Below are 144179 nucleotides of genomic sequence, written 5' to 3'. Positions count from 1 at the left end.
TGGCCAAAGAGGCGGGACGTGGGCGGAGCTGAGGTGACGTAATGACTAACAGACAGCAGACAAACGGCTATCCACCTGTCAATCAAAGTGGCCATGCCCTTAATTATGCAGAACTTTAAGGCTTTATATAATGTAAACGAATGAGTAATTCAAAAATTCACCCCCCTCACAGTCGTCATGAAGGGCAAAATGAGCCGTATAGACCAAAACCACAATTTGTCCCAGGCTGTAAACATGTTTTTTTCTGCTGTAAATTTGGGCATTTTAACATGGGGCTCAATGAGATTCTGCTCCTTCTGGAGCCTGTCTCTAGTGGCCAGTCGATGAATTGCAGTTTCAGTCACTTCCGTATTGACTTCAAGAGAAACTGCGGGAGGTTGCCGCTTGGTTTTAACCCAGCAGTTGGGTTAAATGTTTGCTTAAAACAACCCAATTGCTGGGTTTGTCCATTTTCAACCCAGCATTTTTTAGAGTGTAGCTTCCGGCAGACCGTCTTCCATACTCAGCTTATGAATAAAGCGTAACTGGCGTAATGTATAATGTCAGATATAGCATAAGCGTTTGAACTGCGAGAGGCATTTCTGTGTAAGTTGAATACGGACGGCTTACTTTATACAGTTTTAAATATGGATATTTTACACAACCCCATCGATTCGCTTCAGAAGGCCTTTATTAGAGCCGTGTGGATTACTTTTATAATGGATGGATACACTTTTTTGGGCTGCCATTATAAAGCTTGGAAGAGCCAGGACATTTTTTAATATTACTCCGATTGTATTCGTCTGAAAAAAGAAAGTCATATACACCTAGGATGACTTGAGGGTGAGGAAATCGTGGGATAATTTTCATTTTTGGGTAAACTGTCCCTTTAAGTACCAAAATAATCATCAAATCAATTCTGTGATTACTAAATCCAGCAATCTCCTGAAGCTGGCAAAAAAAAATAATAACAGCATTGAGTTTAGTACAAAATGACAGGGTGAGTAAATAGCAGAATTGTCCGTGTTAGATGAACTAACCATTTAAGGTTGTCTTACAGTATATGGGTTTTAGCTGCCACAATAATAATGTAGGCAGAGGACTGCTCACAAAAATAGAAACACTATACATCCAATAAACGGTGGTTTGTACATTTGAATGTGTGTAGATCGAGAGAGAGAAAAAAACAGCGTTAATACAAAGACTAAATAAAATAACTGATTCAAATAATGTTTCCCTTCACACAGCTGTGTCCTTCAGTGGGATTTTGTGATGTCTGATGGAGCTGTAATTATCTATAAGCCCTTTTTCCTGAGGTTATGAAGCATAAGCACTGTGGGGAAACATACCACACAAACAACACCTACCTGTGTCTCTTAGCAACATGTGAAGTACACCTACTTTTGCCTAGAAAAAAATCAACAAGAATCTGCGTTCACAGAATGTCATGCTGATGAACTAGATGTTTATTGTGTCCATTACTGGTATGACAATATGGTTAGATGAGTAAAATCAATATTGAAGAGTAAGTAACATTAAAGAATGCCATTAGAGCTCTTGCTGTGGCCGACCCTCAGTCATATAGGCCTATTCTGTTTTCAAAGGAGAAAAAAACAAGCACATTTGGGGCTGAGTCCACTTTCTTTTTCCGTTTCGTTCCATTTTTGTTTCTAAAATTGCCATCTAGAATAGACAAATATTTAATAGCGACAGAATAATAAAGTGATATTGCATAATAAGCCTGCATTAGTCTCTCGGTTCTTCTGAACTTTTCAACCTTAGGCCTGGAGCATTTTATTTAGTTGTTAATAAGATGGCCTATTTTGGAAAATGTAAAAGTAGGCTACTACTTATGATAAACACACCACCACTGAGGACACTGAGTTAAAAAAAATCAGTATAAATCACCCATTTTTCTAAAATGACACTGTCCAGCAGCAACAAGGTAGGCAGCATCTCTTTTGTCTCTTCTCATCATTTTGCCAAGTAAGACTGGAACAACATTCCTGTCTGAAAATGTAGCCCTAACTAACTCACTACCCTAAACCTAACCCTAACCTAAAATCGGAGGGAAATGATAGCTGAATAACACTGATATAGAAGCACCTAACTAACCCTGGTTGTAAGCCAAAACTTGACAAACCGTAAACTTGTTCCTCAAATCTGATTGGTTAATGGAAATGTTCCAGGATCAACAATGTTGATTCAGGAACATGTTGTATTTGGTGGGGCGTGAAGGCAGGCGAGAAATCACGTGATAGGGGCTGATCACGCTGTTTGTGGAATGGTGACGCCATTAATGTTCATTTCAGATTTGCAAATGTGTCTGAAACTAATGAAAATGGATGAACTAATTACCAAATAAACAACACATCCTCTCAAACACCAACTGCATCCAAATAAGCATACTTGCCAACTATCTAGTAGGTAAAAATCAGTATGTGAAAGAGTAGTATGTCTGAATTCACAGTATTCATAAAACACTGCTTGAATAGCTGTTGCTGTGGGTCACATGACAACTTGGTGTATCAGGCACGTGCAGAGGGGGGGGCTTTGGGTGCTCGAGCCCCTGCCCTTTTTCAAAATGAATCAAAAGTGCCCCTCTCGGCAAATATCAAGGACAATATCGTGGTCAATAAAACTAAATAAATGTGATTATTATAACATGACAATGTATACAATAGTAACGAACGGCTCAAAAGTCGGATAATTTCTGTTGAGGCGTTGCCATAACGCGTTGATATGGGTTGCGTGCGTTTTGATTGACTGCTGATTTTCCACTGTTCGGAAATGGCTCTCGAGCCAAATATGGTCCTTTCAGAGAGTGTGTGGCCTCGCGGGAAAAAAGTAAGCCAATGTTTTTTTTTTCATCCATAATCAGAGCTAATGTGTTGATTTAATTACAAATCTATATTTTAGCTATATATTTTAAAGTATTACACAATTCACCAATGCCCGTTTGTCATGTATAGGCTATACAACAATCAATCGTGATCTGCCAAAGCAAGTTCAAAGTCCATTGGGCGATGTGAAACGGTAATTTTCTGTTCTTATTCATAAATCGGTTGAAAAATACATGGACAGACGAACTAACGTTTGTGGAACGATTTCCTGCGGTTTGTCTCATTTTATAAATTGCATCACTGACAAAATGGATTTTAACAGACAACGAACAAATCCCTGCACAAAACCACAGCAGCAAACGTCGCATTAATGGTAAGTAGTGTTAAATTCACTTGTACTTATGTAGCCTATATTGATACACCGTTTACTATTTCATGAAACTATCAAAACAAAACCCAAGTGCCACCGGCTCCTACAGGCCTATTAAGCGAAGTGTAGGCTGGCGAAATGGTTACATGAAAGGACTGATTACTATTTTTTAATATTATGTAGCATTATGAAAGAAGTCTCTTATGTTCATCAAGCCTGCATTTATTTGATAAAAAACAGCAATATTGCGAAATATATAAAAATAATGGTTTTCTATTTTAAAATAATTTTAAATATAATTTATTCCTGTGATCACAGCTGGATTTCCAGCATCATTACTCCACTCTTCAGTGTCACATGATCATTCAGAAATCATTCTAATATGAGGATTTAATGTCAATAATGGAAACTGTGATACTCTTTTCAAGATTCTTTAATTAATAAAAAGTTAAAAAGAACACAATGTAATAATATTTCACAATATTAGGCTACTGTTTTTTCTGTATTTTTAATTAAATAAATGCAGGCTTGATGAGCATACGGATTTATATACATACACACATATATATATATATATATATATATATATATATATATATATATATATATATATATATATATATATATATATATATATATATATATATATATATATATATATATATATATATATATATATATATATATATATATATATATGTGTGTGTGTGTATTAGATTAGATTAGATTCAACTATATTGTCAAGTACAGGTACAGTAAGAGGCTGGTTCGCCCGAACAGGGTATATATATATATTTATATTTATATATTGCCCCTTTTTTACATTTGAGCCCCTGCCCCTGACGAACTCTCTGCACGGCCCTGTGGTGTATTCACGGCATGTTGGAATTATCATAATTACGAGATTCCGACTTGTAAAAAGCGTTCACATCCTTGTAGAACTCGTAATTTCAACTTGTAAACTCTGAATTTTCTGAAAGCTTGGACTTGTACCATATGACTTATGACATATGACATATGACTACTGTACCACCTGACTGCTGTAGATTCATTTTCCCGTTGATAGTGTTGAGGTGCGTTCACGCCAGCACGTCCTGATTTTGCTGTTAGATGCATTCCTGAGTCAACATATTTAAACCCCCTAAACCTAGTCCATCCATAACTTGCCCTAAAATGACAGGGAAATGATGTAAAGCACTTTTTTTAAAGCCTAAACTTGAAATAAACTGTAAACTTGTCCCTCAAATCTGAGATTTAATTGATATGTTGCTCCACTCCAGGGTCAACAAAAATGTTGATCCACATGCTGCACTTGGTGAAATGAGGTTATACCGTAATTACGAGATTCCAACTTGTAAAAAAACGTTCACATCCTTGTAGAACTCGTAATTACTACTTGTAAACTGGGAATTTTTGGAGAGCTTCGACTTCGAATTTTTGGAGAGCTTGGTGGTACCTTCCGCTGTACAACCGAGTGTATATATCCAAGTAAAATGTCATGTTGTCATCTCAAAATTATGCTAATCACAACACACGGACACAGCAATATATAGAACACACTCTTTAATAGTCCTAAAGTAATACATTCAAAATAATTACAATAGCCTATACTGTATGCAATTTTGGACACTAGTCTGAATCAAAATGATCTCTATTACAATTTGTAACATGACTTTTTTAAATTATTCAAATAGAAGCTTTTTTTATAATAATAATATTGAACATCATTTTGTGGGTATAAATGAATTATAGGCCTATACACAATATTTTGTTACAGTATTATCATAGTAGGCCAATTATTTCTAAAGTAATGAAAAAGTTTTAAAAACCCATAGGCTTGACGAGACTTTAATGCAATTTTTCTGCATGTTGAAATAAACATGGCAATAAGCAAAATATACGGTACTGGTCAAAAATTTGGAAACATGACTATTTTTTATGTTTTTAAAGAAGTATCTTATGCTCCATCTATGGAATTTTATTTGATCGAAATACAGAAAAAAACTGTAATATTGTGAAATATTATTACAATTTAAAATAATGGTTTTCTATTTTAATATACTCTAAAATATAATTTATTTCAGTGATGCAAAGCTGAATTTTCAGCATCATTACTCCAATCTTCAGTGTCCTTCAGAAATCATTCTAATATGCTGATTTGATTCTCAGTTATTATTAATGTTGGAAACAGTCGTGCTGCTTAATATTTTGTATAACCTATGGTTATTTTTTCAGGATTTCTTGATGAATAGACAGTTTTAAAGAACAGCATTTTTTGTAACAATATAGGCTACACCACCATTAAAATTTTTATGTCTGTCTTTTTTTTCTCTTATTCAGCAAGTGTTAAATTGATAGTAATGATTTATATTGTTAGACAATATTTAGTTTTTGAATCATGGCCTATCCATTTAACCCAGAAACCATTCAAACAGCAAATGGAACAGGCGCGTGAATTTATATTGTACTTACAAAAAAAAAAAAAAAAACATCAAGACAGATGGACTTTCATTTCAGAAAACTACACACACGCCATCGCTCGTTAATCCGTCTCAAGCCCTCACAATTACGCACATCCTTCTTTGACCAAACTAATGCGGTTTCCCCCATCTTACATGTCTCTTTGAATAAAAGGTAGGCTAGTGTCCACACACCCTGAGAGCTTCAGTGGCTTTACTAGTGTTCACACACTCTGAGAGCTTCACTGCTGTCTATCTGTTGAGTTCTCACGCGACAGTGCGCGCGTAAAATGTCTCCACACATGAAGTTTGGCGCGCGCCATCTCACGAAACACTAAAACTATTTCAACGATAGCATTGTCTTATGCTTTCAGACTCGTAAGACATTTTGAAGACAACTTTATTTCCGCCAGTATAGGCGAAGAGTTGCCGATGGAGACGGTCACATGAGATCTGATGTCATGCGGGACGCGCGCAGAGGCAGCTGCTCGTAAGGTGGCAGTCAGTCATCAATTGAATAGGAGCGGGCTAAAGAAACCAACGCATTGCGCACAGACATCATTGTTGTTTTAAAATCTTGGGATTGATTTTCACATTCAGTTAGCGGTTTGCAGTTTGTAATAAGGTAAGACTTTTATATTTGGTGTTTTGCAAACTGTGCAACAGACATTTTAGGTGGAAAGTGCAATACAGTATCAGTTATCAGCATGTATAATATTTATTTTTAACATGCATACTTAATAATGATGTTGTAAATAGCTGTCAGTTAACGTCTAGCCTATTTATTCATTTCTGTTTGTCATTGCACCCTCATCTTTATCCCAAAGCAACTGAACTTTTCCAGCGATTTGATCTTATTTTGCAAATCAACAGACGATGGACGGCAACGTGGTGCAGATTTTTAAGGATGACAAATGCCCCTCATCACACCCCGAGAAGTGTTTACCCAACTTCACATGGCAGTCTGCGGTCTCGGACATTTATAACTATTCCCTGAATGAAAGCTGGACGAACGAGCAGGAAACTATGTCCCCTATCATCCCGATCATCGCTGCCGTGTATTCGGTGGTGTTTGTTGTCGGACTGGTGGGAAACTGCCTTGTGATGTATGTCATTATCAGGTAAGAAACATCATTGTCCTAAGATGCACCTTGATTATCAAATGGGTGGGCTACATCTCATTTTGAGGATATCTTATTTTTTTAATAGCTGTCGATAGACTTTATTTATAAACAGTTTCCAATGGGATGGTTTGGACGAAACATCTATTTTTTGGAAAACATTTAGTCAAGGGTTCAAGTCGAATTTGGCAGTTGGCTCCCCCCGGTGGACGAAAATATGAGCGCACAATGCAGTCAAAATGACACAGTAAATGCTGCTTTACTGAATATGTCTGCTCCACATTCTGTATATTATAGACAAATAAAAATGATACTAAAACAGGACAGTGATATATATATATATGGTACTTCAGATGCAGTAAAGACTCCTTTAGTCAACATTTGAGAGAAAACCTGCACCGTTCATGCTTGTTGAATAATACGTCACACAAGCTGTTACACGCAGATATAATGAGAAAAAAAAAATATGGGCTTGACCTGTGAATGATATATAATGCCTTTACACAACCGGCAAACGACCGAAAGACAAATGTTTAGTGTCATTTGGGAATTTGCTGTCAGTTTTATTAGTACACGACGATCTCACGCATGAATTTATCACACTGATGGGTTGTGTTTCATTTGTTTTGACACTTAACCAATTCTCCCGGCAGATACACTAAAATGAAAACCGCCACCAACATCTACATCTTCAACCTGGCTGTTGCCGATGCCTTGGTCACCACCACCATGCCCTTCCAGAGCACAGATTACCTCATGAACTCCTGGCCGTTCGGTGAGGTGGTGTGTAAGGTTTTCATCTCCATCGACTACTACAACATGTTCACTAGTATCTTCACTTTGACCATGATGAGTGTGGACCGCTATGTGGCGGTCTGCCACCCCATCAAGGCCCTGGACTTCCGGACACCAATGAAAGCTAAGCTCATCAACGTCCTCATCTGGGTGTTGTCCTCGGCTGCTGGGATTCCTGCAATGGTCCTTGGGAGCACTCAGACAAACAACGGTAGGGAGGAACGATATATACACTACCGTTCAAAAGTTTCAACTCACCCAGGCTGCATACATTTGATTACAGTAACGTTGTGACATACTATTACAATTTAAAATAACTTTCTATTTTAATGTATTTTAAAATGTCATTTATTCCTGCGATGGAAAAGCTGAATTTTCAGCAGCCATTACTCCAGTTTTCTGTGTCACATGATTCTGCAGAAATCCTTCTAATATGCTGATTTGGAAATATTTCTTATTATTATCAATGGTTAAACAGTTGTGCTGCTTAATATTTTTGTGTACATTTTGATGCATGATTTTTTTTCAGGATTCATGGATGAATAGAAAGTTCAGAACATTATAACGCAATTACTTTTGATCAGTTGTATCCTTTTAAACAGAATAAAATAAAAATAAAAATCTTTCTGACTCCAAACTTTTGAAAAGTAGTGTAGGCACCATATGAGTTATCGCTTTGCGTGTTTTTTATTTTCATTCGAATCTGTCAATATTGGATATTTAGGGTTAGTTAGTCCCTCATCATCTATCACTGACTTAAAGGATTAGTTCACCCAAAAATGAAAATGATGTAATTTATTCCTCACCCTCATGGCGTTCCACACCTGTAAGACCTCAGTTCATCACGGAACACAGATATTTGTGTTGAAATCCGAAGGCTAAGTGAGGCCTGCATAGCCAGCAATGACATTTCCTCTCTCTAGATCCATTAATGTACTAAAAACATATTTAAATCAGTTCATGTGAGTACATTGGTTCAATATTAAAGGGTTAGTTCACCCAAAAATGAAAATTCTGTCATTAATTACTCACCCTCATGTCGTTCAACACTCGTAAGACCTCCGTTCATCTTCGGAACACAAATGAAGATATTTTAGTTGAAATCCAATGGCTCTGTAAGGCCTCCATTGGCACAATGTACTGTACACTCCCAAGACCCATAAAAGGTACTAAAGACGTCGTTACAAAGTCCATCTCACTACAGTGGTTCTACAATAACTTTATGAAGCGACGAGAATAGTTTTTGTGCGCAAAAAAACCTAAATAACGACTTATATAGTGATGACCGATTTCAAAACACTGCATCATGAAGCTTCGAAGCGTTATGAATCAGTGAGTCGATTCAGCGGTTTGGATCACCAAAGTCAGTTTGACACGAGATCCGAATCATGATTCGACTCACTGATTCATAACGCTTCGAAGCTTCATGATGATATTTAGGGTTTTTTTGCGCACAAAAGCTATTCTCGTCGCTTTAAAAAGTTATTGTAGAACCACTGTAGTGAGATGGACTTTGTTACGACGTCTTTAGTACCTTTTAAGGGTCTTGAGAGTGAACAGTGCATTGTGCCAATGGCGGCCTTTCTGAGCCATCAGATTTCAACTAAAATATTTTCATTTGTTTTCCGAAGATGAACGGAGGTCTTATGGGTGTCGAACGACATGAAGGTAAGTAATTAATGACAGAATTTTCATTTTTGGGTGAACTAACCCTTTAATATTATAAAGCGAGGAGAATATTTTTGGTGTGCCAAAAAAAACCAAAATAACGACTTATATATTGATGGCTGATTATAAACACTGCTGCATGAAGCTTCGGAGCGTATTAAATCAGCGGCTCGGAGCGCCAAAGTCACGTGATTTCAGCAGTTTGTCGGTTTGACACGCGATCCGAATCATGATTCAACACTAATTCGAGACCTTCGGATTTCAACACAAATATCTTAATCTGCGTTCCGTGATGAACGGAGGTCTTAAGGCCTGTACACACCGGGACGAATATCGCACACGCTTATCGCCAGTGTTTTTCGTTATGTTTACGCTCCCGGTACACAAGGTGGTGCTGCGGCACTTTACGCTTCTGACACTCGCTTGTCACGCAGAAGAAGAAGAGAGACAGTATTTACATGCTTGCCAAAACCACAGACATATTATGTCTATGGCCAAAACCATTCACACTTTTTGCTAACTGACAAGCAGCATTAACAGCTCATCTTCTTCTTTGTCTACTTACTACTTCTTCATCGTATCGATGTGTGCTCGGCAAGACAGTTTTGTGCTTGAGCGCCACCAAGTCGTGTTTTATTGTAACTTCAGCAGCTCCAGGCACGTGAACAAAAGCGCTGATCTCATTGGTCGGCCAGGTTTTAACGCGCCGCGTCAAAAATAAAAAAACAAACCCGAGGCGTTTTTTTTTTTTAAATGACGCTTTTACGTCTGCCGTTTTGCGCGTCGGTGTGCATTCTCACATTGGCGCCCTTTGTTTAGTCACGAGGCGTTGAACGTCGGCGATAAACGCGCGCGAAAATCGTCCCGGTGTGAACACGCCTATACGGGTGTGGAACGGCATGAGGGTGAGGAATAAGTGACAAAATTAAATTTTTGGGTGAACTAACCCTTTAATGTCAATCTTTAAAAACACAGATAATTTAATAACACTGTTAAAAGTTATCTTTAGCGAACCTCAAAATGAATATTTCCACACAATATAATGTTGTGATGCTTAAATGTACATATTTAATTTCATTTTGTACATGATTTTTAATTTTGAAAAGTTTTATTTTGTATTTATTAAAACAAAATAGTATATAGAATTATAATATTGGTGGATTATTGGTTATTGGCCATAACATGAAATTAATGATCAACACAAATCATAATTTCTATATTTGTACATCCATGAAGAATGGCACTGAATACCTTTCAGTTTTAAGATTCAAAAGTCAAGAATATAATATTTGTTGATGTGATACCAAAAACAAGTCCGGAAAATATCTTCTAGTAAATGATGGGACTGTCAGTTCTCGATCCTAATGTATTTGTTGTTCCTTTCCACCATGATTTTATTATAGCACGCGTGATTAACCCGCCCTCACTTCTGATTAATAATTAACCAGTGTTGTTATATTTCCTCCGCAGGCACTACAGAGTGTGCTCTGCAGTTTCCAGACCCGTACATCTACTGGGACACATTGATGAAGATCTGCGTCTTCATCTTCGGCTTTGTGGCTCCCCTCCTCATCATCACAGTCTGCTACACACTCATGGTCCTGCGCCTTAAGAGCGTCCGCCTGCTGTCGGGCTCGCGGGAGAAAGACCGCAACCTGAGACGCATCACCCGCCTGGTTCTGGTTGTGGTCGCTGTGTTTGTGGTGTGCTGGACGCCCATACACATCTTCATCTTGGTCAAAGCCCTCGCGCACGGAGTGCCGGAGACCACAGCGGTCATGGCCGCCTACTTCTTCTGTGTGGCGCTCGGATACACCAACAGCAGTCTCAACCCCATCCTGTACGCTTTCCTTGATGAGAACTTCAAACGGTGCTTCAGGGACTTCTGCTGCCGGGGTCGGGCCAAGGGGGACGGGCACGGCATCAGTCGGGTCAGAAGCACTCTTCGCGAGCACACGTGCCCAGCAGAGGCCAAAGGGGACGGAGGCCACGGTCGACCTGTATGACTAGCCGTGGAGCTGTCGTCCTTTCATGGTCGAGAGGACTCCAATGACCTGGGACTGACACAGATCACCACCGCCATCTGAGGATTGTGCCCTTTACGCTTTAGCATAACTATTGCTAGAGCATAAAGTGATCTTTTAGTGAAGTCATTGTTTCGTTTCGTATGTCAGTAGTAATATTCACCGCATTCGAATCACTTTTTTTTAGATGTCCATTGACCAAAGATGTTGTATGATTAAAATCCGGTCCCTCACAATGAAATGTCATTGCGTAATGTTATAAGTCCTTATGGATATATAGTAGGGCTGTCAGAAGATTAATCGCGATTAATCGCATCCAAAATAAAAGTTTGTGTTTACATAATATATGTGTGTGTACGCTGTTAATTATTATTTATATATAAATACACACACATTCATGTATATATTTAAGAAATATTTGCATGTATATACTGTATATACATTTATATAATCTATAATATATATAAATATAAATGTTTTATATATAAAAATAATATTTTTTTCTTAAATATATACTTGCTTGTGTGTGTATTTATATATAAATAATAATTAACAGAGTACACACACATATATTATGTAAACACAAACTTTTATTTTGGATGCGATTAATCGCGATTAATCTTTTGACAGCCCTAATATATAGTATATTACTAGCCTCTATATTTTAATTCAAACGTATAGTTTGCTTAGGTAGACATGATAAAACACAGTGTAGACAAAAACAACAAACAAAACATTGTATGTTTGCATCCGTTTGTACCGTTTATTTTGGATTGTAAAACAGTCCTAAAAAAGTATAATAATAATCAGTAGTGCCGCATAATTATGACTCAGGAAACTATATATCTCTAATGAGGGAAAAATAAAAAATAATGTAGTCTACAGCAGTTGTTATCGGAACTGCTTACTGTCTGAAGAGTGCTTTATATGCTCTGTATTGGATTTCGATTGAAGGATTATGTACGGAAAGGATTATGGAGGAAGGATTATGCATCTAAGTTGCCTTGGGAGTCTAAGGATTTTTGTGCAGTTTTTTTGTTGTTTCGATTGTTTTTGGGCATAGGGCTTTAAAACAACCAACTAAAGGATTGAATCTACTTAGTCAGGTTGTTCTTGCTTAATACAGTGTATTATCATTTCTATGAACCTAGAAAAAAAACAGATGTACATCTCTATTGCATGTTTGACCATTAAAACGGCAAATCTTTGCATTACGTTTATGTAAATACAACTTATGATTAAAAGAAAATGAAAAAGCATTTCTGTGATAAAGTAGAATGGCAGTAAAATGTCTCAAGCAAAACACTTCAAATGCACATGTGAGGTGCTTTACACATCATTTTCGTATTGATAATATTGATGTAACAGTTGATTTTATGTAAGTATTTCTAATGCTGCGTTTAGTTGATGTCTATGGTTGTGTTGGTTACACTTTACAATAAGGTTTCATTAGTTAACATGAGCTAATAATGAACTGCACTTCTGTTAATTTCAACATTTACTAATGCATTATTAAAATCAGAAGTTGTATTTGTTGACATTAGTTAATGCACTAACATGAACAAACACTGAACAGCTGGATTTTTAACTAACCTTAACAAAGATACAGTAACAAATGTATTGCTCATGGTTAGTTCATGTTAATACTCATGTTAAAAAATGAAACCTTATTGTAAAGTGTTACCGTTATGTTTTCACAAGACAGCAAGACATATGTATGTATGGTATAACACATATATATGTATTGACATTGATATATATCAATGTATTTATATTACCAGAGAACAGAGCCTAAGATGGCTTAAAAATGTAATATTTTAGTGTCATTTTGTTCCTTGGGTGTCTGTATGACTGAACGCTGAATATTCACTCATCTAAAGATATCATCAGTGCTATATTGCCAGAACAGTATTAGGAATTGATTGCAAAATTCTTGTTTTGAAAAACGTAATGCCCTTTGTGCCTTTTCGTAAATCAATATAAATGACATTATTGCAAGTTTCTGGTCATCTTAGATGTTTTATGGTGTGATACTGTATATTGAAGCTTCTGTAAGCTCCACTGTACTTTCAGTAATGTGCTTGTACTACTAAATAACAGCAGATTTTGAATGTTTCCCTCTCAGCGTGTGCAGTGTTTAAAAGGAATTCATTTGAAATCGAATGAAATGAGCTTTGCTTTGCCATCAGTTGTACCTTGCTTGTATAATATTACCTGTATTTGAAAATGATATTGTCAATAAATGAAACTGTAAGAATCTGACGAGTCATGTCGTGTTCAGATGTTCATATACTGTAGTATAAATACTTGAAATGATGGAGCTTTCATCCATCACAGTTGAATATGATGTGCCAACAAAGCCAGATGAGAGAAGCGTAAACGCGTAACAAAGGCAGTATCGCCATGGCAACTCATTGTGCATCTTATAGCTTAATAATCAAACAGCAAGACGCAATCTTTTTTTCACAACTTTGATGTTTGTCAGTAAATTGATAACATTGTGGATAAATCATAGAGGAAGACATGATGACGAAGGTTTGAATGGACACTGCTTCATTTAATTGACTTTCTTTCTTCCATGGAACACCAAAAGAGATATTCCACATATAATATACAATTTGATGAGGACCGTCCTGCTAAATTTCTCTTTGTTATGACACAAGGGTGAATAAATGATGGCAGAATGTATTTTTTGGTGAATTCTCCCTTCGATATGGTTTTTATGCACAATGCTTTGCTCAAAATAATAATAATAGGCATCAGAACTGTCAGTACCTTGTCAGATTATGTGCACATTAACACTTTTCAGAGACAGTTTGTTCAGTACTCGGTTAAATCTAGTTCTAGTTGGTCTGACGAAGTGTTGGCGTTGCCATGGTAGACATTAATGGATAAACATAGCGCTTCAAGGTCACTCTGTACGTTTGTGAAACATCTGTTTTGTCAGAACAGCTCTAGAGAATGAACATAGGCTACAATTAATTTCCTTGGAATCTGTGAGGTGTGTGATTACAAATATATTTTGAGAGTTTAGTGTGCTAATGAAAATGGCTTGTCCAAAATTACACCCATCACGTTTTGAATTGAAACACCGGTCTACTATCTTTCCTGGCAGGAATACGGTCATTTTTACATGATTAAATCATTGCGGTTATATCAACATGTAAGTTAACATGTGCAATTATGTTGCTAAAAGAAAACCAACAAGTCTGAAATTACTTCACTCACATCACATTCTGATGGTTCTAAAGAATGAATTAATTCATGGGTAACTGAAATTGAAAACACTTCAATATTTTTATTTTCAGATAAAGCTGGGACCGAGATGGGTCTTGTGCATGTTGCCCACTTGGGTCCCACCTAGTGGCGAGTGCCATCCTAAATGAAATCCATGTGGGCAATTAACATGGGGCCATTATGGAACCCGCGGACAATCATATGTGGGGCCCATTTTTCAGCCCATTTCAAACCCATATGGGCCCCACATATAAATGTTGTCTGTGTATTAAAGGCACACTATGTAGTTTTTCGCCACTAGAGGGCGCCTATTCAAAACAAAGGTGCAGCTTGATGACACAGAGATTGGGGAATATAAGGAGTTGTCGTCTTCACCTCGCAGCCGGTGGAAAAGTATCGGGATGGGAAGCGGGCGGACAGGCCCGGTTACAGAATCAAATCACTGAGGGTGCTTCTGAAATTACTGGGGGTGCTCTAGTAAAGTGCAGATAGGCTAAGCAACAAGTAGTTAGTAAAAATAATAATAATTCTATGTTATATAATATATCCAGGGGTGTAGCACAAAATCCTGGGCCCTATGCATAGGCAGTCCTGATGGGCCCCCATGTTCCATGTTAAAATATATTCCAGACTTTTCAAAGGGCCCTCTCCCTAGACGGGGCCCTGGGTAGTCAGGTCCACTTTTCCCCCCACTACCACGCCCATGAATATATCCTCTGCTCTGTAGAGGACACCAGAACCCATTTATTGAGAAAATTTAAAAACATGAATAGACATAAAACCATGATTTTGTTTTAATTCACCAATCAATTTTTATGCTTCAAGCTTTTTTATTCAAATGTTGTATAAAGATGATTCTCAATGTTATGAAAGATACAACAGAATAAGTTGATGTACCATTTTACTTAATGCAATATGTGTCTAATTTGCATATTAATGTGTTTTGGATATCCAGACTTAAAACTGTATGTTTGTTGTCAGAGAAATTCGATTAAAAAAATCCTCTACAGAGGCAAAACCTCTATTCTGGGTCTCAAGCAAGCCTGCAGCATTTTTCTCAGAAACTGAAGCCTCCGCGCCTCGATCGCCCCCCCGGTGGTTGGTCACAGTATAGCTCTTAAACCCCACCTCCCCATGTACTGTATTAGAATGGACGCGAGACAAACTAAACAATTAAATTACACTTAAAATAATTGTTTCCTAAAGATGGTTTCTGTCATTTTAGGCAGTTTTTATCACGATGATTTCATTTCAAGTGTTTGTTTTTTAAATACCTTTAATTTTAGTTAGTTATTTGATTATATAAAAACGGGGGATGTGACGTCATGATTGACAGCTGAGATTGACGGCTTCTCTCGAGTGAAGCTGTCACTGAGGCACTAATGGACTTTTTTGGGGATTTTCCGGAGATTGGAGCTTTAGCTTTAATTTCCACATTTCCATAACTGTTTATTTCACACCAGCATAATGAATTGTTCTGCATCTGCGAGAGTGTGGGCGGGCTTTTGATAATCGCGCCTCTACTTCCTGCTCTCTACTGCACAGACTCCGGTCCCGAGATGTCAGCGCCGTGTGCGGGCCTACGAAAGCTTCAACTCTAGTCAGCAGAAGTCAATGAAGTCGCGTCGTCCATATTTTTTTACGGCCTATGGTCTCAAGAGGAAATTTCGATCACTAAAGTGCTGTTGCTTTGTCAATTCATCGCGATCTCACAAAGTTCCGTGATAAAAATGAAGTTGTCAACAACACATCTCTTACTTACATCGTGTCTTGTCTTTGTTTGTTAATGAGAGGTTTCGCAAGCCTGCATTAACTCAGCACTGAATAGCGTGAGATTCTGATCACGTTCGAGAGATCGACAAATCTGTGATTGGCTACTTACTCACCGCTGCAAAAACACGCTGTAAACAGATGCATTTGCCGCTTTCCAGAGCTCGGACACAAATATGCAAAGCTGTCAAATCTGTTTCGCCAATATTCTTACAGTATCAACTGTGGGTGCTTTTGCTTGCTTTTGAGGGTTCCGTAAAACCGGGCCTGCAGGCGGAAAACATGTTCATGAGATTATTAACGTTACTGTAGTATGAAGCAGGGCAGGGCCGAGTGCTGTGGGAGCTGAACGAGGTCAATGAAGCGATTGTTGATGAGAGACGAGCGCGGCACACGGCTCGACAGCAGCGGAGCTTTTATTATGCCACAGTTGCCGTTTCTGCTTCTTCCGGTCAAGCGTATGTTTGGTAACGCAGTGCTGTTTCATCTTATTTACATAAATTTGAGTGTGTTGAAAATGATGTTACTCTGCATTCACTGCGTGGCTGCTATATGAGACACTTATTGCACACTGCAGTAAAGCTAGATCTATATTAAATTATCATATTAATAAATGCTGGATGGCTTATGTTGCTAAATGGTATGCAAATAATTCAAACATATTTTATGACGGAGAAAATACTGTATTACTGTACGATAATTAGTTTTCTTTAAATGTCTCCAAACAGTTGTTCCCTTGTCTAATAAAACATACACTCTAAAAATGCTGCTTTAAAAATAACCCAAGTTGGGTTGAAAATGGACTAACCAAGCAATTGGGTTGTTTTAAGCAAACATTTAACCCAACCGCTTAATATATTATAGAGTGTATAATATATTAAAGCGTATTTGGTGTTTCCATGGTTTCTACTAAATAAAACTGGAAATCATATCATGGATGTCATTGATAGGCGACGCACGGACACGGTCTGTGTCCTGGGCTGAATCCAAAATCGCCCCCTAAACCCTCATTCACTTTTCCCTACGTTTGTCCCCTAATATAGTTCACGTGAAGGAGTGAATGAAAACGATTGCGTGAAGTCGGACAGCCGTTGAGTGTACATCGGCTTTACACTCGATATTGCGGTGCAATGTGGGATTGAATGAGTGCACTCAATAACGTCCACTACAGTTTCGGACACCACTACAAATGGCTGCCCCCTCAAATAATGCCCTATTTGAGGGGGGCGATTTCGGATTCAGCCTTGGTTAAAATTGTTTATTTCTCTGGACTTAAAGGAACACTCCACTTTTTTTGAAAATAGGCTCATTTTACAAGTCCCCTAGAGTTAAATAGTTGAGTTTTACCGTTTTTGAATCCATTCAGCCGATCTTTGTATCTGGCAGTAGCACTTTTATTATAGCTTAGCATACATCATTGATTCTGGTCAGTCCATTAGCATCTCATTCAAAAAATGACCAAAGACACTTACAATATTTTTCCTATTTAAAACTTGACTCTTCTACAGTTACATCGTGTGCTAAGACAAACTGAAAATGAAAAGTTGCGATTTTCTACACCTATATAGCTAGGAACTACTTTCTCATTCCTGCGTAATAGTCGCGGATCTTCGCGGCCGTACCATGGCTGCAGCAGCACAATGATTCGTTGGTATTCTGTGAAACATGGTGGTAGTTACACCTTCGACTTACTATCACAGCCCTTTACAACACACAGAACCATGGCTAATCACACAGGTAAATCCACAACACAATTTGTCGGCTGCAAGCCTGAAACTTTCTCTGCAACACACAAACTTTGTGCCGGTCACATTGAAAGTTACCTAGCTGGGGGCTACTTTCAGGTGCTGTAATATCATTGCGCTGCAGCCATGGTACGGCCGCGAAGATCCGCGACTATTAGGCAGGAATGAGAAAGTAGTTCCTAGCCATATAGGTGTAGAAAATCGAACTTTTCATTTTCAGTTGGTCTTAGCACACGATGTAACTGTAGAAGAGTCAAGTTTTAAATAGGAAAAATATTGAAAGTGTCTTTGGTCATTTTTTGAATGAGATGCTAATGGGCTGATCAGAATCAATGATGTATGCTAAGCTATGCTAAAAGTGCTACTGCCAGATACAAAGATCGGCTGAATGGATTAAAAAACGGTAAAACTCAACTTCAAATTTAGCTCTAGGGGACTTGTAAAATGAGCCTATTTTCAAAAAAAGTGGAGTGTTCCTTTAAACATTCTTGGAAACATTTTGGATAATGTGAGTACAGAAGTCAACAAAATATATAACACTGTTCTAGAGGTCTTTGGATATTTTAATCCAAAAATCGTACATATTGTGCCTTTAACTGTCATAGATGCCTACAATAAAAATAAATAAATAATAATAATAATAATAATTACTAAATAAAATCAATCACACTGATAATACTAAGACAATGGTAGCAATAATTAAAACATTTAGTATAATTTAGTAATATGAACAAATGATTAGCTTATAGAAAATTAATTTATTTAACTATTGATGGTCTGCAATTTTTCGGCAGAATATTGGTCGGTTAAGATATGGGGCAAAATAATGTCAAGTGGAAAATGAGAAGAAGAAACATGCAGCAATATTTTAAGCGCATTACTAAATCTTCACCATCCTCATCGGTGACTTTTATTATGGTATGTGTATTCTATGACCAACCGGAACAAGCCCGTTGTGATGGTCAGCATTTAAGTACCTCTACAAAACAAATAAGTGTAAATCCCGTTTAAAAATGAACCGAATTTTCGGTCGGAGCAAACAGACGCCTCCTCCCAACCTTTCTGACTGCATAGGCAATGTAAGTACAGTATGTTAGTGAATGTCTCCGAACACCAGTGAAGCCTCCTGATTGGTGTTTGCATGTCAGACATGGATGGAGGTACAGTGGATGCTGTGTGTGGTGTTCCCGTTATAGGTGGACACGAGGGTCGAGTCAATCGATAAGAAAATAGCGAGAATCGACGCAGAGCTAATGAAGTACAAGGACCAGATGAAAAAGATGAGGGATGGACCCTCAAAAGTGAGCATCAGAAACTCGAGTTGATTTAATGTCACATACAAGATCATTATAACTATACAGGCTAATGTACAGTGAGATCCAAAAGTCTGAGCCACTCTGCTTTGCATTTGAATACATTTTTGTATTATAGGCCTACATAATAATATCAGCATGACAATTTGTGAATAATAAAAATAAGTTGTTACATTTATATAGCACTTTTCTCTGCACTCAAAGCGCTTTACATTAATGAACTAGTGATTTTCTTTATTGAAAAATGACCATTTCTTAGTATTGTTATTGTCCTGACAGCAGCATGCCAGTTTAGTATTATTGAGATACAATTATATTTTGTATTAATATTTTGATTATTTTATTTTAGTACATCAATTGAAACATTTTAGTAAATCAAATTTTTCAAGTAAAGAAAATGATTTTTTAATGGTTTTAATTTTACTTTAGTTTTATAGTAACCCTGACTCCAGCTTCTTGAACTCCACATGTAAAAATTAATAATTTTTTCCAGCATCATTTGAGAATGATCCAAAAAGCATCTTGTGGACCTTTAGGAGTTCACAAGATCACAAAAGTAATCGATTACTGTCATCGACTATGTTCTTTTTACATGATATTTTCAAAATCCTAAAATTGTGTTTGTTTCCAAGTTTAAATTAGACTTTGAATCCCAGATTTTCATGTGGTCTCAGTGTTTTCAATGTACATTGAATCCCACTGTAAATCACGAAGAATTCTGTAAGCGTAAAGATGAACGATCTCTTTACAGAATACAGTGAAACAGAAGGCAATGAGAGTGCTGAAACAAAAGAGAATGTGAGTTTTACCCTGACTAATAACCATGTACGATGTATGAAATGTTTATTGCAATATCTAGTGGATATTGATGTGATCAAATGTTTTGGTAACACTTTAAAATAAGGTTCACACATTTCATTAATGAATGCTTTGTTGAATGTATGTAATGATAGTAAAGTGCGTATAAACAAGATGTTCAGATGGCTTCCACTTATGTTTACCAACAGCCCAAAATCAATGGCTTATTAAATAATGTTGATAAGGTGTGAGTTAGAAATGTCCATAAGTGTGTGTCAACTGCTACGTAAACTAATTTAAATCTGTACAGTAAGATAATCTTACAAAAACAGTAAAGCTACAGGCATTGTTCATGGCTAGTTCATGTTAACTACTGCATTAACTAATGTTAACTAATTGCACTGTTAACATGAATAGATGCATTAATATATGTGTGAGTTAAGATTAATGCCGAACAGAGTTGTTGTTCGTGGCTAGTTAATGTTAACTAATGCATTGACTAATGTTAACTAATTCAACCTTATTGTAAAGTGTTACCAATGTTTTTTTGTAATATTGTTAAATGTTATTTTTTCCCCACTGTATTATGCAGGTATGAAGGTCAAAGAGATCAGCTTTCCCAGCAGTCATTTAATATGGAACAAGCCAACTATACGATCCAGTCATTAAGGGACACCAAAACAACAGTAAAGACTTATGAACTTATTCACTGCTGTCCATATTACTCCCAGCACTTTTGAATTTTTAATTACATTTATTTATAAAATCCAAGAAATTTGATTTGCAAAGAGCCGATTCATTTCTTCTTGCGTATATGGTATTTTCCTAATATAATAAATCATTTCATACTGGGTTTTTTTTTACATTGAAAATAAAATAAAACACTTATATTGGTGTATATATTATTCTGACCACTAATTAATTTTTAATGGAACACTCCACTATTTTTGAAAATTGGCTCATTTTCCAACTCCCCTAGAGTTAAAAAGCTGAGTTTTACCGTTTTCGAATCCATTCAGCCGATCTCTGGGTTTGGCGGTAGCACTTTTAGCATAGCTTAGCATAGATATGATTAGACCATTAGCATCTCGCTCAAAAATGACCAAAGACTTTCGATATTTTTCCTATTTAAAACTTGACTCTTCGGTAGTTACATCGTGTACTAAGGCCGACGAAAAAATGAAAAGTTGTGATTTTCTAGGCCGATATGGCTAGGAACTATACTCTCATTCCTGCGTAATAATCGAGGAACTTTGTGCCGTACCATGAGTGCAGAGGCGCAATGATATTACACAGCGTCTGAAAATAGTCTCCAGCGCTCTCTGTGCGAGCAGGTTGTCACGTTGGTTATGTTGACAGAAGTTAGCCTATTTTCAGGCGCTGTGTAATATCATTGCGCCGCTGCATTCATGGTACGGCACAAAGTTCCTCGATTATTACGCAGGAATGAGAGTATAGTTCCTAGCCATATCGGCCTAGAAAATCACAACTTTTAATTTTTCGTCGGTCTTAGTACACAATGTAACTACAGAAGAGTCAAGTTTTAAATAGGAAAAACATCGAAACTCTTTGGACATATTATTGAGCGAGATGCTAACGGTCTAATCAGATTCAATGATCTATGCTAAGCTATGCTAAAAGTGCTACCGCCAGACCCGGAGATCGGCTGAATGGATTCAAAAACAGTTAAACTCAATTGTTTAACTCTAGTGGAGATTGAAAATGAGCCTATTTTCAAAAATAGTGTCGTGTTCCTTTAAATACAAAGTTCTGTCATGAAACTCTAGATGGTCTAATAGGTCCTAAACCTGCTTGCAATTATGTCATTCTCTATAGGGCACAGCTGATTGGTTCCTGCTGTATCAGCAGCCAATGAGCTTGTGTGCTCAACCTTCAAACACATGGTTAGCGTTTGCTTTAGCAGTGCAGTGTGTTTTTAGAAACCCTCCGACTCCCCAGCTCCACCTGTATAGATCTGCTACGGGTAGTTTATGTACGCTCTATAGTACAGCAGCAGCAGGTCTTACTAGCTCACAGCAGCGTGTCGTGTATGTATTGGCAGTAACCAGAATTTCATTTATTCATTTATCCTCTGTATCCACAAACCTTTTATACTTTTTGTAATACTTTTGTAGGTGGAGGCTATGAAGATTGGAGCAAAAGAAATGAAGAAAGCATACAAACAAGTGAAGATGGATCAGATTGAAGTATGCACACTAATCGTTTTGATAATGGCTGTTTTTTAAGTAACGTTTTTGACTCATGAGAAGTGGTTAATATTATACACTTTTTCATTACCAATGCTTGTGACTGATAGGACCTGCAGGATCAACTGGAAGACATGATGGAAGAGGCCAGCGAGGTGCAGGAAGCTCTCAGCCGCAGCTATGGCACACCAGAGATCGATGAGGATGAACTGGAAGCAGGTAGTTTGTGTGTGTGTGTGGGTGTGTGTGTCTGCATTTGGAGCTTAAAGCTTCATTTTCTCCTCTGTTGCAGAGCTGGATGCTCTGGGAGATGAGTTACTCCTGGATGATGACAGCTCTTACTTAGATGAAGCCTCGTCTGCACCCTCCATTCCTGAAGGAATCCCCAGTGACGCTAAAACCAATAAGGTGCAAATTGCACTGATAAAATTGTCAATGACAAGACTATGGGATGATTTTAGACTCAAAATGATTAATAAATGCACACACAATTATCTGTGAACTTGATAAATGTTGCAGACATGTTTTACTATCCACAAACAAATGTCTTTTAACTTGTGTGTGCAAAATACAGAATTACATGAATGTGCAGCGATTTGTACAAATAGAGACACACAGTAGTTGTGAATACAAAACTTTGATTTTGTATTAATGTAGGTCAGAATGTGTGCGTGCAACGAGTAAGATGTGCATTTGTGGATCCGGTGACGCGCATGCATTCATTGACACGTTTGTGCGTCAATCCTATTTGATTCATTTGGATTTTGAGACTTTCATTTCGCCGGTTTGGCCTTGCGCGATCCACACACACAGCTGTCTAAGAAAACCTGCTGCCACTAGATGGCGGTATTCTGCCAAAACAGACACTGGAACCGTGAGCGTTATTCTGTCTATAGGACGCTTTATGTGTCCTCGTTATAAAGACGAGTAAAACGCTTAACAGTAGGCTAACGTTAAAAAGGTATTAATAACGCATAGGCTACTTTGTATAGGCAAGCAGATTAAATCAGGTTATGAACACAACATTGTTCATCACAACATTTCTCTCCCACAGAAAACCATTATAAAATGCTTAATATGCAATATAGCGCATGCTCAATAAAGTGTATAGCCAACTTTTAATATCACCGTTTTGAACAACATCTAGGAAACCCGTTATAAAGTAAAACGTAATGGGCTCATCTGTTTTTATGTACATATAGGCTGCTACATAGCTACTCTCCTATTCTTTATTAGTGAGTTATGTACAGAATTTGTTCTTTTAATATCCCTGTCTGTAATTAAGCCACGTTAAGCGTGCCGGAAAATGCTTTAAACGTGTAATTATAAGCACTTTGCGTATCATATTCTGGGCTCATCTCCCTTTTTTTGCACATGCTTTATTAATAAGAGTTTGGTCTTGCACGGTCTTCTTACTGCGTTTTTCACATTAAGCGTTTTAGAATATTCCAGAGAAAACAATGTGAAACTTTGCGCATTTTAGGTTCATATTTTTATACTTGTAATATCGCTGTCTTAATGCATTAATGCATCCTGGGCTCATCATGTACATAGTAAGCGTTTTCTCCCATAAATTCTATTATAAAAGAAAACGCTTAACCTGGCTTCCTGCAGTAAAACGGTGATATTAAAAGTTGGCTATACACTTTATTGAACATGCGCTATATTGCATATTAAGCATTTTAGAATGGTTTTCTGTGGGCGAGAAATGTTGTGATGAACAATGTTGTGTTCATGACCTGATTTAATTTGCTTGCCTATACAAAGTAGCCTATGCGTTATTAATACCTTTTTAACGTTAGCCTACTTTTAAGCGTTTTCCTCTATTTATAACGAGGACACATAAAGCGTCTTATAGACAGAATAACGCTCACGGTTCCAGTGTCTGTTTTGGCAGAATACCGCCATCTAGTGGCAGCTGGTTTTCTTAGGGCGTTTTCACACCTACCTTGTTTGGTCCGGATTTTCGGACTTTTCAGTTTGGTCCGAATCAAAATTGCAGGTGTGAAACCTCCCCCGTACCACGGTCCGGACCAAACAGACGAAATTTGGTCCGACGAAAAGAGGTAGTCTCAGTCCGGATCAAACTGAACAAAGGTTCGGTTCGTTTCTAGTGTGAAAGCATTTTCTGTATGGTTCGGACTTTCAGAGCATTTACAGGAAGTTCCTGTTTATGTTTAAATATTATAACGTTATTTTTAAATTCAATCTAGGCTACATTGATTATGAAAAGTGAAAATATGCGCAATATGTCAAAAGACAGAAAGTCAGAAATAATTTTGAACGCAATTTTGTATGATTTTGCTTAGAAAGCATTTCCTTAATGGGAATTTAGTTTTGTATAAATTGTATCTTAATTTTAATCAACGTTTAATCAGATAATTGCCTGGATTTAATAAATAAGAAGCAAATAGTCTATAGCAGACAATAATCGCGGGAGCGATCACATGCTTTACACATGAACTGGAGCGGGTCTCAAATAAACCGAAACTCAGCAGGCTACTTGCCTCACAAACATGATAAATATGTGTATATAAAGCTTGAAATGTCCACTTTTAAACGTAACGAATAAAAAAATAGTCAAGCAATGCGCACTGTTCAATAGTGGCAACGATATGCGTCCGTTCATTCAACTTGTCAAAGACGCTGACGTCAGACGCACGTCCGTTTACAAACCAATCAATGTCCAGATGCCGCCCACATAGATGATGACGAGTGGACGCAAGTGTGTCATGTAAAGTTCTTTAGTCCGCTCACATAATTGCAATGTGAAACCAAACCAAAACTAACCGAATATATAAAAAGTATCAAAACATTAACTTCGGTTCGGACCTTGGTGCGAACTTTCAGGTGTGAAAACGCCCTTAGACAGCTGTGTGTGTGGATCGTGCAAGGCCAAACCGGCGAAATGAAAGTCTCAAAATCCAAATGAATCAAATAGAATCGACGCACAAACGTGTCAATGAATGCATGCGCGTCACCGGATCCACAAATGCACATCTTACTCGCTGCACGCACACATTCTGACCTACATTAATACAAAATCAAAGTTTTGTATTCACAACTACTGTGTGTCTCTATTTGTACAAATCGCTGCACATTCATGTAATTCTGTATTTTGCACACACAAGTTAAAAGGCATTTGTTTGTGGATAGTAAAACATGTCTGCAACATTTATCAAGTTCATGGATAATTGTGTGTGCATTTATTAATCATTTTGAGTCTAAAATCATCCTATACAAGATATACATATTCATTATCTTTTGGTAATATTTATATTTGTGATTTGTTCAGTAAATAGTTTTTGTATTTGTATCCCTCAGGATGGCGTTCTGGTCGATGAGTTTGGCCTGCCACAGATCCCTGCCACATAAGAAACTGTTCTCTGATCAGTGTTTTATTTACATACAGTGGAGGAAGTTATTAGTGCTGGTAAATGGCATCGGACATGTTTTGTTGTATTCATTTCCCAGTCTAGCATTTGGTATTGTAACTAACAGTTTTTGTTACATGTTGAACTTGATCACATGAAGCATCATTTTTCAATTTTAATTAAAATGTGGTCATGTAAACATGTTAGCCTGATTGCCAATGAGATTCCAGTTTTTTTAGAAATTGAAATAAGAAATCTGGCATATTTACTTACCACTTACTATGAATGTCCATTGTTACTCGAGGTTACCTTTATATCAATGCATGTTCAAACAAAAGTAATTCTGGATGATATGAGATCCTAGCTGTTATAAAAGTCACTCACTCTTGCGTGTTGTTAATGACGTAAAACCCATATTATTTCATAATATAGCAATTTCTAATTTTAATAATATTTGTACAGTTAATATTAATTATACCCTTGCTTCCTCTTAGGCTTGCTGAAATGTTGACAGAATTATTGCTGAGATTGATCAAGTATTTCGAGTCCACAGTTCTGGGTAGAAATGTAAAGCACGCCATCAACTGGTCCGAATATTGCTTGAATTATTAAAATGATCTGGTTTTCTTGATGATAATGTTTCTTCATGAATATACATCAAGTTCTGAAATGTGAGATGCTGTAAGAGTTGTAATAAATTATGGTATTTAAACATTGTGGATCATTTTTGTGGCTATTTATTTGGCAGTAACAAATTTCAAGAAAGACTTATTTTCTATTAAAGGCCACAATAACGATAAGTTTTACATAAAGAATCAGTTACTTATATTTTAGTGCTTTTAAAATTTTGCAAAGGGTTTATGTAAAATCTAAATTGATTTATAAAATGTAAGAAATGTTATCCATCTCTATTAAAAAGAGCTCACTTGGTATTTTCCGACTGAAATAAATAATTGCGTAATGTATTGCTTTTTTTTATTTTATTTTACATTCCAACATTTCTTTCTGTAAATATATAATGTACATAAAATAAAAAAATATAATAATAAAAAAACAAATGTCGAGCACACCCCCGGTTTTCTTAGGGGCGTGACGCAAACACATGCGTCGTTTCCGGTTGCATAATGTACACACTCTAAAGTTGTGAAGCGCTAGCTAACAGTGTGCCGATATGGCGGAGAACACCTTGACAGTGACAGTTGCTTATGGTAAAGATAACGGACCACTTTTCATATTTCAAAACATTGAGATATATCAGAAATAAAAGTAGTCGCTAATGTATTGAGGTTAGCTTTACACGGTTCGACAGTTAAAGCTAGCTAACTGCAAATGATCCGAGCATCACTAAACCTCAGGCGCTTGTTTCACCGTTAGTAACATATCGAGGCTATGCATTTATATTTTGAGTTTTCAAGACAGATCTGATTACGGTTGGATGAGAGGTGTATGTCAATGCTGCATTTGCAGATGCAGTGCCAGATAACGTTAGCTCTCTGGGTCATTTTGAGTAATAAACCTGTCATCTTCTGCCTGTTCTTGTCTCAGGCACGACCAAACACAGCATCACTTTAACAGCACAAGATGGACATGAACCACTGTTGAAGGATTTGTGTGAGGCGCTGACAGAAGCCACAGGAGTACCAGCACCATCCCAGAAAGTCATATTTAAAGGTAATACAGCACTTTAGGCTTATCTGTTTCTCGGCTTCCTGTGTTTATACTCACTCAGCTGTAAAATGGTCTGTCTTTTGCGTATAAACTACAGTAATTATCATAAGTTGATGTTTGTGAGCTCAACAGACTAAAGCAGTGCTTGAAATAAAAGCATCATTAATCTGTGCCATCGCAACAGTGACAGTGTAGGGTTAATTCAGGGTGATTTGGACACTTTTTGCCATTGAGATGCTTGGAAAAAGTGTCCTAATCAACCTAAATTCACCTTATTGCTTTTGCAAGAATACCTGGAATTGTAACCTAATGTTGTTCTGACTGTAGGGAAATCATTGAAGGAGATGGATGAGCCTCTGTCTGGCTTTGGAGTAAAGCAAGGTTGTAAAATGATGATGATCGGAAAGAGGGTAAGATGTGTAATGCGTTATTCATTCATAAAGAAATGTCTGTGATTATTTCTGAGTCTGAAATAAGCTTTATTTTTACAGAACAGTCCTGAGGAGGAAGCTGAACTTAAAAAGCTCAAAGACATTGAAAAGTCAGTGGAACAAACCGCCAAGAAGCTTGAGAAGGTGGATGGTGAACTCACAGGACTGAAGAACGTATGTGACATGTTTTTAAAAAAAAAAAATCGAATATATGGCACTATTCTATGCCGTTTTATAGTATAAAGGCCAAATCACACCAAGGATGATAACTATTTAAAGATAACGATAAAGATATAGTTAAAAAAATCATCTCAATAAAAAAGAATTGAGTTCACACCACAGTTATAACAATAACGGTATAGAGAAACTATATCGTTGGAATAATTTTCAGAACGATTTTATCCAGCTGATGAACATTTACATTTATGCATTTAGCAGACGCTTTTATCCAACGCGACTTACAACTTGGATGAATGATAAAAACATTGACAGCCAATCAGAATCCATCCTGCTTAGAATCACGCACTTATGGCGGTTTTCCATTACCAGTATCGACTAGACTCGACTCGCTTTTCGCTCGCGTACCTCCACAATAGTACCTGGTCGTCATGGCGACACCGCAGGAAACTTTTTAGTTCCTCGTTGCCCCATCAAGCTCTCGCTGGATCCTCTCTTCGGCAACCAAACAAAGGAAACCTCCTCGTTTGACCACGGCGTATTCTTCCGAGTTGTCATAATCTCTGTCAAAAAATTGCCTCAGCTCGCTCAGAACCTCGCCAGAGGTGATACGAAAAAAAGTATCTGGAAGCAGGGACAGGTACAATTTTTACACAGTGGAAAACCAAACAAAGGCGAGTCGAGGTGAGCTGGTACTGTGTGAAAAAACGCCATTAGATAGTGTTGTAGTACTCAAGAATGGTCTTGGTCTTGAGACCGGTCTTAAGACCATTTTTTGAAGGTCTTGGTCTTGTCTCTGTCTCAACCACATTTGTACTCGAACTCAGACTTGGAGGACTCTGGATTTTGTTTCAAGACCAGTCAAGACCACAACTGTTGGGATATTAAAGGGTAACTTCAGTGATTTAGCATTAAGCTTTGTATTTAAACTGGGTCATTTCTGTAGTAGAAATGTGAAATTATTTTTGAATTTGGTGCCTTCTAGACTGAGAAATGACTAGAGAAATGTATTTTTGTCTCATGTGGATGAAAGACAACAACTCCCAGAATGCACTTGCTTCGCTGCCGTACGAGGCCACTCCTTACACCGTCGTTTTGATCTTCATAGTAATACAATCATTTCGTTCAGTTAGAGAATAAACACTACAATTAAAAACTGAACATGTCTTTTCAATAAAGTGTGAGTGAGCCGAACGACAGTCACGGCACAGATGCAGCAGTGTCAGATTTCATTCCTCACGCAGATTTGAGTTAACGTTAAGCGTCAGTCTGGCACGTTTTTAGATCGCATATGGAAGCTAAACTATCACAGGAATTCATTGAAAAGTTGAAACACTCACTTTACTCTGCATCGCGCTCCGTTATTATGATTGTCCGTCTGTGTCTTACATTCTGTGTGTGAGATCTCTCCCCTATGGGCGGTTGATAACATGCGGAACAGCTCCATCTAGTGGCTGTAGTCTTTGCCTCTGGCCAAAAAAATCCTCCGATGACGCAAAATGACGATATTTGCGTCATCGGAGGAATTTTTCCAGAAATAAAATGCATAATTCTCTCGTCTCAGGGGGACATGAGGGGGGAAAGTACCATAATTTGAATATACTACCGGGTTACTACTGATACAAAGCCTAATGCTAAATCACTGAAGCGACCCTTTTAATAAATTGCCAGTGCATTGTCTGATTTATTTATTAACATCATTAATGTGATTGGGAACATCATTTCATTTGATTGGTAACAGCTCTATGTAGTGTCTTATTCTAATTATATTTATGGATTAAAAATAAGTAATTTCTCAGGCGGTAATGTGGATCTTTATGAATTTAAGGAGTAATGGTCTCGACTCGGTCTCGCCCTAGCCTGGTCTTACTAGACTCTCGTACATTTCATTTGTACAGAGAGTCTGGCCACTCTCCATTGACAAGCGTTTACTTCCTTGAAGGCGGGTGCTCTGTTGAAGTTTAAAACTATTGGATCTGCCCAGAGCCACTCTGGATCTGCCATAACCAATCGCTAACGTTTGGTCGTGACGTATGTCATCTCAAACTAGCGCACAACATCAACGTCATCGTTCTCAGCCACTGAATGGACCGGTTAAAATTTGACCGGAGAAAACCAGAGAATATACCGCAATCCCAGACAGAGTACTGAAGGAAAATGAAAATTGAAGAACGTAGGAAGGCGGAGCCAGGCTAGTCTCGCCCTGCCTTATGGTGCGTTCACACCAGACGCGGATGAAGTGAATAAATCGTGCTATTCGCGCGTAGTTGGACGCTTGAACATTTTGAGTTTACTCGCTTCATTCGCGTGTGACATTCACTTCACAACAGATGCAAATTCGCGTCATGGGAGGGGCTTCTGCCAGCCGGCTCGTCTCGTTGCGAAATGGCTGACATGGATAAATATAAAATACGGCGAATAAGCTCAAGTTGCCGGCTTTAAAGGGATAGTTCACCCAAAAATGAAAATTAGCCCATAATTTACTCACCCTCAAGTCATCCTAGGTGTATATGACATTCTTCTTTTAGACTAAAAAAATCTGAGTTATATTACAAAAGTCCAGGCTAATCCAAGCATTAGAATTTGATTCATAGTTGCTCTGTTTTTGAAGTCCATAAAAGTGCATCTGCCCATCAAATAACTGCTCCACGCGGCTCTGGGGGGTTAATAAAGGCCTTCTGAAGCAAATCGACGCGTTTGTGTAAGAAAAATATCCATATTTAAAACTTTATAAAGTAAACTTTCGGCCGACCGCCTTCCCTGTTCAATTTATGGGAAAATGTTTGAAAGTTCCTCTGCCGATCGAAAGACTAACGCGACCAGGTCCGCTCGTCATGACGTCACGTACACATCTTGAGTTTCACTTTCAACATTCAACACTTTTCCACAGAAGGCGGTGGGACGAAAGTTTACTTGATAAAGTTTTAAATAGTAATATTTTTCTTACACAAACGCGTCAATTTGCTTCAGAAGGCCTTTATTAACCCCCCAGAGCCGCGTGGAGCAGTTATTTGACGGACAGATGCACTTTTTATGGACTTCAAAAACAGAGCAACTATGAATCAAATTCTCATCAAATTCTTGGATTAGCCTGGACTTTTGTAATATAACTCAGATTTTATTAGTCTGAAAGAAGAATGTCATATACACCTAGGATGACTTGAGGGTGAGTAAATCATGGGCTAATTTTCCTTTTTGGGTGAACTATCCTTTAACTAGCTTGCAGTCTCAATAGGGGGAATTCAGGGTGATTGGGACACTTTTTCCAAGTCATCGCAATGGCAAAAAGTGTCCAAATCACTCCGAAATCACCCTATGTATAGCTCAAATTGAGTAAAGAGGTTTTTTTTTTTTTTTTTTACAACTTACCAAATTGTCCGACCTCCTCACTCACTTTCTTCCAAGCAAGATCCTTTTTATTCCTGTTTCTGTAAAGTATGAAGATGTATTATTCAGCTCCGGGTATCCACATATGATTTGTCCTCATTGTTGTCACTAGCCTACTAGAGCAAGCTCCTGATTGGTTAACGCGGCGCGATATCTGCCAAAGTTCAGATTTTTCAACTCGCTCAATTGAACCTCATTCATGCGAATTGCGCCGCAGAATGTCTATTCGCGTCTTTGCATTGACTTAACATGTAAATCACTCGCGCGAAACGCTTCATACGCGTCTGGTGTGAACGCACCATAAGTCTTGGTCTCAACACATTGGTCTTGGTCTCGGATTAGGTGGTCTCGACTACAACACGCGCTTAGAAGAAACAGAACTTCCGCTGATGTGGACGCTAAATTAGTTATCTTTATAGTTATCGTCCTTGGTGTGACTTAAGTAGTGTGTTCACAGAGAAAATTTCAAAAAGGAAAAGCACTTAAAATACCCGGATGATGCACTGAAATAACCAGAAAAACGAAGTGTGGAATGATGGACACTCAACTATCGTAGCTTTAATTACATAATGACGAGGGCCTAACAGATTCTGATGTTGGATGACAAAATAACCTCATAAAATTCATACACCAGACAGTGTATAGTATGTAATTTGGGACACATCATTTATTTTTCGCCTTGAACGCTGTACCAGTTATACGAGGCTAGGCAATATGGTCATTCTCATAATTTAATTCATAATGTAATGATTTTCAGGGTTTTCTTGCAAAGGAGTTGCAAGCTGAGGCTCTTAACAAACTGGACCACAGAGTGAAAATTGCCTCTGAGCAGTTCATGAAGATCCTAGAGGAAATCGATGCGCTGGTAATTGTTTTTTTTGTTTGTTTCTTAAAGTTGGCACGAAAGTAAAATTCACCCTATCGATTTTGTAAATGCATGTTATTGATCGCATTGTTAACAATTCATTCATGCAAGTTTCATTTTTCAAAACATTTTTGACCCCATACATTTTTTATCAAAACATCACAAGTGGATCTTCATTTTGTTCGCATTCATTTTTGAACGCAACGCCCACATCTCAAACCAATCGATAGAACTAAGTCCCTTGGCCTGTTGCACAAAGCTGGTTTCAGTTGCTACCCAGGTAAGTTTGAAATTAGTTTGAGCAAACTCTGTTTTTTCGGGCTCAAGAAGGTAGATTGGTTTTTAGCAGTGTTCATCACCATGGTAACTTGCACTACACTATGGGGGTAGATTTGTTGCATTATTCCAATCCAAACAAATAGATTGTTATCCACAAATAAATGTAAACAAAATAAAAATATCCACACGCATGTTTTTATGTCACAAACACAACTCAGCACTTCCTGTGTATTTGTTGATGGCTTCCTCTGCATTGGTGGATCTCTTCTTGCACATTTGTAAATCGCAGCACAGCGTGTGGATTTTGAAACATTTCTAGCGTCTACGCTCACACAAATCCTGAAATAGGTAGACTTCACCCACCATCTACTTAAGCCAATCAGATAACGGCCATATTGTGCTGACCAGAGCCATAGAGACAGAGCGTATTTAGGCCACGCCCACACCGGGGGGAAAACAATCCAACGCTCTCCATTGACTTTGTATTGTGTGAGGCTGAGACTTGCGTGAGACTCAAAAAACAGAACAATGTCTAAAAGCTGATATGTGAAAACTTTAGAGACAAAATTGCTCATCTTTTGCTGCTAACTATTTATAATATTTATATTATATGAATTATAATTAATTTTAATTAGGGCTGTCAAATGATTAATCGCGATGAATCGCATCCAAAATAAAAGTTTGTGTTTACATAATATATGTGTGTGAACTCTGTTAATTATTATTTATATATAAATACACACACATTCATGTATATATTTAAGAAATATTTGCATGTATATACTGTATATACATTTATATAATCTATAATATATATAAATATAAATGTTTTATATATAAAAATAATATTTTTTTCTTAAATATATACATGCTTGTGTGTGTGTATTTATATATAAATAATAATTAACAGAGTACACACACATATATTATGTAAACACAAACTTTTATTTTGGAATGCGATTAATCGCGATTAATCTTTTGACAGCCCTACTTTTAATTAATATAATATATTCATATAATTATTATATTAATTGACAAGTAGCCAAATATTAATATGAATATAATACATGCATTCATAATTCTTTTAAACAACGTGTATTCATTTGAGCTCTGTGAATCTATAAATATTAGGCATATTTCTTTGATTGACATCATGCATTGATAAAGTCAGATATTCTTTCGCTGCAGCAGCAGTGTTTATTCCTGTTTTGTAAACTCGTTTAATTTCATGATAATTTTCAAAACGCTCTCTCAATCTTCAGAAGAGAAGTGAATTGCGCCGTCTCTCTTGCGAGAAGTGAATCAAACGGACACTGTGATTGGCTGTTTGCCGCACGCGTCACACTTTCAGTTGCATGCGCTTTAGAGTTAATCGCAAATTCTGGATTAAACCCGAGTTGACAGAGAAAGTTTAGACCAGGGGTCTCCAAACTCGGTCCTGGAGGGCCACTGTCCTGCAGAGTTTAGCTCCAACCCCAATTAAAACCCCTGAACCAGCTAATCAGTGTCTTTACTTGGGCCTAGTTAGACACTGATTAGCTGGTTCAGGTGTGTTTATTTGGGGCTGGAACTAAACTCTGCAGGACAGGACCGAGTTTGGAGACCCCTGGGGCCTATACAATGAAGCCGGTTTAGCTGGCTAGCCAGATATGTTTAAGCTTAGTTTGTGCCAATCCTGGGTTTTAGGTACCATTAAAGTGGTTTGGCTTTTAGCCGTGTTCATCTCCATAGTAACTTACGCTCCACAGCTAACCTGCTCCAGGGCAGGTTATGTTCTGGATAAGAGATCTCAAACTGAAATTGGACCAATCAGCTGCAATAAAGTCACTCCCCCTTTTTCTACTCCAAATTAAAGGTTACTACATAGCAAATGGTTTTTAAAGACTAAAGCATCTGGCTTTTAACAATGCTTATTTATAATAATAATAATTTTGAATAATTTAGATATAATTTATGTAAATATTATACCATAATCAATTACACATGTATCATTTTAGTTAATCAATCCTTAATAGGCACTTTGTTAAAATTTAAATAAATAGCCTATATAAAGGTCATACAAATAAGTTTTAAAGTCAATAAATAAAGCTATAAAAATGACAACATGTGAGCTTAAATGTTCAATTCTCTCTATATATCAACTAAACTTTACTTGCATTGACATAAGATTTTTCTTTAAACTGTCCTCTTTCATAGACAGCTCTTTTCTCCTTGCTGTGTAAATTTGTTTAAATTCTTAATATTTTTCAATCATGTAATATTCTGCAGAAGAGAGAAGTGAATCTCAGTTGATCCACAGCGTGTGATTGGCTGTTCACTGCTGATGTCACAGCTAAACTCCTAAACTCAGGATCAAAGCCCGAGTTGACAGAGAAAGCTGAGGATAAGCATCATGGGACCAACAAAGCCTGAATAGATTGGTTTGGTTTTGTCAACTCAAAACTAATCCTGTAACCCTGAGTTTGTTAAACTCCCATCATGGTACAGGCCCCTTGTTTAGACCAAACTTTGAGAGACCGTTGAACTTGATCTAAACCAGGTTGGATTTATCAACTCTAAACCTACTAAAGAAACTCAGAGTTTGTTCAGCTAGCTTTATGCAACAGGCCTCCTGTCTTTTCATTAACCCGTTACACTCAGATGTACATCACAATAAGGAAAAGATGAAACGTTTGTTTCATTGCGAATCAAACTTATTGAAATACTGTTATTCAGTAAAGTCGCTTTATTTGTGCACTTTTGTATTATTTACAGAACTTGCCTGAGAGTTTTAATGACTGCAGGATGAAGAAAAAGGGACTTGTGAAAGCTGTTCAGGTAGGATTACGACTTATCAATATTGGGTTTTAACATACCCATGACCATTATTCGATTGCAGATCTTTATTAAATATCGTTCTCTTTATTGTCCCTCTGCTTAGGGGTTCCTAGCTCAGTGTGACAAAATTGAAGCCGGAATATCAGATCACTTGGCCAAGATTCAGTCAAAAAACTTAGCCTTAGTGGAGTGATCATGAATGACGACTCCTGCCATCAGTAGTTACTGGTGCTGCTCTGTGAGCAACTGAAGAACCTCACTGAGAGCTTTGGCACTGAAGGTGGTCCTGCAGTTCCTACACCCCATGACCTACACATGCACCTGTCATACGGAGAACGGGCGGCATTTGATTACTTATGAGTTTATATTTTTCATGCCAAGTGTCGGAAATACTTATGTCTATGTATGGGACTGAAGAGTTTTGACCATCTGGAACGTTCTCTCTTTTAACTTGGTTACCTAGCCTAAGTTTGACAGATGTTGGATATGTAGTCTTATTTTGGTCAAAGAGAAAAAAAAAGAAAATAATGGTGCTGGAAGAATGTCTTTTTTAAAGGACCCAATTAAATGATCGAATTTGTCAAATAAATCAGCATTGTGCGGTAAAACATTTGGGTATAAAAATGTGAAATTGTTCAAAGCAAAAGATTGTAGCTTGGTAGTCCTCGTTTTGTTTTTTTTATCATGATTAAATCTCAGGGTGCTCCAAACCACTGGTGGTTGTCTCCATTGATTTCTGTCTCTAATGTTGTTGTGAAGTTATTGAGGGAAATTAAACATCTGAAAACTGAAAGCTTTTGTGTTGTCTTAGTAACCTTCATTGGCAGTCTTATTCTGTACAATCCTAAATATATTAGGTTTCAATGAACCAGCATTTTTTTGGAGAATGTTTGTATTCATATTTTATGCTGTCCTCTGCAGTGGACACCAGGACTTGGTTATCAAGAAAATAAAATGGCATGATAAGACATGTATAGGCAAAAACAATGTTGTTGTTTTTTCATTTACCACTCGATTTTTAGCTTTCAGGCTATATTACTTTGTATAAAGATGATTCTAAACTATGTTATGAAAGATATAACAGATTGATTTGATATACTGTTTTACTTTATGCGATATTTGTGTTAAATGGCCATAAATGGGTCCCATTAAATACAATGCATATATACATTGTATTTGCATATTAATGTGTTCTCGTGGCAACATGTAATGAAAAAAGAAGTGTAATAATGGGAGTAATACCTTGGCAATATTCTCATAAAAATCTCACATTTTATAGGAATATTGGTATATAACTATTTCCGTATTCACTTGATGCTTGATAAACATGCTGTAATCCTGGTGTCCTCTATACAGTGGACATGAAATCAATTCCCTGTTTTGTAACAGAAAGTCGTATTCTGATTTATGTTCATTTAATTTTTAAAGACCAAGGAGAGTGAGTTGTCATAGTGAAACATCCAGGGGGGGGTCCAATGCTATTTCATGCATTCTGACTTATTTACATTGTTATTTCTGTGCCAAATACACTCCTTCAGGATTCCAACATGTTTCTGAAAGTTTTTTATGAAGTCATAAAGGGCGTAATTGCTTGTATGGGCACTTCTCTCGGATGAGCGCACACACACACAAGCTTGGTTCAGGTTACTGGAGCCGTTGGCAGCTGTCATTTCCCAAATAACCCAGTGCTAAGGAAACAGTGGATGCAGTTTGTTTTTCCAGTTCTGCAAGTGTGTTTGTTCCCGATCATGAGTGTGAAACTGCATCAAATGTGTGTCTTTTGTTGGCAATCAGTGTAAGTGTATATAAACAACACAAACATATAGTGAATTGAAAGTTATCCAGGGAGTGTGTGTGCTCGAGATTCTTTAGCTCCATCGGTACAGCGTATCGGTCTTTTATCAAACTAAAGACTCTTCGGTCAAATAAAGGATGCAATACAGCTCTAGAGGTACTCAAGATTATAGTTTTTCTCAATTGTTTACACACAAATACTGGTACTTGAGACACAATGACCACAACATATAACTCATGCACCAAACCCCTGAACCAATTCTGCTAAACTACAAGCACAATTCCTGCTTTACACTCAAATTGCAGTTCTAAAACACTTTTTTTCAAAACCCTACACACAATTTTCTGCATTTGGCACAATTTTCATGCAGAAAATATCTTGTTTTCACAAGGAACACACTGCCATTCAAATATGCACACTGACTCTTCACATGGGCAAACACCTGTCAGTTTTACAATTAGCAAACAGAGCTTTAGCATAAAAGGGCAACAGGTGAGAACTTTTTTTTACTGTAACTGTATGCAGTAAATTCTTCTGTTGTTTTGTATGTAGATCACTGTATGTGCAACTTTGTGTCGGTTGGGACGAACACTACATTGTTTTTGTGGGAAAAAAGAAATATATTTGTCACTGTGTATTTGTGTTCGGAGTATGAAAACAATATTCACTCTTATGCATGTACTGTCTGTAGTGTGTAACACTGAACCAAAAAAAGACCAAAAGAAGTCATGAAGATGAATGGAGAAAAAGTGTTTTCCATTGAGCACATCAGTGCTCAACTGGTTCTTGTAAATGTCTGTTCATATGATGGTTTGTGTGTGTCATTTGAAAACAAAATACCATTTTGAGAAGAAATAACATTGTTTTGAATGTAAAGTTTCATTTTGCAGGAGAATTGAGGGGTTTTGCCCATTGTGTGTGTGTTTTTGTTCTGGGAGTATAAGGCATGCTTTCAGAAAATGTGTGTAAACAATCGAGAAAAACTATAACATGAGATTGGCAGAAACTGTGTGTTATGCCCCCTTTAAAACTGTGACAAATGAGAGAAATTCACTAAAATGTGTCCTCTACAGAGGAAAAAGGTCCCTGCTTGGCTTACAGGAGGATAATATAAATTACAATACTTTGGTTTTAACAGAATTCAAAAATTGTAATTGTAATAAAATGTGAGAAACGCCAAACTGATTAAATCATCCCACATTCTGTAATGAAGACCTGATTACTTACCTTACATTAAATTGTTTATTTAAAAAAAAAAATATCCAGCAACTCCAGGCTACATTGAATAATTCCAGAATTTATTTCTCAACATTTACAGAATAGCATTCATTCCCTTTCAGGTTAACCACCGGTTACACGTCGTAATGCATTTCAGTTATGTACAAGTCTACTTAGTCCAGTACAGTCACATGATCTCACCTTGCTGATGAATGGATCCATTTGCACTAGCCCATGAGGGGATGAATGTGGGGGGAAAGGAGGCAGCTAAACGTGTGCAGTATTACAGTGTAGTTTTCGTTTCAGTAGTGCTCGTCCTAATCATCCTTGTCTTTAGCGCCGTGCTTCAGGATGCGTGTGAATTCCACATAGTTGAAGTTTCCTTTCTTGTCAATAGGCGCCTCTCTAAACAGCTCGTCCACTTCTTCATCTGTGAACCTGTCTCCCATAGTGGTCAAGAGCTCCCGCAGGTAGTCCTCCTGAATAAAACCTAGGACAAATGTGTATACCAAATACTGTATATATTCTATTTATTTAGGCGATTCTGTACAGCGATTCTATACAGATGACCAGTGTTAATTAATGTGTGTGTGTGTGGTTTGATCATGCTTACCTGTTCCCTCCTCATCAAAACAAGCAAAGGCATTTTTAATAACATCCTCAGGGTCTGTTCCATTAAGTTTCTCTCCAAACATTGTGAGGAACATGGTGAAGTTAATGGGACCAGGGGCTTCATTCATCATCGCCTCGAGGTATTCATCTGTGGGGTTCTTACCTGCCAATTAAACAACAGTCAAAACCAGTTTGTGTCGGATTAAACGTTGATTTTAAGTTTTGTGGCATTTAAAACTGATTTGAATTTTTTTTATTTCAGTCCTTTAAAGTTAGCATGAAATCAAAATGTATTATTTAAATTAAAGGCTAAATTAGGTTAAATAAATTGTTTGCAATACTTTATATATTTTATTTATTATTTAAAGGTGCAGTGTGTATTTATTAGGGTCTCTTGACAGAAATGCAATATAATATACAGAACTGTTTTCAGTGGAGTATCCGCTTGTTAAGTCGTGACGTAAGGAAAGCCGTTTCTGGGTCCAAGCCTCAACTCGTTTCACTTGAGAATGCCATCGACTGCCGTTTATAAGAGCTATTTATTCACATTAAAAATCAATCATTTTAAAAAGTTAAATATTTTAAATACTTACAGTCTACACAACAGTCTGTGTTCACAGCGTCACAGACATTAATATTTTAACGATTTATAAAAGATGAATCACTGTCTGGCCATCTGGAATTTTGGTATGGAGATAAAAAAATGTTTTGTAGTATTACACCACATTGTGTGTGTGTGTATATTAGCACCGTTTGTTGTTTTTATTGTGGTATGAGAGAGTGTTTGGACCTGGAAGCGCTGCCGCGTGACCGCGTGTCAGACTTAGCAACCAGATAAAGACCTTACATAATGTACTGTTATGTTTTTATTACCTTAGAATGAGCCATTTCAATCTACACACACCACGGGTCTCCTTACAGTGAAGTCGCCATTTTGCGCCGCCATGTTTTCTACAGAAGCCCTAAACTGACAAACTTCTCTACAGAGCGCTAGTCACTCTCTGCTCTCTCCAACGACTACATTTTTGTATGGTGTTGCCCACCGTTAGACTGGGTAAATCCAGCCTGATCTGCCGGCGATTTGATTTCGCCCTGTAACTCAGTCTGGAAACCTGTACATTAATTTCTACTGCTTCGGTTACACTTTTGCAGGAACCAATCAGATTGGCTTATCCACCTGCCGCGCTATTGGCGGGTTTAACACGATGACGGATAGAGAAACAATGGGTCGTTGCCGTTGATCACGCCTCTTGTGGTCTGATTGGTTGAAGGACTATCCAATTGCGTTTGGAGTCATTTAATTTATGCTCGTTGATCACGCCTCTTGTGCAGTAGAAAATTCAGAGCAGACTCCCCAGACCAATGTCCAATCTTAAATTGAGCTTGGTCTGGTGATAGCCAGACAAGTCCACCATAGCTTCTCTATGCGTTTCGAAAGGGAGGGGTGAGCGGTGGGTGAGTGCAATTTGCAACTCACAACCTCACCACTAGATGCCGCTAAAATGTACACACTGCACCTTTAAGTAATTATTTACTCTTTCACATTGTTATTTTAATTATTTCGTTATTCCTTTTTTGCACATGTATTTATTTATTTTTTAATTGTTTGTTTCTTGCAGGTGTATTCTAGCAATCTTAATGTGTTTGTAACTGACACGTGTTGGATGGGTGGGTAATATGGGAGGGGGTTTGGTGAAACTCCTGTCTGGAGAATGGACCCTTTTCACAGACTGGGACGACACGTTTTAACGGTCATCAATATTGTAAATCGGTGCAAAGGTTTTTGTATGTACATTTATAACACTAATACTTTGTATTATATTACTTTTGCATCAAATTACAAAAAACAAGTTACCGCTGCTGTGAGGGTGTTTCTAATAAAGCGTCTATGGGAGTGATTAAATCAACACATTTCTCTCTTTTCACTGAAGTTATCAATCTCACTCAATTTTTTCCCTCTTTCTGAAAGTTGTGAAATCACTATTGTGGAGTTTTTCCTTTTGCTATTTGAGCAAATGGAGACACAAAAAATATTTTTAATGTATTCTCTCATTCACCGCTATAAAAGTGAACCCAACTATGACGACTTCTGCTTCAGAGAAACCGGTTTTAATTTACATTTTTTTTTAAACGAATTTATGTTTTTTTCCCTCTCTTTTAATGTTTGCTGCTTGAAACATTTTTTTGTGTGTTTGTGTTGAAAACTGATAATGCTGGTTTATTTAAAAAGGTATTTGGATTTTATTATAAATTATTGTTAACCCTTTCAGAATTTTACGAAATATAACCATATAGTGATATGAGCAGAAAAATATGAACCTCAGTTTATACTTAGATTTTAGTGTCCACTATAACAATAATGAGACATAGGGATAGCTGCAGGTCGGAGTAATGGGTGTGTGTTGAAAGGTGAATTGCTACAACAGAAATTAACCCCTAACATACAGATTTAGGACCAATGATAAGAACTTTTCCACATCCATTACTCCAACCTGCTGATACCCACACTTGACAATAATTGATCTGGATAGTAGCATCCAGAGAATTATAACTGAAATCCCAGATTTCAGCAGTTCACCAAAGCAGTTCTGAAGCAGTTATAGTATTTTTAGGTGGCACCAAATGACATAACAGTGAAAAGAGTGTTGGAAACTGATGCCCATCAGAATGGAAATTAGGTCATTAAGAGTGAAGTGTAGAAGATTAAACCTTTTTGCTTTACGAACACTGCTTTGTCCTTACCTAATGAGGCCAACATATCATGCAGATCCTCCTTATCAATGAAGCCATCCCGGTTCTGATCGATCATGTTGAAGGCTTCCTTAAATTCCTGGATCTGTGATTGGTCGAACATGGCAAACACGTTTGACGTCGCCCGCTGGGGGCGCTTTTTGGTGGTTTTTCCCTTAGCCCTTTTGCTAGACATTTTGACAGTTCTGTGCTATTAAAACTGAAATAAAAGAGACATTTGCTTGTTAGTCCTGCACGTTAGTCAAAACATGTAACAATATACGAGTATACAGGCGCTAACCAAAAAGAAGAATGACGAAAACTCATTCAGCAACAACAATGACCTTTACTTTATTTAAAACCACTTACTTTTAAGACCAACAGATTATTGTGTATGCCTACATAAGACTCTGGTTATGAGTTTGTTTAGCTAAATTAACTACGTTAATAATAGCTGGTCAGCCTACCGCTAACTAACGTTAAGATAGTTGTCAACAACTTAGCACTTAAATTCTTTAAAGCTTGCGTTATGTTTATTTTGATACATCATTTCTGTTCCTTCGTCCACATTTTACCTTTGTAAGAGCACTAACGGCCAATAAGAAAGCTTGATATGTTGACAAAAAGAAGCATAACACATAGTTACTAATAAGCTAGCTAGCAACGGAGCAGCCTTTTTTGTATTCAGTAGTCTGAGTCTTGTGTAATATAAATTATAAAACCATAACGTCAAATTCAATACATACAATTATCTTCAACTAGATTAGAGATACTGGTACCGCAAATTTAAGTCAAATTAGACGTACCTATTCCGGTAAAAAAAAGGTAGAACACCAAAACAACGGCTGCCACGCTGAAGCGCCACAACAGCACCCCCCTCTATTTATTAGTGTAATGGGAAAATCCCATCGACATATCATTACATCACGGACTGGAATAGCCCATTAGTTTTCCTACAGGGGTGGGTTCAAATGATCAAATAGGAAGAATGCCAAAAGGTGAACTGTTACAGTAAAGTAACGGGTGTGTTTATGTTAATTATGGGTTCTATATATTAGCAATAGGTCAGATTTAGTTTAATTAAGTTTTTTAGTAAAATAAAATTTAAATAAAATATTTAAGGTAGTATCGAAGGATCACTTTACCTTCTGTTTTTTTTATGTTATAGAGCTCATTTAAAAAACATGAATTATATGAAACATGAATAGCCTCAAATGCTCATATTTATTATTGTAATATGACAGCAGATTAATATTTTTCACTACCGTTCATTACATGAAAGGGACAGCATTCCAAATAGCTTATAAATGTATCTAAAATAATCATTACCATACAATTTACCATACTGTTGGGATTGGAAAAGGTTTGCTTGGTGCTTTGGATTCTTTTAGAACTATTTTTGTTTGCTGGGAAAATATGACAATATTTACAAGACAACTGACCACATGTGTTAAAATAAAAGGGTAGGCCTACTTTTAGCTACTTTTGCGCAAATTAACCTATTGTTTAATGTTTATAAAACAACATCACACTCAATAGCTTTCTTTTCTACTGAATACCCTTACGAAAGTGTATACGTCTTTTAAACTACAAATAAAGTATACTTTCAGTCTTCTTTTTATATACTTCTCAGAAATAGACTTTTCTGTCAGTAGGCTAAGTCAAGTATACTAAGTGCATTAAGTATATTTTGAATATAAGTATATACTTATACTCAATCTTTTGATCAAGATACTTAAAAGTGTAATTAAGTATTCAAAGTATACTTGGCTTGTAATTGTGTTTAATCTTTTGATTGAGAAGCCTATTAAATATACTTTTTCTTTTGTTTTGTTTTTACATAGTTTTACATACAGTCATTAAACTTACATACTGTTACACCCACATGAAAAAATACTATAGTATATTATAGTAAAATTACTCTAGTAAATACTATAGTGTTTTTGAACTGTACTATAGTAAATAGCCTATACTACAGTAAATTAACAAAGTGTAGTAAATACTATAATATACTACAATTTACTGTAGTATCTTTACTATAGTATGGTTCAAAAACACCATAGTATTTACTAGCGTAATTTTACTGTAATATTCTGTAATATACTATAGTATTTTTTTCATGTACACTTAACTAAAAGTGGGCCAATTTAGTCCCCAATCAGTATTGAAATAGTACACTTACAAGTTTACTACTAGTACACATTGATATAGTATTCTTACTATATAAAGTATACTTAATATATACTTGAACATTACTTAAGAATAGCCTACTTAATAAAATGAACGTGAAGTATAGGCTACTTCTTTTTCGTAAGAGTAATGCTATGCGTGCGTGCGGCACGAGGCCTACAACAACGCTCGTGTGATAGTTCCTTATTAAAATATTGTTACGTTGCTTTTGTTGTTTAATTGCGTTTAGACTTGAATTACGCGCGTTTTCAGAGTTCATGTGCCTGCCGCCTAGTCAGGGTCTATATTTAACAGACCCAGTGGCCATACAAGGTCGTGCCTGTAGCCTGCAATCTGCAGAGTGGCAGCATTATTTTTGTTCAGTGGAGTCCCGTCCTCTCGGCTGCCCCATACCCGCCGCTGTGCCTGGATTTTCACTGGTTTCTCTTTTTTTTGGAGTTTGCCCCTTCTTCTTGTTGTAAAATCAACTTTGACTTGGTAAGTGACTTTATATTTCTTACAGAGGCTAGCCCCGGCTCAAATAAGGGAAGTAGTGTGTGATAGGTCAGTGTAAATTTATGAATTAGTTACAATCACAACAGACAAAACTAGTTACTCATAATCTTTCATCGTCTGATATTATACTTTAAATACTAGGAGTATTGCACCGTGTAGCCTATTTTTTAAACATTAATATGCTGTTAAATCATTCTAGTTAGCTAGGTCCTTTTATTTATGCCATTATAATTTGAACTAGAATTTTTCTGTTAGTATTTTGAAACTGTAAACAAAGATACACAGTCAAATGTATTGGATATGTGTGTTGGCCCATACAGTATTTCTGAAAAATAATAGTCAAACTTACACTCTCAGAACAAAATGTGCTAAAATTGTACTTTTATGGGCACAACAGCTTGCCACTGAGGGACATCTTTGCACCTTATTTACCACTAAAAGGTTCATAGTAGCACCTTATGGGGACGTATCACTATTCTAAGAGGTCCCTTTAAGGTTTCTGCCCCAGTGACAAGCTGTTGCACGCATCACGTTTTTACTGACACTGTACATTAATTATCAAAATTGTTAGCCAGGCGTTGTGTTTTGTGCATTTGAATTAACATTCATTGGGAATTGTACTTGAGACTGCAAGCGGAGAGAGAAAGGGGTCCTTGGGACGATCTAAAAAGCACCTCAGGATGTCAGAATCCTTAAAACTACAAAAGGAACACCAGCAACGGGACCTTGAGACGCGTTATGAGAGCAGCTATCACCAAAGCTCCCTGTCATCTGTTAGCCGCCAGTCTTACGCTGCATATGTGAGCGGCCATGGGTAAGAGGACATATAGGGGACAGTGTCCCTGTGCTCATGCTGCCCTGAAGAATGGCCCCTGTAGAGCAACCCCCTGCTTTTTAGATACCAGTGCTTTTATAACACATTCCACGCTGCTTATTTGAAAATGTGTGCATCTTATGAAGTAACACCACCATAACCCTTTCATTATATCCTAATGATGTTTGTTTGCTTTAAAACAGATCAGCAAAGTACCTCTTAAAAAATCTGTGTTGGGAACTATGAGCCTAATGTTACAAAGAACTAAGTACGCTAATGCATTTTCTTTCATCATCTGTTATCAGCTTCACTTTATGATGACCACAAATGTCATCACTGCTTCGTGATTTCAATAACAAAACAAGCCAATCGCAACATAGTTCTAAAAAAATCTAATCATATACAGATGATGGCATTTGCGGAAATGTATGTTTTCATCTTTTTTAGTTGACGAGTAAATAATCATTGGTGGTTGCTAGTGTGCAACAGTTCCAAAAGCAAAAATCTGTCATGTTCTCCATGGAGAAATTCATTTTTAATGATAACATATAAACCTTTCAAGCAATGTTAAGAAATTCTGCTTTCGTAGAAGCCTAAAGTCAGTGTCATTTCAGTTTACTTTTTAAAAAGATATGTTTAATTGCCTGTTGAATAGCTTCAGCATCACTTCATTAATCAGAGAAGTTGCTGTTGCCATGGAAATTAATATTGCTTCTAAAGTGCTCAGCAGCAACCGCACACTCCTGTGACACATTGCAGATTCTTCCTACACTCTCAAACTACTTGTATGTTTGTATGTTGTGTAGTATATCTGTGTTTGCAGTTAACCGGACAAACAGATGTACGGCCTCAAGCTCACTTCATTGGTTGAGCCTGCTGGGACTGACTGATTCTCCCTGTGTTTATACTAATATTAGTATGTGATATTGGGATCCATCTCTTCACTAGTTGGTTTGGTTCATTCATAGCTTAAAACTCTTTATTGAAGATTACTTTGAAACATAAATGGGAAAACTTGCTGAGTGTGCTGTCGCTGTTGTGCTCTATTACAGAAAAACTTTGAATTGTTTTTTTAATCTATAATCTATAATGCCCGAGGCATTGGAACTATGTTCATAAATATTTCGGTATGAGACTTTTGTTATAGAGGAACATATGTGCCGCTGAGGACTGCATGATGCCATGACTCTGTGGCAGGAAGAATTTGAGCCTCTGTGGGAATGAGCCAAAGTTATTAATGGTCTCTGAAGGATTATTTATGGTCACTGGAAATTGAAATCACAGTAGTTTAGCTGGACTGTAACTGTACATAAACTGTACAACACTTTGCTGCTTTAAAGGGATGGTTCTCCCAGATATTAAAATTATGTCGTCAATTGCTCACTCTCATGTCATTCTAAAATTTTCTTCTGTAGAACAAAAGAAGATATTTTGAGAAAGTTCTGAGTTTTTTGTCCATACAATGAAAGTCAATGGGCTCCAATGTTGTTTGGTTCCCAGCAATCTTCAGAATATCTTCTTTTCTGTTCCACAGAAGAAATAAAATCATACAGGTTTGGAACAACATGAGGGTGAGTCAATGATGACAGAGTTTTCACTTTTGGGTGACCTTTAAGGTAATGAGAAAATGACTATTGGTGCTCTCCGAAATCTAATATTGTCATATTATTTACCAGTTATGACAATTTATTAGTGTTTCTGATGGCTGTTATTTGTACAGAAATGGCTGAGTGCTTTGAGTATGACAAACCAAACACACTTTACTCTAATATGATTCATTAGATTTTTTTATACTGGCCGAATATTCCTGACAGCAATTCTGAATTGTTGTGAATATACTGTAAACATTTCTGATTAATTAACTTTATAATCGTCACATTTACCATTGTATTGTTTAGCCTTTTTTGCAAAAATAAATAATTTGCAAAATATGACCGCACTTTGTGTTATTGTATTTCTTGTGAAATAATATTTTAATGGATTGGAAGCTTCTGTAATCCTAAAATATTTTGTAATAGTGTTAAGGATAAAAGGATTAGTCTCTCAGATCGCAGACAGAGCTTTATGATTGATCTATAAATCAGTCCAAAGCCCATAATGCTGTTGGCAGTTGTGAATCATATGCATACTGTTTATCTCCTGCTGACATGACATTTCAAGTATGTTTGTTTCCAACTGGTCATAATCTGTCTTTCACCAACAATGTGCATTAAAAAAGAAAATTATCGCAACATGGTGATGTGCTATACACAATAATAATGGAGTAAAAACTTTACTCTGCCACCTGTAGTTCATATTGGTTCAATTGCTTTTTCTAAAGGGCTGCTTATTCCAGGCTTTTTACTTATTTTTTTCATAAATGCTTAATATTGTGGGTGTCTCTGCTAATATTTACTTTACACTAACACACTTGACTTTCAATTGTTCCATTCTATTCCATTAACCCTGCTGAAATATTGAACATTTTGCTCCATTAGCATTAGGAAGCTTTGAGGAAAAATAAATAACTGACACGTTTTTATGGAATAACGCATTTTAAAATAAAGCAAATAGAATCCTACTGTTTGTTTACTGACATTGCTGATGTTAACTGTTGTTTAGGCACAAGATCGCAAAAAAGAAGGAGGAGAAGAAACTGAGCGCAATCTCCAAAAAAGAAAAGCGCTCCTACCTGGCGGTGGATAAAGAAGACGAGGTCATTGGATACGTTGTGCCAGTCTTCAGAAGCAGGTGACTGCATATTAGGAAGTCTGAAATCATTTGGAAAGAAGTTGGTTGAATGTTTGCTTGCGACTTTTCTGTTGATGAAAATTGTCATCTAATCTTATCAACTAATTTTGACACGCTAAAGGGGACATGCCTTTTTTGATTTGCAAATTTAAATGTAACTACTTCTTCTTATTATAGTTTTTATTCATATTTTAGTGTTAGTTTTATGTGTTTTTGTGTTTTTATATACACTGAAAAAAAAAATCCCCATAAAATTTACGGTAAAAAACAGCACCTGTGTTTGCTAGAACTTTAGCGTAAAAAATATGGTAGCAACGTTTTAGGTTTTACGGGACAGCACTTAGTTTACTGTCTATTTTACAGTTCAAAACTGAATAATTTTAAGGTTTTTATTGTAATAATTACTTGTACACTGTACAAATTTACATAAAATGTACAGTATCATTAACTGAAATGTTAAATTACCAACCTATTGAAATACTAATATCTGTTATGTACCTTTGATATATACTGACAACCACCAATCACAGTGGTGATGAGAGTCACATGATGAATCAAAGCTCATCACAAGCAGCTTTTAGGAGGACAATACTAATATATATGGAATTGTCACAAACAATTTCAAAAATGCAGTACACATTAATTTAACAACACTAGATGTAACATAAAACCCTAATGTGCAAAACTGATTCGAAAAAACTAAGACGAAACAGTTATTTCAATAAAAATACATCAAATGAGAAGTGTCACGCAGGGAATTCTGGGAATGTCAATTTACGGGTTTTCACTGTAAATTACACAACGACTTGTTCTTTTTTACTTCCAAAAACTGTACATTTAACGTTATTTTACTGTAAAATTAAATTAAATGTAAGGTTAGATCTATTACAGTTATTCACCGTGTATAGTACGGAAACCAATTAACTGTTTTTAACCGTAGCATTTTTACAGTCTTTTACCGTTAAAATCACGATTATTGTCTATATAGTTATAATTGTATTTCCGTTTTAGTTATCTTATTTCCATTTAGTGTAACTTGATGTACTAAGAAATGTTGCCTTGGCAATAAGTTCAAGTTTTTTTGTATTTCAGTTCAAGTAACAAAAATGTTTTTGAGTTTGAGTTTCAGTTAACTATAATAACTCTGACAATTCTGTCATCATCTATCCACTTTCATGTCCTCGAAACTCCTTACTTCTTTTTTTCCCCCCCGAGTGGAACACAAGTTAAGTCAGGAGTTGTTCCCATGTCCCTTTGCTGTCTAAATAAAAACTGTTCATCTAGAACAGTTACATCTAACATGGAACTCATTTGTCAAACGGTATTTTAAGCCAGACTGTGCTCATTAACTTGATCCTCTCGATTTAGTCATTTGGCTACCCAGGATCTGATGGAGACTCAGGAGGAGGTGAAGGAAGAGGGTGTGGGGTATGTCGTGATGAGGAACCTGTTCTCCAGGGAGGCCGACTTCAAGATGACAACTGTGAAGAAGAAGTCCAGAGAGACCAGCATGAGAGAGTCTGCTGAACGCCTGACTCTGAGCAAGAAGGTTTGACCTAATGTGTTTAACAAGATGCTTGTGTAAAACATTGTGCCTTTTACTGTTAAAAAGGTTTGTATGCAACTTTTTGTGTCAGAATTGTATTTTGAGGATTATTGTAACAGATGTGATTCATACTGATTTTTCTGATAGAGCTATTCGAACATTGTCAGTAGGGTACAACGGGTCTAAAGGCACACCTTAAGAAAAAATTGCTTTTCACTACTCTTATAGTGAATGATATACAGAAAAATATATATGTTTGTATTGAACATTTATGGAGCAACAGATTTTGTGTGAAAATAAATCATAAAAGTGGTTTATTTGATTTAAAAAGGGGTGTCGAGGGGGGGCATTTTACCCCAAACATGGGGCAAAAGGCACAGTATTGATACAAATACTTTTGCCAAAATAATATGTTTTTAATAATGAAGTTAATACTTGTTCAAAACAATCACTTTAGCAAAGTTTGAACAATTTTCTGTTTATTTTGATGAATTAAATAATTCATTTTTGATCAGTAAATATGCTGTCATTAAAATATGTTAATATAGAAATATATCTGAAAAATATAGAATTTATAGAAAAATATACCAATATATGGAAGGTGTCATTCATACAAACACTAAACACCATCATGGTAACGCACATGAAATTTAAAAAATGCAATAGACATTAATTTAACAACGTTAGATGTAACCTAAAACCCTAATGTACAAAACTGATTAGAAAAAAATAAGAAGAAACAGTTATTTCATTGAAAATACATCACATGTGAAGTGTCACGCAGGGAATTCTGGGAATGTCAATTTTTAATAATGTCTAAGTTAATACTTTTTGACCTACTATTTTCTGTTTATTTTGATGAATAAAAGAATTCATTTTTGATCAATAAAAAATATGCTGTCATTAAAATATGTTAATATAGAAATATATCTGAAAAATATAGAAACAAAATATTTTTAAAAAGAAAGATTCTGAAAGCATTGAAGGAGATCCCATAATAATTTGATATAGATTTACAGTAGTAATAATAAATTATATTTTATTATATGATACAATTAATATCACGTTTTTAAATATGACGGTTTCATTATAAATATGGTGATTATCTTTAAGGTGGACACACAACTTGATATATTTACCATCTGGATCGAATCATGTCATGTCAACAATTGGAAAAGTCAGCCGCTGTTTATTATCATGTTAAATATGGTGCCTTTTACCCCAAATACCATACTTCTTCCGTTATTGAAAAACTGTTGCTTTAATTACCTTGAACAAAACTGACAAACATTAACAAGACCTTTTGTTTCAAAATATATTCAATAATTTTAGCAATTCTTATTTGCTACTTAAATCTACAACATTTTTAAACACATCAAATATTAGATCAAATGAGCGCAGAATCAACTTTGCGCTGCTGTCTGTAATCGCGTCAAAGATCAGACAAATTTTCCACATGCATCTTGAAAAGCGGATGTTTGGGAAAGTGCTGAGGCAAGTTTTTGTGCCATCTACTGGTTTAGAGGAAAATCAAAACCAGTTGTACCCTATTTGTTTGATTGTTTTATCCTAGGGTCCTATTTTTTATGTATTTACTTAAGATGCATGAGAGGGAAGAATTCCAAAAGAAGATGAATCCAGACAGTTTGACTCACCCCCCAGAGTTCATTTTGAAACCACGTGGCCAGACCGTGTGGGAGGGCAAGAGTGTGACGCTGCACTGCACCGTGGCTGGATGGCCCAAACCCCGCGTGGCCTGGTCAGAAACACTCCTGGAGAGATATAATCATTAGTCATTAAACCAATGTTTAATTGAACTCTGTTCTGTTTCCCTCCATCTAATTCTGCTTTTCAGGTACAAAAACAATGTTTTAATCGATGCCAAGTCTCACCCTGAGAAATACTTCACAGAGAGCCAATACAACATGCATTCTCTGGAAATTAAGAAGTAAAGAAAGTTTTTATTCATTTATTCTTTATTATATTACCCTAAATGTGTGGGATGATTTCATTTATTAGTAATATCAGAGGCATGCAAAAGATAAACAATAAGGGCGAGGTTGCATCTATTTTTGATTTTGTTAAAATTATATCACATATTATATAACTGCTGTTTTGTTTTATTTTTATTGTATTTATGCAACTCTTGTAGTTTTGCAATGAAGGTAGCCTGACATTGCATTACATTTCTACCACTATCATATATTATTAGGGCTGTCAAAAGATGAATTGCATCCAAAATAAAAGTTTGTGTTTACATAATATATGTGTGTGTACTCTGTTAATTATTATTTATATATAAATACACACACAAGCATGTATATATTTAAGAAAAAAGTTATTTTTATATATAAAACATTTATATTTATATATATATTATAGATTATATAAATGTATATACAGTATATACATGCAACATTTCTTAAATATATACATGAATGTGTGTGTATTTATATATAAATAATAATTAACAGAGTACACACACACATATTATGTAAACACAAACTTTTATTTTGGATGCGATTAATCGCGATTAATCTTTTGACAGCCCTATATATTATATAACTATATAATATTAAAATGATATCTAAATTATTCTTGCGGGTTGCAGCTGTAATTTTAGCGACACTGCTGAGTACCGGATCTCTGCACTCAATGTGAAGGGAGAAAGTTCTGCATTTGCCTCTATCATTATTAAAAGTGAGTATTTTTTAAATGCATTTCAAATATTAAAACATCCATCACAATTTTTTAATTAGTTTTACATGTGCTCAATGTCATACTGGTGTGTATCGATGGCTCAGATCTTGCCTTTATATATAAGAAGCAAATCAGGAAGATAGTTTTAACATGCATCGTCCAACGAATTTGTCTTTCATTGACCTGAATTATTTAAAAATAAATACTTTTAATAATGAGTTTTTAGTTAATAAAGGACATGATCAAGGGGTCATTCTGCAGTGCAGTTGTTTTGTCTACAATATTATACCGAATAAGAAACCATGCTGTGAGTGGGCGATACCACTAATTTTGTTTTCGATACGATACTTTCAAAGCCAGTTTCACCAATATCGATACTGAAACGATACTTCGAAACTGAACTTTTGAATGATTAAATTATTAAGATTACTAAGAGTAAAATGGGTAAAGATACCGACTTAAGGCATTGTAACATTCAATATGCCTTAATTGCAACTTATTAAATGATATTTTTGTTTACACATGGTTAAAATATGTTTACTTGTAGTTGTTACCATGGAAATCTACAAATACTAGCTGAACTATGGTCTTTTTAGTAAAAACAAACCAAAAAAATGGTTCATTTTCACAAGGGACTGCCAGTGACAGGACATTGCACCCATAAAATGCAACCTTTTTATTCTGATAGTGTATGATTTATATTAACATTAGTTACAGAATAGAACATGATCAATTTAACTTTTAACATTACATTTAAAGGTCCCATGATGTGGATTATGTTTCCTGAGGTGTACTTATATTGTTAGTATGATTTTTACATCATAAAATGTCATAATTTAGAAATAAAAGGCATTTTTCAATCCTGATATTAGCCCCTCTGGCTGAATGCTCTGTTTGAAGGGGCGTGTCTGCTGTGAGACTTCAGTGTAAACACCCTCTGTTGTGATTGGCTGACATCTTTGCATTTGTAATGCGTATTACATGTGATAACGGCAGTTTGGGCTAGTGTGCAGATACACTCGCGGCGTGTGATTGACAGCTTCAGCCATTATAAAGAGAGTGTTCATTGATCGCTCTCTGTAGTCTAATCACAATTTAAATAACAGATTTGTTTCATGCCACTAAGAGAAACAATGTGAAGTTGATCGTCACTGGCTTGATTCACTGATGCATAAACAGTATTAAACGATTTAGAAAGAAAGTCTGCGTGAACTTGAATGATTAGCTACACATCAGAAATCACTGATCACAGATCAGGCATTAATGAACACTGTTACTCACTGTTTGTGGCAGTGCTGTCGAATCCATATCGTAAAGTCTGTGTGTAAAGCCTGTGCGACTGAATTAAATGTAAAAAATAAACTGAATCCATTTTCTCCAAATTCTCTGGGCGGGCAAAGCAGAGAAAGGGGCGGTAACCTTTCCCCGAATGACGACATAAAAAATGCTGGGTTTAAAACAACCCAAGTTGGGTTGAAAATGGACAAAGCAAAAGCAATTGGGTTGTTTTAAGCAAACATTTAACCCAACCGCTGGGTTAAAACAACCCATTCACTGGGTTAAAACAACCCAATTGCTGGGTTTGTCCATTTTCAACCCACCTTGGGTTGTTTTTAACCCAGCATTTTTTAGAGTGTAGGGAAGATTCCAGATTGGCCCATCTGAGCATTCATTTTCTAAAAGGTCGAGCAGGACACACAGGGCTTGGTTTACACCTATCTCCATTTCCAGCCACTGGGACCATAGACAGGCTAGGGGAACTCATATTAATGTTAAAAAACCTCATAAAGTGACATTGTCATGTCATGGGACCTTTTAAAGAGTGTTTATAGTGAAATAACTCAAACATGTTATGTTTTTCTGTCTTCTGATGAGCATCGTTCTGGGCTGCGTTTTCAAAAGCATCAATGGTTTCTTATGATACTCTTGGGAAACACAGCCCTGTTTGAATACAGTGTCATCAGTGAGCATATGCTGTCTCTGTGATAGATTGGTTCCCATCCCCTACTAGTGTGTAACTCACTCTGGTCTGGTTTACACCTGCTGTCCCCTTGACACTCTATTTTAAGACCCTTACAGCACCTCAATATGCCTTGAGTTATTCTAGAGTGTCTTTTCATTGCCTCTGCACAGACTAATGCTATAAAATATCCTGACTGGATCTTCATTATTTAATACTGTGTTCGTGTGCAAGGTTAATTTCAAGATTTATAGGGAAAGAGAGTTCTGTTTGAAATGCATTATGCAGTTATGTAGTGTCATTTTAAACCGTGTCATTTCAAAAGCACTGAAAAGTTGATTTGCATTTTTGTTTTGAAGGATTCAAAGAAGGAGAAGAGGCAGTTGAAAGGCCCCGTAAGTTTCCCATACGGTTTTATTCTCTTTTATGGACTCATCAAAAGCCCATAAACCTTTAGTACAAATGTAATGTTTTGGCCTTTACAATAAATGGTACAGTTAAATACAATTTCATATAAAGACTAATATTTTTATTTGAATGTGTATAATAGAAATTATTTGACCTTTCATCTGTTTCTGTCCATACTCTGCTCAGATGGTTACAGCCCTGAATATGGTGTGACCTTCAACACTACTATCATTGACAAGTTTGACGTTTCTTTTGGCCATGAGGGAGAAACCATGAGTTTGGGCTGCACAGTCATTGTCTACCCCACTGTGAAGCGCTACCAGCCAGAGATAGTGTGGTACAGAAATGGTAGGTATGAACGTATTGCACCGCGCAGTTATTGTGCATCTTAAAAAGCTACTTGCAAATTTAGCATTTAAGCATTAGTCACCATCTCCTAATCACTGTCGTCCTCTGTGTTTTTTATATGCAGTACCCATTCATTAAAATGCAGTTTACAGTCCGTAATGATCCCTTTTCTTAATCAGGTGTCGTCTTGTCACCTTCTAAGTGGGTGCACATGCACTGGAGTGGTGAGCGAGCCACTTTGACCCTTGTGCATCTGAACAAAGAAGATGAGGGTCTCTACACCCTGCGTGTCAACACCAAGTCAGGCTTTGACGCCCACTCTTCCTATGTGTTTGTCAGAGGTGAGTCCAACCTTACCTTAAGTTGTCTCATCTCACTATGAAAGGCAATGTCTTATTGTCGGTGCACAAGTTGTGCGCACTGTATCTTTAAGAAGCGAGCTGCCACAGTGTTCGGTTTCTCTCTGGGAATGTTGCTTCTATCTTTGGTTGACAGCACTAAAGGCAGCCAGTGTGAAGAACACGTTACACTATCATTCAAAAGTTTGGGCCCAGTAACATTTTTGTTTTAAATAAATTAATCAATTTATTCAGCAAGGATGCATTAAATATATATATAAAAAATGAGAACTATAAAAATATTTCTATTCCAAATAAATGCTGTTCCCTTGAAACTTTCTGTTCATCAAAGAATCCTGAAATAAAATGTATCACGATTTTGCCATCACAGGAATACATTTCATTTTTAAAATACATAAAACTGAAAACCCATTATTAATTGTAATAATATTTCACAATTATCTTTGCTGCCTTTGTGACCCATTTCAAAAACATGAAAAAAATCATACTGACTTTTGAACAGTACTGTAAAATATCTTTCTTTCTTTTTTTAACATTAAAACAGAAATAAAATGTTGATGTCTAATTGTTTTATATATTTATTTGTATATTTAAAAATCTAATTATAACCACTTCAATGGATTTTAGCCTTGTTGTTGGCTCAAAAACGGGATGTTTTTCCCCTGAAGTATTATGTTTTTCAGGAGTATCTTTTTGAGGCTTGTATGATAAGATCATTAAAATACTTCCTAAGTTTAGAGAGAGCTGAAATTAGCAAGCTGTGTTCACAGAGCGGAGGCGCTGTCATGTATCTTACTTGGCCATAATTAGATATGACAGCAGGGCGCTAATCAAGCTGATTTGTGTGTTTCAGATGCTGATGTGGAGGAGGAAGGGGTACCTGTTGCTCCTCTTGATGTGCGTTGTCATGACGCTAATAAAGACTATGTGGTTGTTACCTGGAAGCAGCCAGCAGTGGAGGGCGGCAGTTCCATTATGGGCTACTTGATTGACAGGTGAGTCAAATGCCCCCAGCAGTGGGATCACAAAGCCCATGTCAGTGCTCCTTATTTAAATATTTCTTCACAGGTTGGAGGTTGGCACTCATCATTGGACCCAGTGTAATGACACTCCGGTGAAGTATGCCCGTTTTCCTGTCACTGGTCTTATTGAGGGCCGCTCCTACACCTTTAGGGTGCGAGCCCTCAACAATACTGGTGTGAGCCGTCCGTCCCGGGCCTCTGACCCTGTAGTTGCCATGGACCCATCAGACCGGGCCCGTCTTAGAGGTGAAGAATATATGAGCTAAAGAATAAAAATTGAAGAACAAAGCCAGTCAGTTTTGCTCATGAGTATATATTTTTTTCACAGCTGGCCCTTCGGCTCCATGGACTGGAATGATCAAATTCACTGAGGAAGACCCCACAGGTGAAATATTACATGCAGTTTTTTAATTTTGTCTAAACGACTGTTCAAAAGTTTGGGGTTAGTAAGATTTTTTTAAATCTTTTATGCTCACCAAGACTGCATTTATTTGATCGAAATACTGTAAAAACAGTAATATTGCGAAATATTATTACAATTTAAAATAACTGTTTTCATTTTAACATAATCTAAAATATAATGTATTCCTATGATGGCAAAGCTGAATTTTCAGCATCATTACTCCACTCTTCAGTCACGTGATCCTTCAGAAATCAATATAATGATTTGGTACTCAAGAAACTTTTTTTAAAAATTATTATTAATGTTGAAATTAGTTGTGCTGCGTAAAGGATTAATTCACTTATAGATAAACTTTTGCTGATAATTTACTCACCCCCATGTCATACAAGATGTCCATGTCTTTCTTTTTAAAGTCGAAAAGAAAATAATTTTTTTGATGAAAACTTTCCAGGATTTTTCTCCATATAATGGACTTCAATGGGCTCCAAACGGTTCAAGGTCAAAATGACCGTTTCAGTATAGCTTCAAAGAGGTTTAAACGATATCAGACAATGAATAAGGGCGATGAAACGATCCGTTTCTGCGAGAAACCGAGCAGTATTTATTCTATTATTTTACCTCTTATCAGACGAACGCGAGCTCCGCCATAACTTCCGCTAAGTGAGGTCAAAATACGAGGCTGGTCATAGATATATCGATCGTAGATGCCTCATTCTACTGATCCGTGCAAGCGCTAATGAGGCATCTACGTATACATCTATGACCATGCTCGTATTTTGACCTCACTTAGCGGAAGTTATGGCTGAGCTCAGAGATGATCACGTTTGTCTGTTAAGAGGTAAAATAATAGAATAAATACTGCTCGGGTTTCTCGCACAAACGGATCGTTTCGCTAGATAAGACCCTTATTCATTGTTTGATATCGTTTAAAGCCCTTTGAAGCTGCACTGAAACTGTCATTTGGACCTTGAAACGTTTGGTGCCCATTGAAGTTCATTATATGGAGAAAAATCCTGGAAAGTTTTCATCAAAAAACTTAATTTCTTTGCGACTTTAGAAAGAAAGACATGTACATCTTGTATAACATGGGGGTGAGTAAATTATCAGAAAAAGTTTATTTAAAAGTGAACTAATCCTTTAATTTTTTTGTCTGAACCGTGATACTATTGCTGAATACAAGTATTAATAATAAAAAAAAAATCTTAATAACCCTAAATTTTGAACAGTAGTGAAAAAAACCAAACTCTGAAAACTAAAATCAATCGTTTTAAATGCAATAAGTAAATTTAGACATCATTGAAATATAAGGTACAGATTTGTTATAGTACATTTAAAAGTGTTAATAAATTATTAGTGTTTTATTATGATTAACTTCAGGTGAGCGTTAGATAAACAAAGGTAATCTAAATGTAACAATAGAGGAAATGAGGGTGTACAATATTAAACCAATGTAGTATATCCAATATCTACCAATACATTCTATTATTGCCCAATATTGTGCATCTCTTACGTGGGGCATATATTAAGAAAACACATCTGGACAAATCTGATTTCATGTTACATATAAATTCATGTCTAAATATACTAGAGAATTTAAAAATATGACATATGCTGTGATTGTGTAGAGCATTATTTCTCTTGTCTCTTTCAGTGGGTGTGGTCCCTGGTACACCTACTGACCTGGCTGTCACTGAGGCTACTAAGAGTTACGTGGTCCTGAGCTGGAAACCCCCCATCCAGAGAGGACACGAGGGTGTCATGTATTATGTGGAAAAGGTGAGGCAGAATGTAAACAGTATAAAGTATTTGATTTCCCCTTGGTTTATCACATTTGAGACTAACAAATCTTTTCCCAGTGTTTGGTGGGTACAGATACATGGCAGAGGGTAAACACTGGGATGCCAGTGAAGTCCCCCCGTTTTGCCCTGTTTGATCTTGCTGAGGGCAAATCCTACAGCTTCCGTGTCCGCAGCTGCAACTCTGCTGGAGTTGGAGAGCCGTCGGAGGAAACTGGGGCGACTACTGTGGGAGACAGATTGGGTGAGTATTAGCACTTGACACGAAAAATGAAAATAGGTTAGTGACACATGTTCTAGATTGCATAATAGATATTAATAAAAGATAGGTATGTTTCAGTACTTATGTGACAAGTGAAGGGGGCCATATTGTACACTTTCTAATTTGGGATGGTACTATCAGTATCAGTTTAGGGAAGCACTATTCAAAAGATTGGGGTCAGTAATATTTATTCAGTAAGGACGCATTAAATAGATCAAAGTAACAATGAAAGAAGTAAACAATATTGTCAAAAGTGACAATAAAGACACTTAGATTTCTATTTCAAGTAAATGCTATTATTTTGACTATCAAAAAACCTATTTCTATTATGTGTATATATATATATATATATATATATATATATATATATATATATGTATGTATGTATGTGCTGGTCATATAATTAGAATATCATCAAAAAGTTGATTTATTTCACTAATTCCATTAAAAAAGTGAAACTTGTATATTATATTAATTCATCACACACAGACTGATATATTTCAAACGTTTATTTCTTTTAATTTTGATGATTATAACTGACAACTAAGGAAAATCCCAAATTCAGTATCTCAGAAAATTTGAATATTGTGAAAAGGTTCAATATTGAAGACACCTGGTGCCACACTCTAATCAGCTAATTAACTCAAAACACCTGCAAAGGCCTCTAAATGGTCTCTCAGTCTAGTTCTGTAGGCTACACAATCACAGGGAAGTCTGCTGACTTGACAGTTGTTCAAAAGACGACAATTGACACCTTGCACAAGGAGGGCAAGACACAAAAGGTCATTGCAAAAATGGCTGGCTGTTCACAGAGCTCTGTGTCCAAGCACATTAATAGAGAGGCGAAGGGAAGGAAAATATGTGGTAGAAAAAAAGTGTTCAAGCAATAGGGATAACCGCACCCTGGAGATGATTGTGAAACAAAACCCATTCAAAAATGTGGGGGAGATTCACAAAGAGTTGACTGGAGCTGGAGTCAGTGCTTGAAGAACCACTACACACAGACGTATGCAAGACATGGGTTTCAGCTGTCGCATTCCTTGTGTCATGTAACTCTTGAACAACAGACAGCATCAGAAGCGTCTCGCCTGTGCTAAAGACAAAAAGGACTGGACTGCTGCTGAGTGGTCCAAAGTTATGTTCTCTGATGAAAGTAAATTTTGCATTTCCTTTGGAAATCAGGGTCCCAGAGTCTTGAGGAAGAGAGGAAAGGCACACAATCCACGTTGCTTGAGGTCCAGTGTAAAGTTTCCACAGTCAGTGATGGTTTGGGGTGCCATGTCATCTGCTGGTGTTGGTCCACTGTGTTTTCTGAGGTCCAAGGTCAACGCAGCCGTATACCAGGATGTTTTAGAGCACTTCATGCTTCCTGCTGACCAACTTTATGGAGATGCAGATTTCATTTTCCAACAGGACTTGGCACCTGCACACAGTGCCAAAGCAACCAGTACCTGGTTTAAGGACCATGGTATCCCTGTTCTTAATTGGCCAGCAAACTCGCCTGACCTTAACCCCATAGAAAATCTATGGGGTATTGTGAAGAGGAAGATGCGATACGCCAGACCCAACAATGTAGAAGAGCTGAAGGCCACTATCAGAGCAACCTGGGCTCTCATAACACCTGAGCAGTGCCACAGACTGATCGACTCATGCCACGCCGCATTGCTGCAGTAATTCAGGCAAAAGGAGCCCCAATTAAGTATTGAGTGCTGGACATGCTCATACTTTTCATGTTCATACTTTTCAGTTGGCCATGATTTCTAAAAATCCTTTCTTTGTATTTGTCTTAAGTAATATTCTAATTTTCTGAGATACTGGATTTGAGCTTTTCCTTAGTTGCCTGTTACAATCATCAAAATGAAAAACAAATAAACATTTAAAATATATCAGTCAGTGTGTAATGAATGAATATAATATACAAGTTTCACTTTTTGAATGGAATTAGTGAAATAAATCAACTTTTTGATGATATTCTAATTATATGACCAGCACCTGTGTGTGTGTATATATGTGTGTATATATATGTGTATATATATATATATATATATATATATAATATATATATATATATATATATATATATATATATATATATATATATATATATATATATATATATATATATATATATATATATATATATATATATATATACATAATGTATATATTCAAGAGAAACTGGGGGAGGTTGCCGCTATATATAGTGTGAATTGATTGGGACACTTTTTTCCAATTCATCTCAATGGCAAAAAGTGACCCAATCTCCCTGAATTCACCCTATATATAGCGGCAACCTCCCCCAGTTTCTCTTGAAGCCAATAAAGACGTGACTTAAAGCTACACTGTTATATTTTCCCCCATCTAGTGGTTAAAAGGTATATGACCATCCAGTGAATATTAGTTTCTCTTCCTCTCAATTTTGTTTTAACTCCTACGGTGGCCGATTTAGTCCAAGATTAACATGGCTTCCAGTTGGACCTCGTCCACATTCGACACGGTGCCATCAAGTGTTAAAACGCGAAAGGCGAAGCTTGAATTTACGGGTATGTCCCTCTTTGGCTAAAGTACTTTCAAGATGGAGGGGCAACATGGCGACCCGCATTCGAACCCCTCACCCGTATGTATTTTCAATGGCATATTATAAACTCACAAGAATATTTTTTTACTTGAAAGAAGTAAATATACATTAATGAGCACATATATTTTTGAAAGAACTAAGTGTTTTTAGCTAAGAATAAACTAAAAAAGTTACACAGTGTAGCTTTAAACTGCAATTTATCGACTGGCCGCTAGAGACAGGCTCCAGAAGGAGCAGAATCTCATCGAGCCCCATGTTAAAATGGCAACTTTACAGCAACAAAAAAAAATGTTTACGGCCTGGGACAAATTGTGATTTTGGTCTATATGGCTAATTTTCCCCTTCATGACGACTGTGAGGGGGGTGAATTTTTTTATAACTCATTCGTTTACATTATATAAAGCCTTAAAGTTCTGCATAATTAAGGGCGTGGCCACTTTGAGTGACAGGTGGATAGCCGTTTGCCTGCTGTCTGTTAGTCATCACGTCACCTCAGCTCCGCCCACGTCCCGCCTCTTTGCCCATTTTCTGTTATTTGGGAGTGACGCGCGATGACACACTGACAAGATGGCAACGGCCGACTTTGAGGCTTCAAAACTGCGCTTCAGAACCCTATGGATGACGTCACGGACACTACGTCTATATTTTTTTACAGTCTATGATATAATATGTATAATGTATATATTATGGTTTCAACAAAAATATTAAGCAGCACACTGTTTTCTACACTTGATAATAATAAGAAATGTTTCTTGATCACTAAATTAGCATATTAGAATGATTTCTGAAGGATCATGTGACCCTGAAGACTGGAGTAATGATGCTGAAAAGCTTTGCCAACACAGAATTTACATTTCAAAATGTACTAAAATAGAAAACTGTTATTTTGAATTGTAATATTTGTTTTACTGGATTTTAAGAGACTAACATAGATCTTACCGACCCCAAATATTTGAATGGTAGTTTATGTTGAAATGTTTTATTTCAAAAGAACAAAAAATGTTTTCCATGATAGGCATGATCTGTTAATATAAGTGTGAGTATGACATGCCTTGAAAGTGGATGAACACCGTTCTCTTGTTTTTTTGTTTGTTTGTTTGTTTCTAGACCTGCCCTCTGTCCCAGGGCCTGCTGTTCCCATCAGAAACACTGACACTTCTATGGTTGTGTGCTGGGGAGCATCTAAGGAGGTTAAGAATCTGGTGGGCTATTACATTGAGGTCAGCGTCAATGGCAGTGGTGTGTGGGTTCCTTGCAACAACAAGCCAGTCAAAGGCACTAGGTATGCCAACCAGGGGCTGACTGGGTGCTCTGAGATAGAAAACTGCTATAAATGTGCATTGTTATTAAAACTAGAGAGGTTTTTCAAATTAATTGCAATAAAACATAGATAATATTTATACCAAGCTATTGTTCTGTAACTGCTCATACCTTGGCTTGAAACTTATCAATTGCTTCTGGTGTGCAGGTTTGTGTGCCATGGGCTGAACACTGAGGACAAATGCGTGTTTAGGGTGAAGGCAGTGAACGCTGCAGGATACAGTGGAAGCACCGCCGAATCTGAGGCCTGCATTGTGCAAGCGAGCATTGGTGAGTATTGCTGGTGCCGTTGTCAGGCCAGGGAACGCTTGGTGGATATAGAGACTAAGCAGGGTATGAAGTTGCATGGCCTATAATTTACAAACTTAGTTACAGTGAGGAAAAAAAATATTTGGACACCCTGCTATTTTGCAAGTTCTCCCACCTGGAAATCATGGAGGGGTCTGAAATTGTCATCGTAGGTGCATGTCCACTGTGATAGACATAATCTAAAAAAAAAAATCCAGAAATCACAATATATGATTTTTTTTTACTATTTATTTGTATGAAACAGCTGCAAATAAGTATTTGAACACCTGTCTATCAGCTAGAATTCTGACCCTCAAAGACCTGTTAGTCTGCCTTTAAAATGTCCACCTCCACTCCATTTATTATCCTAAATTAGATGCTCCTGATTGAGGTCGTTAGCTGCATGACACCTTGACACCTGTCCACCCCATACAATCAGTAAGAATCCAACTACTAACATGGCCAAGACCAAAGAGCTGTCCAAAGACACTAGAGACAAAATTGTACACCTCCACAAGGCTGGAAAGGGCTACGGGGAAATTGCCAAGCAGCTTGGTGAAAAAAGGTCCACTGTTGGAGCAATCATTAGAAAATGGAAGAAGCTAAACATGACTGTCAATCCCCCTCGGACTGGGGCTCCATGCAAGATCTCACCTCGTGGGGTCTCAATGATCCTAAGAAAGGTGAGAAATCAGCCCAGAACTACACGGGAGGAGCTGCTCAATGACCCGAAAAGAGCCACCGTTTCCAAGGTTACTGTTGGTAATACACTTAGACGTCATGGTTTGAAATCATGCATGGCACGGAAGGTTCCCCTGCTTAAACCAGCACATGTCCAGGCCCGTCTTAAGTTTGCCAATGACCATTTGGATGATCCAGAGGAGTCATGGGAGAAAGTCATGTGGTCAGATGAGACCAAAATAGAACCTTTTGGTCATAATTCCACTAAACGTGTTTGGAGGAAGAAGAATGATGAGTACCATCCCAAGAACACCATCCCTACTGTGAAGCATGGGGGTGGAAGCATCATGCTTTGGGGGTGTTTTTCTGCACATAGGACGGGGCGACTGCACTGCATTAAGGAGAGGATGACCGGGGCCATGTATTGCGATATTTGGGGAACAACCTCCTTCCCTCAGTTAGAGCATTGAAGATGGGTCGAGGCTGGGTCTTCCAACATGACAATGACCCGAAGCATACAGCCAGGATAACCAAGGAGTGGCTCTGTAAGAAGCATATCAAGGTTCTGCCGTGGCCTAGCCAGTCTCCAGACCTAAACCCAATAGAGAATCTTTGGAGGGAGCTCAAACTCCGTGTTTCTCAGCGACAGGCCAGAAACCTGACTGATCTAGAGAAGATCTGTGTGGAGGAGTGGGCCAAAATCCCTCCTGCAGTGTGTGCAAACCTGGTGAAAAACTACAGGAAACGTTTGACCTCTGTAATTGCAAACAAAGGCTACTGTACCAAATATTAACATTGATTTTCTCAGGTGTTCAAATACTTATTTGCAGCTGTATCATACAAATAAATAGTTAAAAAATTCTACATTGTGATTTCTGGATTTTTTTTTAAGATTATGTCTCTCACAGTGGACAAGCACCTACGATGACAATTTCAGACCCCTCCATGATTTCTAAATGTGGGAGAACTTGCAAAATAGCAGGGTGTTCAAATACTTATTTTCTTCACTGTATGATATTTACGTTGAAAAACCATTAAAATGGTTTTATTTCATATTTTAAGAATCATAGACACAATGGAATATTTAGCTAAACTTTAGTTATACAAAAATACAGTATTTAAATTGTATTATTATTACTATTAATAATAATAATAATAATAATATACATATTTTTAATGTCCATCTATGTAATGTTTCATAATTAAAATGCATTCAGTCTGTATTTTATGTTGTCTATTATTGTAGCTTTGGGAAAGAAACACTTAAAAACCATTTAATTTCTGTGATTGATTCAATCTTTCGCTAAATTGTGCCAGCGCTGTCCTTGACCCGTACAAAAGCATCCTCCAGATTCACTCCATATGTGCAATATCTTCTCGCTTATCCTTCAGTGCCATCCTGGAGTCACTATTTTATATATAATGGCTGTGCTACTCATACTTTGCATAATATCAAGCTACAAAACGCAAAACTAAGCCTGCATGCTGCATGAAGATCTCATTAAAGCGAGTCCTGCCTCTGCATGCCCTGCCCTGCTGTCAGTACTCTTTTAATTCCCTCAAAAACACACAGCCATTACCTGAGTGTATCCTGCGTGACACAAACATCCAGGTACTAAGCAGCCATGTGAAAGAGACAATAGTGGTATTTCGTTAACTTTCCTAGAATGCAAAACACATGTTGACTGAAAATCGGACAGTGTGTCTTGTGTGTTGTCATGCAGGTGTGTCTGTGCTGTATGTCTGCTTCGTGAATAACTGCAGGGTGTGTGACGCAAACCCATGCATGAGCTTGGTCGGTGGTAGAACAAGTTGAGCGAAGGTCATCTTGTGTCCTGAGCGCAGTAAGTATAAACCTGTTTTACAATGTGAAAACTGTATTTTACTGTATTACAGGAATGAAAATGGACACAAAGTAATATATCTATAAAATAGTGCTGGCAATCGATTAATCATGATTAATTGCATCCAAAAAAGTTTGTGTTTACATAATATATGTGTGTGTATTTAAATATAAATAATAATTACACAGTACACACACATATATTATGTAAACACAAACTTTTATTTTGGATGCGATTAATCATGATTAATCGATTGCCGGCACTATTTTATAGATATATTACTTTGTGTCCATTTTCATTACTGTAATACAGTAAAATACAGTTTTAATACATTATTATTTATATTTAAATACACACACATACATGTATATATTTAAGAAAAATCGGTTATATTATATATAAGATAAATGCTATAAATCCATATACAGACATGCAAATATTTCTTCGATATATACATGAATGTGTGTGTATTCAAATATACATAATTATTATACACAAACACAAATATTATGTATACACAAACTTTTATTTCTAATTATTATTTATATAATAATAATTATTTTTGTTATACAGCTAAGAGAATACAATTTTGATTTGCATTACAATTAAGGAAATGCTATTTTTCAAATTACAGTTGGTTATGGAGAAATTGAAAAAAGTATTTTAAAAGGAAATCTTAGTAATACTAGTCTTCATTTTTTTATTAATGCAATACTTAAACTCTACATCTAACGCTAACTAACATTGTTTGAATTTTTTCAACAAGAGCTGCAGATGTACTGATTTTGTGATGATCGCAAGCAATGTTTGTTTGTAATAACTGAATGTTGAGTTATTATTTTGTCTGCAGTGTTCAAAGAAAAGAAAATGCAGAATGTGTGTATAAAGTGACATGCTTTTGTATTAAGAGCACGCAACAGCTAACCTTCAAAGGTCATCAGACATTGGTATGCTGATGAAGATACACAACAGATCTTGTGCTCTTTCGGGAAGAGAATGTGCATTAATTCTCTGTTGGGGTAACAGATGTAAAACTGTCAATGGGTGGATGTGTTGTTGGGCTAAACTAAGTCGTATCCTTCAACAGCCGTCCCAAGCCCTCCCTCCGCTCTGACCCTGCAGGAGAGGGTCCGTGACTACATGGTGCTGGCCTGGCAAGCTCCTGCTAAAACTGGTGGAGCAGACATCAGAGGTTACTACCTGGACTACAGAACAGTGAAGGATGGAGTCACAAGCAAGTGGCATGAACTCAACCTCCAGGCAGTCACTGGTACATCTTATAAGGTAGGTCATGATATCAGTGTTGGATTTGAAATCATTCAGGATGACAATGCTTATGATGCTGAAGACTGAAGACCAACACTGATGGTCTAATGAATTAATGTCCCTCTTCCTCTCCTACTGTCTCATTGACTTAGGTGACAGATCTGAAGGAAAACAAATTCTACCAGTTCCAGGTGCGTGCATTCAATCAAGCTGGTATTAGTGAAGCCTCCAAACCCACCGTCTCCTTGGAGTGCAAGGAATGGACTGTTGCTGTTCCAGGTAAACCAGTCAGCTTTTATATTAGGCAAAGACACTTATATAGACATACATTCTTGGCCGCTCATAGAAAAATGATTGCGAGAAATCGTAATGCTCAATATGTTATATAAGCTAATGGAGTGTAAATTGTCTTTTTGAGTTTGTTTACTATAGTACAGTGGTTCTCAACCTTTTTGACTCCCAAGGCTTCCTATTGTCCACAACAATATTAAAGATCCATGACTGTTCCAGTTGTTCATGATTTACTGGATGAGGATTAAGTCAAGTCAACTTTATTTATATAGCGCTTTTAACAATGCAGATTGTTTCAAAGCAGCTTCACAGTGTTAAACAGGAAAATAATGCAACAGAATTTTATTCAGCCGTCTAGCCGTTCTGGAGAAAACGGTGATGTCATCAGCTCATTTCAATTATCATACAGTGACAATGTGGGCATTAGAACAGTAATTAAATCAGTAATTTAGTTTATATGGTTAATTTAGTTTAATAATTAGATTTATTTGGATATTTAGTTGAAAAATTTTGTTTTTAAGGATAAGGACCTGATCAAATATTTGAGCTTGTCATAACTAGAAAAATGTATATTCATTATAAAATGAAATAAGTGATTTTTACAGGTTTAGAAATCATACATCCAGGTTTTTCAAGACATTGGGAACACTATTTCTTCAAAGAAAAACAGTAACACTTTACAATAAGGTTTCATTAGTTAACATTAGTTAAATACTTTAAATAAGATTCATTCTTAGTTCATGTTATTTAATGTTAATTTCAACATTTACTAATACATGATTAAAATCAAATGTATTTGTTTTGTTAACATTAGTTAAAGGTGCACTATGTAAAAAAAAAAATCAGTAAAATATCCAAAAACCACTTGGCCATATTATATATTTTATATATTTTGTTCAGTTGAGTACTTACAATATCCCAAATGTTTCCAACTATTTGTAAATCGTGAGAAATTGCTATTTTAACCAAGGAACCGGGACGTGTGAGGGAGTCGCCTGTCGATTGCGTCATATCTGCGTTCCCCTCGGTTTCCGGTTTTATTTTGCAGAAATGCTTTACTCCCACTGCAGTGTGAACAAGTGTCATAGCAGCCGGCGAGCGAACGCACAGAGTAACGTCATAACAGAATTTTCAACACACTCAGATGTATCTAATATGATAAACAGAGCTGCATTACCTCATACTCATGACCGGAAAAGTGGAAATGGCGCCGACGACTGTGGCATAATGAAAGTCCTGCTGGCGACTATGATAAATGGTAAATGGACTGCATTTATATAGCGCTTTTAACAGACCATCCAAGCGCTTTTATATTTTGCCTCACATTCACCCATTCATACACTCATTCATACACCGACAGCGGAGTCAGCCATGCAGGGCGCCATCCAGCTCGTCGGGACTCGGGAGCAGCTGGGGTTAGGTGTCTTGCTCATGGACACCTCGACACTTGGTCAGGTGGAACCGGGGATCGAACCACCAACCTTCCGGTTTGTAGACAACCTACATGAACCACTGAGCCACTGCCGCCCACCATTATTATGACTATGCCATAATAAAGGTCCCGCTGCTCGCGAGGCTTGTGTTGCGCTCTTCTTAATAAAAATCGGTCCTGCTTCTGCTTCATACTACAGCAACGTTAATAATCACATCCATGAACATGATTTCTGCCCGAGTCCTATCCCGATTCTTTTCCACCGGCTGTGAGGTGAAGACCACATGTCCCAAGATTCTGTGCTCAAAGTTGGCGTCATCAAACTACGCCTTTGTTTTGAATAGGCGACCTCTAGTGGACGGAAAAGTTACATAGTGCACCTTTAATGCACTGTGAACTAACATGAACAAACAATGAACAACTGTATTTTTATTAACTAACATTAGCAAAGATTAATAAATACTGTAACAAATGTATTGCTCATTGATAGTTTATGTTAGTTAATGCATTAACAAATGAGACCTTATTGTAAAATGTTACCAGAAAAACAAAGTTGTTGAGGGTGTGAATTAAAATATTCTTGATTTTATTGTTCTGGTTTATTTTTTAATGCTTGTTTTTTGTTATTTGAAATCTTTTTTTAAAGTCATCCTGTGCTTCAGTGCACTAAAGTGTTCACTCCCTAAAAATGCACCGTAAAAACCAGGGAGAATCGATGCTTCAGTTCTAAAGCACAGATTCTGTGAAACATAAATCATGTGAGAATATAACAATTATAACCATTCTAATTAATTTACGGTTGAAATGTTGCACGTATATGCAACAAGCAAAGTATTTATTATAATATAACATTAATATAATAAAGATATCAGTTCTGCTGTTGTTCATAAATCCTTTTGGGTATGTTGTACAATAAGGAAATAGAGTCGTCAGTGTCCCAATGTGTAGTGAGCCAGGGTCCGTACTGTCTTTACCAGTGCCCGAATTCATGTACACAATATACAGTATACTGGTTCACAACCTAGGAAGCTAGGGAGTTGATTAAGACGCACCCTAAATTTAGTCAACAGTAATTACATGATCAGGTTTATTTGTCCATTTTACCTGAAGTGATGTATGACAGGTGTTTCTCTGTGTGCATTTTATTTTTCAAACCCAGGCCCTCCTCATGGCCTCCGTGCCCAGGAGGTGCGTAAAAACTCCATGGTGCTTCTGTGGGATCCACCCACATTCAATGGCCGCAGTCCTGTGACTGGATATTATGTGGACTATAAGGAAGAGAAGGGCAAATGGAGATGTGTCCAAGAGAGATCCACAACACATACTTACATGCAGGTATTAAATGAGATTTTTATTAAAGCGACTGTGTTGGTCCTCACACTTCAGTCATTTCGTTTTATGCAGCTCAAGTTCCGTTTTTAGAAACTATTTTTGTGGAGAATTTCTTGGAATTGGCTTTTTTTTTTTTTTTTTTTTTTAGCTGTCTTTATTTTTTTGTGTTGAGACATTTAGTTATTTTTCAAAGGAACAAAGTGTTTTTCACTCATATAAGTTTTCTCTGTTTGATAAAGATATCTGGTCTTCAAGAGGGTGTTTCATACACGCTGCGCGTCCATGCTAAGAATCTGGCAGGTGTTGGTGGACCATCAAAAGCAACTGAGCCAATTTTGGCTGAGACCCGTCCTGGTGAGATTATATTCAAGGACATGGATACAGCTGTGTCATAGAGGAAAACATCTGTCTCTCACCACCTGCACTTTTAATTTCGTTACACAGGAACCAATGAGATTGTGGTGGATGTGGATGACGACGGTGTGATCTCTCTGATCTTTGAGTGCTCCGATCTTAAAGAGGACTCTCAGTTTGTGTGGTCTAAAAACTACGAGGCCTTCACTGACACTTCTCGGCTTACCATTCAGACTGCTGGGGGCAAGTAAGTCGACTTCTGAACTGTCTAATATAGTCATGTAAAGTTTCATTAACTCTCATGTTCTGTTGGCATTCACTGTTTTTATGTTTGTGTATTGGGTATAGAAATAATGTACATATAAAAAACAACAACAACAACAACAAATACCTCATTCAAGTTTCTCTGACATAATCAAAATCCAACAGATTATATATTATTATTATATTATATTATGAATATTAGGGTTAACTATATGTGCAAGTCATTTGTTGTGTATTGTTGACATCTGCTCTGAAAAAAAGTGTGTTGGATTTACATGATTTAATTGTGTACATCGGTCCCACATGAATCAATTAAGTTAAACAAACATAATTTGTTCATGTAACTTCAACATCATGGAATGAATACATTTTAAGTGACCCAATTAAGTATCTCAAAGTGAATTTAATATGGCTCCCTGACATGATTCAGGCATTCAATTTCATATATTCATTGATCCACTTCAATTTCATATATTTTTATGTTACACTGAATTATAATACTGCACTAGCTAGTTGACAAACTTTTAGCAAACAATAGCACACATTAGCATCTTAAATGCTAAGCATTAAAAGCTTCTTCAGCAAAGCTGTTATGACATTAGTTGTATTAGTCCACAGCCTAAGCAAATGCTCCTCTCTTCTCCACTGTAATTTAAAATGTTCTAATAATTCCAACATAGTTGAATAATAAACACTATTAAACACAATCAAGTCTCGCCCTTTCTCATCTTGCTCAAAAATACATAAAATAACACATTAACATATAAAATACCAACATTTACTCTCTTGATTTGACCATATGCAAAGCATGCTGGGAACTAAAAGCCCCACCCAGTTTCAGTTAATGCCACACAAATCATTCATGTAATCTCAACACAAACGGATTAAGTAAACTTCACTTTGACTTATATTTAAGTGGATTGAACACAATCAAATGAAGTTAGGACAAAATGTATAGCAGTTGTGTTGCTTTAGCTCATTTTATTTAAAGGGGTGATGAATTGAGAAATCAACTTTCCTTTGAGCCTTTGATATATAAAAGTTAATTGTGATATAAGAATATCCTGTAAGTTTCAGAGCTGAAAACGTCCTTGTTAGTCAAAGAAGCTTTTATAGACACGAGGCCCTGAAAACTAGAGATCTCAGAATATGTCGACCCTTGACGTAATAGGACGCAGAAGCACCGCCTCAAGCCCGCCCACCGACTCGTGGAGCTAAACGGGTCGCTAATGAGCAATAAACATGCCGGTTCCAGCTCACGTGCGTAAGAGCGTAAGCGTTTGTTCACTTCATTTCACTGCGGAATCGATTGTAAACAAGATACAGGAGACTGGATTCGCAGACATATTGAGATTAAAACACAATGCTGTGCTTCTATATTGGATCCGACAGGAACGGTGCAACACACTATGTGAGTAAAACATGTTTTTTTATATGTGTTATTATTGCATTGTTACAGATCGTTTGATATCTATTGATTACATGCCTTAGCACGCTGTCACAGGCTGGAGAAGCTGTTATTGGTTCATTCGTGATCAGACTCAGACTTGTAACGCCAGCTCGCAAAGGCCAACGTCCCGGGGCTATGTGTTTTTCAGACGGGCTATCACCGGCGGGCTATAGTGAAATAACATTAATTTCTTGCACGCGCGCGCGTGTGTGTGTGTGTGTGTGTACGGTTTGCGGTTATATTCACTGATGATCGGGCGAAATGATACAGAAATAACATTCCAATCAATCACAGGTGGATGAGAGATAAATCATTGTGTTTGTTTTTTAATAAAGATATTTTTCGAACCCTGTGAACGTTTCTCCACACGCTTTCAAAACAATTCCTCACGCGTACTGACAGGGAGCGGAAACTCATTAAATATGCAAATCTTATCCAATCCTAGCCGTGGGCGTTTACTTCCAAGTGTTCAGTGCGGCACGCCCATCAAAACCGACCGTTTTTCAGAGAGCCTCAAAACCAAGGCAGAAAATAGCCTATAACTTATTCATTATGATGTTTCTGAATGTAAAAACCACGCAAACGTCATAAGTTGACCTCAGACAATAGTATAAAAATGTAAAAAAGCAAGTTCATGGCACCTTTAAGCAATTTGAACAAGCAGTAAAAATCAGTGCATTCATTTTCGTTCATGTAGGTCCAGAGCCATCTTTAATGACCCATCGTTGGATGACTTGGGCATTTACTCCTGTGTGGTGACCAACACTGACGGTGTCTCTGCCAGCTACACGCTCACTGAGGAAGGTGAGTCACTTTCCTTTCATCCACAATTGCAGCTGGTGATATTCCATCCCATTACATTTCTTTGAGCGACGCTCATGCTTAAGAAGGGAGCACAAGGAGATCACAAGGAGAGTGTACAGCAGCTGCAGATTTATTTTCCATAAACATTAAACAAATGATTCCACACAGCAAATAATTAACTTCAGTGTTTCTCTCTTAGAGCCCAGTAAGAAAAGCACATGATATAAATCAAGAAAAGCACACAGCATAAGCTTGCTGACTATGTGAAATGTTGTTTATTTATTTGTAGGACTTAAGCGCTTGTTGGACATCAGCCGTGACCACCAGTTCCCCAGTAAGTGGTTTACCTAGTAGTAGACCATCTCCAGACCTGTATATTATAGTCAGTATGCGTACTTACTATGCATTTGTTACTTGTTAATTGTGAGCAATTTTCTTCAGTAATTCCCTTCAAAAGTGAAATGGCCATTGAGCTGCAGGAGAAGGGCCGTGTGCGCTTCTGGGCCGAAGTTGGCAAGTTCACTTCTAACTGCCAAGTGGATTATGTCTTTAATGATAATATCGTCCATGAAGGACAGGTATGACATTTTATCTCAAATGGACATTATTTATTAAACAATCTTGTACAGCATACATGATCATGTTTTGTTTGTCAAACTCTTCAGAAGTACACAATGAACTTTAACAAAACCACTGGCATCATTGAGATGTTCATGGACTCACTGGAGGTTACTGATGAAGGAACCTTCACATTCAACCTTGTTGATGGCAAAGCAACCGGTCGCACCAGCTTAGTGCTTATCGGAGAAGGTGAGGTCACGTTTTTTATTGGTTTTTGTTGTTTTTTTACCTACAGGATAATTGCACAAAGTCAAACTAATATAGAAACACTATGGGCAAATTTCTGAGATGACTAGTGGAGATGCTTTTGTTTCATAAATTGTAATTTCTTAATCATAACTACTAAATATTTTTTTGTATATAAGTGAAAAATGTAGTAAAAAATTAGTGACAATCATAAAACAATATTTTTCATTCATTTCACGTCATGACTTCTCTCTGTTTCAATTTTAAATTCGATTTTAATCCCAGATTTTAACATATAATTGACTATATATTTGTGGTCATTACCTGATTAAATATAATTTTGCTGCAATCCTATCATCAGTTAAACCCATTACGCAAACCAATGAACCAATCTCACTAGTACAACAATCTAATGGAGCTTTATTTGAGTATATCCTTTAGAGGGCAGAAGAGTACCATTTATAGCTCCAAATGAGCTAGACAGGTGGGGTGACAGCAAATGTGTTGTGTTCTAGCTCTGAGAAATGCTTATGAATGGCCTCTAAACAGTATTTAACACTCACTCTGTTTTCTGCATGCTTTGATCATTTCTTTTTATAATGCTGTTTTACAGAGTTTGCTGAGCTTCAGAAGAAATCTGAGTTTGAGAGAGCAGAGTGGGTTAGAAGGCAAGGTACGCTGTCTTTACACTCTTTTTTGTGTGTTAAAGCACATTTTAGTTGTTGAAAAGATGTCTTAATATATTCTCCCACACACAGGTCCTCATTTCGTTGAGTATCTCAGTTTCAAGGTTACCCCAGAATGTGATGTGCATCTGAAATGCAAGGTAAGGCTCTGGGATTCAAAGGTAGGTACGTGAAACTGCCTGTCAGTGCTTCGGGTTGAAAAGATACTTAATCAAATCCCCCTTCTTCCATCTTTCTCATGCTGCAGGTTGGAAACATCAAACCTGCCACTGAGATTGCCTGGTTTAAGGATGGAATTGAGATTGAAGAGGAGGATGAGGATGCTAAGAAGATCGAAAAATCTGATGAAGTGTTGACCTTTGACATTGGCAAGGTTAGACTTGGTTGGGCAATGATGGGGCTGTTTTTCAGCTGGGATTCCAGCATCCATAGGATTTTTATAATGAATGCATTTTTTCTAGATGCAGGCTTTGCTATGCTAAAAAGCCACTGTCCTCTCTGACACACAGGGACTCATAAATGATGAGATATTTGCATCAGTACTGCAGAATATCTGTTCTCTTCCTAGATTTAAGAGAGTTATTTGTATTATATCTCAAAAGACTTCATAATAGCTAATGTTTAAAATCAATGTGAAATGAAAACTAAAACTGAATGCATGGCACTACTCTTATTGTGCATGATTCACCCATACATGATTTTTCAAGAAATTCATCTTCATAACCTTTTATCCAAATTTAATAACTTGCTTCGCCTCTAAAATGACTTCTATTTTCGGCTACTTTTTATGTATAGTAACCTTTCAAAAATCTTGCCAATTGTTAACACAGCAATGCAATGCTGGTAAATGTTAATGTAATAAAGGTTACAGCAATAATAATAATAAATAAGATTAAAATGGCACATTATGGCAGTGAAATAGCTCTTAAAGTAAATATGAAATTGCATAGGCACCTATGTTGGATTCTATATTCTTTTGTCATGTTTATCATGTCCCAACTTTGAACGGACAGGATGCATAACCTATTTAATTATGTATTTATCAACATTTATGTCCATATATCATAAATATATGTGTGTGAACCTTGGTTTAAAGGGAAGGCAGTTCCTGAAATCAATCAGATTCGGATGGCAGTTTGTAAATTAATGGAAATGATCATATTATATGCAAGTCCGACCTCCATTTTGAAATATTAATGGGTTCTAAATATTGAAAGCCATCTTAGTTTGACTGAATTCAACTACCAATAAGGTGCCAGTCCAGATGGACTGAGAGAGGGGTGGATTAAGTGCATGCTGCAGAAAAGGGGCAAACTCCCTTGCCACTCCAATAGGTGGCGCTGGCATTAACTGCAATGTTTGTTTAATTCACAGCTTGTTATTAAGAGTGAAAAGGCACAACAGAAAAAGAAACCTGCAACCGAAGAAAGTCCAAGCAAGCCAAAAGTCTGGAGCTTTGATTTATAAGTTGCCATCAGTGTCACTGTGTTGTTATTTGTGATGGTGCTGTCTTTTCCTCTCTTACTCTGTTGGCCTGCAGCATCTTCCGCAGGAGAAAAGCTTGGCTTTTCGGTCTTTCCTGTTTTGTTTTTTTAAATGTTGTTCAAAAATGTTTTACCTTCTGATTTGTATTGATAAAACCAGTGTCCAGTATCCATGCCTGACTGTTCCCTCAATTCCCGACAGATTTCAAAGAAAGATGCAGGAGTGTATGAGGTTAAACTGAAGGATGAAAGAGGAAAGGACAAAACTTTGCTGAACCTGACAGATGCAGGTAGGAGCTACTTTGTCACCGGGGTTGATCAAAATTCTGAATTTAAGGATTGGCTCCCTTTCAGTCCATGCAATGGAATTTGCATTGAACAGGACACATCATACAGGATGTTAAATTGGAATTTGAATTGGAATGACAGGAAGTGGAATTCACTCATTTGCAATTCAAAGAAATTCAGCACAGACACAGAACAGAATTTCATTAGTCCAGCACAGCAACAAAATGGGCAAGAATGAATTTGTTGTTTTACTTGATGTTTCGCCTAATATGAATAGCTTATTTGTTAAAAAGACGTATTTTATATATGTGTGTGTGTGTATATATTCATACATACATGCATGCATATATTATGTATAACATTATGGCCAATGACAGGTGAAGTGAATAACACTGATTATCTCTTCATCACAGCACCTGTTAGTGGGTGGGAGATATTAGGCAGCAAGTGAACATTTTGTCCTCAAACTTGTGTTAGAATGTGTTTGTCAAGGGCCAAATTGTGATGGCTAGACAACTAGGTCAGAGTATCTCCAAAACTGCTGCTCTTTTGGGGTGTTCACGGTCTGCAGTGGTCAGTCTCTAACAAAAGTGGTCCAAGGAAGGACCAGTGGAGAACCGGCGACAGGGTCATGGGCGGCCGAGGCTCATTGATGCATGTGGGGAGCGAAGGCTGGCCCGTGTGGTCCGATCAAACAGACGAGCTACTGGAGCTCAAACTGCTCAAGAAGTTAATGCTGGTTCTGATAGAAAGGTGTCAGAATACACAGTGCATCACAGTTAGTTGCGTATGGGGCGGCATAGCCGCAGATCAGTCAGGATGCCCATGCTGACCGCCAAAAGTGCCAACAGTGGGCATGTGAGCATCAGAACTGGACTACAGAGCAATGGAAGAAGGTGGCCTGGTCTGATGAATCACGTTTTCTTTTACATCTCGTGGATGGCCGGGTGCGTGTGCGTCGGTTGCTTAGAGAACACATGGCCCCAGGATGCACTATGGGAAGAAGGCAAGCCGGCGGAAGCAGTGTGATGCTTTGATCAATGTTCTGCTGGGAAACCTTGGGTCCTGCCACCATCCATGTGTGGATGTTACTCTGACACGTACCACCTACCTAAGCATTGTTGCAGACCATGTACACCCTTCCATGAAAACAGTATTCCCTGGTGTCTGTGGCTCTTTCAGCAGATAATGCGCCTGCCACAAAGCAAAAATGGTTCAGGAATGGTTTGAGGAACACAACAACGAGTTTGAGGTGTTGACTTGGCCTCCAAATTTCCCAGATCTCAATACAATTGAGGATCTGTGGGATGTGCTGACATTTACATTTATGCATTTTGGCAGACGCTTTTATCCAAAGCGACTTGCATTCAAGGTACACACATTTTACATTTTGTCAGTTCTTGCTTTCCCTGGGAATCGAACCCATGACCTTGGCGTTGCTAGCAGGACTTGAAGTATCTGCTCCTAACATCTTGGTTCCAGAAACCACAGCACACCTTCAAAGGTCTAGTGGAGTCCATGCCTCGACGGGTCAGGGCTGTTTTGGCAGCAAAAGGGGAACAAACACAATACTAGGTCATAATGTTATGCCTGTTCGGGGTATATACCCTTTTCACAGACTGATGACGCGTTTCCACAGTTACCAACATCACAAATCTAGGTTTTTCATATTTTAACTTTTAAAAAATGTAATACACATATTTATAACGCTATATATTGTTATATTACAAATTAACACTGCTGCAAGAATTATTCTAATATAACGGCTGAGGGAGTGATGACTCTTCTTCTTTGCTAATTTCTCTGGAAATGTATATTTGCTGTTGTCTCCCATTCGCTATGACAAGTTTCGCTTCTGAGAACCCCAGAAATGTGAAAAGGATAAAAAAAAAATATATATATATTTAATAAATCACTGTTTATTCTTTGCATCCTGTATGTCACAATCAGTAAATGTGTATATATATTTAAAAAATTCAGTCGATAGGCTATTTAAATATGATTTGTGATATTATTATTTTTTTCTCAACAGGTTATCAAGCAGTGCTGAACGAAGTGTTTAGAGTTATTGGTAAGTGTTCTGCCATCAGTCCTTCACCACTCAGTGTTATTGAATGTACAGTAACATGATGTTCCATAACGAATGTGCTCTCCAGCACTTGGATTGGACTAATGAATGTCATGTATTTTTCATGCATTTGTTTCTCTGTTCTTGTAGCCAACTCTTCTACTGAGCTCAAGGTTATGAGCACAGAACATGGAATCATTCTCTACTCATTTGTTGTGCACCATATTGAAGATCTCCGTGTTGGCTGGCTTCAAAAGTAAAAAGTTTTGTCAATTAGTTTGCTCACTGTACCATATCACCTGATGAAACTTTGGCCAATGCCCTTGTGTGTTTTCCCTTTGTTTCTAACTGGTACCAGAGAATCAAAGATCTCCCACTCAGAGAGAGTGCAGTGTGGAGTCACCGGAGAACAGCTGTGGCTCAAAATTAACGAGCCCACCGAGAAGGATAAGGGCAAATATGCCATTGATATCTTCGATGGCCAAGGCAGCGTCAAGAGAGTTCTTGACCTGTCAGGACAAGGTAAGAGCTCAGGTGTTCCAACACACAGGACCCGTGCAGCCCTTCTGCATTCATTAGAGGATCTAACAAACTTACTTTTTATAAGTTTACTGTAATTTATTGTCATTTTTAATATTTAATGTTTTATTATTTACACTACTATCCCCCCCTTGTCATTTCACTCCATAGTATGGGAGGAAGCATTTGAAGAATTCAAGAGACTGAAGTAAGTTTAAACTAATAAAAACCATCATATTTTATTAATGTGACAAGGATTTATTAGCTTTCTACTTTTCCATGGTCAAAACCTCCTTGTATAAGCTGTCACAACAATACTAAAATAGACCACCCATGAGTGCGTTACAGTAGGCTTGCAGTGAAGCATTTCCTGATATTGAAAAGCGTGTAGTACCTTTGCAGTCACTGACACTATTTTAAGACCTAAATAACAACTGCGTTTATCTTTCCTTCCTTAGGGCGGCGGCCATAGCAGAGAGAAGTAAGTGATTGTCTTTGTGTACAGATTCCAAAGCACACTATACAAGCAATCCAATCTAACATTTCACTTGGATAATTATTATTCTGTTTAATAGATGTAATTAAAATGCCTAAACAAATATTTTTTTGGAATGCAGTTCATCTCTGAGAGAACAGATATCGATTTACTTCATCATGAAAACTTAGCATTTCAAAAAGCTTCTTGAATCTGCGGTTTATTAAATGGTTTGTGTATCTATAGATCGTGCCCGTGTAGTGGGCGGCCTGCCCGATGTAGTCACCATTCAGGAGGGCAAGGTAATACAATCATATGTGCATCACATTTCATAATGAGTTTATTGATAATGCAACCTAAAATTGAATCCCTCTTCACCCTTTTCAGTCCCTCAACCTCACTGGCAATGTATGGGGTGATCCAGTTCCTGAGGTCAGCTGGATAAAGAACGAAAAACCGCTGGTGTGTGATGAGCACTACACACTGAAGTTTGAGCACGGCAAGTTTGCCAGCATCACCATCGCCTCTGTTTCCACAAGCGACTCTGGGAAATATGCCCTGCTGGTGAAGAACAAGTACGGCACAGAGGCAGCAGCATTTACTGTCAGTGTCTACATCCCAGAGGAGGAAGCGGAGAAGAAGTAGTAAAGACGCACAGAGGGAGAGCGAGTGACCAGTATATCTTCCAAAGCATTTTAATTCAAAGCATGCACACCCACAGTGCAATGTTATATGGTTTTTACCTTAAATAAACATGTTTGTGGTTAAAAAAAAAAGGAATTTGGTCAAATGATGTGGACCAGTTATGTCTGGTTTGGCTTCTGGGCTTTTCACACTATGCTTAACCCAGGGTTAACATCTTTTTTTTTTAAACCCAGAGTTAATTCTACTACTGGGTTAAGCAATGTTTCACAATTGTAATGAGGTAAGCAAGTTTATGAAGCCTTGTTTCAGAAGAGTCAACCGCAAATTGTGGTACAAAAATGTACAATGTGAATTGCTAACCCCGGCTAATCTATGAATCATGTGGAAAAATTAACATAATGAGGCGTTACACCTCAAATTGTACCAAATGTATGCAGTCTGCATTTCTAATGTATAACCCTTATAAAATGTGGTCATTTCTTAATCCTGGGTTAACAATTTTAAGTGTGCAAAGCCCATTTAGCTGAAGATATATGCATCTCATTGATGTAATCGCAATGTACCTGCAGGCAATAAAAACAATATTAACATTAAGTTTTGAATTAAAAAACTTTGGGTGTTGCTTTATTTCTAAGCATAAACTGGAATGTAGTGCAACAATAGTTTGTATCTCAACTGTCATCTCATTTTAATTAAAATTGGTGTAGTTTCCAGTGTGAATCTACTGCTTTTTGACACGGTGTATCAGTAAAATATGGTCTAAAATTCATTTTTAAAAGTAGACAGAATTTTGGTTAAAGGTGATTTGGGCAAATCCTTTCTCTTAAAAAAAATCTGGATAAATAATATCATTATTAGTTACATGATTTATTGTTATATGTGTGCTTAATCTTGTTTGTCTTTGTAAACAAATATTGTAAATTAAATTGGCACTTTTGCAAGGTAGTTTAATCAGTGCAGGTCTTTCAGATAGCACTGGCACAGCTATAAGAAGAAGCTGTTGTTGTTTTATGCTCACTTCGGCTGACACAGATCTTAATCATAAAACCAAAACCTGCCCAATCTGAAGTGTAAGGAAATGCGCTGAACATATGCCTCAAGTGTATTAGCGCGTCAGCCAGGATAAGAAAATTAAACCGGTCGTATACTTAATAGCTAACTGAACAAAAAGCAATCACAAACAAACTTGTAAAGGGAAGTGGTTATGGTGGTTATCTCGTGTATTCTAGACTGCGCTCGGGGGATTTCTGCTTTGGCGAGTCACGTGAGAGGCCTCTTTTTGAAGTGCCTGCGTCGCGTCGCGTCACGGGCCACCCGCCGCATCTGTGTGAGCCGCTGCCTGACCGGTTCGCGGTGGTCGTAATGTAGCTGTGACACTCTGGAAAACTGCCCAACTGTTATGATACACGAGAAAACCAGAAGGGACCGGTCGGCGCTGCGAGGTGTAAATATTCGGTCCGGTCAGTCGTGCTCGCTCAGAAATGAATGAATAACGTCGGCGCGAGAGAGAAGCGGACAAGCAGACGGCGACATAACGTCCAATTTCGAAACAACAACAGCAACTGAAAGGTAAACACTACACGAGACCATTTCTGAGTTAACCATTTTGGTCAAATAGACCATATAAACGTATATAACATGTATTTTAATGACAGAAACATGTCGTAATTTGACTGTATAGAGATGTAAATGTCAGTTTAGCCGGTTGGCTAGTCGAGCTAACCAGAATGCTGATGCTGTGACAGAAACGTTTTCTGTAACCGAATATCTCGTTAAAACCCAAACAAGATATGCCTTTATTTTATTTATATTATCTATTTACTCATGATTTATTTAACAGTGTTTAATGCTGACATAAAATGCCACTTATATGCTGAGCGTTATGCAAAAAAACAGCTATTTTACTAAACAACAGCATGTCTTGCATTGGCCAACTGTAATTTTGCACACTGAGCATTAGTGTAATGCGATTTTTAGACTCTCAATGAGAACAATTACAAAACTAGTCACATGTTTTGCTGTAATAACTGATACACAGTGAGCAATGACAGGCTCATACTGTAGTATTAGTGAGCATTAGTACTGATTAAAACAAACAAACAGCTGTCCTCAAACATGTCTGAACTTGTTTACAGCTGCACTTTTGATTTTAACTAAGTATTTGTGAGACATTAAAAGCAAGTCATGTTAACTTTTTCTCTTTAACCATGTTAGGTTTTAGCTTAGAGTTATGTAATATAACCATTGCCAATATCTATGACTTTGCTTGATTCCTCTCTCTTGAATGACTAGTCATGTTGTTTACTACTAACAATTGAAAATGAAACCTTAAACATCAGGGTGTGTATAAAATTTGAGGAACTGAATTGTGTTATAGTGCATACTTTGACATTTCAAATTATATTGGCTTTTATAACCCTTTTACAGCAGGAAATAATGCATAAGAAGATATATTTGAGCAGGCTTGATTGCCCTTTGTTACTGAACTTGAACCGAATCACCTTTTTTATGTTATGCAAGTGAACCGTTTTATGTTATGCAAGTGAACGACTCCATGCCGGGCCCCACATCTCATGACAACAGCAAAGTACAAAAGAAATGTAAAGCAAAGCATGTGGTTGAACTTAAAAGTTAGGTGCCATTTTGTAAATGCTTCATCCAAAATTACTCCCACTACATGATTTGACCATTGCAGTAACTGGAATAAAATGGGATAAAGTGTGCTGCTCAAAGTCACAGGAGTGATGGTTTTGTTAAATTACTTTTAACAGTTTTTCACTGGTCACGTCTTAACTTGCAACCTATGTGTGAGCAGCATAGCACATTAATAATTGTGATGTCCCCACCCAAAAGCATTAAGTTCTTGCACGTTTTTGTTCGCTTGTTTATTGTGGACACCACTTTGCTTCATAATTACAGAGAAGCTAAAGAATAACTCTTAGTTGTGTTTTGGTGTACACAGCCAGATATGACTGCGCAATAGCACTGCACCCTTAAAGGTCAACCACTTTTGCTACTTGGTCTCTGTCATGGCAAATAACAGACATTTCGTACTACACCTGATATTTTCCTTATGAACAGGACTGATAACATGTACCTAACAAATACACGTGCCCTCTGTAATTAGAGGCGTTCCTGGAGAGACCACATGTACACCGACTAATTTGCTTCTACTCTAGGTATTGTTTGTCAGTTAAACAGAGCAGGTGAACATACAAACCTTTATTTTACTAAATTGTAAATGGAAAGAGACTAATCAGGATGTAAGATATATTTGCCTCGGCTATTGGCCGATATTCAATTGTGGACTTTTGTTTTTTTGCTGTTTTTAGATTTTAATTACTTGCTTTGTCATATTTGTGCAAACAATAAGTTCAACCATAATCAAAGTACTATCTCAATATTCAAAGTGCAAATAGAGAGAGAATTTTTCTTTAAGCATGATACTGAGCTAAGATAGTGTGTAGATAAGGGCCTAAGATAGCTTTCATGTTGGGAGATATTTGCATGCCTCAGGCACAGGGGGTCACTTTCAAACTGCGGTAACTTACTGAAGTTGTGTTTGAGTGAGCGCTCGGGTTTACTTTCACTTTCAATTTTGCAATTGCACATACTCTGTAATCGGGATGTCACAAGTACCAGTACTGAAATTATAAAAATGTGACGATACCAGCATTTCTGTAGAACCAACTCCTGAGTAATATTCGGTACCCACAGCTGCGTTCAGTCGCTTACGTGTTTATCTAAGCGCAGGACTCCAGAATGTAGCCGAATATATACTAGTGTCTGTGATAGGGATGCAACAATACAGTTAGTCCACGGTTCAATACATACCTCGGTTTTTAACCACGGTTTTTGGTTCGGTTCGGTTCTGATGGCTTGTCACATACATTTTTTGTTATTCTATTCTTAGGCGACAGGAACAGCAAGAGGTTAAGGAGAAAAAAATATAATTTTTATTGCAGTACTCTTTCTTTATTTTACTTAAAAGAATTGAAAAACCTACCTTAAACTTAAACCTTTACTAAAAAAAAAACTTGTATTCCTAGTGTACTGTATAATATATATATATATATATATATATATATATATATATATATATATATATATATATATATATATATATATATATATATATATATATATATATATATATATATATATATAAATATAAATATATATATATATATATATATATATATATATATATATATATATATATATATATATATATATAAATATAAATATAAATATATATATATATATATATATAAATATAAAGATTTACACTGGCATCTCAAAGCTGTACAGCAGCATTAAAGTATGAAATTGAATGAATGAATGTAAAAATAAAACACTACATAGACTTCACTATAAAATATGCATTGATTCTTAGCTGTAGTGTGATTTTCTCTTTGTCTTTTGTTGTTGTATTAACATAGTTCGTTCAAAAATGAAAATTCTGTCATCGAGAAATGAATACAGGTTTGAAACAATATTAGATTGAGTAAATAATGACATAATTTTAGAGGTGAACTGTCCCTTTAAGGACAGTGTGTTCACTACTGCACTGTTGTCAATTTAAGACCTGCGCATCTAATATATTGACACGCCGATTTTACTTTCACTTTAGACATAACCGACTGTGTTTATGTTAAGCTTGTGTGTATTCGACAGTATTAGCGCAGTAAAACGCCTATTTAGTCCTGTAATCACGTGTTTGACAGGCGCAAGCTCCGAAAAGCGCATGTTAAAACCGCGCACCCGAATGAGCCGGCAAGGCTTTAAAACGCATGCAAATAAGGAACTTTCGTGATTGTGAATAACTATAGTGTTCTGTGAGTAACCGACTGTTTATGTAAACCATGTGTGTGTTTGACAGTATTAGCGCAGTAAGACGACTACTTAGTTCAGTAATCACGTGTTTGAAAGGCGTTTAGTGCGCGCACTCGGAAAAGCGCATGTTAAAACCGTGCACGCGAATGAGCCGGCAAGGCTTTAAAACGCATGCAAATAATGAACTTTCGTGATTGTGAATTACTATAGTGTTCCGTGAGTATAACTCCACCACTAACGTGTGATGTGAATGTATGTCGCGTTGTTCAGTATATTGGGATGGAGGAGGCAAATTATAGAATTTGTAGAAAAATAATTAATAATAAATAAACCGAGAAAACTGCAATTCACAAGCGTGTATTGAACCGTGAATGCCGTACCGAACGGTTCAATATTATATTGAGAACTGTGGCATCCCCAGTCTGTGAATATTAAACTGCAAAATACTATTTAAATATTACTCCTGCATGTTCTGCGTCTCTGTGTGAAATGACGGTCTGTTGGGCACACACACACACACACACACACACACACACACACACACACACACACACATACGTGTGACACTCCCTCGCTGTCTTTATAGTTTCTGCCGTGTGTCACTATATGAGGACACGAACACATAAACAAACACTTCATGAGAATTTGCCCTTTCATTTGAGAAAACTGTCATATTATTAACACAGACACTCAAATGTGTTCACGGCAACCTGTCAAAATAAAAGTTCGGTTAAATTTTTTTTTAAATTGGCAATATATTAGGCTACTGTTGTAGCCTACAGTAGATTTAGCTACGTCTCTATGTAATAATAATTTGTCTCTACTAATAATAATAATTATGCCCAGATGATGGTTGATTATTTTTAGATTAGAAAATGGATTGTAGTAAAAGGTGTGAAGAGCGAATTTATCTTCCGCAGTGTCAAGAACTTTCGGCTTTGTTTGATTATGGGCTGCGAGAGAAAGCGAATCTAAAAATCTCTGGCGTGTATTAAATGCGCTAAACACATAAACGTGACGCACTAACATTCTGATAACAAGCACAAACTGTGTTAAATAGAATTTGAAGTAAAATGTATCTGTCCTACAGCACCGTTTTCTACTTTACCACAGAAATGATGGGGATATAGTCTACTCCTAATTAAAAGCAAACAAAGGGAAGAAACGTTTTCTCCCATGCGAGAGACGTCAATGAAGATTTGGGGAAATAAATAAGAGATTCCATGGCCAGTAGAATAAATGGAGTAAGCCTATTGTAAAATCGGCTGGCCAGATCGCAAAACACAGCTTAAATTTGGTTCACCTCACAAAGCCTATCTCGTTCGTAGGGATGAAACGATTACCGGTTTCACAATAAACCATGATAAAATGTAGTGACGGTTAGCAATATCGTTTAAAATTTAATTATCATTAAAACCACTTGTGATTATCATGATTTTGAAAACTCGCGGTAAATCTTGTCCAGTCAGAGTCAGTCGGGTGCAGGCGCAGCGCACAACGTTTTTTTAATGAGAAGAAATGTCAGAAGGCAGTGACAGCACTCGGGGGATTGTTCAGCCATCTAAAAGGACCAAATCTGAGGTGTGGTCATATTTTGGCTGTTACAAAAGCCCTGAGGAAAACTTAATCGAAGATGGTCACCCTGTCTGCAAAATACATGCAAGTAGAAAGTCGCTATAATAGGGGAAAACACTTCACATCTGCGAACGCAAGGCTAGTGGACTTTGACCTCAATACCAAAACTACGTCCTGGAAATACTAACGTGAAGCGAGTTCAGACAAGACTAGGTTGACATTTAAGGGATAATAATCAGGGCTGGACTGTTTTTGTTCTATTTCTGCAACAAAAATTGTTTCAAACAAACACAGCAGAACTCACAGCGCATCTGATATGACTGGCATAAAGTTGGCGAATTTATGGACCGTCTCTAAAGTTACATACATTGGTAACGTTATAGACGTTTCAAACTTCAATAGCTTTTGAAAAGAATGACTTAGTCATAAAACTGACTGTAAAGTGTCCATCTAGGTGTCAGGTATGATGCACACCTTTTGATATTTAATAAAATAAACTGTCAAATCATATGAAAATATGGATGTAAATTATTTCACTAGGATACTGTTTGGGCTCATACACAAAATATGCTAGATTTAAATGCGTCATAGCTGATAGAACACTGATGAGAATATTGCTTGAGAATATATTTACAGAGAAAATATTAGAGATTATATTTACACCAAATTATTATTATTTATGTGTTGCTATTGACGACGGCCATTATAAGGAAGGAAATCCCACAGAATAGAATCTAGCTAAAAAAAAGTGCATAGAGCTGCTTGATTTATTTGTGGTTTGTTGATTTTCAACTTGTTGAAATGTTTTAAGTGTGTGCATCTGTTCTTTTTGAACACTTTCATCTCATTTGAACAAAACCGTGATAATATTGATAACCGTGATCATTTGGGTCACTGTAATCGTGATGTGAAATTTCCATACCGTTTCATCCTTACTCGTTCGGCATGAATCCATATGTTTCCATGGATGCGATGTAACATTTAATTGTGAACCTATTATTTATTTTGTAAATAAAGCTTCACTCGTGTCCTAATATTCAAGTAAAACAGCGTTTCACTTACAAAAAAAGTGTTTTGGCCAACCACCGCCAGTGCTACTAAGCCACGTTTACCGGCACAGCCCCAACGACGCGTCTTCACTGCCTTCCACTGAAGAAAAGTGAAGCCGACAAAACGACAGTGGAGGCGTAATGTAAACGTAACGGTGACATATTCTATCCTAACTTCACCCTCACACTCCATCATGACAATATGACACGAGACAGCTTTTCACCTCGACAAGGAATCTCATTTTAATCTTGTAAGATCTTGTGACACGAGATATCATCACACCCCTAGTAAATATTGTTTATTACGTTCTGTGTTAATCGTAAGGCTACATATAGTTCTATTATTTGCAACATAATAATTTATACCTAATACTTTACCCAAATGTTTACCCAACTCCATTTCAGACCACACTTGCAGAAAACCATATACCTATAACTGTTCTCTAAACAGAGATTTTTAAAGAGCACCCAGAGGTCTCTTCTCTATTTAGAAAAAAAGTAGATCTCAAAATGCATCTTTATACTGTACATTGTAATGTTGTGATGAATGTTTGCTTGTAGCATATAAAACTATTTTTGACAACTTGTTAATTTATAATATTTTCCATTTAACTAATTATTTGCCATAACATGAAAAAAAGTATCAAGCTGAATTGTAATATCAGCACAGTCCTAGTTTAGACTTGCATGCCATTATAGTTGAATTGTTGTCAGAATCAGCATGGAGGACGTTTTCCTCATGTGATTGCACAGACGGGTGAAACACAACTACTGTTTTCCTCCAGCTCCCCTTTTCAAGGCCCTTATCAGTGGTCAGCCCCGCCGGAAACAAGTCTTATCTGTTGCAGAACTGCTGACCCCTTACTCGTACCTCATTGGCTAGAGAGAGTAGCTTCTTGTACCCTAAATGGTTGATTTCTTAGGCCTTCTCTAATATGACATGATTTGACGAAACTAAAAATACAGCTTCTGTTGTTCCAAGTGTATGCACTGTCAGAAAGTTATCAGTAGTTTCTGAGAAGATCCTCAGGTCAGTCAGCGCAGGTGGGCCACCTGATAAAGTGTTTAGGATGACAGAGGTAAATGGACTCGTTGTAAGCTCTTGAGGTAAACCGTGATGAAAAGACTCCATCCTAGTGCAGAACCAGAACTCTCTGGACTACAGTGAACCAGATGAGTCCTCATCCCTTAGGGCATCATGGTCCTGAGTGAGTGAGAAATGCAAATGACAGATCATTGGTAACTGGGTGTGGGAGGAAAGACTCCAGGCCGTTAAGCTTAAATGATCTGATCTGCTATTATTAGCCATTAACACTAAATGACTGCACATTGAGCGCATATACGTGCGCAATCTTGCACTGATTATGCCGAATGACATGACAATGTGTCAGGTCATGTAATTGCCTTAACCTGTTCTTTTATCAGGTAGAGCTCGTAAACGGTTCACGCAAAAAAGACACACCTATATTTTTATCTGATATTTCTGTTTACATTTTGAAGTAAAAACTGGAGAAAAAGATCATTTCAAATCTTTTAGAATAAGCTAATTAATATTTAATTAAGATTAACATAATATTTATGTTTGTTTTTAGTGTTTTTCAGATTGCATCTGAATGGATTTTGCAAATAATGTCACTACAATAGTTACAGTTCTTGACAATAAAAAGATTGAATGAATTGTGTTTAGCCTTCAAAAACTTATTTTTCCCCATGATTTGTTATGGTGATAATAGTATCATACTGTTACCAAAATCCCTTTTCAACAAATGCTTGCTTAGTCTTCATATACACTACCATTCAAAAGTTTGGGGTAAATGTATATATTTTTTAAAGAAATTAATACTTTTGTTCAACAAGTATGGATCATGAAATTATTCAAAAAGTAAATAGTTAAACAAAGTTATAAAAAGAGATTGGTATTACATAATTATCTTTTAATAGTTTGAAGTAGTTTAACATAGTTTAAAAGTTTTAAGTGACAGAAGTTTTGCACTTAACTTTTCACAGTAAGTCTTAAAGGCTCAACTTTGATTGACCATGGATGTTATATATGTTTGTTGTTCAGTTGGTTGCTGTTTTCTGAAAATCAAATATTTAGATATGTGGAGATCGCTGATATGAGCGTCACAACTATGACCTATACTCACAGTGTCCTCTATAAATTACCTTGCAAATACGTTGTGAGACTGGGGTCAATTGTTCTGTTTTGCAGAATCACCTTTTTTTGTTACAACACCATTATATGTCATGATGATAATAATAATACTGAATCATACTGTAACCAAAATTACAATGTCCCTTTTCAACAAAGGGACATTCATATACACTTCAAAAGTTTGGGGTACATTTTTGAAAAAAGAAATAATACTTTTATTCAGCAAGAATGCATTCAATTTGAAAATAAAGACATTTACATTGTAATTCTATTCATTAAAGAATGCTGAAAATATGTGACAATATTAGGAAAGTATAGTAGAAAAATAATAGGAAATATTTCTTGAACACCCCCAAATCAGCATTTCTCTATGATTTTCAAGGATAATGTGACACTAAAGGCTTGAGTAATGGCTGCTAAAATTTAACTTTTAAAACTAGATTTTAATAAATTAAAATGTAAAATGTATTAAAATTGTTATTGTAAATTATTATATTTGACAATATTACTATTTGTATTTTTTTTATCAAATGCTATTATTGGTATAAATTGTGGTGAGCTTAAAAGACACAAAAACATAAAAATATCTTACTGACCCCAAACGTTTGAACAGTAGTTCATGAGGTTAAATTAATGAAATGTCTAGTACATCTTATTTTCTGTCCCATATGGCCAATTTTACCCCTACACAACACATAAGTTACTGTTTTGAGTATACTCTGAAATATCAGAGCGCTAAAAATGAACTCTGTACTGCCATTTTTACACTAATGTGCTACATGTAATAGATATACTTTAAGTGCACTTCCTGTTAGGCCAAGTGTTCTTTTCTCTTATGCTGTGCTCAGCTTTTTGCACATCCCTTTACTTTCTCTCTTTAAAGGCAACTGCATATGTGCAAAAGCCTGCTTTATATGGTTCATATTTCATATCAATAGTGACTGTTGTGCTAGAGAAAAAGTAGGTTAGCCATGGGTGCAAAGTCTGTTAAGACCTTTCTGGCTGCCCCTATGGTTAGAGAGAATGCTCTACTTTAGTTATTTGCCTTTCTCCCACCCCCCCGAGGTCCCATTTATACAAGCTGTGATGTTATTAAATCTTGTGGTTTCCTTGATCTGGTGTTTAAAAATTTGCCTATTTTCACATCATTAGACCTCATAACAATTAAAATGAGCCATGTTGTTAAATCAGAATTACTCATTGTCATTAGCATAATAATACATTCCAGAAATAGCGTTTCTGTGAACTTCACTAACACAATCTACTGGGGATTAATTTAGCATGTCGCCTCATACCCTAGGCATTAACCTTAAATTTAGACCTGAATTTCTTTGACTAATTTGCCATCAAAGATAAACATGCCAGTCACTTTCCTTTAAGTTGTGACCAGATCCTGCTGTGTTTGTTTATAGTCGCTAAACAGGTACTGGAAGAATGGCAGCAATTCAACAGAAAAGTACATTTGATCTTTACATTTAAAGTATGTCAGAGAAACAACATTTTCTTAGCCCTCCTTATGACAGTTGTTTGTGGTTTAGTTTGTACTCTTTCCTCACCTTTTTGACCATGGTGTTGGAGCACATTCAGACCACCCCTCGTGAAACAGCATTAAGCCGTCTGCAGGTCTGCTGATAACAGTTTTAAAAAGGCAGGCAGCCAAAGAGAACTGCTACTTTCACTTTTAACACGAGTAAAGGGGTGATTATGCCACATTTGCCATGTACAAAAAACGTATTGGAAAGGAAAAGAATTATGAGTTTGTGTTTGTTGATGTCTTGTGGTTAAATTTGTTTTGCTTTCTGTTCCTCTTTTTTAGGCGGGCACCATGAATTACGTAGGGCAGTTGGCAGGTCAGGTGCTGGTGACCATGAAGGAGCTGTATAAGGGCATTAACCAGGCCACACTCTCAGGCTGCATTGATGTAGTGGTGGTTCGGCAGAAGGACGGCACCTACCAGTGCTCCCCTTTCCATGTGCGCTTCGGCAAACTGGGTGTGCTGCGCTCCAAAGAGAAAGTGGTGAGTACTGCAGTGCAAGTATGATGTTAAAAAAATGTATTGCGGGGTCATCAAACAAGTCCGAAGCTTGTTTTTTATCAAGCAACTGAGTTTCTGAAAACTTTACAAAACATAGGAAAAAAAGAAAAATCCACAGACAGGTCGCTGTCAATATACTTGATCTGAGCTTTGGACAATATTTGCTATTCTGCTTTCCAGCCTGGAATCTATGATAGTATTGATCTCCATCGTCTTGCACTAAATAGCTGGAGGATAGAGCAAACACAAGTACAATCAAAGAAGCTCAGCTTTAATCCACCAATATCTTCATGATTCTGCTTCAAATATGCCTTCATCTGTGCATGTCTGTGGTTCATTTTGAAAATACTTTCTTTGTACCAGCCCTATAAACATGTTTCTGTGCTGGCGTGTTCATGACAAGATTCCTGCAGAGGGCTCTGCATATAAACAGACAATAGTTTTCCATGTGTTATCGGCTCAGTGAGCGTTAACAGAACAGGCTAAATCCTTGTTTATTTATTTGTCTTGTGAGAGTGGAAGCTGTATGTACAATTGTTCTCTTATAAACACTGTGAAATGTTGTAGTTGTTGAGGAAATGGGCTGTACACTTAATCAGTGAGTGTGTTCTATTTTTAGTGTTTATCTCCAGCGGGAAATAACAAGATTATAGGCAACAAATAACATATTTGAAAGCATTCTGCTCATATTGAAGCCATTCTGATGTTTTCAATCATCTATAGTACACTGACAGAATGTGTTAGCGTTTAGCATAAAACATTTACAAGTGTGCATGAGCAAAGGCAGTAGATGGGGGATGGAACGGTTCTCACTATCTACAGGATGTGTGAAGAGGTTTAGAAAGAAATGGTTGCTATGGCAACAGGTTTCGCTGACTAAAAAGAGATGGGAAATGAAAGCAGAGGAGTGAGAGTTTTGTCAAGGTTGCCTCTGTGATTGGAGAGATTTGATACCTTTGAAAAGTATTTCAAGCTCAGTGTTGCCATTTTGAATCCCAGTTTCTCACTGGAGTTTCTGTCAGAGACCGTGGTATAACACGCTTACCCACAGTGCTGATAAAAGACAGCTGACCTCGCTCTCTTACCAACATTATGATATAGATCTAGGTTGTTCAACTAAATAAATGAGATTGCTGATACAAAACAGTTAAGAGTCCAACAACATCCGGCCCTCTTTTCTCACTATGCCGTGAAATTAAATCAAGGTCTTGTTGTCCATTAGCACACAAGTAAGAGAGCTCCCTGTTGGAGCTTTACTCAGGGTCATGATTTATACTGACATTAATATTTTGCCCCGTTACTCTGCTCGCATAAATCACCAACCAACCCTGAAACTGAGGCTCAGAGGCCTCCAAATAGACAAAACAAGTTGGTATGAGAGGAGCCCGAAGAAACTATTTTGAGAACACCGAACACAGGAGAATAAATCTGTATTTCATTTGGAGGTCTATCTGAAGGATAACGTTTCTGTGGATGTCATCTGAGACTCAAACAGCTCGATGTCAGGCTGCGGTTGTGCCGGGTCGCCGTATCAGGTGTGTGATGTGATCATTTTTGCAGGTCGGCTGGCTTAGAGCGGCACAAATTCACTAATTGTGTTTGCTGGCTAGATCCTCCTCTATGGGTATTGTGTCTTCTGTTAGCAAACGATTAAAACTGCATGGGTGGACAGGAGAGTAAACCTGCTGTTTGTTCAAGTTTGGATGTGCACCGGCGGCAGAGTGAAAAGTCAGGAGTTCAGAAGGGATTCACAGGGTAAATGTCAATGGATATTGGTTTTTTAAGGTCATGTAAAACACATGCCATACATAGATAATTCATTTTTTTTTGTTTTTTTTTTATAAACATATATGAGCATTGCAAAGGTCAGACATTTAATTTAGAATCAACGTGTCAGAGAATTATAAAAGCACAGGTCTTAAGTTATAAGTTGGAGTGTAACATATTAAAACTTTGAGAAAGTTTTTCCATATTAAGGCTGTTTTTAAAGAGTCCTCTGCACCTCCTTCAGATTGACATAGAGATCAACGGGGAGCCTGTGGATCTTCACATGAAGCTGGGAGATAATGGAGAAGCTTTCTTTGTGCAGGAAACTGAGGAGCAGAACGTAAGTGTCCCCTAGTTCACTGGTGCTGTCACTCATATTAATCACTGCACTGAACATCTTCATATTTTAGTATAAAAAATGCTTTTCAGAATTTTTTTTTTTTTTGTAGGAGATTGTTCCAGCTCACCTGGCCACCTCCCCCATCCCCACTGAGAGTCACCTGTTTTGGATCGGAGCCGATCACAGGCCAGGTCAGAACCTGGATGATGATCCACTGGACCCTGAGGACCCTCCTGATCCCCCTGTTGCCAGCACAGGGGCAGCCAAGAAGAAGAAGAAACGAAGGAAGAAGCATAAAGGTGACCCACGACGAGAGGAGCTGACCCCGCCTGCCGTCATCAGCTCTACCCCTTCAACGGATGAAATATTTGAGATGGACATGAGTTCGGACGAGGATGCTGCTTCCAACGCCAGGTAGCCAAACCAACAGATGCATGCACATCTGACCTACTGATATCTGGTGGAGTGGACATCTGTGATTTAAAGGAATACTTTCTTTCAGATCATCTTCAATCAGTACAGTTCGAGAAATTGAACCCAAGATACCAACAGTTCGCCATTCTTTAGACTACCCTTACTCTGACGGAGACTGGTCTCCATCAAATAGGTTTGTTATCTCACACGCACACCTCAAAATGTGTTTTTGATCCTTAGCTTATATCATTGGATGACTTCCAAATATATCTATTTTTTAAGACTTTTTTATCGGTTCATGCAAGTTGCTGTTTGTTATTATATTTTGAGCAGTCATGCCATGTCAGAGGGCTTTTCTCCCAAGAGTGATTCGGAACTGGTCGTTCGGCCCTCAGAGAGCCTGCTCAAAATGGAGTCACACATGCAGTGGACATGGGGAGAGTTTCCAGAATCTACCAGGGTAAATTACGTCTCAAACTTTTTTTAATTCATTTTTATTTAAATTTATATCATTCACATGAAAGAAGTACTGCAGATTTCTATAGAATCTGATTGTCCATTCTTCATAGTGTTCTAGATGTGTTGTTTGTTTAATAAATTATAACCCATTTAATCATATTTAAATCCATTCTGCAAATATTGAAATGTAAAATGTGAGATGCTTATCAGTTGTTGTTTTTGTTCTTTTTGCTGCAACTGTGTTAATTTTGTTTGTATATTTATTTGAATATATTGATCTTGCCATGAAAATAGCCACAGATGCTGATATGGCAATAAAATAATAAATAAATAAAAAATCCATTCTGCAGTTTCCCCCTCAAAATCAGCACAGAAAATAATTTTAAAAAATCAGCAGATTCTGTCTAGGCAAAGTGATAAGTGAATATGGAATGCAAAAATATTTCCTGTCTCATGCTATGATTTTGAGTTAACGGGTCATGATTAAATCTCTGCTCTCAAAAATGTAATTCCTAGGTTTCAAAGAAGGAGAAGATGGAGCTGCCGAAGACCGTGACCATAATGCCTTCGGAGAACACTCACTTCAGAGTCATCCTCAGCTCAGAGGCAATGGAGACGGATGAAAGAGAACGGGCCTTAGGGGCTCCTGGCTGTACCATAGTCAAGCCTGAACCCCGCACCCCTGTGACCCTCAAAACTCCCACTGAGTCAGAATTTGAGATGATACCTAGTGGATTGTTGACCTCCACTCCTTCATCCAGCCTCCCTGCTGCTCCAACTGCTCCAGTTGCTGCCTCTGCTGCTCCTATAGATGGGGACATGGGAGAGGTTGGCTCCAAGACTGACTCACCATCCAAAAAGAAAGGTGGGCCTGTTAAGCACCACTCCCTTTTTTTACCAGTGAATGCGATCTTTATTTGATAGTGGAAGTGTGGTGGTAGATAAAGTTGTGGCTAATTCACATTTAACAAGCCTAAATCTATGTGTTCTATAAATAAAAATTGTGTACCTAAATCGATCTAATGTAGTTACAGTGTTTCCCCTAGAATTTTTTCCAGCAGCGGTGCTGTTACGTGCCGGAGGTTGTTACCAAGCCGCTCGTCGGGGGGTCCGGGGGCATGCACCTCCGAAAAAAAAAAACCCTTAAACCATGACTTCTGGCAAGTTTTGTGGATAGAAATAGACATTTTTAACATTAAAATCCAAATTAAGCTTTTCATTAGTTTAAAAGGTGACTAGCTTATAGCCTATTTTACTTCAATAACCTGCAGGGATGTGCAGAAAGTTCCTAAGGGGCAAGGGCTCAAATGTAAGAAAGGGGCAATATGTGTAAAAAAAAATAAAGTTTGGATACTATTTTATGTTTTTGCAAAAAGTCTCATGCTTATCAAGCCTGCATTTATTTAATCAAAAATACCAGAAAAAAACAGTAGCCTAATATTGTGTAATATTATTATATTATATTTTTTTTACCTTTTTATTAATCATATATATATATATATATATATATATATATATATATATATATATATATATATATATATATATATATATATATATATATATATATATATATATATAAAGGTAAAAAAAAAAACATTTTAAGAGTATCACATATCATACAAGAGCTGCAAGTAATTTTCTTTTTGCCTTTTGTTGTTTGATTCACATTAATGGCTCAATCGTCACCAAGTTTATTAGATGCTGCCCCTTTAAGACGCAGATCTAATATCATTGTCCCTTTTACGCCCATTTAAGCTAAACTGTGTTTTAGTGAATACTCTCCAAGCCTGTCATTTTGAGATATAGGCTATTTTGTTGTGTAGGCTATTTGATGGTTTAGTCGCGCGAAGCATGTGCAAGTCGGTCCGTTTCGCAGCGTGCGTACACACACACACACACACACACAGACACACACCCGCCTTGAACTTGGAAAGAGCGTCTATTGGGCGGATTATTGTGCTTTTCATTTAATCAAACACGTTCTGCAAATTAGCCAAAGTGGAGAGTGCATTTGACAACAATTGCGGATTTTGCTGAATCTGACGTTAAATGCATGTTTGGGGAGAAATGACAGCGTGCGCTGTGAAGGGAAGGAAGCTAAGCATAGTTTATAATAGTTTTTTTACCTCATATCTTCTTTTTTTAATCCTTGGAAGCGAAAATAAAATAAGATTAATATCACAGCCCTGTGATATTGTGAAAGTATAAGCAGACTACATTTTTGTTTAGTTCTCTGGCCATCGTCAATCTTTCTCTCTCCTTTACAGTGTGTAAGTGAATGTCGTGATATTACTGATCATGTGAAGATTTTGCAGTGGCGCTGAAAATCCAGCGGCTGTGAATACATTGTTGGGGAAACACTGAGTTCTATCAAGATAATGCCTCCTCAGTTCAGAGAGCTTGTTTTAGCACTTTTAGAGCTTGCTGTTCTGATTACTGATTTAAACCTAAAACGCTGACTGTAAATTTGTTCAGGCGTCCCAAAAAGAAGTCAGCACCAGGGCCCAGAGGACATCTACCTGGATGACCTGAATGTCCTGGAGCCTGATGTTGCTGCTCGCTACTTTCCTAAGAGGTATAAAGAGAATCACACATCTGACCTACAGTATATTGCTTTTAAGATTAGATTACAATACTTGGAAAGCAGTTCATAACAATTTTATTAGGTGTCAGGTGACCTTGATGCGTTCTGTGTATTCGCAGTGATTCAGACTCCGGCTCCAAGCACTGGATGGATTCTGGGATGCGCTCAGGCTCTCAGTCGCCACAGTCTGTGGGCAGTGCTGCGGCTGACAGTGGCACAGAGTGTCTGTCTGACTCTGCCAGTGATCTGCCTGACGTCACTCTGTCTCTGTGTGGAGGACTCAGTGAGAACGGAGAGATTTCGAAAGGTACTGATCTTTCTGGTGTGTTCATTCATTTATTTTGGTGTGGAAATCACAGCTGCAGGTGTGGAAATAGTGGCTAGGATGTGCTTAATAATAGAAGTGATGTTCAATCTCTCTCTCTGCTTGTTTCTAGAAAAATTCATGGAGCATATCATCACATACCATGAATTTGCAGAGAATCCAGCTATCATAGACAATCCAAATTTAGTTGTTAAAATGGGAAACAGGTGGGTTTGAATTTAAATAAGAGAAAAATATATTATAAATGTATTTGTATAATGCTCACATTAATAAGTAAATTGCCTTTGTTTGTTTTTTTAGGTATTACAATTGGACATTGGCTGCCCCTTTGATCCTAAGTTTGCAAGCATTTCAGAAGAATTTACCCAAGGTATTTTGTTCTCCCTAATAGTATATTTTTACTTAAAGTCTTTCAAAGTTTTATTTTGCAGTGCTGTGGCTAGGGTTGGGTACCGAAACCCGGTGCCAATATGGCACCGGTACTTATATAACCGGTATGTACCGGACCGAATCAGAACGCAGATTTCGGTTCCTCATTTCGGTGCCAAAATTCAAACGTGCTTTCGCGCTTTGGCTGAGCCAGAGACAGACGCTCAGCGCTGGTCACATCACAACTCATGACAACTATTCAGTGTTTTCAACTACATCATGTTTATTTCAGGTTTCAGACATTTAAATGCTCATAAGTAGGCTACTAGCAAAAAACACACACTGATGTCTATGGAAGCGGCTATGACAATCCTTTCAGACGGTTATAATTTGACTAACGTTACGTGTTTTATTCACATCAGATACATGCACATTATATAGTAACTATATAGTTTACTCTATTCTTCTTCCAGTTCACTGGTCACTTACTTTCATGCATTTCGTGAGACGAGAATGAACTCAAGTGTTGTAAATCCGACAGATCCGATTCTGAGGCGCAAACTAACATGGCGCCGCCCATTGCGCTTTATAGATCAACTAACACACATTCACTCACACATTTGAATATCAGATAGTTTGTGACACAGTTAAGAAGTTTGTGAATATTTTGAAAAAAAACGAAATAAACCCGATACAGCTGAGCTGTCAGCGCTATTGCGGCTGCTGTGTCAAATGAGAAACATGACGTGTCGCCATGGAAACATTAAGGAGATGCGTTCTAAAATATTTAGCCAGAGAATATGATCATATTTCAAAATAAAGCTGAAGCTGGAAGCTGGTTTGTAGCATACCAAGAACACAGACTACTTTGCTGTTATTACTGTAACTGTTATTTAGAGTTATATTAGGCTTGTTGTAGTTGGGTTAGGTGGCTTAGGTTTTACTGTGAATTTGTAAATAAGTCAATTATAATTTGTAAATAAGTAAATTGTGTGTTGTATTTATTTATATTCATACATTTAAGTATACATTAAACTTTTAATAAATGGTTCAATTTAAATAAATAAATAAATAAAAAGCCATTTAATGTCATCCACCTCGTTTTGTGGCCTTTTAAAAAAAAAAAAAAAAAAAAGTATCGGTTCAGGCACCGTTTAGGCACCGGAACCGTTTTAAAAGTATCGGTTTGGCACCGGAATCGAAAAAAACCCAAACGATACCCAACCCTAGCTGTGGCGTACTATAGTATGTCAAATAACTTGTCAATGATCTGTTCAGGCTACAGAGGAAGCTTGGGTGAAAGAGAGGATGCCAAAGAAATCAGGCCGCTGGTGGTTCTGGAGAAAGAGAGCAGACAGCACTATTAAACAGGTAAGACCAGAGCGTTGTGACCTTCAGATATGTATACCATTTAAACATAAAGGTCTTTATTGAGTTATAATCAGGGAGTAGGAACAAAACCTTTAAGCAGTTATTGGTCTTTTAATCCCAGCTCTTGCCTTTAGACTTCTGATTACACGAACATCAACATTTATGTAATTGCTTTCACAAAAGGACAGGGGCACGTCTTTGTTGTAAAGAAGATAAAATGCTCTGCCTCTGAAGTTCTTCTCTCTAGAGCTTCTGCTGTCATTCAGTCATCCTACATCAGGCTCCTTCGCTGCCCTCCTCTGGTGCTTCTGTAATTAGCATCACTTTGCGGTGTGGAATTTTACAGTCTAGAATTAGGCCAGGCAGCTCATCAGACTTTCAGGCATGTGAGAATGAAGGGGTCATCTAGTCAGTCACAACATGTTTGAGAGCAACAAAAGCAAATAATGACATGTTTACACACATTTGTTTTTGCAGTTTTAAATGTGTAGTAGTGTGATCCGATGTACTAATGCTTTTTCTGTCTTGTTATACAGTCAGAAAGCACTGGAAAGCTGGAAATCAAGCAGTCCCAAATGGAGGATGGCAGCTCCTCTTTGTCAATGGAAAGTCATGCCCGCAAGTGAGTCAGAACCATTGACGGACGGGCATACAGCATCATTTCCTGCATGTCAATTTTGGAGTTTACATGGAATACGTGCAGATAATAATGAAACTGGTCGTTATCACTGAATGTATCCAAAGGTTTTAGACTAGCTATGTTAAAGTCCTCATGAAATCAAACCTTATTTACTTTGTTAGCACACATTACTGGTCTTAGGGTGAACAATTAATCCCTGCAAGTTAATACACAGAAAAAAATTGTTTGCCGTGGTGATCTTAAATCAAAATCTGATAAGTAACTTCCGGCCTGGAATGGCGTTCCCTTTCTGATGGTGTCAGTTTGACGGCTTGGGTTTGAATATCCTTAACCACTCCCTTCCAACCGTTAGTCTGTTATGAGTGAGAGATGGAGAGGAGGAGCACTGAAGTAAAACCCTGCCCTCTATTCAATATTCAGTTTCACTTGGAAATGCGTCACAGCACTGAATTAAAATCAGTTGCAACTTCCGGTTCCCTGGGACTTTAAATGGCGTGGTTGTACAAAAACAAGTAAAAGATAAAAAGTATCCGTTTTATCCTTGACCCTTCCTCTGATTGATTACTGACTACAGTTTGTCCCTTGTCTGGCTATCACCAGACCAAGCTCAATCTTTTAAGATTGAACATTGGTCTGGGGAATCTGCTCTGTACTTTCTACTGCACAAGAGGCGTGATCAACAGCATAGTTCAAATGACTCTGTACACAATTGGATAATCCTTCAATCAATCAGACCAATGATCCATCGCTTCTCTAGCCGTCATTGAGTTAAACCCGCCAATAGCCCGCCAGGTGGATAAGCCGGTTTGTGATTGGTCCCCACAAATATGTAACAGAAGAAGGATAGAAACTTGTACAGGTTTCCAGCCTGAGCTACAGGGCGAAATCAAGTCTAGTTTTTCCCCCTTAATACAGATGAAGTGATTCAGGACGATCTAGCCTACTTTCTGTTTTGTCTCATTCTCTGTGGTACTCTTGTAATCTAAATTCGGAATGGATGTAGTTGCAAATTTAGTTCACTGATTCCCTGTTTGCTCTGAGTACAGAGTGGACTCCAGGGACTCGTCCAGCGATGAGGAGGGGAAGGAGCTGAGCGCTGCCGCATCGTCAATGGAGCGCAAGGTCCAGTCTGAACCCCACGGCCACACATCCACTCACTCCTACCGCAAATCCCTGCGCCTCTCCTCCGACCAGATTGTGAGTTTACGTTTTTTGTTAGGAGACGGAAATATTTAGTTCTGTAAACATACTCTATGCTAATCCACGCAGTATTATTTACATAAGCATCTCCAACACTTGCTCAAGTGGTTTTGACTGAAAGATTCAGAGTTCTTTTGCCTGTAATGCAACTGCTCTCTGCAAGTCTGTTGATTTAAAGCTGTACCTTAAGCTTCCTCCAGGAATTTATTTAAAAGCTCTGTGACTCATTCTGAAAGGGTAGTGTCATGGAGTTGATTTGCACTAGACTGCCCCCTGTTGGCAGCTTCAGAAGCAGTTATGCAATAGAAAATTTTCTTCATTAAATGAAGCTTGTCTTTTCATAAATTTATGAAGGCTTTGTAGTGTATATGAACTGATTGCATTGCAAAAATTAACTCTCAGGACATTTTTTTAATCATAATTTTAATCTTCAAACTTATTTCTATTATTAAAGCACAGGTTTACTTATGTATTTATTTATTTTGCAGCATTCGGAAGTCAAGTGTGTGGTGCAGATGATTATAAATAAATTGGTTAATATTAGTTAACTATACAGATAATGTCTCAATTCAAAACGCATAATTTGTTGCAATTGTGGTAATACAGATAGCAAAGATGTTATGTGGTGGTAAAGAGAGGCATTTATCAGGTGTCATTGACTTGCAGGCTAGTTTGAAACTGAAGGAAGGCCCCAACGATGTGATGTTCAGCATCACAACACAGTACCAGGGCACGTGCCGCTGTGAAGGCACCATCTACCTTTGGAACTGGGATGACAAAGTTATCATCTCAGACATTGATGGAACCATCACCAAGTATGTATTCCACAGACATACATTTTAATGAAGAACATATTGCTGTGTTGTTTGTTCAAAATCCACCTTTGTTCTATATATTTTATAGTACTGTAGTCGTGGGAAAACGGCTGAGGTGTGCATAAACATTTCCATTAGTTACTGCAGAAGGACTCATTCACTGCCAGGTTTTTTATTGCCAGGACCAAAAGAAGTTTATAGATCAAGGCAGAGCTTGTTTCATCAAAACAAGTACTCTGGGTACGTGGCAAATAATGAACCGCTAATAATGATCTTGCATCACAACCCACTCCACTAACGCTTACAATGACGAATGCAATGTGCCATTTAACGGACATAGTCTCCCTGAGTTTTCCTGGCTGTCTGATGGAGTTCACAGCTCCGGTATTTCTGTGATACCGGTCTGCTGTCTTTGGTTTTTAATTACTGCAAAGCCAGCTGTAATATCAACGCATCTATGCAAACGAATGCTCTCCGCCTCCAGACTCGTGCCCTCAGTGGCTGGTGGGTGGCAAACATCAAACGGGCAGATTGACTGCCGCTTATTATTTCTCTGACCTGTTTGCCTGACACATCTCTCTGAGGCTGTGAAGCAGGGCGACTGACTGTGGGGTGCGCCCAGACCAGGGTTGGACTAGGAGGAGGATGTCACCATAATGAGCCAATTTAAATCTTGCTCTCTCATAATGCCACTCAGAAAGAGTCGGAGATAAAACGCTAAACCGGGGAGAGGATCCTCATTAGTAGACGACACAGAGTTTTGCCCAAGCTGAGAAAAAAATCTCGCTTCTTCACAAGTCTATTAGTTCTAAGAATAAAAAGAATGTCAGAAGCTATATTTAGGAACCCAGTTGAATGAGACTTGGACTTCCTTCTAAGTAGAACAAATATGCGCAAGAGGATTTTGCTCCTTTCGTTTGCTAATACATGCCATGTTCACCCGTATGTTTATGTGCTTTCAGATCAGATGTTTTTGGGCAGATTTTGCCTCAGTTTGGGAAGGACTGGACGCACCAGGGCATTGCTAAACTCTACCACTCCGTGGCTGAGTGAGTTTGCATTCTTAATCCTCAACCCCATGAAAATGCACTTCTTGAAAAGGGCACAAGCAAGCTCGACCAAGAGTCTTGAAACACTGTTTTGATAAAAGGGTGTTTGTGTTTTCCAGGAATGGATATAAATTCCTGTACTGCTCCGCAAGGGCAATTGGCATGGCAGACATGACGCGAGGGTATCTGCAGTGGGTAAACGACGGAGGCATTATCCTTCCCCGTGGACCCCTCATGCTCTCTCCTAGTAGCCTCTTCTCTGCATTTCACAGGTATTATACAAACTTCATCATTTTTAAAGGGTTCGTTCACACACAAATGAAAATTAGACCATGATTTACTCACCCTCAAGTCATCCTAGGTGTATATGACATTCTTCTTTCAGAAGAATAAAATTGGAGTTATGTTAAAAAAGTCCTGGCTCTTCCAAGCTTTATAATGTTGGGTCATTTTTGAAGTCCATAAAAGTGCATCTATCCATCATACAACTGCTCCACACCGCTCGGGGGGTTTAAAAAAGGCCTTCTGAAGCAAAGTGGTGCATTTGTGTAAGAAAATATTTATAGACTAAAATAACTAGCTTCTGACGGTCAGCGGTATGCAGGTCGACTTGCGGCGAAAGAGTAACCCTTGACTCTTGAACCCATGGCTTATGCATATTGACAAATGCAGAAGCGCAGAGGATGGAGCAAAACAAAACACCAGTCATGAATTGGAAGTCTAAAACGAGAATTAAAAAAAAAAAAGATATGCCGGAGGATTTTCGATATAAGAGAAGAGGTGCTTGAGTTTGTTTCCCAGCACTATCCGCGAGAGGCGTTAAAGCTTGCCATTCTTCTATACATCACGTCAGGGGTTAACGTTACTCTTTTAGCTCAAGTCGACTTGCGTACCACTGACCGCCGGAAGCTAGTTATTTTGGTCTATAACGTTTTAAATATGGATATTTTTCTTGCACAAACGTGCCACTTCGCTTCAGAAGGCCTTTATTAACCCCCCGGAGCCGCGTGAAGCAGTTATATGACGGATTGATGTACTTTTATGGACTTCAAACATTACCCAACAAGTCACTGCCATTATAAAGCTTGGAAGATCCAGGACATTTTTAATATAACTCAGATTGTATTCGTCTGAAAGAAGAATGTCATATACACCTAGGATGAGGGTGAGTAAATCATGGGCTAATTTTCATGTTTGAGTGAACTAACCCAAATGTTTTTGTTTTTGTTTTTTTGCTTTTCCAAGTCAGTGGCAACCAAAACAGTTTGGTTATCAACATTCTTTAAAATATCTTTTAATGGATAAATAACAAGATATCTATCTCTATTTGAGTTCCGCAGAAAAAAAAAGTCTTCATATGAAGATGAGTAAATGAGTAAATTTATGATTTTCTTTTTGTGTGTGTGTGAACGATCCCTTTTAATAAGCAGAATACAAAACAATGAAGCAGAATTCATATACAAGTACCAAGTAGATGATTTAATTTATTCCAAATGTTTTTTTGTCTCAAAGGGAGGTGATTGAGAAGAAGCCAGAAATCTTCAAAATCGAATGCCTTACTGACATCAAGAACCTTTTCCTGTCCAACAAACATCCCTTTTATGCTGCATTTGGAAACCGAACAAATGTGAGTTGGACTGCAGTTAACTTTCTTTTCAATGCATGCTGACCTCAGCAGCAGAGTCAAAGGTCTGCATAAAGATTTGTGTGTGAGGTTTAGTACTTCGAAGCGCTGTCCCCTCAGGCTACGCGCTCATGACCAGCTGCTACAGACCGGCCAGCTGAATCAATTCTAATGTTTGGGTGGAGTAAGACATTGGATGTTTATTCAGGCACAAATGCATCTGTTTAATCATAAAAAAACGATGCTAATGTCAGGAACTAGCATAGAAGGACATTTTTGTTTGTGAACTTGGTGGAAGTTGATGCCTGGAGTCTGATCTTCTGACTGTCTTTTTTAGGACGTCTTTGCCTATAAGGAGGTTGGAGTGCCACTCTGCAGAATCTTTACGGTTAACCCCAAAGGAGAGCTCATACAGGAGCAAACCAAGGGCAACAAGTCCTCGTAAGTGCGCATATTGATCTGCAGAGTTACATAAAAGCAAACTTCAGCTGTCAAAGATTATGCTGATGCGAAGGTGCTGATTCTTGAACTTTGTTCAAGGTCTTCTTGAGAGTCGGCGCTTTTGTTTGTTTTTTAACTAGCTGTCTTACACTCTTTCTCTTTCTGTTTAGGTACAGTAGATTGAGCGAGCTGGTGGATCACGTCTTTCCCTTGCTGAGTAAAGAACAAAGTTCAGCTTTCAGTTTCCCAGAATTCAGTACCTTCTGTTTCTGGCGTCAGCCTATCCCTGAGATCCGTCCGGAGGACCTGAATTTTTAGCCCATGCCTGAAGGCCCATCTATTATATGGTCACGGTCATCCCTGCAATTGGAACCATTAAATGGTGCCCTGCAACATCTCACATCTCTAGTTAAAGACAAATAACGTGGCCACCCTATTCCACCAGGGAAACATGCACTCCACAAAAAAAAGAGAGAAAACACCCCGGCGTCACTTTAGTGGGATGTAGGTAGAACTTCCACAAACTAAAACACCTGGTGCTGCTCCGTAAACAATATGTCTAATCCGTGTCATTTTGATTAGCTGCTATGAGTTAGGCTGCTTCAGACCTGAAGGAATTTATTGCTAATGGGCTAATGTTTACAGTATTGGTAAGACGATCAGTGGCCTCTTGGCCAGTGGAATGAGTGCGCAGCTGTTTGTTTGGGTATATGTGTAAGGTTAAAGGTGGCATACAAATATGCTTATAAAGATATTCTTTACAACCACTAAATTAAATTTTTAGAGCATAGATTATTTATATACAAAGGCTTTAGTTAGAACTAACTAATTAACATGCACTGCCTCTAAGATGTGGTGACGGTATGACAGTTTGAATATGCATTGCCAGATGGTGCGAAATGAGCTCTGAATCTCGCAGATACTGGAAAGGATGCACAGAATGAGCCGTGCCACGTGAGGACACCGCTCGTCATTTACAGTTCGGCAGATTTAGCGCGTTCAACCTCGTGCAGTCGACTGGATTTGTATGAGAAGTACACAGAGGAGTTAATTGTAATTGGGCTTTCTTGCTATTTCCCAACTGTTGACATTTTCATCGTCTGGTTGCTGTAGAACGCCTTACCGATCGCACTTTTTCAGCTGCAACCAAGAGAGGAAAAATACCAGATCGTCTTGCACTTAACTCACGACGGAAATGCAATAACGTTCAAAGCTTTTTAGCAGCCTTTTGTGCACGTTGTGAGGATTTTGTGTTAACCTCAGCAAGAGATCTGTATTACGTTATGAAGGTATGCTGTACCTTGAAATCGGCTGTGGCCCGTGAGTGGGATCAAATGATCTTTAAAAAAGTATATATTTTCCACTAACCAGGCCTTTTGCATGCTTCATTTGGAATATAGATAGGACCGTTTATGTTGTACAACTGCATCGACTCTTTCAAAGAGTTGTCACATTTTCACTATTGGACGATTTTGAGCAGCAGAAACTTGAGTTTTTATTATTGGAAAATATTGAAGCTGATGTGCAAGTGAAGGATAAAAGTGATCAGATCACTGTTGGCTAACGTTCCCTTTTTTCCACTAGCTGGTCACTTAGGTCTTGGCCCCTAGCTTTGGGCTTTGGTCCGGTTTTAGAGCACTGTGTGCTGGATGTTAAAACAGATGTACAGAATTAGAGCACAGTAAAATTATTTCTTTATGTGTTTATTTAAATCATCGTTTAGGGAAAAATTGGGGCATTTCATGGTTCAGTTGACTCGTGAGTTAATATGTGTGTGTGTGTGTGTGTGTGTGTGTGTGTGTGTGTGTGTGTGTGTGTGTGTGTGTTGCGCTTCTTGTCTGCAGTTATGATGTTTGGAAGTGAAATGTGTTAATTGTTAACAAAGGAATCCCATTCTTTCTATGAAAGTAATACCTCTTGTGTGAGATGAACACACTCGTCTTGTATGAAACTAACATTAATGGTAAAAAGACAGAAAAAATGTTAACAAAAAAAGCCTCTATTCTTTCTTTTGTTGAAAATGCTGTTATAAGTGCTGAATGTGTTTTGTCATTCCTCTTGATCTTTGATGCCTTTTGTTTTACTTGCTTTTATTTCTAGCTGTGTACTCGAGTGGGATGGTGCATTTCATGGTTTAACTATAGGTTCACATTGAGTTTGACCAGCATAGATACCTTTAAGTGGATAATTGTACTATAAATTTACAAAAACTATGGTTTGGACAATGTTTATGAATCTATTAAAGATGTATTTAATACAGCAGTGTGGGACTATTTATAGCGCTCAGAAATCGAGCTAATATGCACAATTTCTATTTTATACTTTGCTCAATAGCCCAGTTTGTGGGGGAAATTATGTTTTATTATTTTGACTGATTATTTAGATAAAACAATGTCGGCTTCTTGCAAAGGCAACAGATCCATTTTTAATTTTCCACATCCAAATGTGAATTTTGCAGTATTTATTATTGCATTTAAAATGTTACACTGGATTGCTGCTGTCCATATTTTTTGATCATCTTTTTGAAGAAAAAAAAAAACATAACCCATACCCTGAAAATAACATGCACAAGCCCTTCATGATAGTTCATTTTTATTTATTTTATGGATAAAAATATTGGCTGTAAAAGTGGTATTCAAAGTGAACCGTTGAACCATTTTTAAAAGGATAAAAGTATGCATTTGTTAATTTAATGTTGAAAAAATATATATAAACCTGCTTTTACATTTATAGATATTTAAGATCACAATTGTACAAGGAACTATATAGATTTTTGCAAATATAGGGATTACTACTAAGAGCTAATGGTATGCTCCGTTTCTTTGGCAACAAACTTGGTGCATTGCTGATTGATATTTGAACACCTCAAACTCATTCCACCTTTAAAATTTCTAAGTAACACAACTCAGTCTTGTGTTTCTGATAAATAACCAAAGCCTCTCTATTGCGTAGTCTTAAAGGATTAGTTCACTTTACAATGAACATTTCTAAATTTACTCACCCCCACCTCATCCAAGATGTCCATGTCTTTCTTTCTGCAGTCGAAAAGAAATTAAGGTTTTTGATGAAAACATTCCAGGATTTTTCTCCATATAATGAACTTCAATGGGCTCCAAACGGTTCAAGGTCCAAATGACCGTTTCAGTACAGCTTCAAAGGGCTTTAAACGAAGCCAAACGATACCAGACAATGAATAAGGGTCTTATCTAGCGAAATGATCAGTTTCTGCGAGAAATCAAGCAGTATTTATGCTATTATTTTACCTCTTATCAGACAAACGTGATCATCTCTGAGCTCCCCCATAACTTCCGCTAAGTGAGATCAAAATACGAGCGTGGTCATAGATGTATACGTAGATGCCTCATTAGCACATGCACGTATCAGTATAATGAGGCATCTACAATCGATATATCTATGACCACACTCGTATTTTGACCTCACTTAGTGGAAGTTATGGCGGAGCTCAGAGATGATATTCGTCTGATAAGAGGTAAAATAGCATAAATACTGCTCGGTTTCTCGCACAAACGGATCGTTTCGCTAGATAAGACCCTTATTCATCATCTGGTATCGTTTAAAGCCGTACTGAAACTGTCATTTGGACCTTGAACCGTTTGGAGCCCATTGAAGTGCATTATATGGAGAAAAATCCTGGAATGTTTTCATCAAAAACCTTAATTTCTTTTCGACTGAAGAAAGAAAGACATGAACATCTTGGATGAGATGGGGGTGAGTAAATTATCAGGACATTTTCAAGGTGCGGTCACATTTACCGTTGTTCAGCAAAATTTCGCGGACAAAATCCAGTCATTTCAATAGGAATTCATATAATTAGGAATTTCACATGAGGGCGAAAAACCCCTCCACACATTCAAGTTGGTCACGCTAATTCACCTCATTGAAATGTTGCCAATGAGACCACACATTTTACACACAAGGCTGCATTGTTGAATGGTTACATTTGTGTTCAAAGTCCCGTTAGTAACCCTCTCAGTAACAGGGTTATCTCTTGGCTTGAGGGGAGTAGAGGAATATAGCGCTGAAGGTGTTGAGGATCTCTCTAGATTCAGAGATCGCTAGCTTCCCGGCGGTGCGGACCAAGGCCACGGTGTCCCCTCGCTGGAGTGGGAGGATGAGGCTGAAGGACGCCGACCCCCCACACGCGCACTGATCTCGGGTCAGCCGCGGGTGGCCACTCCGGTAACCCGCTGTGTCCAACTTCTGCTTGCTGTGATTGGACACCGAGAGCACGGCTTCTGCATGCTCGCCCTGCGGAGCTGTGAGAACGGCAGTCACCAAATAACGGCCTTCGGTGGGAACCGTGAAGATCCCTACAGAGGGGGAGATATAGGATAAACAGGTTATAGGTTGTTCACTGAAAGCCCATGTGGGGAAACCTCAAAAAGCTATTATCAAATCTGTTTTCTTGAAGTAAAACCAGTTGGGAACCTTATCAGGGTTTCTGTTTACCTGTCTGAGTGTTATAGTGTCCTCCATCATTGACGAGCACCCTATCAAAGCGAATGATACCAAAGTCCCCTGAGAAAGTTTGCCGTGTAAGGCCAGCAGAGAAAGAAAATGGGTCCGTCAAGGAGTTCTGCTGTGACACTATTGAGAAGAAGAGACATGCATGAACATCACATGTTTAAGAGAGGTAAGACATTCTGATCTTGAAAGTAATAATAATGATAATACATTTTGTTTGTAGTGTGCCTTTCTCAAACTCAAAGCGCTACAACATGTACAGAACAAAATAAGAAATCAAACAAGGAAAAAATACATAGTATAAAAGAAAAAAACAATATAAATTAGAACTATAAATTAAAAGCTCGACTAAAAAGATGTGTCTTAAGAAGTTTCTTAAAACAATCCAAAGTCGTAGCAGACACAGGTAATGAGTTCCATAACTTAGGAGCATTGTAGGAAATTAAAGGCCCTCCCACCCATAGTTTTTAATTCACACCGAGGCTGACAGAGAGAAAGAGAGCCAGCAGAGCGGAGAAAGTACATTTTGATCATTACAAGCAGGGTCCAAAATTAACTTTGCCATCACTGCCAATGGTGAGTCCATTGAGAACAATTTTCACTGGCCGTGAAACTAATTTGCAGATTTTTTTAATCTTATTTACTTTTGATTATTTATATACTATTTGATTAGATTTTTTTATATTGTCCATTTTATTTTTGTGCTTTTATCATTTGTACTATATTTCGAAATATTTAGCTTTTATTTAATTTCAGTTTTAATCATTTAATACTTCAGCTTAAACCTATTTTATTTCAGCTTGTTTTGTCTATTTTATATATTATTTCTAGCCGAACTTAGCCCCACCCATAACATTTGAGGTCGGGAAGTTCGGTCTGGACTTGATCCGTTGTGGAGCAACTATTCTCGAACCAGAGCTGTTCGGACCAATCAAATTGTCAGGGCGGGCTTTATACTATGATGGACAGATGATCAACAGTAACGTAATCATCCACGTCACCAAAGTGCACTTGGGTTGAATTCGTTCTAATCCTAAATGGAGAATTTGTTCGTATATGCATTCACCTCAAGCGGCATTGCCGGGTGCCGCTGGCAACCTCCCGCAGTTTCTCTTGAAGCCAATACGGAAGTGAATTAAATTGTAATTCATCGACTGGCCACTAGAGACAGGCTCCAGAAGTGAGCAGAATCTCATCTCCATGTTAAAATGCCCAACTTTACAGCAGAAAAAAACATGTTTACAGCCTGGTACAAATTGTGGTTTTGGTCTATACGGCTAATTTTGCCCTTTCATGACGACTTACGAGGGGGGTGAATTTTTTTATAACTAATTCATTTACGTTATATAAAGCCTTAAAGTTCTGCATAATTAAGGGCGTGGCCACTTCAAATGACAGGTAGATTGTCGTTTGTGTGCTGTCTGTTAGTCGTCACGTCACCTCAGCTTCGCCCACGTCCCGCCTCTTTGCCCATGTTCTGTTATCCGGGAGTGATGCGCAATGACGCGCTGCCAAGATGGCAATAATGGCCCGCTCGACCCTACTTTACGCTTCAAAACTGCTCTTCAGAATCCTATGGGTGCCGTCACAGACACTAGGTCCATATTTTTTTTTCTATGATTTTACAGTCTATGAGAGTTGAGTTCTTTTGACAACTATGCTTGGCTCAACATGCGTCACTTACTCCATTGCTCTGATTGGTTGTAGGTCTATCCATATGAGTGCAGAGGCATTTTCTTTCCTGGTTCGGTTGAAACGCCCCATAATCACAGCCCAAAGGAGCAGCATCAGACTCATATTCTGACTAGAATCTGAGTATGACGAAGTCAGGCTATATCATATCAGCTATATTTCAATTAACAAAACAAGTGTTAATAGTTTTACTTAACAATAGCAACAGTACCTTTGACTTAAGTTTATTTTTCTTACCTAATTGATAAATTCATTGTTTTAAGCATAACTCGGATCCATGAGGCATAAATCAATTTAAGTAGCCTGACAAGCCAGATCCACATCAAGATGTTGGGTCTGGAAACTCACCATTGGCAGGGCTCAATCCGAGGGGCGGGATAAACGGTTGTCTTTCAAATTCCCTCTGCACGCAATTGGATAGCGCCATGAGCGCCACAACCAACCAGAGCAAAGAAGAAGGTGAAGCCGAGCGAACGTTAGTTGATGGACTTTCGGCGTATCCGGTAGGCAAAACTTCGAGCATATCTTCTTTTCTTAAAGGGGTGGTAAAACACATTCTTTTGAAGGCTTGACTGTGTTTGTGGGGTGCACTGTAACGTGTTCATGCTTCGTTTTAAAAAAAATTGCCTTATTTTTTATATATTTGACCTTCATTCTACACTGCTCTGTCCCTCCTTGTAAAACGGTCTGATGCTTTCCGGGTTGTATGAAGCCAGTCCCTCAAAAATACGCAATGGGCTCAGATTGGTTAGCTGGCCTAGTGTGTTCTGATTCGCTAACCGCAGTGCACGGTTGTCGGAAACGTCACGCCCCTTACCTGGAGGCTGTGCTTTGGTCGGCGTCAATAAAACCATATGAGCCCGAATCAGACCCAGAACATTTGAGTGAAGATGATCGAGCAGAAGCTGTTCAGTCCTCAAGAGTAAAGACTGCGGATCTATAATGATCGCTACTGAATGGCACTTTAACTTTTGTATTTTTAGAACGATTATAGCCAAATATCTGTCGCAAGAACTAACTCAAAACGAACACTAAGCACTGGCTTTAACTAGTAAGTTAGCCAAATCACACACAGAACCATGTTTAGCATGCCTGAAGATAAACAATACATAAAAGCTCTAATCAAAGAATCAATTACACTAATGTCAGGTTCGCTGTTGAGATTTTAACGTTAGTGTTTGTAACGATAGGTGTTCGTCGGATAACGTTAAGTATGAATGAGCATTTAACAGACTGGTTTGCAGAACAGCGCTGTCATCTGTTTACTTCCTTGCTACAACCTATTACAGGAAAACACATCGATGAAATATAAATCAGACTTACAGGTTGTGGCCCGTAAACAGCTTCTGTTTGTAAATCCAGCTTTCAGGACAAGCCGTTGTGCATATCCTGTATTGAACTTGCGAAGTTTGTGGAAGTTTGTGTTGTCCTCCGTGAAATGTGCAGCGCGCGCGTCGTGCATCCACGCACCGGCAGTGTTTTTTTCACGCAGCTGACGTTGTGCAAATCCGGCATTGAAATCGCGAAGACGGTGGATGTTTTCCCCTGTTAGATGTGCTGCAGGGAGCCACGCGCGCGCCTGATTCCCAGCTGACTCAAACACACGTGCAACATGCTGTATGTTAAACGCTCTGCAACGCACCCCCGTCCCAAGGAAGGCTGAACAGAGCAAGTACCCCAGACGCTAACAGCGTTTCCTCGGCATCGCGGCAACAACACTCCAGCCTAACTAACTTATACCACAACAGCGCCGCGATACAAAATGGCCTCACCCCCCCTTATTTAATCTTCTCGGAGGAGGGGTTTATGTAAATATTGAGCCTGTTGATGTCACCAACCCTGGAGGAATGTGTGTAGTCGCCTACTGGCCGTTTGCTGTAGTTCTTAGAAACTGATTTCTTTAAAAGCAAATATCTCCCTTTGCTTTAAACTTTGAACGTTGTAACTTTGCAGATGTTGTTTATGCTCAAGCAGCAACATTACACGCTAACTAAAGTTAGAATAGTGAAATCGTGGTTTACCACCCCTTTAAGAATTACCTCAGTGTCGTTCTTTGTTCTTTTCTCAAAGAAAAGCTTAACTCTCCAAGTCTACCAGAGTTGCGGCCAAAGCTGATTCAAAAGACCGCTGTTCGTCAGCTTTGTTTACGAGTAGCACGCAGAACCTCCACAACTCTGCCGTGACATCATTATGTTAAGCCCGCCCACCGACTCTACACGCGCTGTGATTGGCCTGACCAGAGTTTGGTTTTTCCAGCTCTCAGGTCTACCGAGAGTTGCTAGACTACACTCGCGGCAAAATACATTTTCTGCCACTAGGGTGCGTCTAGATTTCTAGGCTACAATTTAAGGTTTATGCTATGAAAAACTATTTGCCAATGGGTAAGAAAAATAAACATAATTCAAGATGTTCTCAAAAAGCACAAATAATAATAATAAAAAAAAAATATTTTGTTTCTCATTCTATCATTTTGGAGTCACCACACTGGCACTCTCTGTAAAAAATAGGGCATCCTTGACCTCTTGATGGTAAAGTATGTCTTTGATTTGCATCATGCACATCACTTCCATCTGTCTATCATTCTTACAGTTTCCCATGTGTTATGTTGCAGTTCCTAATAAAGTTGCAGGCACTGACAAGGAACTTGCTTTTTGCTTGCAACTTGCGCTTGGCAAGTGTTAATTTTGGACCCAGTTCACAAGTTAAGAAATTGTAAATAGCTGGAATATTCAAAAATCCTTTTTTATTACAATATAATGTGATATTAACTAGTTTATTGTATTATAACTTGTTACCTGGAGTAGCAATGGGTCTTTGATATGCATGACTCCATGGGACACGGGCAACTGTAATGAGAATTAACACTCATAATTCTGTAAATTATAGCATGTTATGTTATGTTATTAATCAAACACAACAAAAAACAAACACAATAAGAAAATATACCTGTCGAATGAGCTTGTTTGGTATCATATGAGACAGGATTGACAGGAGGATAACCTGTGGGAAGAGGGGGAAAACGATCCAATACTCATGACGTTTCAAGCATGAGCTTCCAAACATTTCTATAATCAATTCTACTTCATACCTGGAGAACCTGCAAATCCATTCACAGGTGTTTTTGAGTCTTCTGAGCTCTGATCCCGTCTGACCGTGACCCTGCGCACATACCCAGGTGGGCCAGCTTGCCCCGTGACCACCATTGGCTGGTGTACGGCAGGTTGGTGGGGTTGTACGTTATGAATGGGTTGCCTGGGGTTGCTGGGTGGCTGAGGGAAGTAGGGCTGGTGTGGGACGTATGGCTGGTGCACATGGGGACTGGTGGGGTCTGGCACTGTTCTATGGGGTATGATCAAAGGTATGTGGATATGAGGAACATAAGGTCTCAAGGGTTGTGTTGGAGCTTTAGTGTCAGGGACTGGGACAGGCACAGGTCTCGCTTGCCGAACAGGCAGTCCTGTGAGAAAAAAAATACATAAAAACGTGATTTAGGATAATACACCCCAATGGCCAATACATAAACAGGTCAATGACATACACTACCCATTTAGGGTCTGTAAAAGTTTGGAATATTATTACAATTGAAAATATATTTTCTATTTAAATAACTTTGGAATGGTAGTGCAAGTATCAACAATATAGGAAAATAAACTTTAAAAGAAAATATTTAAGACAAGTGCAAGAACACAAGAAATATACTCTTTGTATTTATGTTGGTTTCATATGGTTTTGAACAACTTTAAATTTAATGACTCATTTGGTGGAATTTGGTGGAAAAAAGATAATTTTCCCTAGCCATTATTTAAAAAAAAAACAAAAGAACTTCTTTCAATGTTCATGTTAAAAGTGTGTGTGTGTCTTTATCATGGACACTGGACAGATGTATGACTAACATTTTTAACTTTACACCCCCCTAAAATATCACCATAATTTTTCATGCTCAACATTATAGAATATGTGTAAGTCATGGTACTATACACTCACCTAAAGGATTATTAGGAACACCATACTAATACTGTGTTTGACCCCCTTTCGCCTTCAGAACTGCCTTAATTCTACATGGCATTGATTCAACAAGGTGCTGAAAGCATTCTTTAGAACTGTTGGCCCATATTGATAGGATAGCATCTTGCAGTTGATGGAGATTTGTGGGATGCACATCCAGGGCACGAAGCTCCCGTTCCACCACATCCCAAAGATGCTCTATTAGGTTGAGATCTGGTGACTGTGGGGGCCATTTTAGTACAGTGAACTCAATGTCATGTTCAAGAAATCAATTTGAAATGATTCGAGCTTTGTGACATGGTGCATTATCCTGCTGGAAGTAGCCATCAGAGGATGGGTACATGGTGGTCAGAAAGGGATGGACATGGTCAGAAACAATGCTCAGGTAGGCCGTGACATTTAAACGATGCCCAATTGGCACTAAGGGGCCTAAAGTATGCCAAGAAAACATCTCCCACACCATTACACCACCACCAGCAGCCTGCACAGTGGTAACAAGGCATGATGGATCCATGTTCTCATTCTGTTTACGCCAAATTCTGACTCTACCATCTGAATGTCTCAACAGAAATCGAGACTCATCAGACCAGGCAACATTTTTCCAGTCTTCAACTGTCCAATTTTGGTGAGCTTGTGCAAATTGTAGCCTCTTTTTCCTATTTGTAGTGGAGATGAGTGGTACCCGGTGGGGTCTTCTGCTGTTGTAGCCCATCCGCCTCAAGATTGTGCGTGTTGTGGCTTCTTCACAAATGCTTTGCTGCATACCTCGGTTGTAACGAGTGGTTATTTCAGTCAAAGTTGCTCTTCTATCAGCTTGAATCAGTCGGCCCATTCTCCTCTGACCTCTAGCATCAACAAGGCATTTTCGCCCACAGGACTGCCGCATACTGGATGTTTTTCCCTTTTCACACCATTCTTTGTAAACCCTAGAAATGGTTGTGCGTGAAAATCCCAGTAACTGAGCAGATTGTGAAATACTCAGACTGGCCCGTCTGGCACCAACAACCATGCCACGCTCAAAATTGCTTAAATCACCTTTCTTTCCCATTCTGACATTCAGTTTGGAGTTCAGGAGATTGTCTTGACCAGGACCACACCCCTAAATGCATTGAAGCAACTGCCATGTGATTGGTTGATTAGATAATTGCCTTAATGAGAAATTGAACAGGTGTTCCTAATAATCCTTTAGGTGAGTGTATATGGTTATGGGAATTTCAGTTTGCCAGTGTCGAAAAAGCATTTAACACATATTGTAAAGCCTATGTAAAAGCTGTTAATATTTCAGCCAAACTTCAAAAATACCTTTGCCAATGCTTGTAAATAAAACACCACAGAGAGTTTTAACGTTCAATTCAAGTGTTTTTGAACTTTACAATGCACTTACATAGGCTTTTGTTCTTTGTGCAGTGCTCTCAGCTTGAAGTCTAATGAGGGAGAAAAGCTTTTTTTCTCCAGCTCACACTTCCAGCCCTAAAGATCTTGCACCTCTTTCACTCTTTTCCAAAACCTCACATTTTTTCTTGAATCCCCTTTCACTGTCAGTGGGTTACAAGCTTTTCTACAGGGATGCGAGAAAACAACTTTCCTGTCCTACCAGATGCTGCTGTCTAAATTGAGAAGTGTAATGCGTCATTCCTGACATTAGGGTCTATTTGGATTCCGGATTCTATTGGCTGTAGTAGGAAGTGATTCAAAAGAGGGGCGGCGCTTGAGTCCCATGGGTTCACTTTAAAGCTAATCATCTCATTCTAGCAAAAATGGGCACAGCTAAAATCCTGCGTCAGTGCCGTTTGTCCGCATTTAAGATGCAGCCCAAATATTTTCATACAAACATATTCCCACCCACATACATTAAATCTCTCAAGGGATAATAGGCATCTATCTGTGTGTTTCCCAGAAGCCATTTTGGCAGTCTGAGCAAATAACAGACTCATCACACGCATAATGCCTCACGGCAGCAAGACAAACACATGTTTCAATGTAAATCACGGAGATGCTGATTTTAAATACCGGATACAGGGACTCAGGCGACACAAAGCTGTGGGTTAAATGAGTCAAAAGCACTCAGCTGAAATTAAGGATTCACCACCCTGTGATGTGGAGAGCCTTATTTAAAAGCATATTTAGTTGATGAATGGAAGATCTGAATGGTCTTTTTGTTGACAGTTTCGCTTTGGAAGGCCAAAAGCTCAGTGGGGTGTGGTGATTTTGTGCATGGATACGTGAACACAAACACACACAGAGTAAAATGACTAAAGCTGTACCCTGCTGTAATGATCAGACTCTTGGCTTGATCCAGTCTGAGAATTTCCACATTGGTTCCTCTAGACCCATACCCCTTTTCCATCAAGGCAGTTTGAGTGCTGGTTCGGAGCCAGAGCCTAGTTTCAAATCGGTTCTTTGTCTTTCAACACTCAAAGCACTAGCTCAGAACCAGGAAAAGTGGTTCTTAAGTACCACCAAAACATTGCTAGTCTAAAAGTAAGAACCGCTTGCGTCAGGGGCGGGGTCAGGGGGGTGCTAGAGCCACTGCCCCTCTGCCCTCATCAGCTGAGGTGCCCCTCTCGCAGTCTATGGTCGCCACCCATCCCGCTAAAAGTGTTCTGTTTTTCCTCCGCTAAAGACCCACCGATTCCGCAAATCCGCTCCCGTGTTTTCCCGCTCGCTAACCCAGCGTCACTCAGAGTCTGTGAGCGGAAATCTGTAAAGCGGAGACGACAGTTCCAGAATGTCGTCACATTACAATCCACCGAAAGAGTAATTTGGTAGTTTGTTTTTGTATTTCTGTCAGTATTATTTTGCTCCTGATCTTCCAATACTTGTACAAAATACACGTTCTTGGAAGAGAATTATAATTCTTGTCTAATCAAGTTTTTGTACCCGATCTGATCTAATATAAATAACACCAACTTTGCTGTTGATGGCACACTTTGTAGAATACATAGGCCTAATTTCATATAATAACCCATAAACTGTTACATAATGTATAAATTACTTGATATAATTCTTATTACTATTATATATATAGCTTCGGTGTCATTAATGTAAAATACAAAAAATATTCTACTTAAAAATTTATTTTGACAATTTAGTATAAAACTGAATAAATCTGAATCTGAAAGGTAATTTTTTTAGGACTTATGTACAAGCATCAATATTTACTTATTTAATTGCCCATATTTTAATTGAAGATATGTCATAATAAAAAAGTAAAAAACAATAGATTTTGTTATAATAGAATTCACTCAATATAGGTTTTAATGAAAGTGAAGATGCCTGAAATGTACATCTAATTCATGAAAATATTCAATAATAGCCCCGTTAATTACAATAAGTATTACATTTAAAAAAATATCACTATTTTCAAAATTAGATCAAAACTGTTTTGACTGCCTATTAAGAGTAAGATGGATAATTTGTATGGACAAGCACCCAATCCTCGTCCCCAATGCCACCCCACCCCAGTGCCCCTTTTTTTGGTTTGGGCCACTGCCCCTCAAAATGTCTGTGCACGGCCCTGGGCGGGGTTACCGTGACCAAGACGAACACAAACTTGGACCGCCATTTTTTAAATAGAAGCTAATCGAGCTAATAGCTGCTCGATTGAAATCTGAGCTGCACGAATGCGTTGGATCAGCTGTTTTGATGCCGATGTAGGATCGTAAAGCCATGAGCATCAATAGTAACGCAACGTTCGCCATTGTTGATGGAAGGCTTGTTCGAGATGCACATCGCCGTATGACATCAAAGAGAGCATATACGACTCCTTATGCTTTTTGCTGAGAAAGATGAGACGTATACAGTGACATAAGACATAAAACATCCAGAGCATGTGGAAAACCAAACCGGTTCTTAGAAGGCTCGTCAGTCGAACCAACTCCAAACCGACACTAGCACTAGCTCTGAATTAGCACCCGGTTCACGCTGGTGGAAAAGGGAGGAACTTTAACCGCGGCCCAAGTGGGAACACCTTCAAATTTGGCACATAAAAGTCTGTTTATGACTCCACACAATGTTGCATGAAGTAAAACAAGAGTATAAACACAATCAGTGAGAGCAGGAAAGAGCTTCCCTGACATCCTCTTGACAGAGAGATATTAATCAGCAGGAAGAGAGAGAAAGCAACGAGGACACGGCTGATAAGAGCGTGGGGAGGAAGGGGACACTATTCAAAGTTCATATCCATTTTTGGGGGTATCAGGAGAATGCTAAACAACACCATTGCCAAACAAATGTTTCCACAGAACATGGAAACGGATCAAGATGTATTCAAGAACTGAAATTAAGTCACTGTCTCCAAAGCAAACAGTGAGGAGTTTTCTGAACACGCCTGATTTGCGGACAGAAAATTGAATCAACATTAGTTGAGGGTGTTTTCTATGCAGCCCTCAAACATTCCCAGGCTTAATTGATGCCCTGAACCATGAAGAAAAAACTAATGAAAAATCAATGAAGAGCCATTAGAGTAAATCACAAGAAACTGAGCTTGGTCGCTTTGTCACAGAAACACAGCTGGATGGGCCATTCCAGGATTGTGCAATGCGCCTCTGCCATGATCAGCGGCCAAAGAGTTTGAGTAATGCTGAAGCTATTCAGGGATAAGGGCTATTGTGTTTCTGACTTGAAAATTTTAACCGTATCATATCCCACAACTAGAGATGGGAATCAAGAAAAATGCATCGGATTCCTTTTAACGATTCCAATTCCATTATCGATTCTTTTGAGTACCTGTAAGGAATAGAAATTTGGAAATAAAGAAGTTCCCACATTATGAGATAATGTCAATAATAAATAAATGTATCATTTTAGATTTACATTTTTTGCTTTACACAGACTTTTAATGAGTTTTCACACTGGTTGCACTGTCTCTTTACGACGGACCCCATCAGACTTAGCTTTTTAATTGGCTGCAACACTTTTTTTTTAGGTTAAAGGACACATTTATTGTGTATTAACACTGCATGGATATTAAAAGTTCCCTTACATTTAAATACATATGCAGATCTTTGACAATAGGCCCATTAACACAGTCTGCCTGCTGTTTAGCCAGAGCACTTGGGAAAACGGCTTTTGTTTCTGCAAGAGACGGACCTCCACCCTTATCAGGAATGATGACATCACCCTTTAACGGGAGTTTAAGAGAATATATGTTCTCTAGTGACATCACAGTCGTCTCATAGCTGAACATCTGCAGAGGGGTGTGGGAATCCGTCACCTCCTGAGGCCCATACGTTGACTTTGCAGCTTAATGAGTAACAGATTCGCCTGCAACTGAACTCGCTCGCCAGGTCTAAATGTTATAGGCGGAGAAAGCTAGGCATGACTAAAAGATACTCGCAGACCACACAACTTCTCCTCTCATAAAGACCACTGACCACTAGAAAATACCAATGTTTCTGTGATGCTAAATATAAACACATTGGTAACATTTGCATTGGTAAAATGTACTCATGAGGACCAGTAAAGTGAATTAAACATGTTAGGATTTCAGGTAAATAATAAATCATTTATGCTTTCAAAAGGCATGTTATGTTAAAAAATGAAAACTATGATTGATCAAGTTACATACAGATCACATACTAAGGATTTGTGGAAATTAAAAGCAAAAGGATCCATTCCAATGTGCCTAACTGTTGTTTTGACATATTACAGGCACATTCAAAGGACACAGGAAACCTTTGCTGGCCCCCTGCCTCTCAACAGCTTGGGGCAAACAGGTTATTGTATATGTATCCCATTATTGGTTCAGCATGGAAAAGGTTCCACTGCAAAACTCAGCATGCCATGGACTCCACTGTTGGAAATACCACATTTGGTACCAAATCCCAATAGATGACACCACACAAATTGGTACTTTTAAGTTGGAAGACAAATACAAAGACTGACTTTCAAATGCTTCTGTTTCCATTTTCCAACACTAACCAAACATAAAACGTGTTTCTCTGGCTTCCTCATTTTGCCTAACATCTGAAAGCTTACCTTGTTCTTTACTTGTATGGTCCTTAAGGATATGCTTAGCCATTCCTGCTAGCTGGCTCTGAAAATTCAGAAGGGAGTTCTGAAGGCCTGTGATTTCTCTTGAATGACTGCCCAGAGTGCGATTCATCTGTGCCACCTTTCTCTCCAATTCCCCTGAAAGCTCCTGGATATTGCTTGTCCCACCGTCAAGCCTTCCACAGATCTTCTCCAGAGCCGTCACCCTGTCACCCACCGCCGACACACCTTCAGCTACGCCAGCTGTTTTGAACTTGCACATGCTCAACTCCATGGTCACATGAGCGTTCAGTGCATCCACTTTTTCTTTTAGCTCCTCAATCTGGTTGTGGGCTGGTTTGCCAGTTTCTACCTGGAGAAAAGGACCGCTTACCTGTCCTGTCTGGCAACACGTAGAGTTCAAAGTGTGAAGGTCTTGGCTAAATTTGCTAACTGTGTCTCCCAATCCAGTTATAGCTCCAGTCAAGCCATTGACATTGTCAGTCAAAGTATTTAGTCTTTTGTGGGTGTCCTGCATATGTGCATTGATGAATTGTTTCTCAGGTGACATCCTGACAGTATCCTCTAATCCTCTAAGCTTTGCTACGCTGTTCATAAAATCAGAACGTAAAACATTCAGATCATTTCTCAAGACCTTTACAAGACTATCCAGACCTTCTGGCTTTTGGGTATCAGTAGGTAGGTTGGTTTTGCAGTCGGTTGAGCATATCTGTCCAATGGCATTAAACTTGTCCTCCAACCCCTGTATAAGGTGCCTGTTAGAGTTAACCTGAGTTTGCAGTCCATCGACAGAATCGCTGGACATCACCGGGAAGGAGTTGTTGCTCATCTCGATCAACATGGTGGTGAACTGATCCTGCATAGCATTGAGTTTCTGGTCCAGAAGTTGACGTAGCATAGCTACTTCATCCATAATTTCCTTGGTAAGTTTTTCATCCACATAGAAGCAATAAGTCTCCGCGTTCCTCTCAGTGACGTTCATCCTGTCTTCCAGGTCCTCAATGCGTGAACCAAGCACGTCTTCCATCTTCAGCGAGGACAGATGCTCTAGCTCGTTGTCCACTCTTGCGTTCAGGACACGATGGGCGTCTGCCACTCGAACAAGTTCCCTCCTCAAGTCGTTGTAGTCACCATCATCTTTCCCGATGTCTATTTGACGGTTCGCGCGTATTAGACCATCTGACATGGACAAATCCAATCTGAGCTCACGTATCTCCTTTCTAAGCTCAGCTTCCTTGTTGTGCACTAGATCTGTGAGGCTCAAATAGGGGCCGCTTTCCTTTCCTTCTCCACATGCTTTTTCACATGTATTTTTCAGCTTAGTCATCTCGTCTTCCATGTTTACGACAATCTCCTTCTTGAGCTTCTCAAACTTCCCATCAATATAAGTCTGAAGGATGTCTATATCTTGAGCAGCGGCACCTGTGACTGGTAGGCCTTGAGAGGTACTATCCATAAGCATTCGGATCTGCCCGTCGTGCCCTGTCACTGTTCCCCTCAGTTCCTCAAGAGCTTCGTCTTTGCTTTTGAGAGCATCTGTCATATCGTTGAGCCTGGCCATCACCGTCTCGATTTCTTTTTCTCCATGGTTGTGACCTCTCATGGCCTGGTGGCCATCTAGCTGCACCACGCTCTCCTCAGTGCCTCCTGTTCTTGCGCTGTCAGGTGAAGTCCTGTCATTGAGGAGGGTAATGAGCATCTTGCTGGTGTCCTCCTGTAAGTCTGTCCGCAGGTTCTCAGCCATACCTGTCATGGCTGCTTGAAGATGCAGCACAGTCTGTGAGAGACGCTGCACTTCTTCCTCCAATATGCGTGTTTTGTCAACTCCTCGTCTGATATCATATTGTCCGATTTCTCGACGCCCTGGCCCTGTGGTAACAAAATAAAAAAGTTAAGGAATTAACAGCCAATAATAAGTGAATATATATATGGTTCATACATCATTATTTTCATCATTATTTTTGGTAAATAGTAGTCATCTAAAAATATTTTCTCTGTTTTTCATCGTTTTTTTTCGAAGTGATAATGCTTACATTATGAGAAGAAACCTAAAACACTTTAAAGGGGTCATGATTTGAGAAATCAACTTTCCCTTGAGCTTTTGATATATAAAAGGTCATAGTAAGTATGAATATCCTGTAAGTTTCAGAGCTGAAAACTTCCTTGTTAGTCAAAGCAAAGCTTTTATAGACACCAGGCCCAGCAAATGCTCGATCTCAGAATCTGCCACACCTTGACTTCATCGTCCTCAACAGAAAAAGACCGCCTGATTCTGTAGCCCCGCCCACCGACTCGTGCCACTAACATGACATAGGCCTACATAGAGCTAGACCGCATCGAATTTCTAAGCAGTAAACATACCACATAAGCTTCATTCAGATTCCAATATTATGAATGCATGGATGAACTTTATTTTTAATGAATATCCAGCTCACGTGGGGAAGACATTGCGTTTGTTCCTTCATTTCACCACGGATTCGTTTGTAAACAAGAGACTGGATTTGCAGACAAGATGAGATTACATGAATGAATGAAGCAACACACTAATGTGAGAAAAACATGTTTTTTATAAATGATATTATTGCATTGTCACAGATTGTATTGATTATGTGCACATGTCTAACTGAACATACCTTAGCACGCTGTCAAAGGCTGAAGAATCGTTGGTTCATTGCGATTCGTGATCAGACTCGGACATGTTTATGGGCCAGTGCACTATTACTTATTCATTATGATGTTTTTGAATGTAAAAACCACGCAAACGTCATAAGTTGACCTCAGACAACAGTATACATTTTTTAAAAAGCCAGTTCATGACCCCTTTAAAACCTGCATATATTCACATATGACCTCTGACGCGTATTCTCTGATGATTTTTATAGGTGGGTTATTGACTGTCACGTGTGTATCTTTGTTAAAGAAGTGTATTTTGGGTGTGCTGTTGTGTGCTTTTTCCTTTGTTTTCTCTCTGGCTCCTCCCTCTCCCTCTCTCTGGCAGGTATCTGATTGTCCCCAGCTGTGCCTGCTTACCAACCAGGAATGGGGCAGCATAAAAGCAGAGAAGAGCCTCTAGTTCCTAGGAAGTTGAGAAACATTCTCCAGAGTGCTGTCTGTGGCCTGCCCAGCTTATTGTGTTGAACTGTTTTACATTCATATGGTTGATGGGTGCCATTTTTGTTGCAATCTGTTTTTCTTCTGTTTTATGGTGAGGCAGGGAGTTAGTGTATATTTCTGTTGTTAATTTGTTTTTCGTTGAGTAGTTTAGTTAAAGGTTTTAACTCTCAGGGCAGAATTCTTTAGTTTGTTATTTTGGCCTTGCCCCTTTTTAAGCTTCCTATTTCTGTTGTTCTTTTGAAATACCGTGTTTCTGTTTTATAGGCTATAAATAAAGGCTTTGAACGTGATCTGCTTGCATGCGGTGCTGTGGCAGGGCTTGTTCGTCCACTTAAACCCCTAGACTCATTTGGGACGTAACATTCAACTAATGCTGTAAAATATACAGGGAACCCCAGTTGGTAGCCATATTATAATAATATTGAAGGTTAAAATGAACTGCTCTGAATAGGCTACTTACATTTAAATTATACATAAGGAAGTTTTTATAATAATAATAACAACGTTATAACTTTTGAATGGCATGATTATGTTTCTACACATTTTTTGAAATTTAAACATTTAAATAGTGGCTGTCATAAAAATGGATTTATTCAAACATACGTTAAATACGGAAGAACATGTTGAGTAAAAATACAATGAATAAGAAATATAGGCCCGGTTTCACAGACAGGGCTTAGACTAAGCCAGGATTAGGCCTTAGTTCAATTAGGACATTTAAGTAACTTTTATAAACGTGCCCAAGAAAAAAACATTGCTGGTGTGCATCTTGAGAAAAAACAATGCCACTGACATATTTTAAGATTTGTCAGTGCAAGATTCTTTCAGTTAAAATAGCTCAAACATGCATTTTAGTCTAGGATTAGCTTAAGCATTGTCTGTGAAACCGGGGGATAGTGCATATATTTAGCAAAGACACTCCTCTCGAGTTAATTTTTCTAGCTGACTAACAGATTTATGGTCATTAATCTGACTTTTCTGAGGTATATGAAACATTACGTGACATTGTTTAAAAGCTGTTTGACTGAAGTCCTTCCACGGTTGAAACACGGATTGAGCGATTATGAGACAGATTTTGGTAAATTGTACTGTCTCTTTCAACATACCTTCTGATGTTCATTCGTGTTTATTTCGTAATGTAACTAGTAGTAAAGTGAAAGATATGATCCGTTCATGTGCGCTCTGTGCCTGGTTGCCAGGTTTGTGGGGTCGCTTTTACCCGCTTTAACCCGCGCCAACACTGAGATGCTACAGCAATCTGTCATTCCACAGTATTTATTGTTTGAATTTTGCAATAAAATGGACAGAATTTGAAAGCTGAGACTTTAAAGCTGAGACTCAAAAGTAACAAAGCACAAAGCTTATTGCGATTTATTTATACAATACATTTATTTTAAAAGCTACACTGTGTAACTTTTTTAGTTTATTCTTAGCTAAAAACACTTAGTTCTTTCAAAAATATATGTGCTCATCAGTGATGCGCGGGTCAATGTATAAACAACCCGCACCCGACCGACGTTTTCAACTAACCCGCCCGCAACTCGGACCGCAAAAAAAAAAGAAGAAAATATTGTACCCGACCCGCTTCCTGACCCGCATTTTTTAAAAGTAGTAAATGCTCATCGTAGCTCATTGGGCCATTGAGAAAATGTTTCAGGCCCTGACGTGGTGCGCTCAGAGGTGCAGCAGCGAGAGCAGGAAGTTCTTGCGGCGGCCCATCATTTTCCATTTCAGCTCCAGATGCATATTATTGATGAACGCGATGTTTATGTTTCGACCCGGCTTGAAGAATTCATCAGCCCACATTTGGAAAACATTTGGAAAAGTGTGAAAGCCCTTAGGAGCGCAAACTGTTATTTTTCTGAATGCTGTATGATATAGCCTAGTGTTATGTAATACAGGCTTGATTTATTCATTTATTTCGTTTAATTTTCTTAACAATTAAGATGCTGCATGTGTTTATCCAGTCTAATCGAAGTGTGCGTCTCTCCCCCGACTTTCCCAACAAAAATCCTGCCCCCTCTCAGAAAATACATAAAACTGACTTTAAATGCGTTTAAAAGTAGCCTATTAAAATGGTACAATGGCATTGCTCAGTTCAACGTTTTGGGAAATCGGGCATTTTGTCCCGCGTCAGCATTTATTCAAAAGTTAATAACGCTCAACATTCAAAAGGTAAATAAGGATTTATTGACGATCCGACCGAACGTGACCCGAATATCATTAAAAATATTTTTGGATGACTCGTAACCGCGGGTAACCGCGGGTGGCCGCGGGCACCCGCTCATTTTGGATCAACCCGCGCATCACTGGTGCTCATTAATGTATATTTACTTCTTTCAAGTAATAAAGTATTCTCGTAAGTTTATAATATGCCATTGAAAATACATACAGGTGAGGGGTTTGAATGCGGGTCGCCATGTTGCCCCTCCATCTTTAAAAGTACATCAGCCAAAGAGGGACATACCCGTGAATTCAAGCTTCGCCTTTCGCGTTTTAACACTCGATGGCACCGTGTCGAATGTGGACGAGGTCGAACTGGAAGCCATGTTAATCTTGGACTAAATCGGCCACCGTAGGAGTTAAAACGAAATCGGAATTGAGAGGAACAGAAACTAATATTCACTGGATGGTCATATACCTTTTAACCGCTAGATGGGGGTAAAAATCACACAGTGTAGCTTTAAGAAATTCTTAATTTTCATATTTTAGAAAACTGAATATGGGCACCAGTCTGGGAACACAAATATTTGTTCATATTATTATTTCTTGTTTCCACACTTATCCAAACCTGGAAATTGCTCAAATCAAATTCCATACTTTTCCAAACTACGTACTTTGTGCAGGTCGGGTTTGTCCATGCTGTGGGTTTTGTGGGTATGATTGTGGATATTCCGTCTGGCTGTTTGGAGAGCCTTTCACTTCTCTGCAGTCTGGGCCCTGGTATCCAGGGCAGCACCTCCATTCTAACTCTGTCACAGTCTTGTATGCTATCTTGTAAGTCGGACGAAATCGAGTACGGTATCTGAAAAGAAAAAAAAAACGATTAGGTTGACATGCAAAAAAACACACAAACTCGACCCCACAATCTCCTTTAAAAAAAAATGATTTGATCAAGCCATCTTTTACAAGGCTTAAGCTACTTATTGCTGTTGCTTTGAACTGTGAGTAATGGACCATGAAGCCCCTATTACAGGATGAAAGCAAAGGTAAAGGCAAGCATTAACTTGCGCAGACGGAGGGTTTAATAAGAAGAGTCTTTTGGCCTAGTCTGTTCAGCTTCACTTAATGCTTCTGATGGATAATGCTGCAATTAGAAGTGCAATCATTCTAGTTCTTATGCCACAACAAGTTGAGCCAAACAATTAAAATCACAGTTGCTTCAGATGACAGCAAAAGAGCTCTTGGTGAAATGCTTCTAGTGCAAAAGTGAGTATTCAGACAAAGCAACATATGGCAGCCTTGAATTCCTTACATGGCCTTAAATGCGTGGGTTTTTTTTTTAAATAAACGAGAATGAAATCAACATTAATCACTGAAGTATAATCTGATAATCTGAAGCCTTAAAATATAGCTTTGATTGCCTGTATATGTCAAATTCCATTGTAATTATTTCAACTTAGTGTACAGTTTAATACCTCCCAGTCTCCACATATTCAATTAATCAAATACTTGTCTGACCCAAAGGGCTTTTAAAGCAAACAAAAGCTTAAATAATGTCTTGTGTCAGTAGTGGTGCAGCAGGAACGAACAAAGTCTGTGAATAATGTGAGTAACATTTTTCAAAAAAGCATCACAATTCTGTCATAACAGTTATAGACCAGGACTTTCAATTGAATAAGTGAATGTTTTCAATGTGCCCTAATCTAAATGTTTACTACATATTAAGCAAAACTGACTTGACAAAATGTGAGCAGTTTGTGTACATCTTGGAGTTCACTCTTGGCACTGACACAGAATCAGCATAATTTGAAAATGTATAATGTCAAAAAAACACCAGTTTGCTCCGAGAGTGCTGATATTTTGTATTGAGCAATGAGACATTTTACTGATTGTATGACTCTGCTTTTGTTTACGTCATTCCAGACCGGAGTATGTGAGCTGTGTGGAAAAGCGTTTTCCCAAAATCTGAGCACGTGTTTTCTGGAGAGGAAAAACCCCCCCGAAAAAAACTTGTGTTCGGGAAAATCCAGAGTGATTACAGCAGGGCGGGGAAATCTCTGTCACTCATACACTGCTCCAGAACAGAATGCTTTTCAGTGTTAACTGTAAGTTATTGAATATTAACTTGTTTATATTTCTTGTTTATGCCGTAAAAGCAAAAATCACACTCATAATAGGCACTTTTTTCATAAACTATTTTTTTTGGTTGAAACTCTCTTCACATCCGGATAGCATTCAATGATAGAAGTGGTCTAAATTTAAACAAATGTTCATCCAATCATTTCAATTATACAATATCCTGCCTGGCTGCCTGTCAACATTTCCATACCTCCGCGCACTCTGCTCGCGCAAAACATACGCCATCAGCGCATTCCGTGAAGCTATGCAGAGTAGGGCTGTCAAAATGGCTGAAAAGCTAAATTCGAAATTCTTTCTTAAATATTATCAAAATTCGAATTATACTCGAATTCTAAAGGCTATACTAAATGGTAGAGGAAAAAAGTACTGTATTGTCTCCTATGCCCACAAGAGGGCGCAAGCGAGCGCAACAAGCAAACGTAAACCAAATCAAGCATCGCATCTTTTATCGAAATGAAATGACATTCACTTTTTACAGTGCATTAACTTTTCAAACAATTGTTATTAAATAAAATATAATTTCATTAATGAGAATGTCAGGAAAATGCATAAAACTGCAAGTGCATCAGTAACCTGAGAAAACACAATTCAACAGACAACGTAATGTGAACACAAAATAGCAAACGGACATTCAGAAACAATCCATTTCCACTCACTAAACATCTTCATATTGTTCGTCAAAAACACCAAACAGTCAACTTGACCTGCAGCGAGTGCTGAGCGTTTTTCTCTGAGATATGATCAAGTATGTCTTTGCCAGCTGCGCAATATGTGGATACATATAACGTTATGCTAACTATGTCATGAACTATCTGATATTCTGATTTTCAAATATGTGTGAGTGAATGTGTGTTAGTTGATCTACAATGCGCGATGGGCGGCGCCATGTTAGTTTGCGCCTCAGAGAATCGGATCTGTCGGATTTACATCACGTAAATTCATTCACGTCTCACAAAATACATTAAATTAAGTGACTGCTGAACTGGGAGAAGAATAGAGTAAACTATAGTTAACTATATAATGTGTATCTGATATGAATAAAACATGTAGTCAAGTTATAACTGTCTGAAAGGATTGTTTTTGCCGCTTCCATAGACAATGAGCATTTAAATGTCTGAAATCTAAAATAAACATTATGAGGTTGAAAACACTGAATAGTTGTGATATGTGACGAGCGCTGAGCGTGTCTGTCTCTGGCTGATTCGGTACGGTACATACTGGTTATAAAGGTCATATTATAAATACTGGTTATAAAGGTCAGGTTATAAAAACCCATATTGACATCAGTAACGTCATCGTCATGTCTCGCGCGCCTACCAAAAAAATCGAATGCACGGTTTTTGCATTTGAATGTTTAATTTTTTTGTAAATTCGACGAATATTTGATTTTCAAATTTTTATTTGACAGCCCTAATGCAGAGTTGTAGACAGTCACCGAACGCCATAAACGAACAGCAGACGCCTTTTACAGTTTCTCCTGAACCAAAACAACGTGCTTATGCTGCGTTCGCGCCATGTCCTAACCATAATTTAGAGACGGCCACCGTAGCTTCTCTATGTGCTACGAAAGGGCGGGGTTAGCTTTGCGTGGTTCACAACCTCACCACTAGATGCCACTAAAATTCACACACTGCACCTTTTAGCCAGAGGGTTAAAATCAGGATAGAAATTACCTTTTATTTCTAAATTATATTTTATGATGCAAAAATAACTACTAACAATATAAGTGCACCTCAACAAATATTAAAAAAAAAACAATCCACTTCATAACCCCTTTAAAGTAGGCGTGACATTGTAGACGCTTCAGGGGAGGGTGGATGCTTTCAAAGCTAGCTTACTATTGCTAGCCGCTCCGAAATTGACTACTCTACCTTTAATTATTGTCATCCATAACAGTGGTGGGGGTAACGCATTACAAGTAACTTGAGTTACGTAATAATATTACTTTTTCCAAGTAACTAATAAAGTAACGCATTACTTTTCAAATTTACAACTAAATTTCCGAGTTACTTTTTCACATTCATTTGACTGACAGCTCTCCTGCCCCCATGTTGAGAAAAATAAAAATTGTGTGTAAACATGATGGTTATTGTAGTTCCAGACTAAATGTGAGCATTTATTTATCTCACTTGCACAATAAAGATTCTGTACTCCTCAAAATGATTAAAATCAGTCAAATGCTAAATCAGAGTACTATGCAAACCTCCAATAATTAAATGTTAAATAACTATTTTTATGCATAATTTACCTTTATATTTAATTTACCAATGTCTTGCTGCTGACCTTTGATGATGAAAATTACTAGATTTTTTTTTATTGGTAAAACTTTTTTCTCCTGCATCCTATTCTCCCATTCTCCAGAATGGCAGCAGAGCTGCGCCCTCTACTGTTCATGCGTGAATTTGCATTTTTACCTCAGCCTGGGGCTTATTATTTCAATTTTGGTATGAAGAGGTCTTTACGGTTGCACAAAAATATAACTTTTTTGCAGAGGTGGAAAGTAACGAATTACATTTACTCGCGTTACTGTAATTGAGTAGCCTAGTTTTTCTGTGTACTTCTACTTTTTTAAGTAGTTTTAAAAATCTGTAATTTTACTTTTACTTAAGTATGTTTTGTTTTAGGTATTGTACTAAGCTACATTTTAAACCACATCCGTTACTGAGTAAAATAAATAAATAATACGAAAATGGGGAAAAAGCGATCCGGAAACGACTGCATTGAATTGAAGGGCGGGAGAACGCACAAAAATCACAAAAAGATGGAGACGGACAAGACATGTCAGTGATGCAGATCCAGCTGAAAGCGAAACGCCGTCGTGAACCAGTTAGTATGGGAATACTTTGGATATAGAAATAAATAACGTGGTGTTGTCCTGGAGGATATCATCAAAGTTACAAAAAATGTTGATGCAAATGAGGAAACGCATAGAACATGTTCGGGAACATCCCTCTGTGTATAGATAAAGGTATGTTTTTAACTTAAGGCCGAGTGATTTGTGATGCAGAGGGAATCCAGTCACGACAATAAATTTACAGTATAACCAGATATCACGTAAAACAAGCAAACTGATGGATGAATGAATACATCTATGGTAGAGCTGTACAATAAATCAAATCGCGACATGGTCTGTGAATATTAAAGCGAAACACTGCTATATAAATAAATGATCTGCTTGTTCTGTCTCTGTGATGAGCAGCGCCGTTTCGTCTACTATACAGGGTACTCAAGTACGCGATGCTCGTGGTGTTTTAACGTCTCACAAACCATATTTGGACATGAACACATGAACATTTTAAAAAACAGTCAAATACACTCTGAAACAGGTTTTCACAGAAGCAGCTCTTCACTAAAACCCATCAAAATAAACGTTTTTGAAAATCTCTGTTTTGCAGCATTTTGCCAAAAAATAAAAGGATAAAAGTTTGTTACATTTTATTTAATTACCACCGTTTTGGTCATATATTTGTATAAAAATCATTAAAAAAAATTCATAGGATTCTTAAACATTTTAATAAGTTAATGATAAAAATAAGTTGTTAATCTAATTCATAACCATTTATTGAATTTAGTTGATTAGACATGTTTTATTGAAATTTTAATAAACAAAACAAATCAAGTTTGTTATAATAAAGCATTTGTTCAACCAAAAAAATGCCAATTTAACTGGTGATAATAATAACCATAATTTAATAATACAGTTTATTTATTAAATAACTGTTTAATACCGTGATGCTGTGAAACTCTGATGTTTTCATATCGTGAAAATCTCATTCTACCACAACTCAGGAGATTCCCCACCCCTGCTGTTAAAAAAGTAACTCAGTAACTTTTACTCTGAGTACATTTTAAATGAACTACTTTTTACTTTTACTTGAGTAAATTTTTAGACCGATACTTTTACTTGTACTTAAGAAAAAATGTCATTGAAGTAATAGTACTTTTACTTGAGTAGAATATTTTGTTACTCTTTCCACCTCTGCTTTTTTGTTATAAACAAAAACAAGCCCAGCCCAGGTGAGAAAAAGTAACGCAAAAGTAACGTAACGCATTACTTTTCTTAAAAAGTAACTAAGTAACTCAAATAGTTACTTTTTTAGGGAGTAACGCATTATTGTAATGCATTACTTTTCAAAGTAACTTTCCCCAACACTGGTCCATAAACACTCCTCCTCACAGGAGTTATCATGAATCATGGATTTGTGTGTCTTTGAGTCCATAAGGAGCATGAGAACTACCGAACATCAATACTTCCACATGCCCCTCCCGGTCTCTCGAGTACTTACATCATTTGTGGCTCACAGTCAGGCTGATGCTCGGGACAGTGCGCGCGTTCAGGTTCAACGTGACTTTCCACGCTGCCTTGAACTGCGCAGCTTACGTTCTTTTGGACAATAAAAGCGCACCAGTTCCTGTACAAAACACAGATTAAAACAAAAAGATCAGAATAAGCATAGTTTGAGTTGGCAAAAATGTGACCATATTTTATTAGTTCAGAATGTGAAACAATGTTCATGTGGAAATTATCTTCTTTCAAAACGAATGCAAATGTTTTAATCTGAAACAGCCCTATTGCAGTAAACAGAGAAGAGGAATGTTCAATAAATCGATAGACCTCTTAGCCTATATGTTGCTTTAGCGATTAAACACAGTAAAAAGAACTAAACAATAGCATTAACACGTAGCTCCAGAAGATTGCTGTGAGTTAAATACATCATATATAATGAAATACAGAGAATATCATAAACACGTCCGCTGTTAACACAAGTATCATTTCTTGAGAAACTTACTTATTTCTGTGCCTGTGAACGGCTCCTGAATATGCGTTGCCCTGGAACAGACTTGACGGATATCCATGAGTGAGAGAAAAGCTTAGGATAAATAAAACTGATAACTGTACTCTAGGGAAAGGTGGCTGGCAATTCATTGTCTAAAACAAAACAGTCCAGAAAAAACTACACAGTGTCAGCGCGAGAAAAGTTGAGCCGCGTTTCAGGCTCTGGAGAGCAGAGAGTCAAGAGAGTCAAGAGAGCGCGTTCTAAGTTTGACAAAGTTCGTGGAAGTCCGAGAAACTGAAGGTGGACTCTAGTCTGCAGGGGTTCAGTCCGCCGCCTATCTGGAAGAAGGGGGTAGATGGGGGTAGGGGAAGTCATCAAAAAAACAATAGCGCCCCTGCACACCCACCAAGCGTGTTTTAAATGAACACAGTTTTACAGCTCAATTGAAAACATCTGCGTTTATCTCTGTTACAGGAAACTATTACTTGGTGGTCACGTAAACGTAGCTCATCAAAAACAGTGAATAACATAAGGGAAAGGCTTCGATTTCTTTACACAAAGTTGCAAAAAACATTTGACACTTTTAACCCCATTGCTATAATTAGTCTTTATCAGATCATATTATTTGCCTGTATTGGGTAATATAAAGAAATAAACGTATTGGCTTTAAAACGCAGATCAGGTCATTTTAAATATAGATAAATGTGCGTGGATGGATGGATCATGGATGGATAGATAGATAGATAGATAGATAGATAGATAGATAGATAGATAGATAGATAGATAGATAGATAGATAGATAGATAGATAGATAGATAGATAGATAGATAGATAGATAGATAGATAGATAGATAGATAGATAGATAGATAGATAGATAGATAGATAGATAGAAGGGTGGGTTGGTGGATGGATGGATGGATGGATGGATGGATGGATGGATGGATGGGCGGGTGGGTGGATGATAGATAGATAGATAGATAGATAGATAGATAGATAGATAGATAGATGATAGATAGATAGATAGATAGATAGATAGATAGATAGATAGATAGATAGATAGATAGATAGATAGATAGATAGATAGATAGATAGATAGATAGATAGATAGATAGATAGATAGATAGATAGATAGATAGATAGATAGATAGATAGATAGATAGATAGATAGATAGATAGATAGATAGATAGATAGATAGAACAACCTAATGCTTTTTGACTTTCTCAGTTTGTGTAAATCCACTTTTGGTTCAGACTATTTATTTTAATAATACAGTGTATACTTTTTTCTTGATTTACCCCGAAAGAATGGAAGTGAAATGCGACAACATGCCCCATAGGTGGAGTACATTAAAACATGACAAAATTACAGCTTAAAATGTTACCTGATATAATCAAAATAATATCCAAGACAAACTAAAATATGTTGTCAATAAAATACAATTATTATTTTTTTCAAATAAAATAATCCCATTTTTTAATTTTTGAGTTTGACAACAAACACCTCAAAACACAGCTATACAGCATAGTTCAAAACATAATAATAAAGCATTTCTGAACATTAACTCAGGCATTATTCACCCTTTTTCTCATTGTTTTTTCAATATAATTCATAAAAGTATAGAATAGAATAGAATAGAATAGAATAGAATAGAATAGAATAGAATAGAATAAATAATATCAGATTTGTCTTATTTTAAATAAACACAAAAAAACAGAGATTAAAAATTTACTTACTTTTGCTATGGTTACATAAATGTTCAGTGATATCTTCCAGATTTTTGAATTTTGATGCAATGTTTTCTCTAAATAATGTTGATATGGCAACTAGTAAATACACTAAGTTTGGTCATCCTGGCACATGTGGACAGTGTTAAACCATGTGTGTTACAACTACCCCCGCGTTAGGTTGTGCCCGCTCTCCCTACACGGTTTTGGATGGAGGATGAGCTTATGCCTATTTTCATTTCTTTATGACACAAGCACTAAATAAATGGAACTTTTCATGACCTCATTGAGCAGTGTGAGGGTGTGTACTACTACCATTTCAAAGTACATGGTGTGTGAGACACAATTAAACATGATGTACATTTAAAGGAATTAGGCAGGGGCGCTTCTACAGTTTGATCATCACTGGGGCACAGGTCCCCCAAAATTGTTACCATAGATGGCCTACTTAAAATTTTCTAGGGGATATAGTTTTTTTTCCTTCAATCACTTCAAAAAGCTTTCGCTGATGATGAATAAATTAAGCCACAAGCGATGTCAAATTAGAAGAGATTAACATTATTTTAGCAGTAAACAAGTTATTGATCAAATCTGTGCCAAGCATAGAGGTGATTCTATAATTGCAGGTACATTTGTAGTCCAAAGTAATTTTTTTTTTTTTTTCAAATGGTTTTATTTTGTATTATTTTGATGGATCACAAGATGTGTGTCGAGAGATTGCTCAAAACTGTGTCGAACGCCTGTGTACACATAGGAAGTGTACTTTGCAAGGCTGTGCGTTCGACTGTGTGCGTATGAATACTTTGGGCTTGAGGCTGGACAAGGCTTCCTTCTCATAGACTGTAAAAAAAGATGGATGATGCACCTTCACTCTCTTCCATTGAAGTAAGCGAAGCCGCCAGTGTTCAAATATGGCGCTGACATCTTGGCGCCCGAGTCTGCGCAGTAGTGAGCGCGAAGTGGAGCAGCGATATCAAGGTCCTGCCCACACTCCCGCCTAATTAATCAAACGCCTCTGTACTTTTTGTGAAATAAACAGTTATGGAAATTTTGAAATCCAGTCTCCTCCCGGAGTTCCCGATTGGTGCCTCAGTGACTACTTCGCTCAGAGAAGCTGTCAATCATAATGTCACACCCCCGTTTTTATAGCATCAAATACCCAATAAAACCAAACTTATTTAAATAACAAACACTTGAACTAACATCAGCGTGATAAAAACTGCCTAAAATGACAGAAACCGCATCTTTGTAAAAAATGTATTTGAAGTGTAATTTGATTGTTTAGTTTGACTATGTCTCATTACATAGCCACCAGTACTTTCAGTACTCGTGTGGCATGCTTGTTCCATCCCCTTCTGGCCACAGACTTGAGATTAGCGTCAAAGTTTCACTCAAACCACTGACTGCTGCTGCTTCTGATTGCTTTTAGAGGTAAAGCTTGCCCATAACTGCTGGTCTGGGATCATTTTTCTCTGGTTTCTATTTACAACATGTTTTACAGTTAAGAAATGTAGCCAATGACAAACATAACTGTTGGTTTAAACGCAATGGCTCTCATTATGCAGTGCATCCGGAAAGTATTCACAGCGCTTCACGTTTTCCACATTTTGTTGTTACAGCCATATTCCAAAATGGATTAAATTCATTATTTTCCTCAAAATTCTACAAACAATACTACTCCATAATGACAAGGTGAAAGAAGTTTGTTTGAAACCTTTGCAAATTTAATACAAATAAAAAAACGGAATTCAATAACATAGGTATTCACAGCCTTTGCCACGACATGTTTCCACCGATCATCCTTGAGATGTTTCTACAACTTGATTGGAGTCCACCTGTAGTAAATTCAGTTGATTGGACATGATTTGGAAAGGCACACACCTGTCTATATAAGGGCCCACAGTTAACAGCGCATGTCAGAGCACAAACCCAGCCATGAAGTTCAAGGAATTGTCTGTAGACCTCTGAGACAGGATTGTATCGAGGCACAGATCTGAGCATTGAAGGTCCCAATGAGCACAGTGGCCTCCATCATCCGTAAATGGAAGAAGTTTGGAACGACCAGGACTCTTCCTAGAGCTGGCCGCCCGGCCAAACTGAGCAATCTGGGGAGAAGGGCCTTAGCCAGGGGGGTGACCAAGAAACTGATGGTCACTCTGACTGAGCTCCAGCGTTTCTCTGTGGAGAGAGGAGAACCTTCCAGAAGAGCAACCATCTCTGCAGCTCTCCACCAATCAGGCCTGCATGGTAGAGTGGCCAGACAGAAGCCACTCCTCAGTAAAAGGCACATGCCAATCTGTCTGGAGTTTGCCAAAAGGCACCTGAAGGACTCTCAGACCATGAGAAACTAATTTCTCTGGTCAGACAAAGATTGAACTCTTTGGCCTGAATGGCAAGCATCATGTCTGGAGAAAAACCAGGCACCGCTCATCACCTGGCCAATCCCATCCCTACAGTGAAGCATGGTGGTGGTGGCAGCATCATGCTGTGGGGGTGTTTTTCAGCGGAAGGAACTGGGAGACAAGTCAGGATCAAGGGAAAGATGAATGCAGCAATGTACAGTGACATCCTTGATGAAAACCTACTCCAGAGCACTCTGGACCTCAGACTGGGGCGGCAGTTCATCTTCCATCAGGAAACGACCCTAAGCACACAGCCAAGATAACAAAGAAGTGGCTACGGGACAACTCTGTGAATGTCCTTGAGTGGCCCAGCCACAGCCAAGACTTGAACACGATTGAACATCTCTGGAGAGATCTGAAAATGGCTGTGCACCGACGCTCCCCATCCAACCCAATGGAGCTTGAGAGGTCCTGCAAAGAAGAATGGGAGAAACTGCCCGAATTTATGAATTGAATGCATTTTGGAATAAGGCTGTAACATAACGAAATGTGGAAAAAGTGAAATGCTGTGAATACTTTCCGGATGCACTGTATTTGTCGCAATCATGCACACAAAGGAGTCATTGTGTAGAGACCTTCATTTAATTACAACAATATTTTGTAAGCGTAAGCGTTTTGAACTGAAGGCGGTCTGGTGAAAGCTAGATATTTTACTTTATATTGTAATTAGCCAATGTATATTATTCTTACAAAAATGCATCACTCCAGAAGGCCTTTATTACCCCCCCGGAGCCATGTGGATTACTTTTATAATGGATGGATGCACTTTTTCCCATTCACTGCCACGCAGGATTTGGATGCATTAGGTAAGGCAATTATTTATTGGCCATGCCGCATATGCTTACTTTTCTGTTAAAATTAACAGTGGTCTGTGAACGTAGTCACTTTTATATACTAAATTATTTATTAGGAGTGTTTTTTTCTTGGATGTGTAGGTTAGGCGACACGTAAATTGAAACTTTTTAATGGAAATCTATTTTTGGCTCTTTCCCACTGTAGTTTTTCCTCTTGAGCAGCCTTTACAATCAGCCTTCAAGTTTTAAATAATTCCAATATAAATGACAACGAAATAGGAAAGCCAATTTTCAGGCGGATCTATCTACTGTAACCTACCTCATCAGACAATGTTTTGTCAGGAACATTTTACTGGGGCTTTTGCCCCAGTAAAAAGGGTCTAGCGACGCAGCCAAGTTACGTTTTCTTTGGACGCAATAACAAATAGGCTAACTAAAAGAACTGGTTGGAAGAACATGTAAAATATGGGTGAAAATACAGCAGTTGAAAATACTGACGCATTGTCTAAATCTTCAGAGCCTTTAACAGTTGCATAAAGTAGCCTACTCATGAACAGATTGCCTGGTATTGTTTATGACTGATGCATCACACTCCTGACAAAAATGCATGCCTTTGTCAAGTCAAATAATAGGCTTACATAGCACATGACACACTCATACGTGATTAAATCACCGCAGATGCAATTCATTAGTCAATTCTGAGTGAATGTTAATGAGGTAATTACCAGAAAATGGGATTAAACAAAAACAACAAATCACACATCACAGTTATTCAACGTGAACGTGATGCCAGTGCCAACAGCCTCTTGCATTCGTGTTGGTTTTGGCTGCGTTCGTGTGGTCATCCTCCAGCAGAGGGCAGTGTACACCCATGAAACATTTCACACACAACGACATGATAAAACACTCAGCGTGAAGCCTCCAGGCTTACGAAATCATGCTGTTGCATGCCATATATTACGTAGCTGAAATGCATGTGCGATCATCATCATACAGATCTCCAGTGAGACAAGTTTTTCTGATGAAAAATTTACAAAGAATATGAACTTGACATCATGCAACTGAACTCAAACATAGCCACAAACACATCTAAAATCCCAATAAATGAAAACATAATATAAATGTAAGGATCATACACAGTACATTTTCTTAAAATTGTGAACGCTTCATTTTAGCCTAAGCATCACTTATGGCTGCATTTGTTTCGAATGAAAAGCTGCCATGCATTTTCTTTCCCTTTGGTCTACTCTAGAGAACTCAATTTGGCCCACAGGCAACTAAATTTGCCAGAGGCTCTACCAATCTTTTTTTTTATTTTGGAGGAGGTAAATAAATATAGATACTTTAAAACAACTGGCATACAAGTAGACAACCTTAGATGGAGCATTTGACAACTTACCCACATGAAAAATACTATAGTAGCCCATATTATAGCCTAAAATTACTACACTCTAAAAAAAAAGGTTCTATATGGCACCAAAAATGGTTCTTGGCTCGTAATCATAGGGGAACCTTTTTTAGTGCTATATAGCACCAATTTTGGTGCTTCAGTGGTTCTTCAGCGGTTCTTCGGTGGCTCTTCAGCGGTTCTTCAGAGGTCCTATATAGCACCTTAGTCAAAGAACCACTGAAGAACCGCTGAAGAACCACTGAAGCACCAAAATTGGTGCTATATAGCTCTAAAAAAGGTTCCCGTATGATTACGAGCCAAGAACCATTTTTGGTGCCATATAGAACCTTTTTTTTAGAGTGTATAGTGTGAACCATACTAAATATACAACAGTAAATTGTAGTATACCTCAGTATTTACTATAGTTTAACAACTGACTATAGTTAATAGTAGCTACAGTAGCCTATGCTGTAGTATAAATTAACAAAGTGTAGTAAATACTACATATACTACAATTTACTAGAGTCATTTTAGGCTACTATAATATACTATAGTATTTTTTCATGTGGGTACAACTGGCTAATGTGTCAGGTGTTTGATTCATGCTGCCATTTCTGGGTGTTTACTCAGAAATGCGACTGGCATACTTAGGCTACCTTACTTTTTAAATAATAGTTTAAAAAAAAATCTTAAATATACAGAAAATATTTCTGGGCAACATGGGTTAAGACATGTCACTTTTATGATGGATTATAAAAGGCTTCCATGAGTGACCCGTGTTCACGCTTGGAACAAAGCACTTCTTTTTGAGGGCTCACTGGTCCAATTTGTGTCAGATCAGGCTGTATAGATAGTGGCAGCGTGTAGAGCACCTCTGGCCCGGGTGCCGCTGGCAGTGTGTGTCACGGTGAGGAAAGTGAGCGGAGTTCGGTGTAATTGGCGGGTGTGATCACCGCTCCACACTCACCGCAGCATAATGCCGCTGTCCTGACTGAGAAGGTGAGTCACCGTGCGAGGTTTGCTCCTTCCCTGCCAGGACTCGCCGCCACAGATTGGCCCACAGACCGACCGAGCTCGCACACTTCTGCAGCACCAGTCTGTGCCCACACCGTCACCTCGACGTGTTTTTTTGTTCCGCACCGCTTTGTCTTTAGTCTCTGTTGTTTGTGTGAAAATCCTCCTCTCAGCACTACGCCCCCTCTCAGGCAGGCGGGCGTCAACGGGGAGGCGCTGAGACGGAGACTCTCACGCTGTTTATGGCTAGGTAATGGATAGCATTTCACTTGAACAAGGGGCAGAAAGCAGCCTCGTGTTCTTTGGGGTCTTTGTGGAGCGTGAGAGATTCAGCTCGCTTCTTTAATTAGGATAAATGTAGTGTTCTTCGTGCAAAAATCTGCCTAGTTGAATCTAATTAGCAGTTCACTCCAGGTAACCTTTCTAATGCTACTTGAGGAAGCATTGTAAGACTGTCCCACATATAATGCGCTTGAAATTTGCACTCACTGCGTTTGAGAACTAACAAAGCAAGAGTTTCTCATTCTTTCCCTCACACACTCACCAAACAGACATACAGAGGATTGTAATTTATCGGCTCTAAAATGTTAATATGGCCATAAGCCTTACTCATGAATTCTTGATAAGGGCCATGGCAGTCTTGTCACCTAAAATGTTAATGAGGTGAGATTACATTGGGGCGGGTATAGGTCCCTGTCAGCAACTGAACAAATAGCACAGATGAGCTAAATTTATAAGACTTTCTGACCAGAACAAGACAAGCAAAGGGCACCGGCATCTATTCAGGTTCAGCCAAAATGATGGATTGCACCAAGGATTATGAATCATTTGTTTAATGTAATGTTGTTGTTTTTTAAGTGTTTTGCTCCACCTACATGTCTGAAATGGGTCACGGTGTACATTAATTGAAATGATCTCCTCCTGTCGGATGTATGAGCATGTCATCCTACTCACGTCCTGATGTCTACGTCATCAGCCATTTATGAACCACGAATCTGTTCGTATCTATACCTCCAACACTTGAGGGTTAGTTGTTGGGGAATGACGTGCAGGGAACGGTTTTGTTGATTATTCAAATCATTATATTCCTAATGTTCCAGTTCAATGAACTCGACAAATCCATCACCGATTCATCTCCATTGTTTTAAAGCTCCCACGCGTTTTCACAGCACTCACAGTTGTCACACCTCCATGTCTTTAGCACTTTTTTTTCTGAAGGCATTCGTTACCTTATATGCATCCTGTTGAATTAAATAGCTCGAGCTTCCACGCATTTATTTCATTAACTATAATTCGGCTATATTACTTGCGCGCACCGAATTGACCTGTTAGAACATTCCTCATCTTTTAAAGTTATTTGACTCGGGTGTCAAACAAATAAATAAATAATAAAACTTTTCTGTGCTGCTTTCAGATGTTGGATAAAGGGATAACCTTGAGCGCCGGCATGACGTGACTCTGCTCTCCTCTTTTGCTGCAATTAAGTGGAAGTCTTTGAAAGAAGCTGCAATCCTTCATACTTAAATACCACCCCGCCATCTGTCTATTTAATCAAATATCTTAGCAAATGTGTGCAGATGAATCAAGCTTTGAGTGAGAAGCGTTAGCAAGGCCTTGGAGGACTGGGATGCATTCTGGTCAGGCACGAAAAGGGGTGTCGGGTAAGCTCAGGTGCAACATTACAGTTTAAGGTGAAAAAAAATGTGTACTGAATTGATTTTGATAGTAAGGGCCCAGGGGGGACAAGCAACGTTTTTTCCTGAGGCAATAACCTGTTGAGGGGACCCAGAAAGCCTAGAAGCGCCCCTGGTTTCATGTAAATTCGTATGATTTGGTTTGTACAAAGACATTGTTTTTAGGGAAAAAAAACTCAGCATAAGGTCCGCCTAAACCCCACCCATAAACCTAACCCTCAGTGGGGCGTAAGCAGATTGTATGAAAATGTACAAATCAGATCAATTCACCAAAACATAAAATAGAATTGCCATGAGAGTGTGTCGATCATACAGGTGAAAATGTATGTTTGGACCATATCTGCAAATGATCACCGTTTTGTTGGGCTTTTAGCATGTTGTCATGAGGTCTAATGTCAGAGAAAGTTCACCCCCAAAAAATGAAAACCTGTATTGCTTTCTTTCTTCAGTGGAACACAACAGAAGATATTTGGGAAAAAATTATCTAGACTATTGACGCTAATGAACAATAGCCAGATTCACTTCGCCAAAGATTTAAAGGCAATCTTTAAAAAGTGAATCTGGCCACCAGCATGAGAACACAATTGCATTAGCATCATATATCTTGTTTACAGAGCACGGTTTTTAAAACAACACTTTTTAAAACGCAAGAACAATATGAGTATAAACCTCATCTGTGCTAGGTTCATCGATCTGAATATGTTTTATGTTTTCTGCATTGTGTATTTCACAGCCAAGGTAATGTCTGAAATGTTTTCTAAGCACTTTGCCTGCCCACATTACTATGGTTTCTGACAGGGGAGACAGTTATTAGGAGAGTCAGATCAATAATACATGCTAAAGACCAACTAATGCTCCATGGAGACAGACACCATTTGTCCATCCTGTGGCTAACATCCAATCTTTCACACACCGAATGACAGGAGGATGATGGGAAAGGCAGTGAGGTTGGCGGGCGAACTTGATTTGGTCCTCCAACGAGCAACAGGTTACAGCCTATGCACGACATGGAGCAGAGATTCGATGTGTTATGGAAATGAGATCGTTCTTTATTCGATTAACGTTCCAAAGAGGAAGCCACGCGCCGGGCAATATTTTCGAGACTTTCATAGAATTTATTTTATTGACTAGCGGCAAACACACAAAAACAACGGAGGCAGAAGAAGTGAGACGAGGTAGCAAACAAGCTTATTGCAGCCTTCCCTCAGAGAAACGCTTTCATCCTCATATTGCTGTAATGCTTCAAAAATCAATACCGGGCTGCCAAACAGGTCAAAATGCAATAAGTGTGCAATCTGTCCGGGAAATAACATTGGCAGAAGCCAGCGCCACTGTCCCGCGGGACTGCTCCTCTCCCTCGGCCAGAGAGCGCAGGGTTAATGCATTTCCCACATCACTGATCCTAGAGCAGCGCAGTGCTACGTCAGGCCATGCCATCTGAAATGCCAGATAACACGAAAAAAGACAATAGTTTGATTATCTCATTATGCGCTGATTGGCCCAACTGTCTGTTTCCTCTTCTCTGGACGTTTTCCTGTCTCATTTCCAGGACTGGACATCTCTGTGTCATGTTCTTTTTAGACCATTAGTCCACAATTAGAGCAAACGCACAGAGTGCTGCAGAGGAAGTGACCGTGTGTTCACAGCTGAGTGTATGTCAGCAGGTCAGAGTCAGTCACATGCCTCAAGAGTCACAGCAGCATCTTACAATCGGGGATCGTCTCGTTTTCTTTATGGACTCTTTTTGAATTTCCGTTTGCTCCAATAGCAAAAGTAAAAATCCTTGATAGCATTTCAATGACTTTCCGAAACATGGAAAAAATATAGATTGATTACAGCAGTCAGATGAGAGAATGCTGCCAAATTTGCCGTCACTCTCTCAGCCGTTGTGTTAGAATCACCCTCGCAGCAGCGTTAATTCGTTTTTTGTCATTTACTGCCAAGGTAATAAGCGTTATAATTGTGTATAAAAAAAAATTAAATATGAAAAACTTAACTAGATTTGCGATGTTGATAACTGTGGAAACGCGTCATGACAGTCTGTATAAAAGGGTTCATTGAGCTCATGATTGACCCTGTCCCAAAGTGCAATTAATGTGCATTTATGGTCTTGTAAGACTGTAGGGTGTCCCATTTGTCATTTTAGA

The 144179-nt window shown here is 38.0% G+C and overlaps 7 protein-coding genes across 8 annotated transcripts; 5 read left to right on the top strand and 2 right to left on the bottom strand.

Moving 5' to 3' along the window:
- Nucleotides 1–6146: 6146 nt before the first annotated feature.
- Nucleotides 6147–11241, top strand: oprk1 (opioid receptor, kappa 1; the record flags this gene model as incomplete). The annotated part of the gene is made up of 4 exons (XM_079819664.1): nucleotides 6147–6276; nucleotides 6525–6772; nucleotides 7426–7778; nucleotides 10706–11241. Exons 2-4 carry the CDS (start codon nucleotides 6528–6530, stop codon nucleotides 11239–11241), a joined length of 1134 nt encoding a protein of 377 aa, XP_079675790.1. The 5' UTR covers nucleotides 6147–6276; nucleotides 6525–6527.
- Nucleotides 11242–18942: 7701 nt separating this feature from the next.
- Nucleotides 18943–26666, top strand: chmp5a (charged multivesicular body protein 5a). Its single transcript, XM_079819662.1, has 8 exons — nucleotides 18943–19090; nucleotides 19208–19312; nucleotides 20076–20122; nucleotides 20715–20808; nucleotides 22258–22329; nucleotides 22440–22548; nucleotides 22622–22737; nucleotides 25654–26666. Exons 1-8 carry the CDS (start codon nucleotides 19025–19027, stop codon nucleotides 25702–25704), a joined length of 660 nt encoding a protein of 219 aa, XP_079675788.1. The 5' UTR covers nucleotides 18943–19024; the 3' UTR covers nucleotides 25705–26666.
- A 121-nt stretch (nucleotides 26667–26787) lies between these two features.
- On the top strand, nucleotides 26788–36040 carry bag1 (BCL2 associated athanogene 1). The gene is made up of 7 exons (XM_079819663.1): nucleotides 26788–26911; nucleotides 27249–27374; nucleotides 27699–27781; nucleotides 27863–27976; nucleotides 32124–32231; nucleotides 35265–35327; nucleotides 35431–36040. The coding sequence occupies exons 1-7, from the start codon at nucleotides 26875–26877 to the stop codon at nucleotides 35518–35520; spliced, it is 621 nt and encodes a 206-aa protein (XP_079675789.1). The 5' UTR covers nucleotides 26788–26874; the 3' UTR covers nucleotides 35521–36040.
- A 2359-nt stretch (nucleotides 36041–38399) lies between these two features.
- Nucleotides 38400–42579, bottom strand: myl12.2 (myosin, light chain 12-2). The gene is made up of 4 exons (XM_079819665.1): nucleotides 42489–42579; nucleotides 41695–41902; nucleotides 38954–39115; nucleotides 38400–38830 (listed from the first exon to the last, which is right to left on the bottom strand). Exons 2-4 carry the CDS (start codon nucleotides 41876–41878, stop codon nucleotides 38658–38660), a joined length of 519 nt encoding a protein of 172 aa, XP_079675791.1. The 5' UTR covers nucleotides 41879–41902; nucleotides 42489–42579; the 3' UTR covers nucleotides 38400–38657.
- Nucleotides 42580–44183: 1604 nt separating this feature from the next.
- Nucleotides 44184–80535, top strand: myom1a (myomesin 1a (skelemin)). Of its 2 annotated transcripts, XM_079819649.1 has the most exons (38): nucleotides 44194–44349; nucleotides 44994–45181; nucleotides 47783–47911; nucleotides 49280–49460; nucleotides 51059–51216; nucleotides 51313–51405; nucleotides 52069–52157; nucleotides 54477–54512; nucleotides 54712–54873; nucleotides 55053–55214; nucleotides 56086–56227; nucleotides 56301–56500; nucleotides 56583–56639; nucleotides 58309–58433; nucleotides 58514–58697; nucleotides 62401–62575; nucleotides 62762–62883; nucleotides 66514–66710; nucleotides 66845–66971; nucleotides 69575–69750; nucleotides 69987–70101; nucleotides 70192–70348; nucleotides 72513–72619; nucleotides 72909–72953; nucleotides 73061–73197; nucleotides 73285–73429; nucleotides 74040–74099; nucleotides 74185–74252; nucleotides 74360–74485; nucleotides 75487–75558; nucleotides 75799–75886; nucleotides 77917–77955; nucleotides 78103–78208; nucleotides 78311–78474; nucleotides 78643–78679; nucleotides 78930–78952; nucleotides 79193–79248; nucleotides 79334–80535. In XM_079819649.1, exons 2-38 carry the CDS (start codon nucleotides 45048–45050, stop codon nucleotides 79589–79591), a joined length of 4452 nt encoding a protein of 1483 aa, XP_079675775.1. In that variant the 5' UTR covers nucleotides 44194–44349; nucleotides 44994–45047; the 3' UTR covers nucleotides 79592–80535. The 2 variants fall into 2 exon arrangements, with proteins under 2 accessions (XP_079675776.1, XP_079675775.1); XM_079819650.1 differs by lacking the exon at nucleotides 75487–75558 and having other exon boundaries at nucleotides 44184–44349.
- Nucleotides 80536–80864: 329 nt separating this feature from the next.
- On the top strand, nucleotides 80865–106899 carry lpin2 (lipin 2). Its single transcript, XM_079819652.1, has 20 exons — nucleotides 80865–81160; nucleotides 91023–91223; nucleotides 93253–93348; nucleotides 93458–93762; nucleotides 93851–93955; nucleotides 94096–94222; nucleotides 94738–95086; nucleotides 96700–96799; nucleotides 96928–97115; nucleotides 97246–97339; nucleotides 97434–97503; nucleotides 98781–98873; nucleotides 99410–99495; nucleotides 100560–100710; nucleotides 101380–101528; nucleotides 102491–102577; nucleotides 102697–102849; nucleotides 104090–104204; nucleotides 104539–104642; nucleotides 104813–106899. The coding sequence occupies exons 2-20, from the start codon at nucleotides 91032–91034 to the stop codon at nucleotides 104958–104960; spliced, it is 2712 nt and encodes a 903-aa protein (XP_079675778.1). The 5' UTR covers nucleotides 80865–81160; nucleotides 91023–91031; the 3' UTR covers nucleotides 104961–106899.
- Nucleotides 106900–107217: 318 nt separating this feature from the next.
- Nucleotides 107218–133353, bottom strand: emilin2a (elastin microfibril interfacer 2a). The gene is made up of 9 exons (XM_079819651.1): nucleotides 133025–133353; nucleotides 132521–132646; nucleotides 126770–126957; nucleotides 120804–122687; nucleotides 113908–114276; nucleotides 113766–113819; nucleotides 113615–113665; nucleotides 109113–109250; nucleotides 107218–108973 (listed from the first exon to the last, which is right to left on the bottom strand). Exons 1-9 carry the CDS (start codon nucleotides 133159–133161, stop codon nucleotides 108645–108647), a joined length of 3276 nt encoding a protein of 1091 aa, XP_079675777.1. The 5' UTR covers nucleotides 133162–133353; the 3' UTR covers nucleotides 107218–108644.
- Nucleotides 133354–144179: the final 10826 nt, after the last annotated feature.

The sequence above is a fragment of the Gobio gobio genome (genome assembly GCF_949357685.1).
Source record: "Gobio gobio genome assembly, chromosome: 6".
Classification (NCBI taxonomy): Eukaryota; Metazoa; Chordata; class Actinopteri; order Cypriniformes; family Gobionidae; genus Gobio; species Gobio gobio.
Note: the sequence above shows the minus strand (reverse complement) of the source record. Positions and strands in the feature narration are given on the sequence as shown.

Coding starts and splice junctions, on each gene's coding strand:
- chmp5a (XM_079819662.1), top strand. CDS start 19,025: ATGAACCGAATTTTCGGTCGGAGCAAACAGACGCCTCCTCCCAACCTT. Junction 19,091..19,207: donor TTTCTGACTGCATAGGCAAT/GTAAGTACAGTA, acceptor TTCCCGTTATAG/GTGGACACGAGGGTCGAGTC. Junction 22,738..25,653: donor GTGACGCTAAAACCAATAAG/GTGCAAATTGCA, acceptor TGTATCCCTCAG/GATGGCGTTCTGGTCGATGA.
- bag1 (XM_079819663.1), top strand. CDS start 26,875: ATGGCGGAGAACACCTTGACAGTGACAGTTGCTTATG. Junction 27,375..27,698: donor CCAGAAAGTCATATTTAAAG/GTAATACAGCAC, acceptor TTCTGACTGTAG/GGAAATCATTGAAGGAGATG. Junction 32,232..35,264: donor TAGAGGAAATCGATGCGCTG/GTAATTGTTTTT, acceptor TATTATTTACAG/AACTTGCCTGAGAGTTTTAA.
- myl12.2 (XM_079819665.1), bottom strand. CDS start 41,878: ATGTCTAGCAAAAGGGCTAAGGGAAAAACCACCAAAAAGCGCCCCCAG. Junction 39,116..41,694: donor TGATATGTTGGCCTCATTAG/GTAAGGACAAAG, acceptor TTTAATTGGCAG/GTAAGAACCCCACAGATGAA. Junction 38,831..38,953: donor TTTTGATGAGGAGGGAACAG/GTAAGCATGATC, acceptor CATTTGTCCTAG/GTTTTATTCAGGAGGACTAC.
- myom1a (XM_079819649.1), top strand. CDS start 45,048: ATGTCAGAATCCTTAAAACTACAAAAGGAACACCAGCAACGGGACCTT. Junction 73,198..73,284: donor ATATCGTCCATGAAGGACAG/GTATGACATTTT, acceptor CAAACTCTTCAG/AAGTACACAATGAACTTTAA. Junction 78,953..79,192: donor GGCGGCCATAGCAGAGAGAA/GTAAGTGATTGT, acceptor GTGTATCTATAG/ATCGTGCCCGTGTAGTGGGC.
- lpin2 (XM_079819652.1), top strand. CDS start 91,032: ATGAATTACGTAGGGCAGTTGGCAGGTCAGGTGCTGGTGACCATGAAG. Junction 96,800..96,927: donor GCTCGCTACTTTCCTAAGAG/GTATAAAGAGAA, acceptor GTGTATTCGCAG/TGATTCAGACTCCGGCTCCA. Junction 97,340..97,433: donor GTTGTTAAAATGGGAAACAG/GTGGGTTTGAAT, acceptor TTGTTTTTTTAG/GTATTACAATTGGACATTGG.
- emilin2a (XM_079819651.1), bottom strand. CDS start 133,161: ATGAATTGCCAGCCACCTTTCCCTAGAGTACAGTTATCAGTTTTATTT. Junction 132,647..133,024: donor GTTCACAGGCACAGAAATAA/GTAAGTTTCTCA, acceptor TGTTTTGTACAG/GAACTGGTGCGCTTTTATTG. Junction 122,688..126,769: donor ACAAACCCGACCTGCACAAA/GTACGTAGTTTG, acceptor TTGTTACCACAG/GGCCAGGGCGTCGAGAAATC.